We start from the raw sequence: 114,093 nt of genomic DNA, 5'->3' as shown, positions 1-114,093 counted from the left end.
GGGGGGTTCTCTGAACTGCACAGAATCATACCCCTGTTGGTTTCTCCCAAACCCCTGGGAACCCCCCAGCACTTACCCCTGCTTATATGTTATTCTACTCACCTGGCCCTCCTCCTGACACTGGAGATCTGGTGGGGGGGGGGAAGCTGTATTTGTGAATAAGAAAAAATCATGATTGAATGACAATATGTCAAGACTGAAAGTGAGACTAAAAGGACAAGAGGGGACCATTGTACATTTTTAATTCCAATCTCACTCACTGCTGCCATATCCTCACTCATCCCTGCTTTAAAGAGGAAAGTGCTTCAAAAGTCATATTTATCTGTTGTAAATAATGTCAATTTCCCCTCCAATAGAAATAAACTGATATTACATAGCAGTGTACATAGGTATTTAGGTAGTACATTTTCCTATGCTTTTATTTTCATTGTATTCCAAATACCCTAATTTCAGATCAAGCTTTGGAGGCAGTTTGTTTGGCTTGTAAAATGAATTTGCTTGACCTGGAAACATAACCCACCAGCCAGGTGGAGTTGTATTGTTTCTCCACTCAACAGGATATGTCAAAACTCCCCTTTCTCCCAGGAATTAATATTCCTTCCTACTGTCCAATTTGTCACATTTAACCTATCAACTAAAAGATGAAGGTTACTTAATATCACATATGATTATCCCCTTTGTTAATATGCCATCACCTGTCATAATGTCATGCAAGCATTTCAAGAACATCAATAATAGAGTTTTAATTAATTAAAAGTCTTGTTATTCCAAACTCCCCAGGCTAGAAATAAGTTTGTACGGTGGCTTTCCAATCTAGAGACATGAAAGGACAATTTTCACAGCACTGGGTGTTGATCTGTAGGCTTGGTCAGTTGATTTGGGATGCCAGAGATATGTTTCTGGAGGTATTCCCAAATTTTCCTTTTAAAAACCTGATCTGTTGCCAGGACATGCTGTCCAGTAACTAATTGCTGGCAGTTCTCAACATTTTGGAATTTACCCACATCCTAAAAGAAAGGACGGACCAATTTCTGCCCAACTGAATGTTCTCCATAAAATCACATCTACAACTTCAAAGATTAGAGACATGCTGCAAGGAAAGGTACAAACAAAAACAATAATTATCAATGATTCTAAGCTTTTATTAGAAGGGAGAAAAATCCTTTCTGGTCCTATTTAAGGCCTTAGGGAGCAATTAGTTCAAAAAATTCACAACACTGCCACTCTTAGTCAGCTCAGAGGCATTCTCCACCGGAAACTTGAGTGGTTGAAAATCCCCCTAATCAACCTAATTTTAGAACCTCAAATTTCTCATTTTCATGTCAGTTGACTGACATCTAGTAACAAGGTATGTCTTTCTACATATGCATATGAAGCAGCCTACAGAAACAGGAGAAAGTAGGCCTGATTAAAACAAGCACCTCCTTTCTGCCTAAGTAGTAAAATGTAGAAACGTGAGGATGTCAAAACAATTACTATCATGCAAATAAGGTTGCATGATTGGCACTAAGAAAAGCTCTTCCATGAACTTTTGCTGATTGAATAAGATGAATTTCTCTTCTGCACTTCATCTGCAAGAAGATAACTGACTTGCATGGAGATGAAGGTCAGTGATCTTGTTTCAACCCTGGGAGAGATAAAATATATTAAAGGGGGAGGTTTAAAAATATATATTTTGAAATTTCTATAGCCTTATGTATTATTGCCCAACAATAAGGGTCTCCACAGGATTTGTTTCTGCATAAATGAGTATACTGTAGGTCTGGTTTACGAGGATGCACATCTACACAGAATAAATCCAACTGATTTTTTTTAGTGTGACTCATTTCTGACTATAACCAAGCTGTATGTATGTGTGTATAAACACACACACAAACACACACGTGCTCTGTCTCTATCTATCTATCTCTATCTATCTGTCTGTCTGTCTGTCTCTGTGTATCTGTCTGTCTGTCTGTCTGTCTGTCTGTCTGTCTGTCTGTCTATCTATCTACCTACCTACCTACCTACCTACCTACCTACCTACCTACCTACTTACCTGCCTACCTACCTATTGCCATATGACTTTTGGCATAAGTTAAAATCAGCCATTCTTTTTAAATTCATTTAATAGTTTGTAAAAAATATCTGGCTTTTGAAAACCACCCAGCTGAGTAGATATATTCATGATTGGTTGTATACATATAAGTGACTGGAGGTAGGTAACATCACTGCCAAACACTGAATGGTAGAGGAGAACATCCTTGTTTTTTTACTCTAGACTTGAGACATCTGCATATCACATGATATATATTTTATACTGACAAGGTGCTTTTGCTAATTCTGTATCAAATTTCTTCATGGAGCAGAAGTTTGTAAAACAGAAATAGTAGTGCTAATTCTTTCATGATTTAAGTATGGCCACAATTTTCACTGGATGTTGCAGGACTTATTTATGAATATGTATTTACAGTATTAGAGGGTAGTGTAAAGACCACAACTTTAGGAGAAGATTCACTGAGCAAAGTATGAGTGAATGTAATTGTGCTTTTGATAACATTTCATGGATAGAATCAAGATTATTTTTGATTTAAATGTTCCAAGCGTTGACCTTGGCTTGTTGTTGTGGAACTCAGTACGTTAGACATGGGAAAATAATGTTGTTGGAACAGCTGTGAGAAAGGCTGAGAGAGAATTGAGATCATAACTGTCAGCAAAAAATTGTCCTGTCAAATGAGCTTTTTGCTAGAAGCTTTTAAACAATTTTGCTCTGACAGCTATTTTGTTTGAAAGCACATAAGAAAGGCAACATTTCATCTTACAATCTAACGCATGGACAAGAATCATCTTATCTGCTGCCCCAGATTCTCTTTCTCTTGCACACCTATGACTTATTCCCTACTAATCTGTTGAAAATATTATATAAACTCAGGTAAGGAGTAAAAATTTGTGTAATTCACATGAAGAGCTTGATGGCTTGCATACCATTTGCTGCTACTGGAATTCTTCATGTCATCTTACTTTGGGCCAAATTTCATTATAAGATCCCTAAGCCATATTTGTGGCCAAGGTTCTCTGGACAGTCTTTTCTGCCTCCTCCTTTTAAAAAAATCAGTGGTCCATCCATTCATTTGGAACAATATGGTGTGCAAAACATTCAAAACAAATGCTTAAGAACATGTAGAAAAGCAAATCATGCCCTTCTCTCAATTGATCAAGGCAGCTGTTGTTGGAAGAAATGATTTGAGTCCATTTCTGGACAGCAAGATCTAACCTGAGGAAAGACTAGTGAAGCAATTTCTTTAGAATAGAATAGAATAGAATAGAATAGAATAGAATAGAATAGAATAGAATAGAATAGAATAGAATAGAATTTTTTATTGGCCAAGTGTGATTGGACACACAAGGAATTTGTCTGGGTGCATATGCTCTCAATGTACATAAAAGAAAAGATACGTTCATCAAGGTACAACATTTACAACACAAATGATGGTTAAAAGAAATAAGTTTTGTTACAGAAAATAGATGGAAACAAGGCAAATGAGAACCAGCTTGATATAATGGGTAAGGCACTGGCTAGAAACCAGCAGATGTGAATTCTAGTCCCACTTTAGACATAAAGCCAGTTGGATGACTTTGGGTCAGTCTCTATCTCAGCCATAGGAAGGAAGCAATTGCAAACCATTTACAAAATATTGCCAGGAAAATGGGAGGGACTAGTCCAGGCATTTGCCAGGAGTCAGCCCTCAAAACAGACACATGCCAACACAAAGTGATTGGTAAAGTCTACCTTAAAGTAGCTACATCCCACCAGGTAGAGAGTTGGAAACCGAATAACTTGGAAGGCAAAGGCAGGAAATATGCACCTTCAGATTAGTAATCTCACAAAGTACAGGTAAATTGAAATAAAGAGAGATAAAGATGAAATTCAGAAGAAATGTCTAACTATTCAAATCCTTCTATTCTTATAGCCAGTATATTGTGAGGTGCTGAAGTATAAGTGCAACTAGTCACACTTCTGTCATTTGCACCTCTATAACTGTCTGCTTCGGTTTTGCAACCCAACAAGAAAAACACAGACTTCAGAGGATAATTAGAACTGCAGAAAAAATAATTGCTACCAACCTGCCTTCCATTGAGGACCTGTATACTGCACGAATCAAGAAGAGGGCCATGAAAATATTTACAGATCCCTCGCATCCTGGACATAAACTGTTTCAACTACTACCCTCAAAACAAAGCTATAGAGCACTGCACACCAGAACAACTAGACACAAGAACAGTTTTTTCCAGAACGCCATCACTCTGCTAAACAAATAATTCCATCAACACTGTCAAACTGTTTACTGAATCTGCACTACTATTAATCGTCTCATAGTTCCCATCACCAATCTCTTTCCACTTATGACTGCATGACTATAACTTGTTGCTGGCAATCCTTATGATTTATATTGATATATTGATCATCAATTGTGTTGTAAATGTTGTACCTTGATGAACGTATCTTTTCTTTTATGTACACTGAGAGCATATGCACCAAGACAAATTCCTTGTGTGTCCAATCACACTTGGCCAATAAAAATTCTATTCTATTCTATTCTATTCCAATGGCTATGGTTTTTTTCAGTTGTACACTGTTTCAAACACCACTCTCAGCTCTGTCCACGTGTATGTGCGCTGATATTCATTGTCTGTTGCTAGGAAATACGTGAAGCAGCAGTACACACAGATAGGCATAAGGAAACTGCAGAGGCAGCCTGGAATCCATCTGCTTTAAGGATTTGGAGAGAAGTGTTTTGTTTGCTCTCCCACGTGCTTTGAAGCAACTCTTGATATTTTACATCCCTGATATTCAGTAGATGAAAGGGGCAACATTAGCTAAAACCAACTAAAATAACAGCAGCATATAGAGTAATCGATTTAAAATTGGTGTACATTAAAGAAGGTTTTACTGCAATTTTCAGGGTAAACTATAGCGCTGCATAATGTGGTAATATATATGTAGAGGGACAGGGAGAGAGGAAGGGGGTAAGGAGAAAGAGAGGGGAGAGAGGCAGGGAGGGAGACAGGGAGGGAGCAAGGGTGGTGGTGGAATAAATGCTTTGACCATAGTGAGATAGAGCTGTGCTAAAGATTTATGTCTGCTGCACTATTTTATTTCATTTCTGCAGAAATGGCTTATCAAGAGAAAGAGAAAGCAGTGCTAGAAATCAGCAGAGTTAGGAACCAAAATTGGCTGATTAATCAGATTCAGGTTTAATCATAGACAGTTTCCTAATCTGAAACTTAAATCTTGCCAAATCATTGTCCTGGCATATTCGGGTCTTTTCCTGTGTAAGGTTGAGAGTATCTTGGCAATGTTTCGACAAGGTCTCACTCATCATCTTCAGGCTGATGCTTTCGGCTTCGTGCTTGTGCGAGCAAAGCGTGGTCGGAGCTGCCGTCTCTCTATTAATACTGGTGGGGAGGTGGGGGGTGTTGCTGTGAGCGGGTTGGTTGGCTGTGTGGTTGCATCTTGATTGGCAGATGGAATGGGTGTTTGCAGATTGGTTGGCTGTTTCGTAGCATCCTGTGTGGGTGTGGTCCTAGTCTTTTGTGTTGTAATGACCTGGTTAATGGGCTATGTGGAAACATCCTGAGTTCTGGGAATGTGATCTCCTGTAGTGGTAATGGGCTTCCTGGAAATGTCCTGAGTTCTGGGAATGTGACCTCCTGAGTCCTGTGCTGTAACATCCTGGGTAGTAGGTTGCGTTGTAATGTCCTGAGCTTTGGTGTTGTGGCCTCTGGAGTTCTATGATGTGATGTCTTGAGCATATGGCTGTGATGCAGCATTCCGGGTTTGGTTTGGTTCCGTGTCCGAGGTCTTGTCATGTGTTCCTGGCGTGTGTCAGCTTGCTTTGAGTGGGGATTGGAGGGGGGTGCAGCAGCCAGTGGTGCCAGCATGATCTGGCTTCTGGATGGTGGTTGTGTTTCGTCTGTGGGATGGGTTTCAGTTTGAATCTGGTGAGGATGATTGGTGGTGGCATCGTGTGTTATCCTGGGTCCAGTGTCAATTTTCATGGCTGGGATCCATACAGGATGCTACGAAACAGCCGACCAATCTGCAAACACCCACTCCATCTACCAATCAAGATGTACCCACACAGACAACCAACCCGCTCACAGCAACACTCCCCACCTCTCCACCAGTATTTATAGAGAGACAGCAGCTCTGACCACGCTTTGCTCACACAAGCACGAAGCCGAAAGCACCAGCCTGAAGATGATGAGTGAGATCTTATCGAAACGTCACCAAGATACTCTCAACCTTACACGGGAAAAAACCCGAATATGCCAAGACAGACAGACAGACAGACAGACAGACAGACAGACAGACACACACACACACACACACACACACACACACACACACACATATATATATAAAACAAAATGTGTATATATTTATATATACTGTGCACGTGCACGCTCACATTTGCGAACTGATAGGGAAGGTAAGTGAATCCCACTTCTGATTATATCCAACATCTCCCCTCGGAATACTATATTTCTTTGTGTTTTGGATGCCAGTTGAATAATAAAACTTTAAAATGTTTTTCATTTACCACAATAACTTAGCCCCTGCTCTTCCGCTCATAAAATTATAGAGGTTTCTTTTCAATACATCTGTAGTATAGTAACATAAGTGAAAAGGGAAAGCAAAGACCTTCATCATGTACCAAACTACACTGCACAAAAGTACATTATTTGAAAATATTTCAATTTTCTTAATTCTACTGTTCATGCATTTTATATTGCTTTGATAATAAAAACAGAATGGCATAGGTTGGGGTTTTTTTCTTTTCTGAAACTAGAAAAACTACTTTTACATATCCCCCAAACCTGAACCTATTTGCATGCACTGTGAGAGACTTGATCATTTTGTACAAGTAAAATTTGCCTTAAAATTAATCCAGTTCTTAGAAATAACATTATTGTTCTCTAAGAAATGTTGCCTCTATCTATCTTCAGTTTTGCACACGTTCTTCTCTCATGGATTATTATTGTTATTTTTAAAATGTCTATAAGAAAGGTTACCAAGTGCTTTGTTTTAGTCACTATAAATATGTTCTGCTTTCCAAACTCAAATGTGGGTGCAGGTATTCAAGCCCCATCTAGGAGCTCTAAATTGGCCAGAGGCAAAATCAGACTATTTATCTGAAGTGCCAAAATAGAGAAGGTGCTTTAGATACACCCTTCTGTACACACTCATCAGTGTATATTTTCCAAATGATGGGGGAATGTTTGAAATATTTGCATCCAAAATGTAAATTGGATAATATTTGCTTTTAATGTAAATATACAGTATATATAGATAGAGGGAGGATTACTGCTACATGGCACAACATTGCAAACACAAGTAGTAGAACAAAGTCAAACTAGAGTCTTGGACTTTAAGAGAACTAATTTCAATAAACTTAGAGAGAGCTTGGGAAGGATTCCATGGATGAGAAACCTCAAGGGGAAAAACAACTCAAGAAACTTGGGAAATTTTGAAAAGTTTAAAAGCCCAGTTTAGCCCAATACCAATGAAGGAGAAAAATAATAGCTATCAAAAGAAACCAATATGGCTGCATAAAGAACTCTCTGACAAATTGAAAAACAAAAAGGACAAGTATAAAAAGTGAAAAGAGGGGCAAATAACTAAGGCGGAATATCAGCAAATAGCCCGAGCATATAAAGATGAAGTGAGGAAAGCTAAGGCTCACAATGGACAAAGACTTGTGACAAAAGTGAAAAAATAACCAAAAAAAAGCTTCTTCAACATGTTAAAAACAAGAAAAAAGTCAAAGAAACAATTAGTCCATCCCTGGGAGAAAGTGGCAAGAAGGTAACAAGCAACAGGGAGAAAGCAGAACTACTTAACTCATATTTTGGATCTGTCTTTACAGAAAAGGAAAAACCAGTCCAACCTATCAAAAACAGCATCACAAAAAACAGATTAGGAACACAAGTTCAAATAGGGAAGAAATGGTAAGTGAACACCTGTCGGGTGAAATGCTCCCGGTTCAGACCGGCACCCCCAATCTGGTAGCGATGGCAGCTGCTGGTTCGGAGGACTGGTAGCAAAAATCCCTGGCCCTGCCCCCTTCCTCTGCTGAGCCACACCATCAGCAGAGGTGGTTTTTTTTATTTTTAAAAGCAGTTTTTCTTCAGCAGAAAATATGACTTTAAAAGTAAAAAAAAAACCCTCTGATGATAGTGGGGGGGCTGAGCAGAGATCATCAGAACCCTTTAAAAGGTTTTTTTTTAAAAAAACTCTTCAGCCAAAGGGGGGAAAAAAGGAAAAGGGGGGGGGCTTTAAAAGGCTCCTCTGGCCATCCCAGATGAGTTCCTCATCACCAGAACCTTAAAAAACATGTTTTCTACATGTTAAAACAATTATTTTAAGAAGTTCTGGGCTGCTATGAGGGAACTGCAGCTGAGATCATCAGAGGAGCTTTTAAAAACTTTTCTTCCTCTGGCGATCCCAAAGGAGTTTCCTGATCCTCACAGGCTTTTAAAATCACTTTTTAACAGCCCCCACTTACAAGAGCCCCCACCCATGCCCACCCAATTCCCTCTCCTCACTTACCTATAATTACTGCTCCTTTCCGGCTGGCAACGCCATGCTTTTCTTCAGCTACTGATTACAGCCTGCTTTGACTGCCTGCTTTGCTGAATGAGGAACTCTGGGAGTTGAAGTCCACAAACCTTAAAGTTACTAAGGTTGGAGACCCCTGATCTAAAAAAATAAATAAAAATAATAAAATAAGGTATTTGTGCAGCTTTCTAAGATTTGGTGTGTTTCTGTAGTGTTTCACTCTAACTACACAAACACACAAAATCTAAAAAAGCTGTATGTGGCATTTTGTGTGTGTGTGAGAGAGAGAGTCAGTTGTGTTGTGTGTGTGTAAAGTGTGAAAGTGTGAGGTTCCTGCTTGTTGTAGGGCCCATTTTGAGTGAAGTGCAGCTGCTTTTACATTGTGTGTGAGTCAGTTGTGTTGTGTTGTGTTGTGTTGTGTGTGTGTAAAGTGTGAAAGTTGGTTTTTGGTACCGCTTATTGTTTTGTATACTTTGTTTATTATTTTTATTATTTATTGTTATTGGCCACGCCCACCCAGTCATCTGACCACCAAGCCATGCCCACCAATTAAGCCACGCCCACAGAACCGGTAGGAAAAAAATTTAGATTTCACCCCTGACACCTGTCTACCCTAGACGAATTCAAATCACCAGGACCGAATGGATTACACCCCAAGATTCTGAAGGACCTGGCAGATGAGATTTCAGAGCCACTGAACGATATCTTTCAAAGATCCTGGAGCACAAGGCAACTGCCAGAGGACTGGAAAAGAACTGATGTAGTTCCCATCTTCAAAAAAGGGGGGAACAAACAGATCCAGGAAACTACAAACCTATCAGCCTGACCTCAATACCAGGGGAGATACTGGAAAAGATAATCAAGCAACAAATCAGCAAACACCTAGAAGCAAACAAAGTAATAACCAAAAGTCAACATAGGTTTGTCAAAAGCAGATCATGCCAGACTAATCTTATTGCATTCTTTGACAAAGTGACAAAACTAGTGGACCAGAGGAATACTGTAGATATAATATACTTGGACTTCAGTAAAGCATTTGATAAAGTAGACCATAATCTACTACTAGATAAAGTAGAAAAATGTGAGTTAGAGAGCATCACCACCAGATGGATTCGTAACTGGCTGACCAACCACACTCAACGTGTAGTCCTCAATGGAACTGCATCTACATGGAGGGAAGTATGCAGTGGAGTACCCCAAGGCTCTGTTTTAGGCCAAGTACTCTTCAACATCTTCATCAATGGACAAGGGGATAGATGGGGAACTCATCAAATTTGCAGATGACACCAGCTGGCAGGAATAGCCAATATTCCAGAAAATAGACTCAAGATACAGAAGGATCTTGACAGACTTGAACATTGGGTGCTATCTACAAAATGAAATTCAACAATGAAAAAAGTAAGGTTCTACATTTAGGCAAGAAAAACAAAATGCACAGGTACAATATATGTGATACCTTGCTCAATAGTAGTAACTGTGAGAGGGATCTTGAAGTCCTAGTGGACAACCATTTAGATATGAGCCAGCAGTGTGCAGCAGTTGCCAAAAAGCCAACACAGTTCTGGGCTGAATAAACAGATGGATAGAATAAAGATCATGTAAAATGTTAATACCACTTTATAATGCCTTGGTAAGGCCACACTTGGAATATTGCATTCAGTTTTGGTCACCACGATGTAAAAAAGATGTTTGAGACTCTAGAAAGAATGCAGAGAAGAGCAACAAAGATAATTAGGGGACTGGAGGCTAAAACATATGAAGAACAGTTGCAGGAACTGAGTATGTCTAGTTTAATGAAAAGAAGGACTAGGGGAGACATGATAGCAGTGTTCCAATATCTCAGGGGCTGACACAAAGAAGAGGGAGTCAAACTATTCTCCTAAGCACCTGACGATAGAACAAGAAGCAATGGGTGGAAACTAATCAAGGAGAAGCAACTTAGAACTAAGGAGAAATTTCCTGATAGTTAGAAAAATTAATCAATGGAACAACTTGCCTGCAGAAGATGTGAATGCTCCAACACTGGAAATTTTTAAGATGTTGGATAACCATTTGTCTGAAGTGGCGTAGGATTTCCTGCCTAAGCAAGGGGTTGGACTAGAAGACCTCCAAGGTCCCTTCCAACACTGTTATTCTATTCTATTCTATTCTATTCTATTCTATTCTATTCTATTCTATTCTATTCTATTCTATTCTATTCTATTCTAGATGAAATCAAGATTTTTATTCAGTTGAATTTTAGGGATCATCTCAGCCGTGCCTTCTACTTAGTTCTACCTATATTTGTTCTACAGGTAGTCCTCAACTTATAACCACAATTGGAACTGGAACTTCCATTTCTAAGTTTTGCAGTCATTAAGAAAGTCATCGTGTAACTGCACCCAATTTTATCATCTTTGTTAAGCAAACCTGGGTTCCCCTACTTGTTTGTTGGAAGCTGGCTGAGAAAGTCTCAGATAACAACTGTGACCCCTGAATGCTGGAACTATTGTAAATACATGCTGGTTGTCAAGTCCCCAAATGGCAATCATGTGACTCTGGGGATATTGCAACAGTCGGAAGCACGAGGACTGGTTATTTCCATTTTTTCAGAGCCAGCGTAACTTTGAACGGTTACTAAACGAATGGTCATAAGTGGAGGGCTATTTATATCTGTATTTTGTGTTTGTGTATGAAAGAGGAGGCACTGTAAGAGTCGTGATATCCTAGAGTCTTCCAATCTCATTTACTTGTTAAACGTAATCTGAATAATAAAAGACTTGCGCCTTCTTTTAGACTCAATACTCTCCTTCTGACAGGGAATTTAGGCTACTACATTATCCAACTGCCCAGGGAAACTACAGATAAGAAAAAGCTGGGACAGACAGATTTTTTCCCCTCACTTCTCCCTCTTGCTTAACAGAGTAGAGATGGAGTAAAACTAAAATTACGGCAGCATACTGAACAGGGTTTCCATAGGAATAAGGTGCGAGTAATTATAGACGGAAGGTCTTCCCATTATATACTTTGCACTCCCAGGGGGCCATCTAGCCTATTAGAATGTATAGCTTCCTTGAGGTTTGCTTGCGGTTTTTAAGAATAAATCCTTGCCCTATTAATTCTGTCTGTAGCAGAATCTATTCGGCTTTAAGAATATTCTTTCTGTATTAACAAAACACTTCCTCAAAAGTTCACTCCAATATGAAACATGTTTAAATTCTATATGAAGCTAAGTTTGCCATCTAGTGGCTAGAGCTTAGAAAACTAAAACCCAATACGTTTTTGTACTAAAACATGGAGAGAACATGGGAAAGTATAATCAATGTACTTGCTTATTCAAGGGTGTATATATGAATAAACTGTGTTACTTGCTTTGTTAAAACAATATTCTTTGATAATGTGCTTCAAGATTCCAGTTACACTGGCTGGGAGTTTCTCCAGAAGCTGATATGGATAATATTTAATATGAGTCTCTATATGGACTGAAATTGTACGTTTTCAGTTAGAATATTAAATTGTTTACCTCCCAGATTATAAAAAATACAAAAGGAGCACTATTTTTATAATCATGAATGACACAACAAAGAGATACTGAGTTGCCTAAGTAATATCAATTACATTTCTTTAATTGATAATTCTTTAACATGACCATGTTTACACATAAATGGAGTTCTCACCTCAAAAAGAAATGATTTATTATGATTATATGCCATCAAAGTGGTATTGATTCTTAGGAACTGCAGAGATAGATCTTCTCCAGGACAATTTGGTCCTTCTGGTCTTCCAAACAGTGCGCCCACCACCAGGGCAACTGAGTCTATCAGCTTTGTTGTTGTTGGTCCTTCTCTTCTCTTTCCTTCCACCTTTCTCATTGTTATAGACTTCTCAAGCACTCTATACAACACCTCTCTGGAGAAATTTATAATGCTAAAAAAGATATAAAGATAGAGAAGAGAAGGAAAAGAGAAAGCAACAGGTAGCAAGGTGGATGGATTCAATTATAATAAGAATGGCTGAAGGAGCAAACTGGGGACAGATCATCCTATGCAAAATCTATTTTTGTGGTCATGAACAGTTGATACTGAATTGTATTTAATTGGTTAAACTCAGACCACCTACTTTATGCTCCATCATATTATATAAACTGCAATAGTCTATGTTTTATGAGTCAGGCTATAATCCCCGCCCCCCCGCTCTTTAATACTAATATCTGATCATTACTAAACTAAGTGGAGTTAAGGGCACATATATAGCCACTACAATGTTCACATTCTGATTTTGTGCAAATTAGTTTTGCAAATTTGTATAAATTTGTGAAAAAGTTTAAGTATATCTTTTTGCTTCATCATATGCAAGATGAAATATCCTAGTACTGTAAGTATTTTCTTCCTTTTATCTTCAGAGACATGCATAGCCAATGGTACAAATGCTTGTTTTAGAGCTATAGGGTCCTAATATTTCAAATTGTGGAAAGTATTTATGAAGACTATTGGGTTTAACATTCGATTGTGTAGAAGATTGGTTCCAAATTCTTGAAGAACGATTCTTCTGTGGTCAAAGAGTTAAACTGAAAATACTGTCTTGGAAATTAATTGCTTTATGTGTACATAAGAAAATGGAGAATGCCAAAATTTGGTTTTGACACAAAATAAACCATATAATATATTTTTTTTCTTTCATTCAATCATCTCCAATTCTGAGATTGCCTGGACAAGTCCCTGCAGCTTTCTTGGCAAGGTTTTCCAAATTGGTTTGCCATTGTCTTCTTCCATGGGCTGTGAGAGAGTGATGGCATAAGTTCAGCCATCTGGCTTTGTACCTAAGACAGGTTTCCCAGTTTATAGCCTGATGGCTTAACTTCTAAACCAGACTGGGTCTCATTGTTATAGAAGAATAGAATAGAATAGAATAGAATAGAATAGAATAGAATAGAATAGAATAGAATAGAATAGAATAGAATAGAATTTTTTATTGGCCAATTGTGATTGGACACACAAGGAATTTGTCTTGGTGCATATGCTCTCAATGTACATAAAAGAAACAATCAATATCAACAAGCAACAAAGTTACAGTCATACAGTCATTAGTGGAAGGAGATGGATGATGGGAACGATGATTAATAGTGATGCAGACTTAGTAACTAGTTTGACAGTGTTGAGGGAATTATTTGTTTAGCAGAGTGATAGCATTCAGGAGAAAACTGTTCTTGTATGTAGTTGTTCTGGTGTGCAGTGCTCTATAGCAATGATGGCTAACCTTTTTGCCATCGCGTGCCAAAAAAGGGGGACTGCGGGGCGGTCGCGTGCATGCATGCCAACACCCATAATTCTATGCACCCCGCCCCCCACGCATGCGCACACAACCCCCACGCACTCCCCTACTTTTGGCACGCAGTGGCAGGGTGGGCCCAGTAGGGCTGTTTTTTGCTTTCCCCAGGCTCCAGAACCTCCCTAAGAGCCTGGAGAGGGCAAAAATAGGCTTCCCTACTCCACTGGAGACCAGAAACAGCCTGTTTGCCGACTTCCAGTGGGCCCAGAAGGCCCGAAAATCATGTAGGCTGGAGCTGAGCTCACCTGCCTACCGATATGGCTCTGTGTGCCACCTGTGGTTTGCCATCATGGCTCTATAGTGTCGTTTTGAGGGTAGGAATTAAAACAGTTTATGTCCAGGATGTGAGGGGTCTGTAAATATTTTCACAGCCCTCTTTTTGACTCGTGCAGTATACAGGTCTGCAATGGAAGGCAGGTTGGTAGCAATTGTTTTTTCTGCAGTTCTAATTATCCTTTGAAGTCTGTGTCTGTCTTGTTGGATTGCAGAACTAAACCAGACAGTTATAGAGGTGCAGATGATATACTCAATAATTCCTCTGTAGAACTGGATCAGCAGCTCCTTGGGCAGTTTGAGCTTTCTGAGTTGGCATAGGAAGAACATTCTTTGTTGTCCTTTTTTGATGTCGTTTTTGATATTAGCTGCCCATTTTAGATCTTGAAATATGGAAGAACCTAGAAATTTGAAGGTCTCTACTGTTGACACTATGTTGTCTAGTATTGTAAGAGGGGGAAGTATGAAAGGGTTTCTCCTAAAGTCTACCACCATTTCAATGGTTTTGAGTGTGTTCAGTTCCAGATTGTTCCAGCCACACCACGAGGCTAGTTGTTCAATCTCCCGTCTGTATGTGGAGTCATCATTGTCTTGAATGAGACCGATCACTGTTGTGTCATCTGCGAACTTCAGTAGTTTAACAGATGGATCATTAAAGATGCAGTCATTGATATACAGAGAGAAGAGAAGTGGGGAGAGCCACAGCCTTGGGGCTGTGCTAATTGTACAGGTATCTGATATGATTCTGCTTAGCTTCACCTGCTGCTTCCTGTTTGTTATGATTAGGATCACAAAATCTCAAAGACAGCCTAGGGGTGGGAAATTTCTGTTTCAAGATAATCTCAAGATAATAAGACATTTTTAAAATCCAAGTTTAAGAAGTCTTTGCAGGTAAAAAGAAGGCATAGGGGATGTGGGACCTGATAGTCTAACTCTAATCTATTTCAAGACAGCTTGTCTCCAACAAAGGGTTTTTCTTTTTCTCTTCTCTTGCATGCTGGAATACAAAGGGAAGTTGGTAAGGTTGAAACCATTGGTTCTCAGGTGATAGAAGACCAGCATAAATAATGATCAGATACTTCCCTATCAAAGCCTCTGAAGAGAATGGCTAAATTTTTGTTGGCCAAGAGCCCAGAGGAAGATGCCTACAATATGAACTTGGAGCAGATAAGGGACCCAATTATAACCGCACAAAATTATTATAGTGAAAAGTATGCCTCATTTTCTGTATAGTCGTACAAATAAATCTCTGGTCTATGGCTTCATTCTTGTCTGCACTGAAACAATTTATGTAACCATGACACCTTTGTGAGCTTCTGCTACTGTAAGTTGCTGACTATAGTGTCAGGTGTCTGGAGAGTTGAGATTCATTGCTATGGTGGCCAGAGGCCTGACAGCTGTGAAGATAAAATCCTTTTTAAAAAACTAATTAACAGGTTCATCCCTGCTTGCTTCCCCTGCAGTTTGCACACATGGGAAGAATTGTAAGGAACAAAAGACTTTCTGGTGGCTTACCCTGTCAGTGTTGGTGGAATGGTCTTGGAGGTTATTTGGTTGGGCTGTTTACTGTCACTTGGTTTGGCAGTTCCTTGATTGGGGTATTGTTTACTTCTTGACTGTTTGTCTGATGTTAATCTTGGAAAACAACTGAAGGCCAAAGACTCATCATTTTATCCCTGAGCTACAAATATTTTCCTTTATCAGAACAAAAGAAAGAATAGCGTTAGGCCATGATTCAGGCTCCTCCTGCCCAGCTAGCTGATAAGAAGGAAGTGAGTGAAAAGAACAGTAGCTCATCTTATCTTTCTGGAAACAAAAGCCATTTAGCCTCAATCTATTTTTAGTTATTGGTGAAGTAAACAGGCTCCCTGCTTGGCATTGAGCAGAAATAAAGGAACCTGCTATGTCAGAGAAAAACAGTACTTACTTACTTACTTACTTACTTACTTGTCTGTCTCTCTCTCTCTCTCTCATAGTAACAACCCCTCCACAACACAACATTTTTTCACTTATCCTGAAATAGGTTCCTGCGAGAAATAATGGAAGAAATATTGCCCATAAGGAACTAAAACATGAAAGGAAGTTCACTGGAAAGCTAATCTCAAAAATTAGGCTATGATAGATTATTTTATTTGAGCATTTGCACTTCTATTATGTCTTAGAAACCATGCCTTATTCTGGGTTTTTTTAAGATTGGTGATCTTTTAACTTTTCACTGATTACAGTGAAAGTAGCTTACCAGGGAGGTGAAATAAGTGTACATTCTTTTTTTAACGATATATTTTGATTAAGATTATCACATATAGAAGACAAGTGGGAATAAAGATAATAGGGATATGAGGAAAGGGAAAGAGGGGAAAAGAAGAGATAGGAAGGAAGGAAGGAAGGAAGGATGGATTTCCAATTTTTTTCAGGTCAGTAAAGTACAAATTAAAATTGTAGCCTCAGCTTAATAATGGCATTTCTATAACAACAACTAATTTAATCTCCAAAACCCAAAATCAAGATTTCATTTTTTTCTACTCGAGCACAAAGTCCAGAAGCAGATTTTCCCACTTTCTTTTCTCTGATTAAAACAGTTAATTTTGCCATCTCTGCTAGTTCCATCACTTTTTCCATTCATTCTTCCATCGTGGATCTCATTAATGGATCTTTCCATTTCTGCCAGATCAGGTGTCCATTCCAAGGATAGCTTCTCCTTAGACAAAAATATTCTTATAAAACTTAGCGGCCTGACATGGAAGGAAGGAGGTTCTTTATATGGAATTATGTGAGAATGGAATTTGATGAGGTAAAGGATTGGTATTCTATAGGAGGGGCTGATTGTAATGTAAATAACTTGTGTTTGATGAAGGGGGTCTGCCTAACAGCTTGTTGTCATTGCTTTTGAGTGAAGAATAAAGAACTTAATTTCATGCAGCTACCTGATGTTTTTATCATCTTGTATCAGATGCAAAGAATCAGGACCATACATTAAGTTGCAGCACAGAAGTCTTATACAAGTATATAAACAAGAATCTGATCTACTAATGGTTACTAGATATGGATCAAAGGAATTTAAAGTGGACTGGACTTCTGCCAATGTAAGGACTCTAAACTGATGTCAGATTTAACTTGTTCCCCCTCCCCATGCTCTTCTACATCATGTCTCAGGGTAAACTACAGTAGGTAAGGAATAAAATATTTAGATAGATAGATAATGAGAGAGAGAGACAGAGAGAGAGACAGAGAGAAAGAGAAACAGAGAGACAGAGAGAGTGTTTTAAATAACTAAATAAAAAGAAAAACAAATGCAAAAACTACAGATGTGCCAAGAAAATAACTTTAATAGTAGTTGAGATTAAAAACATAATCTTGAAACTATAAAGAGTTTCCCATCCTTATTTATAGTGAGATGAGTCACTTTGAGGGATTTGAAGTGCTTCTCCCCAGATTTCCCCCCACCGGAGCTAAGTTGCAATTTATGAAATTTCTGTTGAATCTCAATTCCTTTTTCTTACACAAAAGTATATCCATTGACAATATTACCATAATATTTCTATTTGAAGTTGCTAGCAAATTAAGCTATTGAATTATTTCCCTTTCATGGTCTTTACTTTTCATGTTGTGGTGCCTCCATTGTCATTCCGCTTATTTCATTTACCTCACTCCCAGTTCTGGAATGTTTCACATTTTATTTGGATAAATGTGAAGAATAAACCTAATCTTTTGAAAGCTCCTCAAATAAAACTTTTTGTAAATCTGATGCTTTTAGTCACAGTATTTGGTTTTCTTTTCCTGCCTGCTGAAAAATACAGTACAAATCAATTGCAATCAAATACCTTTTATGTCAGTTAAGATTCTCAGTCGTCTAGCTTTTTTTCTTTCCAAGAAAAGAAGTCCAGTTGCCATGACTCAACTTCCAGCAAAAACTTTTAAAAATATAGAAGAAGTTTAAAACAGCCATGGGTCTTGCTATCAGCCACAAAAAAGGACCAAAGAGTCAACTATATGTTAATTTAAAGCTACACATAGTAAAAAAATGTTGCTGTTTTTTAAAACTACTAATAAGAAATAAAGACTTAAACAATGAGTTACGTATGCCAACCTGACTGTCACATTACCACAAATAAATCCAGCCTGCACTTCAACTTTCTCTGTCTCATGCAAAATTTTGATGTAGGTAAGTTGATCTCCTGGTCATGTAGGCAGACAAATTCCCCCTTGCAAGACAAAACAAACAAACTTTATTGGAGAACTACTGAAGGAAAGAAGGAGAGTGGCTACAAGTTAGGAAAAACAGAGAACAGACCAGATTAAATTTGGAACTTTCAGGGGGAAAAAGAGGAAGTCTAGCAAATTTAAGTAGAAAGGGAAAATTGATGAGGGTTTATTATGTAAATGTTAGGAACTACTCTAATCTTAATTTCCTAACTAGAATAGTTAAGAACTACTCTAAGCTTGATTTGTTTTATGTGCAATCGCATTTTTCTTTCTGAAATATTTAACAGAATTGGATTTTCTGCTGCCTTGAACCTAACCTCAGAGTATGCCTCAAAATATTTTGTTTCTTGAGACTATTCCAGTAATGTGTATGTAGAGTTTGTCCATAATTGTATTGCATTGTGTTTTTTTCCCCCAAATGAAGTTTAAATTTGTCTATCCCTTGTGAGATTGGTTTTATTTCCAAAACAGGGATGATGGAGCTGAATTTTTTTAGTCACCTGTCTTGAGGTTATACAGCTATAAAGTGGAATTATTTTTATTTTCACATTTTAGTTGTCAGAAATATAGTATGGATTATGAAAAAAATATTTTTCCATATACCAGAATCAGAAGAGGATGCTATCTTAGGAAATTCAAAGAAGGTAAATGAAGGAATTTCTAAACTAGTAGGCATAATTTCTAAGCAGGAGACATAAGACCCAAATGGCTTAGGGAGCAGCCAGTTTGAGAGTAAGTCTTATATAAATTTGAGATAAGCCTCTATAACTCTCCATAAATCATGGATGGTCTTCCAAACTTACCTTAGATTAATCTGGAAATTAACTGACATCTGTACCTCCTTTTCTGAAATCAGAAAATCTTGAATTATTTTTCTGGACCAATTTGAAAAAGTTGAGAGAAATCTCCTTGCTCTCCTTACGGAAATGTTTTGTTCCAAAATACGTGATTTTTCATTCTTCCTTTCCTTAAATCAGTAATTTATAAGGAAACCCTGCCTTCTTATATTACCACTTTTATTCTCAAATATTCAGAAGCATTTGGGCAATAGGTGATATTCCATTGTGGAATTAGAAATAAATTAATTCAACATGCGAAACACAAAAGTACACAACTGTTTTCAAAGCAGCTCGGGAATAACATGTAGAAGTATTTTCGATCTCCTACAGTTTTATGGGGTTTCTACTACTTTGTAAAACACATATAGTTGATAAAAAAAGAGTATGAGAAAGGGAAAAAAGTATGCATATCTTCTATGAAGGAAATCCAATAAAGGTGGGGAATCTTTCTAAATTAGACTATTTTGAGACTGCAAATTAGATTTGATTCTAAGAATTTTATAAGCATATCTTTATTTGGGAGTGGCAGAATTACCTGGCCAGCATTATCATTCCAAGAATACTCCTGCTTTGGGCAAGGTGTTGCTAGGCTACAAGAAGTGGCAAGGCCCTTTCTGGTTGTCAGGATGAAGGCCTTCTGCTCATCCTTGAATCTGTAGAAGATGGTGGATAATGCAACAAGTGCAATTTCAAACAATATTTGTGAAGGGCTCTGTCTAGGTAATATTTTTGAACAAGGCAGTAGCTGGAAGCTTTTACGATAGTAGAAGGAAATATTGAAATAATGTTACTAAATAGAATGTTTTGTGGGATAAAGAATCACTTCCTCACATAACATTTGGTTTGTAGTCTAGATGAGGAAGGCAAAGAAAACAAAGGGTAGATCCAATTTCTCAATGTTATAATAAACTTGGTTTTAATAACATTTGTAACAATATTTTATTCAATATTAGTAAATACCTATTAACACTGGGGTTTTGTCCTTTTGTGCTGAACAATTTAATTTTGCTTCCAAGAAGTAGGCTGTCTCTAAAGAAACAATTAGGCATGAATACTCTTTACCTCAATTATACTGAAGCTATGTGCTGCAAATACAAGAGATGCTGCAGGATCTTCCAATTTCAGTTCCCATAACTGTTTCCCATTATTTGGTGAAACTTGGCCAAATTAAACACAGGCATGAAACCATTGTCTCCTTTCTCTCTAGATTTTTATATAACATAAATAAAAAGTAAACTAAGTAAGGAATGTTAGAGATTATCTCCTCCCGGTCTTAGTTTTTTTTTAACCCAGTCTCCTTTCATCTGTTCAATAGTTCTCTACCTGTAATCTTCCCCCAAATATGACTAAGATGATACAGAACAAACCTCAATTCTAGAATTTTTTAGTTTTACCAAAATTGTCATCCTCTCATGACAGTTTCTCCACTCTTGGTTCTGATTGATAGCTTCTTCATATAAACAGGCTTGCCTTACAAAGCAATCATTCTAGTTGCACTCTATTTGTATGGAATCCTCCATACACCATATACCGCATTTGCATCCTGTCCATTCTGCAGCATTAACCCTGGAACCTCAAGGATGTTCTGGGGAAACCAGCTGGTTCCTCCTCAGCCACAGATTATTGTTACTTACTTGCTCTCTTGAAGTAATCATCTGCTTCAGAGGTGATGATGGTGGACCAGTGGACCCCAACCTTTTGGGCACCAGAGACTGGTTCCATGGAGACAGGTTTTTCCAAGACGCGGAGGGGCCATGGTTTCACTTGCTGCCTGCATCCCATGGATGGGACTTTGCTTGTTTGCATGGCCTAGTTGCTGGCATGCCATGGACCTGGGTTTGGGGACCCCTGTGGTAGACAGGGGGAATGCAATAGAATTTTTACATCATAGCCCTTCATTAGGGAGGCTTCATTAGGGACAAATATGGTTATTTTCCAGAATGGAAACATGGCATAAACCTACTTAAGTCTTGAATAGTGAGCAAGATAAAGTCCAACATCTAGGATGGTATCTATGTAAAGGATAATTTAAGATAGGCCACTTTTCAGCAATCACGAAGGGTAGCTCTCAATTTATTTGATGCATTTTTCTTCATCCTCTTTCCCTTTTTATCTATCAAAAACGCATTGGTCACTTTCATACACCAGTCAGTTATTTTGTTCAACAGTTCACTTATTTTGGCTATCTTGTGCAGACTGACAGTTGACATTGATGGCTCTGCCAATGCATGCATCCACAGTGTAATTACAAGAATATCACCCCAATTGATATTCTTACTCTGCAGGGGCAAAAACTTTTCGAGGCACAAGATTGTAAGAAAGAAACAACATAGTCTGCAAATAAATGAAAGTTGCCTTCTTCAAATTCGATCGCTAAATGGCTGTAGCTATTCTCCGGTTATGTGAACAGTATGCACAGTTCAAAAACAGGCTTCGTGTATTTTAAAGCAAAGACATGGGGAAATTTTTCGGTTGAAAATACTCCACTGTGTCTGCGGGTTCAGTATATGAGTGATTTATGGCCGCTGGGTATTTGCACAGGCTGCCTGTGTGCGCGGTGGAGGCGGGCCGGGCCGGGCCGGGAAGTGATCCAGAAAGCTGGGTTTCGTTTCAGGTTGGCTAATTTTATGAGACAGAAATTGCAGACAAAAGGTTGTTTTGTTTTGTTTTGGCTTTTTAAAATGTTGTCTGGAGCTGTCCGTTCAGCGCCCAGCCTTTGAGTTTTCTTCCGCAGTTTCGTGTGACCCGAGACTGTCTACGAGAGAGAGAGAGAGAGAGAGAGAGAGAGAGAAAAGCTAAAGTGTTGTGAAGACTTTTCCCCTGCAGCCTGCGAAGAAAGAGAAGAGGAATCTAACCGGAAGCTTAAAAGAGTAACTTTTAACACTTTTGTTTTGGCGCGGGGCAGACGAGCCGGGAGGGAGATTGCTGTTGGGTATTTTCTACTCGGGATTTTGTCTTTCCTTTTGCACCACGCAAGTTCTTATTTAAAGATCGAAACTTTTTGCCCTTCCCTTTTTTAGGAAAAAAAAAAAAGATTGCACGGCTGCATAAGAAGGGACAGTCACAGGCGCTCAATTTATGGCCGGCTGTTACACAGCCTACCCCAAGCAAGGGGAAAAGCGAGCTTGATGAAATGTGGAGAAAATAAGGAATTGCTCCTCCTCTCAGAGCTTCGTTGTGACCACAATTTTCAGCAGGCCCGGATCCCGCGCGCGGCCTTTGGTTCTTCAGCAAGGAAAGCCCTGCCTTCTTTGACGGCTGGCTGAAAGATCTTTTAGTTTAAGGGATTGAGGTTTAAGGGATTGAAAGCACCTTTTAATTACTCTCCTTTCGAAAGAAAACCCCAGACCATTAAAAAGGTAAACGGGTAGGGAATTTAAGATAAAGATTTATGGTCTCACACCTTGCTTTAAAACAGTGTTTTTCAAACTTGGGGAGTCCACGCATCTTAAAGTGGCCAAGTTTGAAAAACAGTGCTATAAAGTGAATTACATCAATATTTAGTCCCAAGAATAGTCACCTATGAGTATAGAGCTGCATAAATTGGTGCCCTAATCGGAAGTGGTTCAGTGCAGGGTTTAAGTGAGGGTTGGGATTGAACCTATAATGCTGGGCTTCCTCTGGAAGTTGTGTTCCTGTTTGTTTTCATGACCATTGGATACTCTTCTGGTAAGATTGTACTTCATTTTGCTACTGAAAGGAAACATGTACGCATTTGTTCACTAGTTGTTGCTGCTTAACTCTGGGTTGTGATTTCCCCACAATGGGTTAATATCACATATGCATCAGACATTTATTAGCTGAAGGGGTTTGTTGAAACCTTGGCAACCCACCATTTTTAACCCTTATTCAATTCATAGCAGATTGTTCTCATCTGCCTCTAAAACAGATTGAGGTTAAGAGTGAAGGTGGTCATTGCTGTGTGATTGAAGTAGGGGCAATATCAAACTGTTTTATTTTTGTATTTGTAAGCTGGTTTGATTGGGGCTTAGGTTGCTAATAAATCAATATGCTTTTAGTAGTGAACCTTGACTTAATAAGATGCATAAATCAGATATTGATAAACAGGTAGCATTTTTTCTGATTTCACATTCTGCTTACTAATGTAATAGTGAAAGGAAAGTTTGCTTTTTAAGAAAAGGCCATCCCTCTCAATGGGTGTGGAAGGTATGGCAGGGATAATACTGTAATGTATAATAAATGCCTGAAAATAGAGGCTGTCCTGTTGAACAATTGGTTATGTTGAACTTGGCTAGGGACCAAGGAATTCTATAAGCCAGAAGGGCATTCAGTTTGCTAAGAATTCTGGGAGTTCTAATTCCAACCAATCAGGAGAAACCTGGCTTAGGAAAGAAAGAAATGGGGCGTCTCTTTCTTCCAGCTCACATTAGACTTATTTAAATGAATATTTAGTTACCTTTTGGGATGAGTTCCCTTGTAAATGTTATTGTCATTGGAGTAGCTAACATTTTGCAACATCAGTCTCTTTCTGTCACTCCTTTTGAAGTGCTATTTGTAGAGTTTTATTGCTCTTGCCAGAAACTTTGTGGGCTTCTTCATTTGCATACAAATCATCCCTAGAAAAAATGGCATTGGACAGAATCCAGATACTACTGATGATTAACAGCACTGAAACGTAGGAGTAGAAAGGCAAGGGTATACGATAGAGTAGCCCAGGGCAAAATCCTATAAGCCAATTGCCATAGCTTCACCACAGATAAGAATAGCCATTTAGCCTACCAGAAAATGAAATTGTTTATGTAGGAATATTCAAACAAAACAATGCAAGGTGGAAATATTTAAATTCCTTCCTACTGATTCACACAAGCAGGATCTATTTATATAAGGAGACCACTAGAACTTCTGGTGGAACAATGAGGAACTTAAAACAAATGTCAAACAATTCAAAAGACTTTTGTATGAGTAATATAGCTTTTTTTATTATTATTATTTTCAGAATTGAGCAGAGCTCCTCTGTGCACTTGCCACCTGTGAGAAAACAGGATGTCCTTGCCCCTACTTGGTCCACGTCCTCAAAGCAATCAAATTAACTGCAGATCTATTGTAGCAGGTGGCACAGCTTGAAACAGCAAACATTTTTCAAAATGCTTAAGATATTTTCATTCTATTTTTGCCTATTTCTGCCTTAACGCTGCAGCTACATACCAAAACCAAGAAGAGAGGAAATAGACTTCAAAACAGACTTTGTTAATGCGGGAAAAATCATATGGTTGAAAAGAGTTTCTGACTTAGCACTCTTAAGGCTTAAGGAGTAAACCATTTTATATCCATCCTTTATAATGAAATTTACTAATAAAAGGACAGAAGAAAAAGTTTTGTTCCTTCTGATTAGAGGAGCTTGATGAATGAAAGATTTGCTCTTGAGTATCTACACATAAGTTACTTTTCAGCTAATTTGCAGAAGTACAATTTTATATATGCATCTGGGAAATATGACAGACCAATACATTTTGTAAATTGAACCATGTACCAAGAGAAATATGGAATATAAAGAATATAAATGAATATGTTTTTATTAGGTTTTCTTTTTTCTGTGCCAAAGAAAATATGCTTGATTTTTGGAAAGAACCAAACAATATAATCAACTTTTTAAGTGCAAAATTCTTTTAAAAGTGGAAAAATTAGAGATAGACAGCTTCTTTGTACATTTGACATATAAATACTTATCAGGAAAATTATTTCCTATCTCAATTGCTTAATTAGTACTGGCTCATTTTCTGCTCTAGTAATAAAATTACTAGAGTCAATTAGAAAATAGGAAATCCAGATATCAAAGGGAGCAAAAACATAGATATAAACCTTCAAGACAAAAGATGTAAAGGATGATGATCAGAAATTTCTAAGATCTGAAGTCTGCAAAATCACAGCCAGACAGAAAGTTGAATAACCACACTATAAGCATTTTTTAAAATTGAAGATTTAAAAAAACGGCATTTTATATTGATAATTTTCTTCCTTTAGCAAAGGTACTAATGTGATTTATAAGAATGGAGATGAAGCTGTGGTGAACTCCTGGTCAGAAAGCCTTTGTTTTGGGCATGCACTAGGTTCCTGCATTCTTGTCACTGGGATCTGGGGCAGTGGATTATAGTCGGTAGGTGGTAGAACAGAATCAATAAACACAATTTCATGAGTTGCTATTGAAGTTGTAAGTTTGCATGTCCCTTAACAAAAATGGATTTGGATCTGGAGTTCTTTTTTGGGGGGCATAAGAAAATATACCCAAGAAATACAGCACCACCCTTAAAGAAAGTTGTTAGAATAATCATGGCATAGTAATTCCTAAAATAAAAAATACCTTATTGAAAATGCAAAGTCTTTTAATCTATATGTAAATTGATTAAAATATAGCAATCTCAAAACTGACGTTTTTGATACTTAGCTGTGCCATAGTTACTGGAAAGCTAAAGTGAAAAAAGACTGTTGAAAGGGGTTAACGGCTTGTTCTAGTTACAAGCAGATGTTGGCCTCTGGAGACTACAGAGGTCATTGGGAATTGAGTTAATTATTTTTATTTGGGGAAGGGGAAAGTGGTATAGATTAAAAAAAATTGGGGGGGGATTATAATCCAGTGCTTTCCCATCTAGAAACTGAAAAGTTGCTTACACTTTTATTATAAAAGATATTATAGTATTTTTATAGAAACCAGGCTAGAAATCTGGAAATTATAAATTCTAGTCTTGCTTTAGGCACAGTGCTACTTGAGTGATCATTTGTCACTCTCTTCTCTTATTTATTTGTATTTTACCTTTATTTTTACAAATACCTCAAGATGGCAAAGATATCCAGCAACCTTCCTCTTCCTATCCCACCCCACCAACAACAACACTGTGGGATTCATTGGGCTGAGAGTGACTAGCCCAAAGTCACTCAGCTGGCTTTCATGGCTAAGGCTGGGTTTGAATTTACAGCCTCCCACTTTCTAGCCTAGAGCCTCAACCACTAGATAAAACTTATAAAATGGGAAAGTATAAATACTGATGGAATGGAAATGAGTAGTATATGGTCTATGGTGAGGAATGAATTTTGAAAGAAGTTGAAAATGTCTGTGTATAAGAGCTTGCATTGGCTCTCTCTATTATATGGAAGTGAGAGTTGGGTATTTCAGAAGAAACATGAAGTCAGTAGAATGCATGAGGAATGGGTTAGTTAAGAAGTGTTTATGGTTAAATAAGAGATAAGGTTTAGAATAAACTGGACAATCCAGGCCCTTTATGGGTCATCATTTCAGAGATATTTCCTTACCTTAACAAAGAAACAGAATGACCAAGGACAGGCAAAAAAGTTGTGGCAGTCAGAGGGATTTCTGACTTCCTGCTGGCTTCCCCATTGAGTTTTCTGGTAGGAATCTGGCATCAAAAGCGTCAGAAATCACCCTCCCTTCATAGTAGGCAGCTAAGAGGCTGCTGCTGGGAGGGGAAGGGAGTGAAGGAAGGCAAAACCAGCTAGGGAACTGCAATGGAATATTGAAAATTAAGATCACATGATTACATCAAAAGCACAGCAGTGACCTGTAGCACTGAAGCAGCCACAAGTAGCCCAAATTTCATGCCCTCAGGAAGTCATGGGTCCCAGGCTGTATATTCTGTACATTAGCCCATTTGAGTTACTCTGATTTAAAAATGGTTAAATATGATGCAGCTTTTCACCAGGTTAAAGGTCATGATGAGTTTTAGTGATAGAGGCACATTGAATACAAAATTGGGAATGAAACAAACATACTGATCATGATGGCATAATGTTGGAATTGCAGGGGAAATATGTGAAATAAAAGCTAAAAGGTTGAGAAAAGAAAGAATGAAAAAAGTATAATTGGATAAGGTTGATGTGGACCTGAAGAAGAGAAAGGATAAAACTTGAACCAAAAGCTGTACAGTATGAAGAAAGAAGCAAATATAGTATTCATGCATAAAAAAGTATGGGAAGATTTAGTAAGTAGCATTAGTGTTTAGCTGTAATTTCCTTACCTCATGCTTTATTTCTTGGGTTTGCATGACACTGCTTACTTCAAAAGGGAATTGCATCTTTCTGTTTGTGGTTATCTATGTACACAGTATATTCAGAAAGGAAACATTTATTTTAAATGAGTATTTTTTTCCTTTCAGGAAAATGAGGAAGATTCTGACGTGCTGGACATGCTTGCCTTTCATCCTTTGCACTATCTCAACTAATTGTGGATCAACTCAGAATATCTGTAAAATCACAAATAAAATAGCAGACTGTAGTCATTTAAAGCTTTCTCAAATTCCCTCCAATCTCCCAGCTGATATAACAGTGTTGGATATTTCACATAACCAGCTGAGAATGCTGCCGCCTAAAAACCTTACAAAGTACAATCAGCTTGTTTATTTAAATGTGGGATTCAATTCCATCTCTAGAGTAAGGATACACTTGTGCCTCAGTTTACCTTTGTTAGAGGTATTAAGGCTGGAGCACAATCAGTTGCGTACATTATATGGAGAAGTTTTTACTTCCTGTACCAATCTGAGAGAGCTTAATGTGGGATTCAACTTTCTGAATACAAAAAATGATCCTTTCAAAAATCTGAAGGTAAGTCCGAGCTTTGATCTGCTATTTTATGAGTTCATATGATTAAAGGTTCTACTACATTAAGGATAGCATGACATGACCATATGTGAATATGACTTGGCTGAGTTATACTAGCATCATTTCTCTAAATAATAATTCTTTTGACTGGTATTGATTCTCCAGATTTTTTGATGGATCTATTTCATGGAAAGGGAAAAGATCTGTTTAACAGAAATGGGTTTAATGCCTTCTGTAAACATTGTGATTTTTTGCTACTCAGGTATAAGAGTGTATTTTTATTGTTCTCAAATGTCAGCTTTTATTCATTTTTTTCTAGTCTTGTGTTTCTTGTTATTTTATATTCTGCTTTATAATATACTGTAACTGCATGATTGGCATATAGATGTGTTGCCTCTTCTGGGTCAGAATTAGAGTTGTGTACATAAAGGAAGATAAACATACATATATGTCTGGGATGTGTATGTATTGAATATGACATTCTCTTATGTTTATAGTACAAGATACATAATATGGATTCCTGTCATATAGCATGCTAATTTCTGCAGAATTACTTCTCTGGAATTTGGTATTTGCATCTAAATTGATAGGCTGGGAATTGATTTTTTTTTCTGCTTCCAGTTGTCATTCTGGGAACCACTTCCTTGCATTCTTACTACATCAGGATTCTTATTCTAAATAAAGGACTTAAAACGTTTTTTTCTCCTTGATCTTGGTGACTTAGTTTTCCACAAATTCAGTCATAGTCTTTGTAGAGCGAAAAAACCTGAGCAGAAATACTCTGAACATTAATGATGCAATCAAAAAACAAGATAGCAATGCCAAAACCGTAGAATGAAATAAATTTTCTTACAGTAAGTCTTTTGAGACTGTTGCTGGTTGAACTCTCCTCTGGCCTCATATCACCTTTTTTCAACGTATTTACCTACTAGGTCTGCTGGGTCTACAGTTCACAATTCCAAAGCACCTGGAATGTTTCAACTTATATGTAGCCATCTTAGATTTAGTTTTCCTCAACAACGTATTAGGGCATTCCACAAACTTAGCCATTTCATGAAAAAGTAGTAAATCAGTAAGAAGATATAAATGCAGTTTATACCAAAGGTTCACAGCAAAGGAAAGGGATTCTAAGGTAACACTGGCTGTTGTCAAGGAAAGGGATTCTATATGCTATTATTTTAAGCATATGATAATTTCCATACTCAATTACAGGCTTCTTAAACTTCTCATTATACAGGACTTTTTAGTGACTTATTTTGAAGAGTTGGTTTACCATATTATGGTAGTATACTGAGAAAAGATGTAATCACAATGATTATCCATATAGGATCATTATAGAACTAATATTGTTAAGAAAATAAGCCGTGTGTGTATGTCTAAAACATACAGACATATATACATGCCACTGAGAGTCTGTGGATTGCAATAGGGGAGAAATGTGGAGAGAGAGAGAAAGGGAGGGAAAATCCCTAATGAAAATGGGTGTGGGTCAACAGTAACTGTTCCATCGTAGGAGATGTCCATAACACATACTCTACTGAAGTCATGTTAATTTCTTAAAATCAAAGACAACTTGCAGAATAATCATGTTGAAGACATCAGGATCAGTTTTATTACTGATGATTGATTTGATTTGATTTAAATGGCCTACTTTGCAAAGCAACTCCTGATGGTAGGCACAATAGAATAGAATAGAATAGAATAGAATTTTATTGGCCAAGTGTGATTGGACACACAAGGAATTTGTCTTGGTGCATATGCTCTCAGTGTACATAAAAGAAAAGATGTTCATCAAGGTACAACATTTACAACACAATTGATGGTCAATATATCAATATAAATCATAAGGATTGCCAGCAACAAGTTATAGTCATACAGTCATAAGTGGAAAGAGATTGGTGATGGGAACTATGAGACGATTAATAGTAGTGCAGATTCAGTACATAGTTTAACAATGTTGATGGAATAATTTGTTTAGCAGAGTGATGGCCTTCAGGAAAAAACTGTTCTTGTGTCTAGTTGTTCTGGTGTGCAGTGCTCTGTAGCGTTGTTTTGAGGGTAGGAGTTGAAACAGTTTATGTCCAGGATGCGAGGGGTCTGTAAATATTTTCACGGCCCTCTTCTTGATTCGTGCAGTATACAGGTCCTCAATGGAAGGCAGGTTGGTAGCAATTATTTTTTCTGCAGTTCTAATTATCCTCTGAAGTCTGTGTTTTTCTTGTTGGGTTGCAGAACCGAACTAGACAGTTATAGAGGTGCAAATGACAGACTCAATAATTCCTCTGTAGAACTGAATTAGCAGCTCCTTGGGTAGTTTGAGCTTACTGAATTGGCGCAGAAAGAACATTCTTTGTTGTCCTTTTTTAATGATGTTTTTGATGTTAGCTGTCCATTTTAGATCTTGCGATATGATAGAACCTAGAAATTTGAAGGTTTCTACTGTTGATACTGTGTTGTCTAGTATTGTGAGAGGTGGAAGTATGGAAGGGTTTCTCCTAAAGTCAGCTTCTGTGAAGACCTATGTGTACCTACAAGGAACTTGCGAATACACAGTAACAACAAACCTTGGTTTACACCTAAACTTAAGCAGCTACGGCATTCCAAAGAGGAAGCCTACAGAAAAGGTGATAAAATGCTGTACAATCAGGCCAGAAATGCACTAACAAGGGAGATCAGAGCAGCAAAAAGAAGCTACTCTGAAAAGCTAAAGAATCAGTTTTCAGCAAATGAACCAGCAAACATGTGGAAAACTCTTAAAAATATCACCGGCTATGGCAAACCTCCTTCCCAGGCTGAAGGTAATCAACAACTGGCAGATGACCTGAATGAGTTTTACTGCAGGTTTGAAAGGAAACTACAGCCACCTATCTCCACAATCCCCATCTCAGACACACCAACAACAGCCAAGCCTCCTACAACTGACCCCATTTCATTGGGTTCACAACCCTAGTGATCACAGAAAAGGAAGTGCAGGACCTATTTCACAGACAAAAGCCAGGAAAAGCTCCAGGCCCAGACAAGATAACTCCTTCTTGCTTAAAAGTCTGTGCTGACCAATTGGCCCCATCTTCACCCATATTTTCAATAAATCACTAGAGATGTGCTATGTTCCTTCTTGCTTCAAACGCCTACCATCATCCCAGTGCCAAGAAGCCCACCATCAAGGAACTGAATGACTACAGACCAGTTGCTTTAACATCTGTAGTCATGAAAACCTTTGAAAGGCTAGTGCTTTCCTACCTGAAAACCATCACGAATCCGCTGTTAGACCCTTGCAATTTGCATACCGAGCAAATAGATCAACAGATGATGCTGTTAATATGGCTCTGCACTACATCCTACAACATCTTGAGTCTCCAAAGACCTATGCAAGGGTCCTTTTTGTAGACTTTAGTTCAGCATTCAATACCATCATTCCAGACATTCTTCTAACTAAGCTAAACCAGCTACAGGTACCGGAACAGACTTGTAAGTGGATCACAAGCTTCCTAACAAACAGGAAGCAGCAGGTGAAGCTAAGCAAGATCACATCAAATACCTGTACAATTAGCACAGGGGCCCCCCAAGGCTGTGTGCTCTCCCCACTTCTCTTCTCTCTGTATACCAATGACTGCATCTCCAATGATCCATCTGTTAAGCTACTGAAGTTTGCAGATGACACAACAGTGATTGGTCTCATTCGAGACAATGACGAATCCGCATATAGACGAGAGGTCGAACGACTAGCCTTGTGGTGCAACCAAAACAATCTGGAACTGAACACACTCAAAACCGTAGAAATGGTGGTAGACTTTAGGAGAAACCCTTCCATACTTCCACCTCTCACAATACTTGACAACACAGTATCAACAGTAGAAACCTTCAAATTTCTGGGTTCTATCATATCGCAAGATCTCAAATGGACAGCTAACATCAAAAACATCATTAAAAAGGACAACAAAGAATGTTCTTTCTGCGCCAACTCAGTAAGCTCAAACTGCCCAAGGAGCTGCTGATCCAATTCTACAGAGGAATTATTGAGTCTGTCATTTGCACCTCTATAACTGTCTGGTTCGGTTCTGCAACCCAACAAGAAAAACACAGACTTCAGAGGATAATTAGAACTGCAGAAAAAATAATTGCTACCAACCTGCCTTCCATTGAGGACCTGTATACTGCATGAATCAAGAAGAGGGCTGTGAAAATATTTGCAGATCCCTCGCATCCTGGACATAAACTGTTTCAACTCCTACCCTCAAAACGACGCTATAGAGCACTGCACACCAGAACAACTAGACACAAGAACAGTTTTTTCCCGAAGGCCATCACTCTGCTAAACAAATAATTCCCTCAACACTGTCAGACTATTTACTGAATCTGCACTACTATTAATCATTTCATAGTTCCCATCACCAATCTCTTTCCACTTATGACTGTATGATTATAACTTGTTGCTGGCAATCCTTATGATTTATATTGATATACTGATCATCAATTGTGTTGTAAATGTTGTACCTTGATGAACGTATCTTTTCTTTTATGTACACTGAGAGCATATGCACCAAGACACATTCCTTGTGTGTCCAATCACACTTGGCCAATAAAAATTCTATTCTATTCTATTCTAAAGTCTACCGCCACCATTTCTACGGTTTTGAGTGTGTTCAGTTCCAGATTGTTTTGGTTGCACCACAAGGCTAGTCGTTCGACCTCTTGTCTATATGCGGATTCGTCATTGTCTCGAATGAGACCGATCACTGTTGTGTCATCTGCGAACTTCAGTAGCTTAACAGATGGATCATTGGAGATGCAGTCGTTGGTATACAGAGAGAAGAGAAGTGGGGAGAGCACACAGCCTTGGGGGGCCCCAATTGGAACATCAATATAATGCCAAGTAATAGAAATAATTAAAATCACATAATAACAGCAGAAATGCAAAGAATGATAACCAAGGATAAACCCAGCAGTAATAAACATGTTTAGTTTATAATGATTTAAATTTCACAATTTTTCAAACTTTGTATGAGTAGGAAGAACGAAAGATCAAATTCGATATAACTGAAAGAAACTCTAGATTTGTTCTAGTTGTGTTCTAGTTTGTGTTGCACATGGTTTAATTAGGGCTGTACAATGCTTTGCAATAAAAAAAAATGCCATAGAGCATATGGATAGTACTACTTAAAGCAGCTTGCTTTTTCCTGAGATTGTGCTTTCGGCTTCTAAATTTGGTGTAAGGTTTTCTGAAAGAGCTGTATGCAATGTCCAGACCGTGCTGTTGTATCAGATTGAAAGCCTCTGTATAACCATAGTTTTAACCAGAAAGCCTAATATAGAATAGAAGACTTGCAACTGGTGAGACGAATATAACATAGATAATTTGCTTTCTTTATTGTCTTTTTCTCTTTGCTAGAATTTGGCATTCCTGGATGTCTCTCATAATCACCTAAGTTCTACAAAATTAGGATCTCAGCAGCAATTAGAGAATCTACAAGAGCTTGTGATGTCTGAAAACCAAATTACAGAATTAAATAAAGAAGATCTATACTTTCTTGGTAACTCTTCATTAAAAAGATTGGACCTTTCATCAAACCCCATAAAAGAGGTAAATCATGCCTAGAGTCTTGGTGGCCTGAAAGAATATGGATGAAAGCTACTTAAGAATAAACAGGATCATCCATCTCTGCCTGCCTCTCTGTCTCTCTCTCTCCCCCCCCCTCTGTCTCTCTCTCTGTCTCTCTGTCTGTCTGTCTGTCTTTCTCTCTTTCTCTCTCAAATCTCACATTATTTGCATGAAATTCCATATGCACTGTGCCACTTAAAAAATAATTTTGTTTTTTTATTTTTTTTAAAAATCAACATCCTGCCAACTCTTTTGCACATAGCTCCAGCCATTGCCTTAATTGCATTAAGGTAGGTATTGTCTAATTTGGACCTCTAGTTTCTGTGAAAATTGGAGAGGAAGAAATTTTTAATAATTTATTTGTTTATTAAACTTAGAAACTGCCCATCACCCTCACACAGGGACTCTGGGTTGTGTACAAATAAAATATTATAACATAAAAACTGTATATAAGAGTTTTGGCACTGTGGTTAGAATGCAGTACTGCAGGCTACTTCTGCTGACTGCTGGCTGCCTGCAATTTGGCAGTTTGAATCTCACCAGGCTCAAGATTGTCTCAACCTTCTATCCTTCTGAGGTCGGTAAAATGAGGATCCAGATTGTTGGGGGCAATATGTTGATTTTGTAAACTGCTTATACAGGACTGTAAAGCACTGTGAAGTGCTATATAAGTGTAAATGCTATGCTAAATGCTATGCTATGTGTTGTGTCCTGCATCTCAGCCAATCAGACCGAGCGGCACTCGGATTGGCTGAGGTGCAGGCAACAAAAGAAGCGGGAAGCCGCGGGCCTTGCGATTGGCTTCCCTCTCTGACAGCTCGGGGTTTTTAAGTGCGCGGCTGAGGAGATTCAGCCAGTCCTGTCAGAATTACTTTGTTGGAACGTTGTGTTGCAAGTTAGCGTTACGTTAATAAATAGAGTTGTTGATTCAGCTTCCGTGGTCCTTTCACTGAACTCAACACTATGAAATTTAAATATGAGGCAAGCATAGTTAAGATTCAACATTAAAAGTTAATTAAAAGGCTTGGGGAGGCCCTTCAGTGCACTAACCATCTCCATGGCTGTGAGGTCCTCTATGAGTCCCACATGAAATGGCAGAGCCTGGTTCTTAGATATTTTTGAAATGCCAGGAGGGTAGGGGCCCAGGGAGAATGTGCCAAAGTGTGGAGGCAATGGCAGAGAAGACTCTCTTCCTGGAGCCCCCAGTTGGAATTCTTTAAGTGGCAGGGTCTGCAACATGTCTTCCCTGCCTAATCAGGTGGGATGGGCTGAAGTAATAGGCAGAGATGTTTCTGTAGATAAACTGGGTCCATGCCATGAAGGACTTTAAAAGTATAACCAACATTTTAAATTGCACTGGAGCAAACTGGCATCCAATGCAGGTCACACAGCAGAAGTATTACATGCCCATTCTCACTATACCAGTGGAAGTTTCTGTCTACTTTTCAAGCGGAAGATGCAGGAGTGACCAGGCGCAGTGACTTCCTCTCCAGGAAGGGGCATAACTGATATATAACACAAAGTTGAGCAAAGAGCCTCCTAGCTACTGTACAACTGTCACCTGCTCTTTGAGTACCTGCCATGAGCCTAGGAGGATCAAATTATGCACCGGGAGAGTTGGCTCAAAATTTGAGGGTGGTGATGGTGGGAAGACTCAACATTTCTGTCATGTGGAATAATTTTAAAACATTTTAATTATTATTTCTAGTTTCAACCAGGCTGCTTTCAAGCTATTGAAAACATATATGGCCTTGATCTGAACAACATTCCATTGGGACCTGATGGCACAGAGAAACTTTGCTTGGAATTATCTGGCACAAAAATACAGAACCTTTCAATGAGCAATGTGCAACTTTCGCGGATTTCCAATTTGACCTTTAGTGGAATGAGTAAAACAAACCTTACCATTTTAAACCTATCAAATAATTATTTGTCTGTAATTGAAAATGGCTCATTTATATATTTTTCAAATTTAAAAAAACTAAATCTAATGAATAACAATATTACAAAACTGTTTTCTCATTCTCTTTATGGGCTTCACAATCTGATCTATTTGAACTTGGAAAATTCACATGTCAGAATAATTGATTTGGCTTTCCAGTGGCTAACTCACTTGAATTACCTTATTATGGATGGTAATAGATTTCTGGGGATTACTCCTCATACGTTTAAAGGTTTAGAAAATTTGAAAAACCTGAGTTTATGTCAGTGCAATATAAATTCAATAACGAATACGACATTTGCTTCACTTGCAAATTCTTCCCTGCAGTTTCTCAATCTAACAAAAGCTGGAATCATTTCCATCAAGCCCAAAGCATTTTCTTGGCTAAGGCAACTAAAAATGCTTGATTTAGGTTTAAATAATATTAAGCAGAACCTTACAGGTCAGGAATTTCAAGGTCTTAGTAATATTGAGACACTCTATCTTTCATATAACTATCAGTTGAATTTGACAAGTGAATCATTCAGTCTTATTCCAAGCCTTCGAAAGCTGAGAATGAGAAAGGTACGTTGCAGTAATCTTGCAATCACCCCCTCACCATTTCGTAAATTAAAGAATTTGACAATCCTGGATATGGGTAACAACAATGTTGCTAACATAAAGGATGATATATTTGATGGACTGCATCAGCTTGAAATTCTTGACCTGCAGCACAATAATCTGGCTCGACTTTGGAAACATACAAACCCAGATGGCCCTGTACTCTTTCTCAAAGATCTTCACAACCTCCGTTTACTGGATTTAGAATCAAATGGCTTTGATGAGATTCCACACAAGGCTTTCTATGGCTTATCTTTATTGAAAAGCTTGAATTTAAATTCCAATCTCTTAAATCTACTTCCCAAGCCTGTTTTTGATGATCTGACATCTCTGAGTTTTCTCTTCCTCCAGAAGAATATGATCACAGCTATTGATGAAAAAGTGTTTGGGGCTGTTTTCAAACATCTAAAAGTATTAAATATGGCTTCAAATCCTTTTGACTGTACTTGTGACAGTATAGCTTGGTTTGTTAATTGGCTCAATAGCAACAAGACATATATCTCAAATTTAAACAATTACCAATGCAACACACCACCCAAATATCATTCTAATTCAGTAGCACAGTTTGATACTTCTATATGTGATAATGCCCCCTTTATGCTGGTATACATTTTTTGCACTACTACTGTATCATTGCTCATCTTTATAGCTCTGCTTGTTCACTTTGAAGGATGGAGAATTAAATTTATGTATACTGTGGCTGTAAACAGAGTATTGGGCATCAAAGAAATAGATAGACAACAACAGCAATTTGAATATGATGCCTACATTATTCATGCCAAGAAGGACATGAACTGGGTATCTAAGAACTTTATTACCCTTGAAAATCGTCAACCAGCCATTCGATTCTGTTTAGAGGAAAGAGATTTTGAAGCTGGAATATCTGAATTTGAAGCCGTCATCAATAGCATAGAGAGAAGTAGAAAGATCATATTTATTGTAACTAAACATCTCTTAAAAGATCCCTGGTGTAAAAGGTAAGTTGAAAATATTTAAATAATTGCCATTTTATTTGGGTTTTTAGGGCATTTCTTTAATTTTAAAGCTGTTTCTGTGAATTGTCAGGATTTCTAGCTAAGGAATCCTATTTTCTTATCTTTAAAAGAAGGTGGTAATCTTTTAAGTTAATCATTCATTCCACATATTTCTGTGGAAATTTTGAGATTTTTAGATAGTACCACTTAAACAGCACAGGAGTTTACTTTTCGTGTCACAGATCTTGTTCACAAAATACCAGGTTGTGCGGTCAAAATATAGATATGATTTTTGTTAAATTTCAAGACTGCTCTATTGCATTTAAGAGAATGTAAGTGTAACAAGGCAAAATATATGTGAAATGCATTATTAAGGTATTTTATTTATTACTTCTATTGTTTAATTACAATATTCTATTCTATTCTATTCTATTCTATTCTATATGAGTGACACAGCTATTTGAGCAGGAATGTTGCTATAAATTAACAGTTCTGGGTAAATTCTTTCAAATAGTAATATTTACAAGAGTATAAACTTTGTCTAGTGAAGAACCTTCTTGCCAGGGTTTTGCATCCAGGTCCTGAAATCTAATTTGGGAAAGGAGCTGTTTTCAGGCTTTATCAAGGCTTTGGCAGGGACTACAATTACAAATCTAAAATCATCAGTGTGAAACACAACTTGTGTCACTTAAAGAAAAATGCTCTCAGTACCTTGTTTTCTAGTGGAAATAACACACATATTTCAAGTTATCAGGAAAATCTGTCTGGTTCACTTCTGTATGTGAGGTTCATAATTTGTACTTCTTAAATCTTTATGTATAAGTAAATTAGGACATGCTTGTGTATCAAAATCTACATTTTCACAACTTTTGTGTTAAAGGTTACAACTCAACAGTGTTGTGCATAAAGCATACATTAATGAAATATAACCCAATGTACTTTATACAAGGGAAGAACTATTTAAAATGAATTCTAGGAAAAATACATATAAAAATGATCATAGATTTCCACCGCTTGTATCTTTTCAGTCAGAATTATGCAAAACTCCCATCCCCATTTCCCATGTAGTGTTGCTATCTTTCCCTTTATATAAAAGTACAAGGACTAAATTCCTCCAGTCATCAGGCACATAGTACATTCAGAAAGTATTCAGAAAGTATTTTTTCCCTCTCATTAATGTACACTTAGTACCCCAGAATGGCAAAGTGAAAAAAGAATTTTAGAAATGTCTGTAAATTTATTAAAAAGAAAAAATATCACATTGACACATTAACCCTTCCCTCAGCCCTTTGTTGAACACCTTTAGCAGCAATTACAGCCTGGAGTCTTTTTGGGTATGATGTGACAAGCTTTGCACACCTGGATTGGGAGATTTTCTGCCATTCTTCCCTGCAAATCCTTTCAAGTTCAGTCAGGTTGGATGGTGACTGTCAGTGGACAGCCATTTTCAGGTTCCTCCAGAGATCTTCAATAGGGTTCAAGTCACTCTGGGATATTCACAGAGTTGCCCCTAAGCCACTCCTGTGTTGTCTTGGCTGACTGCATAGGATTGTTGTCATGTTGGGAAATGAACCTTCCTGAGCACTGTGGAAAAGGTTTTCATTGAGGATATCCCTGTACTTTGCTCCATTCAGCTCTCCTTCAACCCTGACCAGTCTCCCAGTCTTAGCTGCTGAAAAACACCCCCACAGCACTCTGCCGCCACCACCACGCTTCACTGTTGGGATGATATTGGGCAAGTGATGAATGGTACCTAGTTTCCTACGGACATCATGTTTATAATTGATGCCAAACAATTCAATCTTGGTTTCATCAGACCAGAGAATCTTTTTCTTCACAGTCTTGAGAGTTTTCAGGTGTTTTTTTGCAAACTCCAAATGGGCTTTCATGTGTTTTGCACTGAGAAGAGGCATCTGTCTAGCACTATGCCATAAAGCACAGATCGATGGGTGGCTGCAATGATGGTTGTCCTTCTGGAACTTTGTGCCATCTCCACACAGGATCTCTGGAGTTCAGTCCTAACCATTGGATTCTTGGTCACTTTTCTTACTAAGGCCCTTCTCCCCTGATTGTTCAGTTTGATTACGTGACCAGTTTTTGGAAGAGTCATAGTTGTTCCAAACTTCTTCCATTTGAGAACTATGGAGACTAGTACAGCAGAAATTTTATTGTAGCCTTCCCCAGTTCTGTGTCTTGCAATAATCCTGTCTCTGAGCTCTTCAGGCAGTTTCTTTGACCTCATGGCTTTTGCTCTGCTACAGTATGTATTGTCAGCTGTGAGGCCTTCTTTTTTTTCCCCAAAAAAGTTTTTATTTTCCATAATAATTCCAACAATTTGACCAGTGTAGAGTACAATCACTTATCCCACAATTGATCATATACTCAGCTGTGAGGCCTTCTATAGAGAGGTGTGTGTCTTTCCAAAACAAGTCCAATCAATTTAATTAACCACAGGTTGACTAAAATCAAGATGTACAAATATGTCAGCAACTATCAAGCGAAATGGGAGGAACCTGAGCTAAATTTCAAGTGTTGTTGCAAAGGGTCTGAATACTTATGCCAATGTTATATTTCAGTTTTTTTCTTTTTAAGAAATTTACAGAAATTTCTAAAACTCTTGTTTTCAACTTTGTCATTAAGGGGTACTGAGTGTAGATTAATGAGAAAAAATGAATTTCAACAAATGTAGAATGTGTATAAAATTGAACCATATCCATATTTTAGCACTCCTTCACTCACAGTGTCAACACCTGCATTCTTTATCATTTTTTAGTATATTTAACAGCATTTACAATATTTTTATCATTTTTCCTCTGGATATTGAGATAGCTTAGTTTGAATATTTTTGTACTAAACAGATAATTGGACTTGGTAGCTTAAAAGGTTCCTTTGAATTCTGGGATTCTATGGCACTAAATGATTTAAGTCTTTTAAAAGTATTACTGATTCTAAATGATTCAAGAGAGCATTGCATCATAAAGATACATGTCTCTGAAACTTATAAGGAAATCTACTAAGCCAGAACATGTCTTTGTTTTCTTCAGGTTCAAAGTTTATCATGCGATACAACAAGCCATTGAAAAAAGTCGTGATTCTATTATACTAATTTTTCGACATGATATTCCTGATTACAAGTTAAAGAATGCACTTTGTTTACGAAGAGCAATGTTCAAATCTCATTGTATCTTGGAGTGGCCTGTGCAGAAAGAACGTCTAAATGCCTTTTACCAGCAACTGAAATCAGCCCTTCAGTCCAATAGTAGGATAATATAATTTGTTATAAGAAGAATATTGCATGTGTTTCTAACACTTAGTGGTTAAAATGCCAAACTAAAAATATGATACTGAAAATAGAAGTAAATGTAAAACCATTCTTCCAGGATTTTTTCTTCTATCCAAAATAGGAGAGTGTAGTATCCAAACATACAAAATGAGTGAGTAACTTTTGGAAACATCAAATGTTTGCTGCAAAAGGCAGTGAAAGTATTTGGAGGCGAGACCAAAAAATAGGGTATGTACTATATAAAAATGTAGTTGATTTTAAATCCCAAACTAATCTCCTTCTCTTCCATGTGGTTCATGTTGAAGTTTGTCCACCATTCTTTCCAGCAATTTCCTTTCACTGCTTACTCACAGCTGCCCCACTCCTCTCTCTTCACTGTATGCCAACCTTTGTCTTAGCCACATAATCTCACCTGGGCATCCTGCCTAGTGGACCTTCCTTTTCCTATTCTCTAGCACAGTGGGAGGCTGCCATCTTGCCTTTTTCTGACTGCTCAAAACTAGCTGGTCTATACACAGAACAGTTCATGCATTGAACAATTTGCACACTCCCAATATTTCAGTCTCTCTCCAGTTTCTTACTCAGAAATAGGAGCTGCAAGTAAGTTAAGCTTTTGTCCTTGCTGCATAATATTACTGGAAAAAAGAAATGTAAAGAGCAGAATCCCAATATCTGTTGCACTAGAACCAATATATGTTGCACTAGACCCAGCTCCCCAAACATGACAAACCCTCTGAAGTTAACTTAAAGATTCCTTTATTAGGAGTGCCAGCAGCCCCGGCAAAAAGTTTCTGTCTCAATGCAGGCTAACAACTCCGTCCAGTAGGGAGATGAATAGTTGTCTGCCACATCTATTCATTTCCATTCCCTGTTTTTATCCCCAGAGCTAGGGTGTGGCTTCGCTAGCAGCAGTGGCTTTTCCTTCCCAAGGATTGGCCCACAGATTTCCATTGCTCTCCTCTCTTCTGCACATCCGTGCATCAGGCACTGGATCCTGCTGTTCCTCCTCTTCCTCATTATCCACCTCCAGACCTGGGGGCTATTGATTCTCCATCTGAGGGCTGATGGATGGTCCAGACTCTCTCTCTCTCTCTCTCTCTGCCAACTCCATTCCCTCCCCCCTCAGAGCTCTCAGGTTGCCTTGATGCTGACCCTGACTCCCATGCCTCCTCCTCTGCTGGAGCTCCTCTGCTGGAGTCCTCTGCTGGGACATATGCAATGGGATCTAAAAGGGGGTGTGGCCTGACCATGCCTCTTATGGATAGATTGCTCTCTAACAAGACATTTGATTCCAGTTAATTTATCATTGTATTTGAATTTATGTTCTCAGCAGGGGTGAAATGCTCCTGGTTTGGACCGGATCAACTGATCCGGTAGCAATGGCGATGGGTGGTTCAGAGAACTAGTAGCAAAAATCCCTGCCCTCCCGCCCATGCCCCCCCAATGCCCAGTTGCCTGCTTCCCCACTTGCTGCTGCTGCTTTTAAAAAATGCTTTTAAAAGATAAAAAAAAGGATTGTGGGCCACAGCTGATCACCCCCCCGTGCGGTGTTCTACTTACCCCATGCCTCCTTTTGGCACACACATGCACATGCACCTTGCATTTGGTGCATGGTGCACACTGCGCATGCACACACGTGTGCATGTGCAGCCAGCGAATCAATAGTAAACCGGTTCAGATTTCACCACTGGTTCTCAGATATATTTGGTGACCCAAATTGGTCCTTCTAAAAATATAGGATTCTTTCCATTCATGAGATGAACTAGGATCCATAACTGTTACATACAAAAAAACCAGATAAAATGTTCAGATTATACATCCATAGCAATAAGGTTGTTCTCACATTTTGTTTCTCTTCCTCTTCTATGAACTAAAGATAAGACATTATTATCTTCCACATATTAGTAGAGTGTTGAATGTATTTTAATCAACAGTACATATGCTTACAAGATTTATGGCTTGATTTAGAAAATCTTTAGTTTCCATTCATGTTTGTATAACATTTTTATATAAAAGTGCATATATAAAACAAAATTGATATGCATATTTATTTGGATAAACTTGATCTTTTTGGTAATAAAATTTAGAAAAAACAAAGAGTAATGGTTTGATTGATTCAAATTGATTTCTTGCATAGTGACATTTTTCCAGACTTTCTGCTGGAGGGAGAGTTTTAAAGTGACAATGGAACTGATCTGTGAAACCCAATATCAGTCTAGGGTGCTACACTGACCTGATGTATTATCATTCTTATTAATCTGAATTAGTCTAAAGATATTTAATTGAGAAGCAGATCAGCTTCTGTACACTGACTGAAGATACTGTATGTTTCCATATAAGCAATAATAGAAAGAGATCCTATCGTTTTATGATTATTAAATACGAAAATTATTTATAGTCTTACAAATAAAATCAGCTGGCATGATGTGACGCAAAGTGCCAATTTCAAGCATCCTTATTTATGCACAGGATGAATAATTACTATTAGGAAATAATATTCTACGGCGAACCTTTTAGGCACAGAGTTCCCAAACCGGAAGGTGCAGTTTCCTCTTAAATTTTTTTAAAATGTTAAATTGTGTAACTACAGAGCAACCTGGAATATTAGAAATCATTGGCAGGAGTCATTCTGAACAGTCTGTCTAAGAAATGACTGGGCATCTCCATGGGGAGATGCAGGGTGCATTTTGCGAAGAAGCCAGAGGTCTCTGTGACAGCCATTTTGTGAGAGAGCCCACAGCAGGGTCTAAAAATCGTAACAATGTTGTCTGAAAACAGCCACCTATTTCAGCAATTACTCCTAGACTCTCCCAGCAATATTCTAGGGTTCTTGAGAAATTAATCGACTCTCTCCAGGATTGGTTTCTTTTCCCCAATCCCTACCATATTCAGGTGAGGTGAGCCCTGGGAGGAGGAAGGAGTGGAGCGGGCCTAAAAACGCTGATAAATAAATGCACATATTACTTGCACAGGAAAATGGAAATAACTGCTAAAGAGAAGCTGTCAGTTTGCCAACGGCAAAGCCTTCTCACAAAAGCTTTCTTTTTCGTGCAGAAAGGCGAGCAAACGGTGAAGCAGGTGGAGATAAATTCTACTCCGGCGTATAGTTCCCTAATGGCCCCAAACGGACGGCTCGTTAAAAAGATGTGTCTGCGAGTAAGGGAGAAACAACGCTACTTCCTCGGTCCCCTTTGGCGAACTAGGCTAGCTAGTTCAGGAGGGTTATTTGCAAGGGCTTTCTCCATTCAAAGCATCTGACGGAGGCGCAAACGATGGAGAGAACGGTCCACAAGAGGTGGCATCTCCGGGGCGGGAGGAAGAGCAACGCCACAAGGTTTCTCTCAGCCAGCCCCCGATCTACTGTTTTCCTCAAAACCTGGAAGCTCAGCCACGCGCCCCTCGCTCCCGATGGCGGGCGCGGGCTGCCCGGCGCCCAATGACCTCCTCTCGCCTCGGTTTTTGTTTAGCTTAGCAACCGCCGCTCCCTCCCTCGGCAGGCGCCTGGGTAGGCAGAAAGGCAGGCCTACGTAACCCGGGTGGCAGGCTGGCTCTCTCGCGCGCGCGGTCCGTCCCCAGCCGTCTTCGGTGCAGACCCGCAGAAGGGAAGCCCAGCGCTGGCCGAAAAGAAAGCCACAAAGCCCCCTCAGGCGCGACGCTTCTCTTCTGGCCGCCGCGCCTGCCGAAGTCAGTCTTGGCGCCAAGAAGCGGCGGCGGCGGCGGCACCATGAAGGTGGCGGTCCTCGACCTGGCCACCGTCTTCGCAAAACTCTTCAAGCCCACCGCCTCGTCTTCCTCATCGCCTTCTTACTCGCCCGCCCCCGGCGCCCCTCCGCCGAAAGTACAGCCTCTCCTCGCTGCCTCGGCGTCCCCGTCGGGCGCCCCGTCTTTGCCCCTTCGCTACGCTGCCCTGGCCTGCGCTGGGGGAGCCTCTCTGACAAGCGCAGCGGCGGCGGCCCGGGCGTTCCCCGGCGGTAGCGGGGTCGGGGCCGCGGCGCCGAAACCTTTGGCGACTGGCAGCTGTGCCAGTGGAAGCAGTTCTCCGCGCTCCGCCAAGGAGCCCGGGGCTTGGGCCGCGCCCGCCAGCAAACCGCTGCTTTTCGTCACTTTGCCCGACATCGGCGAAGAGGGCGCGCCGGACGCGGATCCCCAGGAAGAAACTGCTGCGCCCAGGCAAGTTGAGGGACTCCCCATTTCCTGGCCCTGCGCGGGAACTTTATAGTGGTTGACTCCTTTCTGAAATACCGGTCGGCATTAGTCTGTAGTGATTCTCAGTCATCCAGGTCATGATTGTCCCAAAGGTGCTTTTTCAGGAGGCAACTGGACTTTCTTGTTTTTTTCTTTGAAGACGTTTCGCTTCTCATCCAAGAAGCTTCTTCAGCTCTGACAGGATAGTGGGGAATGGAATTAGTTTACTGGGCAACATTAGTTTACAATCAGGTGCTGAGGAGAATCATTCCATATTTATCTAAGGTTTGATAAGTCCCAGAAAGGAGAGGAGATTCCCTTTACAGCTTGGAAAGAAGACAAGGATTTAGGTATATGTGTGTATTATCACCTCATGGTAAATTATCATTTGCAGGATACCTTTAAGAAAGTCTTCACAAACCTACTCCACTTGGTACAGTAGATAATCTTCCCTGTGCTGACTCCTAAGTGGGCTCTTGTAGAGAGTTCAGGAGACCAGGGTTTGAAAAGGTGCCAGATTAAGGCAAGAAGATATGAGCCCTGATACTTTAGCAACCTGTTTGGGGATCAGTAACAATGATGCACTGCCTTACTTAAATGGTTCAAAAGACCACAAGAGCATCACCAGATAAAGAGTAGTCTTGCTGGTCCTGGTGTTCCATTTACTGTATTGAGAGGCCTCAAAAAGGATCAGGAAATGGAAGAACAATATGTCATGTTGTGTCAAACTGAAATTGCATATACGGGATATGTCTCTTGGCGTCTAAGTCACAATCCTTGTGGAGCAGGAACCAATATGAGCTAGCTTTCACATTGACATTATTGGTGAATTTTGTTTTAAAATTCCTTGATGTTTAAAAAGAAAATATATCATTATTGGCTCAGCAAAGGCATATTATCTAGATTTCTTTGAACTAAATCACTGAAGAAAGAAATGACTGTTTAGTGAAAACTTTCTCCCCTCCATCCGTCCATAATGGATGTAGATTACAAATTGGACTGTAATTCTATAATTAGTGGAAACCAGCCCTTGCTGTGACAAGGAAGACCTGTTGGGTGCAATGGTGCATTGTCTTAATTTTCTTTGTTGTATTTCTTTATGTGTGGAAAACAGATAAGGTTGTCATGGAGATAAAGCAAGTTTGGCATTGTGCTGTTCTAGTGATGCTGTAAACTATTACTAAACAAGCCTCATTGAACAAAATACAGTTTAGTTATCCATCATTAGTTAGCTTTCCTCAATCCTCTGTGCAGATGTAGATTTTAGCCTGCTAGTTTCTTGGTGGATGAACTTTTCTTTACTTACAGAAAATTTATTTTTTCTCCAAATAATAACATCATAATGGAAGGGTCCTCTTAGTTTCCCAATATTTTATTGGTGGGAGATGTAAACTTGGGTAAATACAATAATAGCCCTTGTTTTTCTTGTCTTTTCTTGTTAGTATTTCCCAATCTGAACAGCCTCCTTTATCCCCTCAAGCTCCAAATTTTATCTTATGTTCCTTTATCCTTCAGTGGGGTAAAGGTTTACAATTTTCCCGTTGTTCCTCAAAATAGGATTTGAATAGTCACATTACGAGGTCATGTTCCATAATTCAAGGAATGACATTTCAGACAAAATATAAAACAGGCAAAAGTCCTGCGTTGCTAGCTGTATTCTAGTTTCACAACTGCCTAACAATTCTGCAACCCTTTAGAAGTGCCAGAATACCAGTAGAAACTATAAGTGTGAACTCTCTTCTATGTCATTGCAAATTGAAGGCTGAGAGAAAGGAGACTTGGTAGTGAGTCAGGTTCTTCCATCAATAAAGAAGCTAAGGGCAGAAAACATGCATGTCGTTATGCATTCCTCTGGAAACAGGTGGAGGGGGAGAGAGAAGGAGGAAGGGAGGGAATGAGGGAGGGAGAGATACTTTGCAAAAGTTTCTGACTAGTGGTTGAATTGCAATTGCTGGGATGTAAGCACTGTATATTAGACAGGCAAATTTCTGTTTCAGACTTGCTTTCATCAGACAGAAAAATTTAAATATTTTTTCAGCTGTTGTTCAGAACCTCACTAAACAGATCCTTAACATACTTGAATCAATAGTTTTCACCAGATTTATAAATAAGTTATTTACTTAGGATTCAAAGAGATTAAAAAAAATAGTCAGTACTTTTGCACTTTTTCATTTGCTGAACTTTATTATCAATTTGGATTAAAATTTGATACTAACATAAGAATTTGAAACTATACCAATTTCAGATTAATACTTTAGAAGATCTAATTTAATTCTAATAACAGCAGGTTTTCCCCCATAAATGATCACTATTTTGTCTTTTAATTTGAAAAAAAATGTGGTGATGATTGATCTTAATAATTTTAGAATGAGATGGAACTTCTTACATCTGTTATAAAGAAATTGTTGTTGCCTCTTTTTAAGATTATAAACACAGCTGAAAACTGAGTATTGACGTCAATGTATCTTAAAAGTATCAAAATTGAGAAATATTGGTCTGGTTCAATTAATCTTGAATATATTTGCTTGATGTTTTTCATGGAGACTCTTAACAATCTCATTCTGAAGATTTTTAGAATAAATTGGATTGTAATTTATAGGATTGCTTTTATATACTCAAGGAAGTTAGGGCTGTAATTTTTTTTCCCAAAAAATCATTTGCTAGGAAGCAAGCTGCTGACTTTGTTCCTTATCTCTCTGTACCCTTCTAGATGTCTCCTCTTTATCCACCTAGTTCACCTTTGGCTATTGCTGGACACAGGGCATACTGCCAACAAACCATTGCTTTGCTGCATCGTCCCACCATTTATAATTTCTAATAAAGTCTGTCACAATAGTGGAGAGGCAGTCTTAAGATGAAACTTATTTGTTCTGAAGCATGAGAATATTTATTATTATTATTTAAAATTTAAGGAATCTGAAAAAAAAACCAAGGATGTTTGATAGGTTTCAGGTAAAGTATCAGTGGGCATATTAATGTGGCCAATTATTGCAGTCTGTGGCAGATTTTCAGGTCAGGTCAGTTTCTCAGTGTGAAATTATGTTATTTGATTGCTTATGTTAAAAATCCTTAGATGTAATTTAATCTCAGTGCACATTTATTAAGCAATTTGGTTTTTTATTTCAATTTATTTGTATTGAATTTGGCCCACAATAGAAAGATCTTTTAATGAAATACTTTATTTTTAGAGCCATTCTCAACCTTTAATTTTTAAATCCATCAACAAACACATTCAGCTTAATTTTTACTTAGAGTAGCTCTAACAACATGGATTACCCTTAAATTAATAGCAATTCATTTTAGATCAGTGGATCTAAATATAATCGATTGGGATCCCTTTAAAATGTAGCAGTTTTATACAGATGAGTTCCTCTTTTATATTTTATATCAAGTGCTGATTTGCCTTTTAACCACGCTTTCTCCTAAGTACTCTTGTTATTATGACTATTATGACTATTTTGTTATACTGGTTATGTTTTACAGAATCAAATTGATTTTTATTAAAAAGAAACATGCTTGACTGCTTTTTTAAAAGAAAAGGTTATATAAGAAGAAATAAGATACACCTCTTAGAAAAAGAAAGGCTATACTATCACATTAGCATTTTTTTAATTAGACAATCCCACTTAAGCTTTAGAAGAAATGTCCTAATGAAATATTTATCATCATAGTCCTTCTTAGCCCAAGTTCCAAGTCAAATTTGTACAGACTTCAGTCTATGGTCTCCTGGTAGCATGTGTGTGCTAGGCATCTGTTTATCTGATTTCATAGATCTTCATAAAGTCCTCTGACAATGTATTAAATTTAACACTAATTTACTTTGTAAAAGTAAAATTTTTGTTATGCTGTTGAAAATGATCCAAAAGAAGATGAAGCATAGATTTTACCCAAATGCTTGTAAAGTAAAACGAATAGGGTAGAGTAGGGTAGGGTAAGGTAGGGTAGAGTAGAGTAGAGTAGAGTAGAGTAGAGTAGAATAGAATAGAATAGAATAGAATAGAATAGAATAGAATAGAATAGAATAGAATAGAATAGAATAGAATAGAATAGAATAGAATAGAATAGAATAGAATAGAGCAGAGCAGAGCAGAGCAGAGCAGAGCAGAGCAGAGCAGAGCAGAGCAGAGCAGAGCAGAGCAGAGCAGAGCAGAGCAGAATATTTGGCCAAGTTTCTGGACACAAGGAATTTGTTTCTGGTGCAGAAGCTCTCAGTGTACATGGAAACCACCAATTGATAATAATCATAATAATACCAATAAGAGAGGTTAATAAGGAAGATAACAAGGATAATAATAATGCTACCGCCATACGACATGGGTAGATATACGTAGGCATTAGACAGTACTGTGAAAATTAGCAGAGTGATGGCTTAAAGCAAGAGTGTCAAACTCAAGGCCCGCGAGCCGCATCCGGCCTGCGGGGTGCTTAGATCTGGCCCATGGGGATGCTCTGGAAACAGCGAAGAACTGGCCTGTGGTGCTCTACCAGCAAAAATGGTATTCTGATCTCTTTTTTTGGTTGGGACGGCCTCAGTGGTGGAATTCAAATTTTTTTACTACCGGTTCTGTGGGCATGGCTTGGGCATGGTGTGACTTGGTGGGTGTGGTTTGGTGGGCCTGGCAGGGGAAGGATGCAGGTTCAAGCCCGGCCCAAGGTTGACTCAGCCTTCCATCCTTTATAAGGTAGGTAAAATGAGGACCCAGATTGTTGGGGGGCAATAAGTTGACTTTGTAAATATACAAATAGAATGAGACTATTGCCTTATACACTGTAAGCCGCCCTGAGTCTTCGGAAAAGGGCGGGATATAAATGTAAATTTAAAAAAAAAATCTCCATTCCCATCCCACTCCCAGGGAAGGATATTGCAAAATCAACTTTCCCACCCCACTCTGGGGCCATCCAGAGGTGGTATTTGCCGGTTCTCCAAACGACTCAAAAAGTTCTCCAGAACCTGTCAGAACCTGCTGAATAGCACCCCTGGACGGCCTCCTGCAAAGTGATAATGGAGCTCAGGAGGACCACCCCCCAAGCTCTGTTTTCGCTGGCAGAGGGTTGCAGGAGGCCATCCCAGCCAAAAACAGAGATTGGGAGCCTGTTTTTACTGGCAGAGTGCTCAGGCCACCACAGGCGCCCCCAACACAAGTGACATCAAACTGGCCACACCCACCCTATCCATACCCACCCCAGCCCCCCAAGGTCAAACACAACCCTGATGTGGCCCTCAATGAAATCAAGTTTGACACGTCTGGCTTAAAGGTTTAGGACTGCATAGAGGTAGAAGTAAGAAAATATCTTATGCCACCAGACTTGAAATTCTGGGTTTAGAAAATTTAGAACTACGCCACCTTCAGTATGACCTGAGCATAGCTCATAAAATCATCTACTACAATGTCCTTCCTGTCAATGACTACTTCAGCTTCAACCACAACAATACACGAGCACACAATAGATTCAAACTTAAAGTGAACCGCTCAAATCTTGATTGCAGAAAATATGACTTCAGTAACAGAGTTGTTAATGCCTGGAATGCACTACCAGACTCTGTGGTCTCATCTCAAAATCCCCAAAACCTAAGACTGTCTATTGGTGACCTCACCGCATTCCTAAGAGATCTGTAAGGGGCATGCATAAGAACACCAGCGTGCCTACCGTCCCTGTCCTAATGTTCCCTTTAGTTGTAGTCATTTTATGTATTCAATTCATGCTTATACTTATATATATTATTTAATATGTATTTGACAAAATAAATAAATAAGTATTGCTCTTACAATATTTATTGTAAATATATCATGACATATGATGATTTAATTGATGTTTGTTTTTCTTAATTTTAACTAGTATTGATTTTTACTTATTCATACTGGTTGCATTTGGACTGCATTCCCATAGAAGGAATGTGCCAACCCGTCTAAGTAAACCAAATTAGGAAACCAATGAATAAAGGTTAGGATTGCTTTTATTGTAACAGCTATAGTAACAGAATCTTGCCAATCTAAATGTACTCCTCCCCCATTCCCTCCCTCTCTTCATCCCTTCATCTTAGTGTAAACTAGGGAGGGTTTGTCTGATTTTTCTTTACTTATTCACTTGATCTGGGTTGGGTCCCTTTTATCTGACTGTTACTTTGGTAACCACTCTTCCTTCTGTTCCCTCTACAGTGTGTTACAAATGAAATCTTTGTTTATTTGTAATGAAGAAATTATAGAAGGGAACGCCTGTCATAGTAACAGCCTTAAAAAAATAATCAAAATAAACAAGTTTATTGATACAATTTAAATTTATTTTCTCTCATATTGTTAAAAATACCTTTCAAACATCCATCATATTTTGAAGCATATTTAGTTGTAATGAATTCACCATTCATGTTATCCAGGCACTGGGATATCACTTCAATAGCATCACTTGACTGGTCCAATTCTGTAAAGGATAACTGAGTACCATATTACTGAGGATAACTGAGTACCTACTGATGATATATAACTCTGAGCTGGCAGCTTCTTATAGACATCACATAGGAGAAGTGTCATGGCCCCATCTGAGCCTGAGGACGAGACAGAGCCAGGGTCGACAGAGGAAGATGGCGCGGCCTCGTTGGCCCCAGAGAAATGACTGGAGGAGCAGAACGAGACAGTCCCTTAGGTCTGGGAAGGATCGCCTGTGAAGGAGAGAGGCGCAGGATGACCAAGCAAGGGGGAAGGAGAGGGCTGGCATCAGAGCAGAGAATAGAATAGAATAGAATTTTTTATTGGCCAAGTGTGATTGGACACACAAGGAATTTGTCTTGGTGCATATGCTCTTAGTGTACATAAAAGAAAAGATACCTTCATCAAGAATCATAAGGTACAACACTTAATGATAGTCATAGGGTACAAATAAGCAACCCGAAAACAATCGATATCAATATAAATCATAAGGATACAACAACAAAGTTTCATAAGTGGAAGGAGATGGGTGATGGGAACGATGAGAAGATTAATAGTAGTGCAGATTTACTAAATAGTTTGACAGTGTTGAGGGAATTAATTGTTTAATAGAGTGATGGCGTTCTGGAAAAAACTGTTCTTGTGTCTAGTTGTTCTGGTGTGCAGTGCTCTATAGCATCGTTTTGAGGGTAGGAGTTGAAACAGTTTATGTCCAGGATGTGAGGGGTCTGTAAATATTTTCACAGCCCTCTTTTTGACTGGTGCATTATATAGGTCCTCCATGGAAGGCAGGTTGGTAGCAATTGTTTTTTCTGCAGTTCTAATTATTCTCTGAAGTCTCTGTCTGTTTTATTGGGTTGCAGAACCAAACCAGATAGTTATAGAGGTGCTGATGACAGACTCAATAATTCCTCTGTAGAACTGGATCAGCAGCTCCTAGGAGCAACAGAGCTCCGGCAATGAGCAATTACCTCACCTCCCCCGATCCCCAAGTATGGAGAATGGAGAGGAGGTGGGATCAACGCAGTCCCAAACAAGGTCCAGTTCTGATTCAGGCTTTAATAGTACCTATAATTGGTGAGCTTACTGAAGAAGAGACTCTTAATATTTGGAGCTTCCACATGATTATAAGACTGGATTCTCATAAATTATTACATGCACATGGACCTTTTCCAAGATTTTTATTCAACCTATTATCTCTTCTCTTTCAGGGATACCTGATCTTGTTGCAGTAAATGCTTCCTATCTGATCCCAAAGAAATAAAACACCTCTACCAAGATACTAATTAGTCTCTTTTTTGTAACAATTAATTAAGCTGATTGCATTTTCCTTGACTTTTATCAATTATTTACATATGAAATAATAGTAATCATTTTCCATTGATACATTTCCATATATAAGTACTATCTATAAATATTATAAATAAAAATGAGCATAATAGAAACATATAATTAATATAAATAAAATTAATATAAATAAAAATATTATCATATTATCTTTGTTTTTTTCAAAAATTTATATTCAGATGTTCTTATTTCATTTTCATGTTCAGGCTCAACTTATGACCACAAAGCAGTGCAGTTGTTAAGTGAACCTTGCCCAATTTCACGACCTTTTTTGGTGCGGAAATTAGGTGAATAACGTGATTGTTAAGCAAATCTGGCTTTCCCCCATTGACTTTGTTTGTTGGAAGCTCCTGGGAAGGTCACAAATGGCGATCACATGACCCCAGTATGCTGCAACCATCATAAATGCATGCTGGTTGCCAAGCACCTAAATTTTGATCCTGTGACTGCAGGATGCTATCCCAGTCCTAAGTGCGAGGACCACATAGACATGTGACTACATAGTAAATTGTTTTTTTTCAGTACCTTTGTAACTTTGAACAGTTGTTAAACAAATGGTTGTAAGTTGACAACTATCTGTATAGTTCGAATTGCTTTAATTTTCATTCCTTTTTTATACCTCTGTTTAACTACATTTTTGTAACAACATATTTAGGTATTTAGTTAAGATATCAATATTTTGTTCTAATACAGGTTTTCAAGTAAAGCTATTTAGTAAAGGTTCTGGCAATTGGGCATATAAACTAATTTTGAAAATTAATAGCTGAATATGTTGATGCTAGAATTCCATTTTATAGCTATACAGTTTACTGGACAGTGCTTAAGCAAATAATGTTATTCCACAATTAGATTGTAGTGAAAATGCTATTCCATTATCTTTGGATTGCAGGTGTTGAATTATACGTCCTTCCTTTTCTCTAAATGAAAAAAAAAACAGGATTAGGAAACCCATATTAAGGTAGCTTAGTGGTTCCTGACAACTATCGCAATTATAGTATTTTATTCCTTTTTATTAATTTCTCACTTGTATTACAGAGACACTGAACTTTTATTTTGTTCCTGAAAATGTAAATGTGTTCTGTTATTATAAATACATCTTTTTATTTGATCAGCTTAAAATATAATATAGCTCAAATATATCTTTTAAAACATGTGACAGAATTCAGCCCAGAAAATATTTTTCTCGCATGTATGTCTGACATTTATATAGAAAAAAGCTAAAATTTGTTTCTTACCATGAAAGTTTGTTTTGAAATTTGTTTCAAACCATGAAAGTTAAGAATTATTGTACAACTGAAATCTGAGATTGACAAGGAACCAATTCACCACAAAACATTTGTCAGATTGAATTACATAGTTGCTTTTTAAGGAGACCCTCAAACTGCACAGTTAAACTGAGCCTTAATATTTATTTCTTTTTCATGTGAAATATAATCCCAGCTGTAATAAAATGAACATTTTAACAAAACGGAAGCTTACTTAGATGGCATTTATTTTATAATGATTAATCCCGTTCTTGTTTAAATTTCCTTTAAAAATTAACTGATCAAAAGGTTGATAAGAGAAATGTCAGCCTGATTTAACGAAAAAGAGGAGTGAAATGAGAACGGCTGCACTCCAATACCTATTCTGTGGAGATTTTGCTGCAATCTAATATGTATATAAACACTGACATCTAGTGGTGGCATTGTATTATATCATCAGGACATCTTAATACATGTTCCTGTCATCCTTACTTTGCTTCAGTGATGTGTTGATTTGGATGTAGAAATCTGAACTGCAATGAAATGTCTGTGCCTCTTCCTTTCTTAAGGACAGGTAGTCCTCAACATACAACAGTTCATTTAGCAACCGTTCAAAGTTACGTCACTGAAAGAGTCATTTATGACTATTTGTAACACTTAGGACAGTTTTTTTTTTGTTTGTTTACATTTCTACCCCGCCCTTCTCCGAAGACTCAGGGCGGCTTACAGTGTATAAGGCAATCATCCCTGTGGTCACATGATTTACATTCGGATGCTTGACAACTGGTTCATAGTTATGAGGGCTGCAGTGTCTTGGGGTCATGTGATCTCATTTTGCAACTTTCTGACAAGCAAAGTCAATGGGGAAGCCAGATTCACTTAACAACCATGTTACTAACTTAACTACTGCAGCGATTCACTTAACAAATGTGGTGAGAAAAGTTGTAAAATGGAGCACAACTTACTTAACAAATTTCTCACCTAGCAATATATATATTGGGCTCAAATGTTGGGTGTAAGTCGAGGACCACCTGTATTAAGGTTAACCATAAGAAATGTTCATCATAATTTATATTAAAAAGAGAAAAATACCATTTTATTCTTTATCTTACCCAGAAAAATATCTATGGCCAACTTTGGGCTCAATACATACTAAGAATGTGTATGCACACACATAGATAACTTCCATGTCTGCTTTACAAGATGTATATTCATGCACATCCCCTTCTAATTTCTGTCATCTGAATTCTCAGTTCAATTCTTTATTGAAGGATGGTCTCAGAAATTGAATCTAACCAAAACCAACAGAATTCAGCCACACAAATCCGGGGAAAATGATGAAAACTTGTTATTTGAATTATTTCTAGGTTCTGCACCTGAAGAAAAAAACTTTGTATTTCGTTTTCACTATGTCTGGCACCATGAATGCTACTGTTGTGGCCTATCGGCCGCCAGCCCCTTCAGCAGCCAAAGCAGTTGAGGAGGAGGCGTGGGAGTCAGGATCAGCATCAAGGCAACCTGAGAGCTCCGAGGGGGAAGAGGGAATGGAGCTGGCACAGAGAGGGAGAGAGACAGACAGACAGACAGACAGAGAGACAGACAGAGACAGAGACGGAGTCTGGACCATCCATCAGCCCTCAGATGGAAAATCAACAGCCCCCAGGTCTGGAGGTGGCTGATGGGGAAGAGGAGAAACAGCTGGGTCCAGTGCCTGATGCGTGGATGTGCAGAAGATAGAAGAGAGGAGAGCAGTGGAAATCTGTGGGCTGCTCCTTGGGAAGGAAGAGCCACCTCTGCAAGCAAAGCCCCACCCTAGCTCTGGGGATAAAAGGCAGAGGACGGAGATGAATAGATGTGACAGACAACTATTCATCTCCCTGCTGGACGGACTTGTTAGTCTGAATTGAGAGAGAAATCTTTTGCCAGGACTGCTGGCGCTCCTAATAAAGGAATCTTTGAGTTAACTTCAGAGAGTTTATCGAGTTTGGGGAGCTGGGTCAGAACAGCTACCTATGCAGTGCAGCAGAAGTGTGATTAAACTGAAATGAGCTTCAAGGAGGAATGTCATGTTGGATCTGAGATCATTCGACTCTTTTCCATCTGTGCTATTTTATTAAAAAAAAGTTGCCTTTTGCCTACTGCTGCTGCCACACATGGGCAAGATATCAATAGCTCTGTGTTTCTTTTAAGTGAGAAAAAGAAGAGGAGAGAAAAGGGATTAGTTGAAAAACCAGCATGGGGAATATAATTGAATTATCTTTTTCCATTTTGCTGCTCTGTTGTGTCATTTCAGTTAACAAACAACACACCAATTGCAAACGATATCATCGCGTCTTAGCCAGAACTTAAATTTTATGAAACTGTGGAAACTGCAATGCACTGGGAACATTTTAGCATGCCGGCAGACAACCCATGACCTGTTGAGTTATTGTTTCAGAGATATTTCTTTACCTAAACAAAGAAATAGAATGATTATAGGCAGGTAAAGAAACATGGGACAAACGTGGAGCAACTTTCAACTTCCTGTTGGCTTCCTCATTGACTTCCCTTGTAAAAAGCTGCCAGGGGGTATTGAAATGAGTCATATGACCATGGGTGGCATGGGTGGCAATGGAGCAGCATGGCAGCGTCGCAGCACTGAAGCAATCACAACTTTGCCAAATTTTAATCCCACAGATGTCATGGCTCCTAGATTTTGGATGCATTCTGTTAAGTTAGTCTGCTTGAGGTACAAGAATTCAAAAATAGTTGCCTTTGCTACACCATTCCATCTAATTGAAGGTTGCACACAATCAAACAGATTCTAGACTTTTTAGTACTATATAGATTGGGCTGGCACCTATGTCAGGCAGAAAGTCGTTCAGAAACTATTTATTTCATTGACCAATAAAATATATATTCAATAAAATGAAGCAACTAACATCAAAGACGGTTGGCAACCATTTATAGCCAAAGTTTACATATAAAGAATTATGCTATTTTTAGAGAGATAAATTTATCCTGATTGTGTAATAAATAATGCAATTAAAATCATCAGAGTACTTTGGAAATTTAGATAAAGGGGAGTAATCAACTGCTGAGGATTGTCCCTGACAACACAAAGTACGCGGGCTGTGGTTTCTATGGCACCCATATAACAAGGGCAATATATAAGGAATCCTATTTTTTCCTTCCGAACAGTGTGAGCAGAACATTAAGCTGACCTAAATATAGGGCTCTCCTGAATTTGGGGGCCTATGATTTATATATATTAACTACACTGTTAGAAACAGCAACAATTTCTGTTTGGCCTTCTACGTTTAAGATACTTTATCTTAATATTGTTTTAGCTTGATCTGACCCTACAGTTAAGATGGCATCACTGTAAAGCCATAGTGGCTCAAGATTTGAAGTTGTCTGCCAGTATTAGACAGGTCATGTGTTAGGACTGTGGTATAGTTTTAGCCAGTAAGTAAAAATATTTATCCAGAGATTGAATACTGCATGCAGCTCTCTTATGCATTATGAGATACATAATGGAGGGGGACATTTCTGCTTCCTGAAGCTTGCAAATCTATTCCTAAATGTCTAAAAATCTTAGCCTGTTCATGAACTAGCCACCAAAGTCTAGCTTGTCTATTTTGGGCATTTGGACAAAGTACAATTCTTAGTCTTGGAGTAATTTATTATTAGTTCCTCTTCTATAGAATAATGCACAAGTGATCTCAAGGCTCTTTTAAGGCCAGCGGGAGTCAGTGACAGAGTTACTGCATCATCAACATACAGTGATAAATTTATATGAAAGGTAGAGTTACTTGGATGAGTTACTAATTAATTTATATAACAGGTGAATAAAACTAGAGCCAATAAACATCCCTGTCTAACTCCTTGCTGGCATTTCCTTTATGACATATCCTTGATTACAGAACCTGACCTTCAGTCTTGCATTCTCATGTATTTTAATGAGCAGCAAGAATAGTTTGTTTACTGTTTATTCTTTAACTTATGCTGCAGTTCAGATCTTGATTCTGTGTCAAAAGCTGACCAAAAGTCAATTACTGCTGCATAAAAGGTTCGGCACCAGGTTTAGATTGGAAGACTGGTTTCTGTGCATTAATCATTTAGGTATCCACTGGGCAGACAGATTTGAACTGGACATTTATAGTGCATGTATACTGCAGAGGTAATATATTTCCTGGGTTCATATTCAAATGACATTCCAGTAATGAAGAAAGACATTCTGTTTATTTGGAATTTGCAGAGAAAGGGAATTTGAACATTTGCTTCGTAATAGCTATACATACAGTTAGTATTGTCCTATAAGTTGATAGGAGGTTTTGACGGTTAGGTTCAGGGAAATTCAAATCAACTCAAATAAGTTCAGGAGAAATGGAACATAAAGCACCAGAAATAATATTTACCCTAAAAGAAAGAATATTCTGCCCAGAAAAGGGGTAAAAAAAATCCTTCCTTATGTTAAATTCAATTTCTTTTGATGACATGTAAGCAATAGGAGGGAGCCTATATCTTCTTGTGGGATGTTTCGCTTTGATTTCTCACCTGGCCGATAGGCCAAAGATTTCCTAGTTCTCTCCCATGTAAATACAAACCAGGCCTGACTATATTTTAGCTTCTTTAATCCAGCCAAGGTCAGGGTCATGCTAATCTTTAAAAAGGGCTGGTCATTCCAGCATAGCTAAAAATGTGGGAAAGAAGAAAAAAGGTTGCTTTAAAATCAGGTTCAGGCTTTCTTTCAAATGAATCCCTCCCTCCCCCCCCACCTCTCTTTCTGTGTGTGTGTGTATATACACACACAGACAGACAGAGACAGCATAGAGATTGATTTTGTCCCTACTAGATTGGAGTCTAAATGGATGTTTTTAAAACTTGGCAATTTTAATGTGTGTGGATAGAGGCTGGCTGGAGAATTCTGGAAGCTGAAGTCCATTCATCTGAAAGTTGCCAAGTTTGCTAAACACTAATTGACCCTGTTCCTCCAAAATGCAAAAAGCCACACATTCAGTCTTCAGGGATAACATCTTCAAATCAAGAAACCACATTGGAGCTGTAAAATATGGGGATTGGGGAGAAATTGCTTCCAAAGGTTGTTATCCAATGAAACCTTATTTTATGTATTACTTTCTTTTACACTAACTTCCTATAATTTTGGGGGTTCAAAATAAAAACAGGAAACAATAAGACCCTTGAATGATGCTGTGGACATCGTATCCAGTTCCCCCTGGAGGCTGTTGGGGACTGGGTTTGATTCAACCCTAGCAAGACGAAATGGCTGTGGGTATTTGAAGTCAGTGGAGACAAGAATTCTGTACCTCTGGTTCTGGATGGGGTTGAACTTCCCCACATAGATGCAGGGCACAATCTGAGGGTCCTCCTGGGTTCCTTGCCCTCTTCAAACAGGCTAGGAGGGCTTTGCACACCTTTGAATGGTGTGCATCCATCCCTGGATCAAGAGGCCTTGCTTACAGTAACTTACGGCCTTGTGACTTCCAGTTTAGACTACTGTAACATGCTCTACATGGAGCTGCTCCTGAAGGATCACCTTTTTCAAGAGTCTCTACCCATCCAGCGAGGTTGAGCAGGATGAGCATGCTTCATTTACAGATGCTGCGTATCTCTTCAGCCAAAGAATGTTGCCTGGTGGGGACTAGAAAATGAGCTTTTCTGCTATGGGCCCCCCCTCTGTAGAACATCCTCCCTTTAGAGACCAGAATGGCGTCAACTCTGTTAGCCTTTTGTAAAGCCATAAAAACCTGGTTATGTTCCTGAGTCTGGGGCACCGTATGTGTTAAGGGCCCCGTTTCCTGGCTATATTGCTAACTGGCCAAGTATCCTGCTCCTATGCATATTTAATTTGGATATTCTTATTGTTTTTTAATTGGTCTTACTGTTTTTATTGTTTTAAAACGTTTTTTAGTATTTTAACTGCAATATAGTTTTTGAACTGTAAGCTGTCCAGAGTCATTGACTGAGATGGGTGGCCATAAAAATTGAACAAACAAATGAATAAAATAATAAATACATCATTTTGAGCTTTGGTCAATTTAGACTGAACTCAGGAAGTAAACTCAGGAAGTATCAAAGTGAGTAGAGCTTAGGATATAGCTGAGATTTCTCTTTTCATCATGTTTTAATATCTGATTCTTCTACTTAAATATAAGCCATTGAAATTCCTGCAATGCAAGACAAATAATAATAAACACTATCCAAGTTTAATAAAGCTCTGCAGCAGTTGAAGCCACCATTTCTAGAAGAAGCAGAAGGGAGGTCTTCTGTATTATGCAGCCTTCTTGGTTGGGCTGGATTGACGCCACTCCTGATCGCTTATAAGAGGCTATTGCTTAAATATGGTTGCATACTATGTTATGGGACTATACTCTGCATCTATTATCCTGTGGATGTACATGGTGATGGCAGATAGCAGTATAGAGTATTTCCCCCCTCCAGTAGGTTATATTAAAATAGAGAGTTTCTTACCAAGTGGCTCTTCTGCCAAGAATTCAGACAATCCATGCCAGTTCCATTGACAATGACATGGAAAATATCCGCATTGGGTACAAAATGGAAAAGCCGTCATTTGGAAACTGCCTTTCTCCAGTGTGATAGTTATATATGCAGTTGTTCCAAAAACAACACCAAATTAGTATTTCCCATTTGCAATCTGCTATGAATGTATTCAGATCACATAACTGACTTTGAGATATTTTGCATATATTTTATAACCTATTTCTTCAAAAAGGATGTCAACAAATGAAACTGAGTATGATACAGGTGTACTAGTCCTAGAAGGGAAACTGGCAGAACTCTTGGCAATTTCACCCCAGCTTGCCATTCATTTTTTCAAATGAATTAAGTGTAGCACCTCAAAGCATCTCATGGAATATGCACCATTGGCAGCACCTCAAAGCATCTCATGGAATATGCAGCATGGCATTAGAGTAGCATGACCTCCCTTCTAATCAAAAAAAAGTAGAAGACACAGCCATGCAGAAGCCTTGTCAGCAGAAAATCTGTAATGCCCTTATTTAGCACAGAATCAGCTCTTAGCCAGCTTATATCAGCGATCAGCTTCCTCCCTATGAATTTTTTTTTACAGACAGATCTATCAGCCTTTTGAAAAATGACTGGACACATTTAATAACAAGTGTAATAATCTGTATGCCACTGAATATAAGGAATGTCATTATTTATTTATTTATTCACTCATTTGTATCTCACCGTTATAATTTTTAGAAATAACACAAGGCAGAAAACATATCCAACTACTCTTCATTTCCTCACAAAAACAACAACCCTATGAAGTGGGTTGAGCTGAGAGAGAGTGACTGGCCCAAATTCACCCAGCTGGCTTTTTTGAGTAAGATGAGACTTGAATTCATAGTCTCCTGCTCCTAAGCCTGGACTTAACCTCTAGACCAGTGGTTCCCAGCCTTTTTTTGGCCATGCCCCACCTTTAAAATCCTGATGCCCACCCTGTGATATATAATTCTTACTATTCAAAAAGTGAACTCCTACTCATGCGGAGGAAGCCTAACTTGGTTTAAACAAGGTTCCAAAGAACATGGCATCTATGAAAGACAAAAATAAAAGAATGAAAAACAGGAGAAGTACTGAGGGACTTAAAAATAATAGTATGAAAGGATATGAAAAAACAGCAAATAAAGTTTCAAGAACTTTATTGCATAAATGCATAAATATAAAATAATTTTAATAAAAGCTTTTTCTGTAATACTTTGATCAAAATAATTACTATACATATTAAAATAAAGGCACCTTACAAATTCAGCGGTTCGAATCCCTAGTGCTGCCATGTAACGGGGTGAGCTCCCGTTACTTGTCCCAGCTTCTGCCAACCTAGCAGTTTCGAAAGCGTGTAAAAATGCAAATAGAAAAAATAGGGACCACCTTTGGTGGTAAGGTAACAGCGTTTCGTGCGCCTTTGGCGTTGAGTCATGCCGGCCACATGACCACGGAGATGTCTTTGGACAGCGCTGGCTCTTCGGCTTTGAAATGGAGATGAACACTGGCCCCTAGAGTCGGCAACGACTAGCAGATATGTGTGAGGGGAACCTTTACCTTTAACAAATTCAAAATACAATTTAAGGTCACCTCAAGATCATATTTACAACACAACCCTGTGCATGTCTACTCAGAAGCAAGTACCATTGTCTTCAATGGGGCTTACTCCTGGGAAAATGTAGGATTGCCGCTTTAGTCTACTTAATTTAGTGAGATCTTTGTGCTTGATGCCTGTTGCAGAGAAATTTTATATTAGGCTCCAATTTAGTCAGCTTCATTCTCAAGTCTCCTCATTCAGTGATATCCAGTCGATTTCTTTTCTTCAGTAGCAAATCACATTCAGCTAAATATGAAGATGGGAACCGTAATAGCAGTTTTCTTGCAAGGTAGGTTGAATTTGGGTATTTAGGTAAATATGCGTGGTCCAACCACAGATTGCTCTGAGAGGAAAAGTCTTGTAAAACATGGCCTGGGAAAACACAGACTAAAAATAACTGTAAATCTAACAATTTCTTACTTAAACTTGGATCCTGGTTCTGTATCCTCCCTGCTAGGCTTCCCCCAGCAGCCATCCACGCTGTCTTCCCACAGAGTAGCTCTCCCTGCAACCACCCAGCAGCAAAGCCCATAGGAAAGAGACCGACTCTGCCAATCCCATGATCCTTAGTGGGAACACACATGATTGGCTGGCACTTGCTCCCTCCTACCCCCAGTTGGGAGATCCTTTTCAGACCAGGCCCTAGGAAATGCACTTTAACAAAGATACCAATAGGTAAATGAAACACAGCTGTTTCATCACAAATATATAAGAACAATTAGCGGACTTTCAAAAATTCAGTTAATAGTGAATTGCCCATTAAAAAAAAATTACCCCCCTGTGGGGCATGGGCCCCACATTGGGAACTACTGCTCTAGACCCAATTGGCTCTCTATAAAGAATGCTATAATGCCCATAAGCTACTTTGTGACTCCTGGTTCAGACATTACATAGGCAGAGGCTTCCTCACAAACCAGATGTCCAGTGTCTTTTTGTACCCCAAGTGATGGATGACAGTTCAAATGACCAGGGTGGGGGGAGGATATATCATAGAATATTTATATGCTAAGACCCATGTTGAAAGAAGACAAAGCAATTTAGTTTAAAAATGAATCAGTTAAGGATGAATTTAGGCTGTTTCCAAGATAGGATTGGGATGAGAAAAGGGCTGCAGTGTGAGGTCATCTCCTGTAAAAATGATCAGTAGGACAATTTTGTGCTTCAGTTAGCAGGACATAAGAATGAGCATAAAAGAATCCCCAGCCTATTTAATGTCTTTCCTTTCTTGATATATGGTATAAAAGCTTCCATGCTAACCTGATCACAAATTAATCATAAATATATAGAAGTGTGTGTCGTGTGTGTATCTTCTTTAAAAAACATTTTGTGGGAGGGGCAGAGAAAGGGGGGCATGAATTTTAACAAAAACTGAAAATGTGAGACAGCCTTCCTCATTTTCAAAATGAACTATCAGACCATTATAGCCAAATAGCAGATAATATTCTTAGCTTCAGAAATATAGAAATCAATCATTTTTTTGCAGAAAGGTAAGATTTCAAATGCCACGGTGAAATTGCAGAACTATTTTCCATTGCTTATTCCCTTTGATTTTGACTGTTTTGGAGTCTTTCAAAGATGTGTTTTTATCTGGTAACCATGTCTTGAAAAGAGAATTCTGGGAGAGAATATACAAAGAAACAGAAATGGAGAAGACACTGGGGAAAGCTTAAAACTGCAGCCTTTCCTTCTTTCTCCTCCTCTTTCATTTACACTCCCACATCTCACACACTTTAAGGCACTGGCATGCGTGCATATTCACTAGTCTCTCTTTGGAAAGGAGACAGACGACCACATGCATAAATGAAAGGATTCTCTGGGATAAGCAAGATTCTCTGGGAATAAGCAAGAGTGAGACAGAGAGAGGCTGAGTTTGTTCAAAGGGAGGAGCAGTGGGGGCTTCGCGGGCTCTCTTTTTTTCATGCGCTTTGCTAGTGGGGTACGATGTTCCTGCAGCCTGCCTGCTAGCTCCCATCAGCAAGAGACGGAGCCAGAACTGATTGTCATAGGGTAAGTCAGGAGAGGCGAGGATGGAGTGTGTGTTAGTTCAAGATGGGTGTGGATGCATGCATCTATATATGTGAATTCATCTGTTTGATCGTGCAGTTTGATCGTTCTCCTATCAGCATATATTTACAGCATTTCATTTCAGCTCCTCTATGCCCCATCCTTTTGGGAAGGGAGGGTTAAGGAAGCAAGCTTCTCTGGATACATTGTGTGGCACTTTCTGAGGTTGTGGCTCAGATTTTATGTTGGTGGGCTGCTTGCTTGTGAACAATGCATTTTCTATAATGAGCTAAATATCGCAGCACAATTCTGAAGGTGTAAGTTAATACACCGCAAACAAGAGGGATGTCAATATGATCCTGAAAAGTCTAAAGACCAAATAGTTTGCTTTAGATGACATTTTGCATTATTTTTTTATTAAGAATTTTTAAGGACAAGGCTCAGGTTCATTGCTTCATTGACAATTTTATTCAGAGCAAATACCCCCAAAACAAATGGTAACAAACCCCTTTATGATTTAAACAGTGTCACATAGTACAGGTCAATCTATCTAGAAAAAAATGGAAAAACCTCTGAGTTTGGTTAAGAGTGTTAAGTGTCATTCCTTTTCATATACTGTATTGTGATAATCTATATTCTCTCTTTTTAATACAAGAGAATATATGTCTGAGAAGAATCTAATGCTGTGGTTTGATAAGGAAGTAGTATATTTTTTCCTTAACATGTCCTCTGGAAGAATAGGTTAATTAGTAACAATTTTGTGGGCCATGGTAAATATACAACTTGTACTTCATAGATGCTTATCTAAATGGTAACATGTAAAATTTTTATTTTTGTGAGAAGTTATTTAACATGTATTATTCAGCACCAAATCTTAAATATAACTGCGCTTTAAGAATGTTATCAGATTTATTAATTTGTATATAGGTATAGCCTTTACATAGATAAGCTACAGAACAAAAATTTAAATATATTGGGAGAATGATAGAATTATAGCTTTTCTGCATCAAGGCCAATCTCAGAGTTATTAGAGTTGCCATTCCAAAATATCTGGAGAAAAAATAATTCTACAAATTGTGCATGAAGTGCATTTATATAGCTCGGCTTTAAGATGTTGGATGCTACCCCATTCTTTATACGTGGTGTATCTTGTAATTATAAAAGAAAAGTACCGTATATACTCGAGTATAAGCCGAGTTTTTCAGCACGTTTTTTGTGCTGAAAAACGTCCCCTCGGCTTATACTCGAGTATATACGGCTTATACTCGAGTTTTTTTTTTTTTCGTTTTTTTCACATTATACCGGCCGGCGCGAACTTGGCGGGCTTTTGCTTTAGCGCGGGGAAGCCCTGCCGGTGCAGTGAGAGGGCGGGGCGGGGGAGCCGCCAGCCTTCTCGGCCGAGGGAGGGAGGGTTTCGCCGACCGGTAGGTGCCTCATTTCCCACCCTCGGCTTATACTCGAGTCCCCAGTTTTACCCCAGTTTTTGGGGTAAAATTGGGGACCTCGGCTTATACTCGGATCGGCTTATATTCGAGTATATACGGTAGATCCCCAAAGCGGGTACATTTTATATCTTTTTCTAACCCCATTTCTTGATTTTGAGGGGCAGGGATAAGGTGGATGTAATACAACAATTATTTACTTTTATCTCCTTCAAAAATAAGCTGATTAAGCATTATGGTATAATAAATAAACAGTAAGTTTACTTGGTTTTGATAATATTGCATATCTATACTGTTTGTGAATGCTCAAACTATTTCACATGCATTTTAATAACTTTATAATTTTTAAAAAACAATCCATACTTTTATTGTTTTAATATGATATGCTGCAATGTTATGTGTTATGTGTTATGTGCTATAATGTTTTTCATAAGTGACCGATTATGAGCCCCTTTTCTATTAGGTAGGCCCTAGGGCGGGGATGGTGAACGTTTGTGCCCAAACTGGAATGCATGTGCACATGTGCCAGAGCCCCGGAAACTTGGAGACCAGCTGCACAGCGTGCATGTGCGTGTGGGCCACCTGGTCTTTGGGTTTCCTGCACTCTGGCACATGTGAAGACCAGCATGCACACTGGAAACTAGAAGAGCAGTTGACGCTGCTGTGTGTGCCCACAGAGAAAGCTCTGCGTGCCACCTCTGGCACGCGTGCCATAGGTTCACCATCCCGGCCCTAGTGACTAGTCAGGACTGCTGCTTTGTACAAGCCACCCTGCTGTGCAACAGCCTCTCTGCCTGACCACTTAGCACTTACTGCAAGGCTGGTTTTGGAGCTCCTGGCTAATGGTTCAGGGAACTTAAATCTGTCTTCCCTGGGTGGTATAGTAACTCAGGAATTTATGGAAGCCATGACTTCTGTGGGCCTCCAGTCATCCAGGCTAGAAGTAATGATCACCCACCTGATTTGGTCTTCTTGTCAAAGCAATGCCATTGTGATCTGGAATTAGTTGACCTATCCCCTGGTCCAGAGGTGGGTTTCAGCAGGTTCTGACCAGTTCTGGAGAACCGGTAGTGGAAATTTTGAGTAGTTCAGAGAACCGGTAGTAAAATTTCTGACTGGCCCCGCTATAGAGCACTGCACACCAGAACAACTAGACACAAGAACAGTTTTTTCCCGAAGGCCATCACTCTGCTAAACAAATAATTCCATCAACACTGTCAGACTGTTTACTGTTTTACTGTTTACTGAATCTGCACTACTATTAATTGTCTCATAGTTCCCATCACCAATCTCTTTCCACTTATGACTGTATGACTATAACTTGTTGCTGGCAATCCTTATGATTTATATTGATATATTGACCATCAATTGTGTTGTAAATGTTGTACCTTGATGAACGTATCTTTTCTTTTATGTATACTGAGAGCATATGCACCAAGACAAATTCCTTGTGTGTCCAATCACACTTGGCCAATAAAATTCTATTCTATTCTCTGCCTCCTGGTCCCAGCTGATCAGGAGGAAATGGGGATTTTGCAATAACCTTCCCCTGGATTGGGGAGGGAATGGAGATTTTACAGTATCCTTCTCCTGGAGTGGGGTGGGAATGGAGATTTTACAGCATCCTTCCCATGCCATGCCCACCAAGCAAAATTTTTTTAAACCCACCACTATCCTGGTCCCCTTGCACAATCCTATGACAATCTGGTAGCTATGAATTTCTCTAGGTCATACCCCTCTGCAGGGAGATGGGACCTATTAATTGGTCTGCCCTCCGTGATTGATGGACCTTGATGGATTTCAGAGGGAGCCAGGGGTTATAACTGAAGATCTGCTGCATAGACCTGGTGAAACCCTAGTTTCACCTGGGATAGGAGTGTTTTATGTATGATTAGATAAGCAATCTCTCTCCCCCATGGATCTCATCAAGCCCTGTGATATATATGGAAGAACTAAGACAGATGAAGCAAATCAAGTGATGCCTAGAATGTTGCTGGTGGAAGACAAAGAATGAACTCTGTAGCAAGAGATCTGACCCTCGATCCCTGCTATGGGTCAGTGCTTTCAAGGGTCAGTGCTTTCTCTGCTCGTGTTTTAACTTCTACATGAAACAGGTGAGATCATCTGTCACCATGGGGTGGAGATATCATTAATATGCTGATAATAGTGTTCATCAACTGTAAAAGGAAATGTACATTGTGAAGTTATGAATGAAAAGAAGGCCTAAATTAGAATTAATTGCATCTAATTCTTTCAGAAAAGGACTGTCAAAAGGATTTGTGGACCATCATTTCCAAGCAAAGAATGAATATTGTCTTCCAGCGCCTTTTACAAAAAGTGTACAAGAAGCAATTGACAACTATTCCTTGTACGTATTAATTTCTGAAATTGCAATAAGTATTTCTTCAATATTTATCTCATTTTATTGTTAAAAGGTGAATAGATGCATAGAATAAGTTGATATGAGAAGACAGATTTTACTTCAAAGAGCACAACACTTCAACATTCTCTGCTTCCCAATCCACTCTCTATCTAGCATGGCAATTTTCAATGTGTAACATCTTTAAAGCAATTCATAGTGTGGCTTATTTGGAAATTAAAAAGTTACAAGTTCTAGAAGGATTTCCTTCCTGTGACTTGAAATACATACAGTGTTGAAATTTTGCTTGGATTTTATATGTAGTAGAGATGGTAGTTCTGGGTTAAAGCCTATGCTTTGCATGAGATGGTTCCAGATTTAGATGGTTAGTGCATGAAAAATGTTTGCCTGAAACACTGTATAGTTAGTACTGAAAATAATCTTAAAAGGAAACTTCCACAAAATGGGTCTTGCTAGAACATCCATAGTACTATGTAAAGTGCATTTTGGAGGCCTGGGAATTGGTGCTGGAATCAAGAGACCATTTTACTATGAATAATTGAAGAAATACACTGAATATTTATTTGTAGAGTGCTGCTGCTGGAAGACAAAGAATGAATATAGCATCATCATGTAAGACTTGTCATTTCCTACATGTATGTGATCTTGATATACTGTAAAAATGGCTGGGCTTGGATCTCAAAGCCACTTTCACTATCCTGCTCATCTTGTGTTGTCCACTCCAGACACCACTAAGAAACAAAGATACAATTAAAACAATGTTAGATTACCTCCTGTAACAGTCTTGTAGGTAACAGGTTCTGTTACTTTAATATCAGTTGCATATTAACATCTTGTGCACTTTTGACCTTACCTTTATTTGTTTTCCTTTCTGTCCTGAATATGTAATGTGTGCCTACACCTGAGTGAACCTAGTAGTTGCACCTGTGGTTGCTGACAGACATGGCAGTCCCTAGCCAAACTTCCTGTACACTGAGTTAAGAGGTTGAAAAACTATCCTGGTGGCTAAACACTTTCAAATTATTGCCGAGAAGATAATACAAACTTGTCCATCAAGAATCAGGGTAGATCCAAGAGAGATCTGAAAAACTTTATTTACATATGAAAGACTTTTTTGGAAGATATAGTTACAAACTAGTTACCAGAAAAAGTTCTATTAAACTCATAAAAGGATGAATAGATAGATACTTACCTCCATATCTACTGCTTAGAAGTTCCAATGATTTTGCTAATTGTATTCCCAAGACTGCAATACATAATTATTTAGATAGGTTTACAGACTGTTAAATTTAAATCCATAGTACACAATACCAAAATCTGTTACAAGAGCAAAAAATACTTCTTAAATTTTATTTCATTTATAGAATCATGGCTGCAACTCTACATGGCTTTAAAATATAAAAACTAAAATAAAATTATAACAACTTATAAAATTGCCAAGCATCCATATTGGGGAAAACAATGGCATAGTTTACATAATTATAAAATACATGTCTCAGGGAGTAGAAGCAGCGTACCTGACATCTGCTCCTCTTCCACCATAGGTGCCCAAGAGAGAGGTTCCTCGGAGAGCAATGAAGTATAAGACTTATGTAAATTTGTTCCTTTACAAATCTGTCTCTGAGGTTTGCATATGGAAATGAATATGCAAATGTATACTCCATTATCCAATGAAGAAGTCATTGCTTTTCTGCCATGTAAGCCAATAACATCTGTATTGGCTACACCAGTTAGTAGATGCAAATTAATTATCAATCTTTTACTGCCTTGGGATCTCCTGGTCATGTTTTATTAATCCATAACACTGCATTTAAATTTTGTTTCTATCAACAGGGCTTCTGTTTCGTCACTTTCACCAAGTGGACAAACAACACCCACAGATTTGAATAACTCTTGGTCAGGGATACAGAGCTATACCACTGGGCCATCTACTGAAAGAAGTTCTGTTTACTCCTGGGGCGATGATGTAGGTCAACTTTTGTATAAAATGTGTTTTAAAATATGGTGGATATTTCTGGTAACAGTGGAGCTTAATATTTGTGCTAAGTCCTCAGGGCTATGCCGCTGCCTAGAGACTTGTCAGTTGCTCGGAGATCCTGATTGGCTAAGACGCGAGCTTAGCAATCCATTGTGCTTTGCACATGTGGGTTTGAATCCCATCTTCATCGCCAGTGCTCTATATGGAGAACTTGGGTGGTAAGAACTGAGACAAGACAGGTTGCAAGTAACAAATAACAACCTTTAATGCTAACAGTGTAAAGAGCTAACAGGCTAACTTCAGTGAAGGCAACAGCAACAAGTGCCATCTGGCAGCCGCTTAAATACGGAGCTGACAGACAGCTGAACCAATGACAGGGCTCTGGGTTTCCCGCTTTTCAGTAGTTCGCGTCTTAGCCAATCAGGATTGCCGGGCGGCTGGCAAGTCTCTAGGTGTCATTGTAGCCCCGAGGACTTAACAATTTGTTTGAATAAAACTTAATTTTTTTTAAGATAGATTCACAGTCTTCTCTCTTCTTGCTTTCAATTTTGGTACATTAATTATGGTCCATTCCAAGTTTAACTGGCAAAGTCTAGCTAAATATTGGTTAATTAACTAGTATCTTTGAAACCACAGTTTGATCTAGATTGTTAACCAACGTTATGAGAGGCAATTTGGTATAGTGTTTAAGGCACCAGGCTAGAAACCAGGAGACCCTGAGTTCTAGTCCTGCTTTAGCCAACAAGATGATTACCCTAGAAAGCAATCAATGACAAACCACTTCTGAAAAACCTTGCCAAGAACATTTCAGGGACTTGTGGCCAGGAGTCAAGAATGACTTTAAAGCATAAACAAGAATAACAACAAAAACAAAACCCCAAATTAACATTAAATCATGGTTCTCTATCTAAGAACTATGAATGAATATAGTTTATATTTATTAGTGTTAAAAGGTTTTTAAAATCATCTTATCAATTTTCTTACGTAGGAAGAAAAATAAAATAAAAATAAGTACATAATAGTAAAATAATGTACAGGTAGTCCTTTCTTAGCAACTATTTGTTCAAAGTTAGAATGGCACTGGAAAATGTAACTTATGACTCATCCTCATACTTACGACTGTCACAGTGTTTCCCCAGTCATGATCCCAATTTGGGCGTTTGGCAACTGTCACACATTTTTATGGTTGCAGCATTGGGCAGCATGTGATCAGCATTCGCAGCAGCCAGCTTCTGACACGCAAAGTCAAGGGGGAAACTGGCAGGAGGTTGCAAATAACTGTGATGTGGTTTCACTTAATGACTACTAGGACTTGTGGGACTGTTTTTGCTATGCAGCATCACATGATGTTTTGCTTAATGCCATTTCATTTAGTGATAAAGTTGTCTGTCCCAATTAGGGTTCATAAGCAAGGACTATCTGTATTAAAGTCAGGATGATAAGCAACCTTTGAAAAGAGTTCAACCTATGTCCTATACTTGTTTGAGCTTCTTGGACTAAACTATGGGTTATTTTAGCCATTCTTTTTCTCAGCTGTTCTTTGTTTTTTTTTAATCTATTTCTGCTTTTAAGATTACCTTGTTGTTAATCATTATTGCTAGTGAATATAAATTCTTCTCATATTATTTCTCTTAGATACTGCTGTTGCTTGTTGCCCTAATTCTGTGGTCCTTCTGAATTTACTCATTCAAACTTCGTTCCATTCATTCTGTCTTTGTCTAAGCACATTTCTCATTCTCTTTCAGCTGATTCATGTCACCAGTTTTTAATGTATATCTTTTTCTGCTTCTAATTAATCTCACTCATCTTGTGCATGTAACAAGATGGTTACATGGTCACTCTTTGTCAGTAATCTTCCTTCCTTCCTTCCTTCCTTCCTTCCTTCCTTCCTTCCTTCCTTCCTTCCTTCCTTCCTTCCTTCCTTCCTTCCTATTTTAGCTGTATAAGAAAGAAAAGGCTCATAATAGCTGAGACCCAACTAAACCATTTTGTCAGTTTGCATGCAGAACACAAAAGCAATAATCTTTTCCTGCCCTCATTCTCAGCAACTGGTATTTGAAGTCAGTTTGTTTCTAATTTTGGCAGAAGAATGCCACCCACTGAATTCTTCCATGAATGTCCTTTTAAGTAGGATTTTTATTTATTTTTTGCTTTTTCTTCTCCTCATTTCCTTCATTTCCTTTGCTGATGTTCTGGTCCACTTTTTCCAAAATTATTCGTATATTCAAGGTCTTGTTCATTTCCCAAATTGATTGTTGTTCCTACTCTGTGTTACTTAATCTGACTTTCATTCTGTTATTTACCTCTAATTCCCAACCCAATGGATCACTGGAAATAAATTATGTTATTTATTTCCAGTGTCTGCCCGCCTGTCAGTATGATAACTTTGAAAAATGGGACTAAATTTAATATGACGAGAGAAAACTAAAAAAAAAAAGGCCAGATCCGTCTTGATGTATTTGAGATAAGCAGAAGAAATCACCCCAAGGCATTTCTATATGAGGCGCAATACAGGCTCAGAGGACTGCTGATTCTCAGCTCACACTTCTGTTTGGTCACCTGACTTAAAGCAGAAAAAATGCAGCTGTTTTTCAGTGCACAAGAAACAAATTCACTGTAAAGGAAAGGGAGCAGAAACAGACTCACATACACTTACACAACATGTAATAAATAGTCCTTGGCTATATAGCTGCCTCATTTAGTGACAGTTTGTAGTTATGACAGCGATGAAAAAATGACTTTAAAACTAATTCTCACATTTATAGCAGGTTTGTAAAGCAAAGAATAGAATAGAATAGAATTTTTTTATTGGCCAAGTGTGAATGGACACACAAGGAATTTGTCTTGGTGCATATGCTCTCAGTGTACATAAAAGAAAAGATATGTTCATCAAGAATTCTAAAGGTACAACACTTAATGATAGTCATAGGGTATAAATAAGCAATCAGGAAATAATCAATATCAATATAAATCATAAGGATACAAGCAACAAAGTTACAGTCATAGAGACATAAGTGGAAGAAGATGGGTTATGGGAATGATGAGAAGATTAATAGTAGTGCAGATTTAGTAAGTAGTTTGACAGTGTTGAGGGAATTATTTGTTTAGCAGAGTAATGGCGTTCGGGAAGAAACTGTTCTTGTGTCTAGTTGTTCTGGTGTGTAGTGCTCTGTAGCGTCATTTTGAGGGTGGGAGTTGAAACAGTTTATGTCTAGGATGTGAGGGGTCTGTAAATATTTTCATAGCCCTCTTTTTGACCCGTGCAGTATACAGGTCCTCAATGGAAGGCAGGTTGGTAGCAATTGTTTTTTCTGCAGTTCTAATTATCCTCTGAAGTCTGTTTCTATCTTGTTGAAAGCTGAAGTTTGTATGCACAGTCATGATTTTGCTTAGCGATCACTAAATGAGGACTACCTGTATTTTACTATACAGAATATTCCACCTATGGTCATTTCTGTTAAAGAAGTTTGAATGAATTCAAGGAATGTTCTGTTTCTTTCTCTAATTTAGCCTGGTCTTCTTTGGTTTATTGTGTCCCAAAGGTATTTTTTCTTAAGCTTCTTTCCTTCCTGTTGTTATTTCTCTGTTTCTTTATTCCCGTTTGCTGTATTTGTGTGTTCTTTTTCTTTCCCTATGTGCATTATCTACACTGGGTGATGGATTGAGTGGATATGAAAGGGGTTGCAATGCAGCACACTCCTTCGATGAATTCAGGATAACAAATACTGTATCTTCATCTTGAAACTGCTAGATTCAGGCTAAAATCAGGCTCATCACTGGCCAATATCTACAGTACTGCAATTTTATTCAGCTGCAAAGCTATGTGGAAATAGTGTTTGAGAATCTTAATTTTAAAATCCACAGGAATTTGATAAAGCAAATACCCAGAGAGTGCATCAGTTGTTTTGGGATGTGGATGAAATGCTGTTTGAAGGAAAAGTGAGCTCCCAAACTGAGAGTCTAAAGACAGAATGCAAAGACTGGACAAATAGATCACTTCACTTAAGGCAAGTCTATATAAAGCTTATTTCATCTGAGACCCTGTATTATTTTATTATTTTCTGCATGCATTTTTTACTCAATATGCTTAACTTGCCTTTTTTGCACTGGCTTAAATTACAAGTCTCTTATAGTTTGAATCAGAACTGAGTTATATAACAGTAGCTGCCACTGACTGCTCGTTCTATGTTTCTGGTCAAGTTGAATTGAACTGTTCTGCCTATATTCAATTTCATTATTTCATTATCATTTTTTTACAGGATTTTGGGAAAACAGCTTCTTTTTCCAAAAGATGAGGGTTTTCAGCATTATCAAAGCAGAAGTTCTAGTTCTGTGTATTCGAAATCTGTACCTAGTTTGAGTGAAATCAACACCAGTATGAGAGAGTACGTTGTCATCAATTTAATAGATATTTATTCATTGACATATATGATTGACATTTTAAGATTATGTTATACTCCCAATGTATTAAATAACCACATTCAACTGAACAGAAGCAGCATATGGGTATTCCATGCACTAAGTGCTTTTTTAATAATGGGGAAAGATACTTTTAAAATAGATTATACAGTAATTAAATTTCAGAAATATTGCATTGGATAATGTAACAGAATTTGCAAGAAATGAAATAACTGTTGAAACATGCTAGTGATTGTTATGCATATTATTATATTGTTAGGTTTATGTTTTGTTGAAGGCAGGGTTATATGATTGAACAGGAGAAGTAGACAACCCATGATCCGTTGGGTCATTCTTCTTTCCATATGTAATATATTTGTTTATTTATTTATTTTTGTCACACAATATGTATAAGCATAAGCATGTAATAACTATACAATATATAAGCATATATATAAGTATGAGTATGTAATAACTATATTAATTGGATATAACGAAAGGAAACAATAGGACAGGAACGGTCCTATTGTTTCAGTATATAGTACATAGTATATTGACTAAAATATATATATGTATATAGTATATATATATTATATTGAAACAGTATATAGGCATATACTGTTTCCTCTCCCCTTACAACCCTCAGCAGAGCCCAGGGGTAGGGATAATTTCCTTACCAGATTCTTCAATGCCCTCAACAATGGCAGAGTTTGTAATGTACTTCCTTCACTGGAAAAGGTCTTGAAAAATTAGGAAAACATTCAGAGATGTTTCTATCTTTAAAATATCCCATGTTGAACTGAATAGCATAGTCAAACATCAGAAAGTGTTTATAATATTTTGTATCATGTCATAAAATGGCATAGGGCCGGGTTATCTACGGGACCGCCTACTGCTACCGAATACCTCTCACCGACCCGTGCGCTCTCATAGAGAGGGACTCCTCAGGGTGCCGTCAGCGAGGCAATGTCGTCTGGCGACGCCCAGGGGAAGGGCCTTCTCTGTGGGGGCTCCCACCCTCTGGAATGAACTGCCCCCAGGACTTCGTCAGCTTCCGGACCTTCGGACCTTCCACCGCGAGCTTAAAACATACTTATTTAATTGCGCAGGACTGAGCTAGATTTTAATTTATGGGTTTTAACTTGGGTTTTATTTTTTATATTTTTAATTATTAGGCTTTTTGAATAAGTTTTTTAATTGTTTTTAGATTGTATTTATTTGCTTTTAAATGCCTGTAAACCGCCCTGAGTCCTTTGGGAGATAGGGCGGTATATAAATATAAACAATAAATAAAATAAATAAATAAATAAAATGCTTTCTGAGGATTTTTATGTCATAAAAAGTTTTAATTCTATGGGAGTCATGGGTTCCAGAATTTGGACACATTCTGTAAGCAAGCCCTTTGGAGGTACCTTGTTTCAAAAATTGTTGTCCTATGATGCAGCATTTTGCCAGATACAGCAGTAGTATGAGGTGTGTCATGATACTTACCACTAAACAATAATCAGAAATGTGTTGGAAATGCCTAACAAACTTATAAGTTAGCACTGTACTAATGTAATTGGAAAACATCTGAGTAGAGATAAGGCAAGTTCTGTAAGGTGTTCAAAGCACATTAAAGGCTGTAAGAGGCTAATCTTCATTAGAATTTTACTTAATAAGAAGCTGTATTCTTATTTTTTTGTTGATATAAATTATTTTTTGTGTGTATTGTGCTTGGAAATTTTAATAAGTTACCCTAATAGCTTATAGTATTACTTCCTACAAAAAAAAAATAGCATTATTTTTTTTCGTTTGTGTACCATAATTTAGGTTATGCATTTCAGGATCAAAACTGGTACCTGCTGCTTTTCCAGTGCACAAAGCATTCAGCTCTGAGTTAACAGAGATTTCTTTACCTGATTCACCTGGATGTTCGTTCTTGGAGGAAGAAATTTATGATGCAGAAGGAAAAATGGAAGAATATCTTGCATTTGACAAGAAAGAAATGTAAAAGTTCCGTTTTAATAGCTTTCACGAGAAATAATTATGACTAAGGAAAAATCAGACTTTTTATGAAATCATCTATATATACTTGACTTATCTTTCCTTGTGTCTCTAAGCATAATCTTTGGTAGCAGAAAATTGCAGACAAAATTATTTTGTCTTTAAATCAGTGAATGTCAATGATTGTGATTGATAATATGTCATCACGGCATCATCACTTGACATATTGGGACTTTCCCCACCCTTTGCTAAACTGGTTGTAAGCATGGCCAGCACGTGATGCATCCGGCCCATGGGCCGAGTGTTTGACAGCCCTGTTCTAGACTGAAGCTCTTTTCAAAATGTAACCTTCAGTTGCTTTTTCTTCTTAACAATGTTAGCTAATTTAAGCACATATGATTAAAAACTAGCAAATGTCATTTGTCATTTAACAATCAGAGGTTTTTAAGACCAGGTAGGCAAAAATTATTCTCCCAATAGATTGTTTGCATGAGCAAAACAATGTTAAAAAGCTCTACCAATCACTTTTGTGTTTGAAGCCTAAGCAATTTAAGCTGTTGAAGAATTTCATGTCAATCATGCATGCTTTTCTTAGTTTTATTGGAATTGGTTAATTAGGCAAAATAACATGAAATAAATTTGTCAGACACCTTTTATTATAAAATCATTTGTCTTGAAAATTGCTGAGAATATAAGAAATATATAAAATACTAATCCTTTGTTGTTGTTAGTTGCAAAGTAACATGGACCCCATGGATAATGTTCCTCCAGGCCTTCCTGTCCTCTACTATCCCCTGGAGTTCATTTAAGCTCACGCTGAGTGCTTCAGTGACTCCATTCAGCCACCTCGTTCTCTGTTGTCCCCTTCTTCTTTTGCCCTCAATCTTTCTCAGCATTAGGCTCTTCTCCAGTGAGTCCTTCCTCCTCATTAGGTGGCCAAAGTATTTCAGTTTCATCTTCAGGATCTGGCCTTCTAAAGAGCAGTCAGGGTTGATCTCCTCTAGGACTGGCCGGTTTGATTGCCTTGCAGTCCAAGGGACTCACAGGAGTCTTCTCCAGCACCATAGTTCAAAGGCCTACTAATCCTACTATGTTTTTAATATTGCACTATTTCCTCAGTATATATAACAGTTTTTCTGAAAAGAAGTAGAAATTTTCTATTGGATTTATTTAATCCAAAATCAAATGAGGAAAGAATATTGTTTGTATTGTTAGTATGTGATCAAGTGATGGATACTGAAGGCCAATTTGTACAGTACAAATTGTGAGAATCATGTTTCCTGTGTGTATAAAATACAGCTTTTATGTGCACATGCATTTACCACTGAGTCTTGGTAGAATTTAAATGTGGTAAAATCATAATTTATAATTTGACAAGTTCTGAAATAATATTGTGGGGCAGTACTTTGATCAAAAGGGACAGGTTGTTATTAATAATTAATAATGCTTAGTAATAAAACTTTAATTTCCTTCTTTTATTAGTGATGATGAAGGCTTAGAGCAAAAGAATGCTCAACTTGCCCAAAAACAGATTAAACATGGCATTCCTCCTGTTTCTCCCAACTCCTGCATCAAAGAAGCTGTGACTGCTGAAGTGTTTGATCAAATCTGGAAAAATATAATTAAAATACTGGAAGAATTAATAAGAAAATACTGGGAATCATCTATTACAGGTAAGTAGAACATTTTAAAGACAGGCTGAACCATTCTACCTGGTTAACTTGCCGTAATCAGGAAGAAGGGACCAAAGTCAAGAGGTTTTAGGACAACTTGCAATGGGCATCTCACCATGGCCAACTTGCTACCATGGCCAACTCGCCATGGCAAACTTCTGCCCTTGCTGCGGCCAACCTGCTGTGGCCATCTCTCTGTGGCCAATTCACTGTGGGACAACGTATCCATGCAGGATACCTCAATGCAATAAATGTTATCTGCCACTGTTTCGTTTACATTATTTCCACTTTTGTCCCATGGTGAATTGGCTGGGTGAGAGAAATGGTTAGAGAAATGGTGACAGTGAGTTGGCTGTGATGAGATGGCCTTGGCCATGGTGAAATGGCTGCGGCAAGTTGGCCATGCCAAAGTGTCCCATTCCAGAGTCAAGTATGACTGGAATGGTCTTAACTTACCAAGAATTTTGTCCATGTCCTTAGGCTGGATGAATGAAAATGATTCATAGCAGTTACTATTTAATGGGTAACTAGGATCTGTTATAATCGAGAAACCCAAAGTTGGGACAAACATAAACAATCCTGTTTGCGGGTATCTACCAGACATGCCACAGAAGGCAATGAAATTTTTCCTTCCATTTTAATAGGTCCTTCATAACAAAACACTTAAAATAACTCTTCTGGGTGTGTAAAAGAGGCAATGGCAATGGCAAAAAACAGTTGCTTTGTCACTTTGAGAGCCTCGGCATAAACCTTAATATGGGCTTTAGCCTATCAGATGGTTCTGTCATCTTACCATATCCTTGCTTTGAACTCCATGAAAGAAATTCTTTCGGGTCACAAAGCAAGGATAGACACCTCAGGAGCTATTGGGTCAATCTCTGCCCTAGGGATCTACTAGACTGAGATAAAAATGCCAGTTTAGATGGAAGTAAATTGTTCCAAAGCAGTCAAAATATTCCTTTTCGGTGGCAGCCCCTACTCTATAGAACATTCTTCCCCCCTGAAGTTGAGTAAGCCTCGATTCTCCTGGCCTTCCAACAAACTGATTCCACCCCCCCAAGTGAGAATATATGACGTGATGCCAAATTTTAGTTGATTTTAATGTTTACATGTATTTAGTTTTATAGTTTTATTATGGTTTTTATGTTTGATTAGGAGCCACCTAGATTTGGTTTTTAAATGGATGACTATATAATTGTTTAAAATAAAATAAATAAATACAATAACACCTTCTCTATCTAAACAAAAACAAAACAACCTTCCCAGTCCTGAGCCATGAAAGTCATAGAATCTTACTGTTGACAGAATAGCTTCGGTTTCCTGCCTGTTCCCCCAGAAAAACCACCTACCTACCAACCTTAGGAAGCATCATTGTATCATCCTGGCAGCTGAGTAGAGAAAGTGACAATTATTACTAATAATTAATAATGCATTGCTTTCAAAGTTGAAGCAAACTAAGAGGGTTCTGATATTGTCAGATTTATGTATGTGTATTTACTATTTTTATGTAATAATGATCTAGAAAATTTCAAGCATACGGAGAAATCAAAAGTTACTGGAAATAAGTTATCACAGATTCTACCCTCCCGTGCTATGGTAGATACATCAAGTGTTCCTCCATCCAGAGGGTCAGAGGTTCGATCTTTTGGTCTGCATTTTGGACAATCCCAGGTAAAATAATATCTTTTCGTCAAAATATGAAAAATTGTCATGCTAAGAATGAACAACCTATCTTTCATGTATTTAGTTGAATGTTCTCTTTTACTTTGTTCCCTCTGTTTCCATGGTTCTTGGGTGCTTAAGCCTGGGACAATTTTTCTGGTCATTTTTTCTTTTTCTTTGTCTTTTGGCCTTTGAGCAACATGGTAGGTCGCAATATTATAATGAAAGAAAAATATTAAAATATATTCAACCAGGATAATTTATCAACATGCCTAAGGTTAAAAATATGTGCGTGTATGAATAAGCCATGCAAGAGAGATTAACACAAATAAAAAGTTAAATATTTATTTATTTATTTCATAACTTGAATTTAATTTCATACCTGTTCCATGACACCATTTTGTAAATATGCAACAGAACATATGCAATAATTATGTTTTAATTTATTTAATTATTACATTTGTTCTGTAATAATTTATTACTCAGAAAGTAATAAATACTAAAATAAGTTTTAAAAACTGTAAGAACTCAAAGCCGAATGGGTTTTTGTAGAACAAGAGAGTAAGATTCACATTACCGTATTTAAAAGATAAATAAAAACATGTCTGCCATATGCTGGAGAGATCATAAAGATCATACTAAACAAAATTGTCCCCAAAGTCTTGAATATTTCTTAACTGTTACATGAAACTGTTTTATTCACCTGAGTCAATGTACAGTGCATGGGGATTTTACAAAGAAAGATGCAGCTAAAGAAGTGTTGTATTTCCCATTTTTATATACAGTGGACTCAATCTAGAAAAGGGTCCTACATGCTTTCTTTAGAATTTAAAAAAATTCAATAAGCTGCACTGTATATAGTTAATTTAATGCAGAAGGCAGCAGTTATCTAGTGGCTGATGGTTGCTTCTAACATTTTGGGGGGGAAGTAAGACTAAAAATAAACTGGACAATAATATTCCCATGCTCGGTTCTGGGGAGGTGAGGTTTGTTTCCTCTTCTTCCTTCTTTATAAGATTAAGACTATTTAAGGGAATAATTAGATTCTGACATTGAATGACATATCTGTGTTTGTTTCTGTTGTTTTCTTTAGGCCCACCGTTTCCCCAGCAGTTCACATGGCAATTTAAATGGTGTCATGACAATTCAAGCTAAACCGCTACAACAGAGACATTCAAGCTTCATTGAAAAGTATGTTTTATAAAGATCTCCTTATAAAATCACACTTTTGTATAGGCTATATTTGTCTATTATTTCTGGCCTTATTTATTTTAGTTAGATAGTTAACGTTTATTATGATTATAGACCAGGTTTATAAAATGATAAAAGGAATAACATACCTGATCGAAGTAGATCATCAGTTTTATTTTTATTCAAAATATTAAACATCCCAAAAAGAAAAAATACAAAAACAAGACCCAACTAAAGAAGACTACACAAAAAAGAATGCATAAAATGAAAAATAAAACAGACATATGCATATGTACATAAATTGTCTCCCCAGCTGAACACTGATATACTTCCAAGTTAATAAGTCCTCCCCTTTTGCAAAGCAGACATACAATTTATAAATTTCTAGACCACTGTTTACCCAACCCGCTTAGCCTGACATCTATATACTATACAGAAACATAGTTTATAGTTTATAGATAAAACCAACAGCTAAATCAAACTTCAAAATCCTGTTAATAGGCTTTTTATTGTACAATTTACTTACATTTTGGGAAGGTAGAAGAAAGTAATTTAGGATTAAAAATATGCATGGCTGATTGTGTCTCTAGATACACAAACTTTTTATTTTGGTTATGATGAAATGGTAACATATTGTTCTTTGCTCAATTTATTATTACATTTTACTCTCAGAGAAAGGCACTTGTGAGTTCTTATCTCTGATGCCAGAATCATTCATCAGACTTGAAATGTATGCAATTCTTTATTGGGGAATGCTGATCCACTTACCATTCAGCTTCAGGTTGCTGAAGACTGTAATTTTATATAAGTGGACTGATGTTTGGTTGAAACTGTCTTTTTTAGGCATGAACAAGAAGACAAGCCACAAGGTGTGGGTTCTAGTATTAATTCAGCAAAGAATCGAGGGGGACGAATGACTGATAGCAATGTTTCATCATTACCTCGAATGTTGCCTGGATCCTCTAAGAAAACAGTGGGCCATCGTAGGTTACCATCAATACCACAAGACCAACTACGTTTAAAGACTCCCAATGTTTACAGTGATGAGGTCCTGCGAGGAACAAAATTGTACGATTTTATTTCTGTTCTTTCCTACTGTATTGATCATGTTGAGTTCAGATGATAGAATTTTGACAGCACTGAGAAATAATCTGGTGATTGTGTGACACAAACACTGCATTTAGAAGAGAACTACATAGTCTAAAGACGTGATCCTTCAAGCTATGAAAATAAGACTCATTGTGATCTTAGAAACAAATTAATCTAAATAATGTAACGGAGCCTGCAAAATTTACTCATTTTTAATACTGCAGTGAATTTGGTTCATGCAGAACTCTTTTTTTTTTTTAACTTGTAGCACAAAGTAGACATATGAAGAATAGTAAGAGTAATGAAAGAATCCTGTATGAGGAACTAAGCAGGTATGAGGACCTAAAGTAATAAGATCCAGATTTTTAAGCAGGAAGATATGCATTATTAAGATTGTGTAATTTTAAGTGGATGTCTTGTGCTTCAAAGAGATCCTGCCTTCCCAGTTTAGCCCCTCCAGATGTGGTAGGACTATAATATCCAGAATTTCCAGAAGTGCAGTTTTTGAAAGTCACTATATTGGACTGTCTGAATATTAAGATTGACTTAATATTTCTATATATGCAACAGAACTGTTATTTATTCACCATACTGGGTTAAGAAGCATTCTTGTACCAGTTTAGGGAGCTGAAATAAGAATTAATTCCTATGTCTATGCTGCTTTCCTACAGATGCACTGCCTTAGATCGTTTGCCATCTCCATTTACACCTGCTGTTCGGAACAAGTTGCCACCCATTAATTCAGACACCATTGACCAATACCTTTCAGTCCCTGGACTACGCTTAAGCTTTGTAAGACATTTACATTATTTGTGCCATGAATGATTAAATACTTGTTTTCATATCTCTCTATCTCTATAGAATCTAGGGTGTGCACATCAAATAAAGAAAAACTCAACTTAATTAAAATACAGTGTGATCAGGTATTGGATGAAGTTGCCAGTAAAACTTTTAATCAAATCTTTGCATAATCCCAAAAGGTATACAGCCACCCACACATTCATAGTTTCTTTCAGCTATGAAACTTCCTTGAGTACTCTTACTCTTTTGCACTTTTCCTCTGTGCCTAATAGGACTGATGTGAAGAGACTTTAGAGTCTTTAATTATCAACTGCAAACCATACTATTCGCCTCGTGAATCTTCCTCATTTCTTCTAATTGCTGTTTATGTCCCACCACAAGCCTGTGTAAACAAGGCATTATGAACTCTAGCTGACCAAATCATGGAGGCTGAAGCCAAACACCCTGATTCACTGGCCATTGTTTTGGGAGATCTAAACAAGGCAAACTTAAGGAAAGAGCTACCAAAATACTTTCAGCATGTCGATTGTCCCACCAGAGGCAAGAATACTCTAGACCATTGCTACACAACACTAAAAGATGCTTATCGGTCTTTACCACATGCAGCTGTAGGACACTGGTCATTGCATGATTCACCTTGTACCTGCTTACAGGCAAAGACTTAAAACCACAAAACCAACAATTAAATCAGTGAAGACCTGGACGGAGGAATCAAAATTAAAGCTACAGGCATATTTTGACTGCACTGATTGGAATATTTTTGAAGATACCTCTGCAGACCTGGATGAACTCACAGATACTGTAACATCATATGTCAGCTTGTGAAGACCTATGTGTACCTACAAGGAACTTGCGAATATACAGTAACAACAAACCTTGGTTCACACCTAAACTTAAGCAGCTACGACATTCCAAAGAGGAAGCCTACAGAAAAGGTGATAAAATGCTGTACAATCAGGCCAAAAATGCACTAACAAGGGAGATCAGAGCAGCAAAAAGAAGCTACTCTGAAAAGCTAAAGAATCAGTTTTCAGCATATGAACCAGCAAACATGTGGAAAACTCTTAAAAATATCACCGGCTATGGCAAACCTCCTTCCCAGGCTGAAGGTAATCAACAACTGGCAGATGACCTGAATGAGTTTTACTGCAGGTTTGAAAGGAAACTACAGCCACCTAGCTCCACAACCCCCATCTCAGACACACCAACAACAGCCAAACCTCCTACAACTGACCCCATTTCATTGGATTCACAACCCCTAGTGATCTCAGAAAAGGAAGTGCAGGACCTATTTCACAGACAAAAGCCAGGAAAAGCTCCAGGCCCAGACAAGATAACTCCTTCTTGCTTAAAAGTCTGTGCTGAGCAATTGGCCCCCATCTTCACCCATATTTTCAATAAATTGCTAAAGATGTGCTATGTTCCTTCTTGCTTCAAACGCTCTACCATCATCCCAGTGCCGAAGAAGCCCACCATCAAGGAACTGAATGACTACAGACCAGTTGCTTTAACATCTATAGTCATGAAAACCTTCGAAAGACTAGTGCTTTCCTACTTGAAAACCATCACGGATCCGCTATTAGACCCCTTGCATGCTATTAGACCCCTTATTGAATGCTGAACTAAAGTCTACAAAGAGGACCCTTGCATAGGTCTTTGGAGACTCAAGATGTTGTAGGATGTAGTGCAGAGCCATATTAACAGCATCATCTGATGAGATGATGCTGTTAATATGGCTCTGCACTACATCCTACAACATCTTGAGTCTCCAAAGACCTATGCAAGGGTCCTGTTTGTAGACTTTAGTTCAGCATTCAATACCATCATTCCAGACACTCTTCTAACTAAGCTAAACCAGCTACAGGTACCGGAACAGATTTGTAAGTGGATCACAAGCTTCCTAACAAACAGGAAGCAGCAGGTGAAGCTAAGCAAGATCACATCAAATACCTGCACAATTAGCACAGGGGCCCCCCAAGGCTGTGTGCTCTCCCCACTTCTCTCTGTATATCAATGACTGCATCTCCAACGACCCATCTGTCAAGCTACTGAAGTTCGCAGATGACACAACAGTGATTGGTCTCATTCTAGACAATGACGAATCTGCATATAGACGAGAGGTCGAACGACTAGCCTTGTGGTGCAACCAAAACAATCTGGAACTGAACACGCTCAAAACCGTAGAAATGGTGGTAGACTTTAGGAGAAACCCTTCCATACTTCCACCTCTCACAATACTAGACAACACAGTATCAACAGTAGAAACCTTTAAATTTCTAGGTTCTATCATATCGCAAGATCTAAAATGGACAGCTAACTTCAAAAACATCATCAAAAAAGGACAACAAAGAATGTTCTTTCTGCGCCAACTTAGTAAGCTCAAACTGCCCAAGGAGCTGCTGATTCAGTTCTACAGAGGAATTATTGAGTCTGTCATTTGCATCTCTGTCTGGTTTGGTTCTGCAACCCAACAAGAAAGACACAGACTTCAGAGGATAATTAGAACTGCAGAAAAAATAATTGCTACCAACCTGCCTTCCATTGAGGACCTGTATACTGCACGAATCAAGAAGAGGGCCATGAAAATATTTACAGATCCCTCACATCCAGGACATAAACTGTTTCAACTCCTACCCTCAAAACGACGCTATAGAGCACTGCACACCAGAACAACTAGACACAAGAACAGTTTTTTCCTGAAGGCCATCACTCTGCTAAACAAATAATTCCTTCAACACTGTCAAACTATTTACTAAATCTGCACTACTATTAATCTTCTCATCGTTCCCATCACCAATCTCTTTCCACTTATGACTGTATGACTGTAACTTGGTTGCTGGCAATCCTTATGATTTATATTGATATATTGACCACCATTTGTGTTGTAAATGTTGTACCTTGATGAATGTATCTTTTCTTTTATGTACATTGAGAGCATATGCACCAAGACAAATTCCTTGTGTGTCCAATCACACTTGGCCAATAAAAATTCTATTCTATTCTAAAACTTATGTCTGTTATATAAATCATTCAAGTATATAAAATAGATCTATATATAGTAAGTATGCTTTGCCTAAACACATCTCCATTCCTGAGTGCTGCAAAGACTAAAAAACCAGTGAATAAACCTGTTCTTTAAAAACTCTTTGGTGAAAGAGATGATGGGAAATCACTCACATGTGCTTCAATGGCTGCTCCTCATGAGGAGACTACAAGACAGCAATTTCCAATGAGTCTGAGTGCCAGGAGACAAAGAAATCATTAAACTCACAATTGCAGCAGACTTTTTAAAAGGATACTAAGTATGTTAATTACACTTCTAATCACTTTGGAAACTGCTTATTTAAACATTTTAAAGTATTATAAGTCTTTGGAATGACAAGTTTGAAAAGTCACCTGGTGAATCTATCTTTGTTTCTGAACTGTAGGAAGTTAGCACCCACCCCCCTTCTAGAACCCAGATGGATATTTCTTCCAACAGAAAAAAAGAAAAATTAACCATAAGTTTAAGAACTTAAAGAATGTGAAATAAACAAAAGCTAAAGATTTTGAATCAAGAAATTTATAAACAAATTAAGGGTCCAGACCAATTTGGAATATCGTAATGTTTACTTTAAGATGTTGGAACTAATAATATAAACAACCACTTTCATGAGAACCAAAGCTATTTTGGCTACTAAAGCTCATAACGGAGATAAGAAAACTATTATTTAAATTGATGTAGTTGTTAAGGTGTTGGTCTATAGCAGGAGACTGTATTCGTCTTAGGCATGAAAACCATTTGGATCATTTTGAACCAGTCACTCTCAGCCCAACTCAGTTCATAGGTTTGCTATTGTGTAGTAAGTGGGAGGAGGAAGAAATATTAGATATGTTTGCCACCTTGATTTATATATGAAAAAAATCAGGGTAAAAAACAAATCTTTAAAAAATTGGATATTAGAGAAAACTACATTCCAGGAAAAATAAAAACCTACCTTTAGTTTAGACTAAGTAAATTACTATGCAATTAAAGTTTTTTCTGTTTGTGGTAAAACATGTTATCTTCATCTGAAGCTCCTTTGAAAAAGTCTAAGTAGGTAATTTTAGAACTGCTTGCCTTGGTGCTTGGAAGCTGGTTAAAAATATAGTTATTTGTGAGGAGGCAATAAAAAAGTCAATTGAAAAAAGTTAATTGATTGCCAGGAAGCAGGATATAACCAGTTTCATTAGAATTTATACATAGCCAGACTTTATTCTATGAAGTTCAAAACCTCTCTTTGGAGTTTTGCTTATCAATCAGCTTTCAGAACTATTTGAACCCTGGTGCAGGGTAGTATTGCAGGAAGGGATACCATATATAGAATCTATCAGAATGTTATATTAGAGATCCTCAACTAACAATCTGTTCTGTTTCCCTTTCCCCAATACTCCCAGCAAAGAGTCAGTCAGAGGCCTTCTTTTCTCCTTTTATTTACATAGATATATGTCCTGGCCACGTCTACCCACGGGCCTGCCAAGTTTCTGGAGATAACGAGGAAATTATAGATAAGGCCAGAATTACTCACGAATATATTCTTCCCTCCATTGATACAGTTTGCCCGTGCCAATTCGTTGCTTTGTCCAAGACAAAAAACCAGGAAGTCCCGCCTCCTATTTATAGTCTCTGCAGATGTCACTGCATGACAATTATGACTTGGCTTTATCCCAACGCTGCTTCTGCTGCGCACACCGGTCACGCCTGCGCAGCCTTGCATCACTCCAAAACTGTTCTTGGGGCGTTGCCAAATCAGAAGAAGGCTCCAGGGAATCAGGTCTTGCCGGCCCCTCCTCCTCCCTTTGAGTGGGTGCCAGGGAGGGAAAGGGCTCAAGAGAAGCAGGGCTTGCCAGGTCTTCTCCCTCACTTTCTGAATCATCCGAGTCCAGGAGTCCGGGTCCAGGAACCTGGGTCACAACACTATCCCTCACCGCAGGGCCCTTCCCCCGGGGCTGACGATCGGGATGCGGTCGGGCTGGGTTCTGCTCATGGAAGGCCTGCACCAGGTCAGGGGCATGAACGTCGGAGGCATCTACCCAGGAGAAATCAGTCCCGTATCCCTTCCACGCGATCAAATATTGGAAACGACCCTTCAGCCAGCGGGAGTCTCGTACGCTGTGGACTTCGTATTCCTTCGACCCGTCCTCGGCGACAGTGACGGGTGCTGTTGGGCACCGAAGGGGACTCGGTGTGGCCTCAGGAACCAGAAGGGACCGGTGAAAGACGGGGTGGATCCGCATGGATCGTGGCAGGGTCAGTCGGTAGGCTACCGGGTTGATGACTGCCTCGACAGGGAACGGGCCGATGAATCGGTGGTCCAACTTCTTTACCGGTCGGTCGGACGGGAGGTGTTTGGTGGAGAGCCACACCCGGTCTCCAACTGCCAGCGGGGGCGTTGCCCGTCGGGAACGGTTGGCGGATCGTTTGTAGTCCTCCTTTGCCCGATCCAGCTGCTGACGTACCAACTGTTGGACCGCATGCAATTCTGTCAGGAAGGTCTGCATTTCGGGAACAGGAGAATCCGGTGGTGCCAGAGGGAAGAGCCGCGGATGGTACCCCACATTGGCAAAGAACAGGGTCATCTGAGTAGAGGTGTGCTGAGAGTTGTTAAAAGCAAACTCCGCCAGGGACAGGTAATCGGCCCAGTTGTCCTGTTGCTGGTTGATGAAGCAACGGAGATACTGTTCCAGGATACCGATGACCTTCTCTGTACCCCCGTCGGTCTCCGGATGGTGCGATGACGACAGACACACCTGCACCTCCAACGCGGCCATCAGGCTCTTCCAGAAGCGAGCTGTGAACTGAACTCCGCGGTCCGAAACCACCCTGTCCGGTAGACCATGGAGGCGGAAGATGTGCTGCAGAAAGAGACGGGCCATTTTTGCGGCTGTGGGCAGTCCGCGGCATGGGATGAAGTGTGCCATCTTGGTGAGCATGTCCACCACCACCAGCACCGTGGTGAACCCAGAGGACGGCGGCAGGTCCATCAGGAAGTCCATGGAGATCGCCCCCCAGGGTCTGTCGGGTGTTGGCAAGGGCTGGAGGAGCCCGGGAGGGGCCCCCGTGGCGGCCTTGGCTTGCCGGCACGGTACGCAGGATGTCACGTAGGCATGTACATCATGCCGCACTCGGGGCCACCAAAAGGTCCGTGTCACCAGGTGGAGGGTCTTGAAGAACCCAAAATGTCCTGCTGCAGGGTTGTCGTGGCACTGGGTCATGACGAGGGCTCGGAGTGGTCCTGTGGGCACATATAATCGCCCCCGAAACTTGAGTAAGTCCTCCTCCAAGGTCCAAGGAGACGTGGGGCCCACCTCCGTTCTCCTTTGCTGCGACCAGGCGTCCTGGCACTGCGCCTCTCGCACCTGGGCCCGCAAGTCCACTGCTTCCCGTGCTGCGGCCAAGGCTTCTGCCGGCAGCACTGTCCGTGGAGGAAGGGGGTCTTTGGCGCGGAGGTACTCTGGCTTGCGGGACAGGGCATCCGCCCTCCGGTTGTGACCGCTGGGAATGTAGGTCACGCAGATGTTGAACCGGGCAAAAAACAACGACCACCGGATCTGCCGCTGGTTCAACTTCTGAGCTGTGGTGAGGTGCTCGAGATTCCGATGGTCCGTTCGGAGCTCCACCTGATGTTGGGCCCCCTCCAGATGGTGTCGCCAAGCCTCGAATGCAGCCTTGATAGCCAGCAACTCTTTTCCCCAGATGGTGTAGTTGCGCTCGGAAGGATTGAGTTTCCGGGAGTAGTAAGCGCAGGGAAAAAGTGTGCCGCCATTCGTCAGAGCCTGTAGCAGCACCGCTCCCAGAGCCACATTGGACGCGTCCGTTTCCACCACAAAAGGCCGGAGCGGGTCGGGATGCCTCAGGACGGGTTCCGTGACGAAGGCTTTCTTGAGGGCGGTGAATGATTCTTGCTGCGGGGGACCCCACCGGAACGCAACCTTCTTCCTGAGGAGCTGGGTAAGTGGAGCCGTCAGTGTGGCAAAGCCCGGGATGAAGGTCCGGTAGTAGTTGGCGAAGCCCAGCAGGCGCTGAACATCCTTCACCCGACAAGGGGCTTCCCAGCTACACAAAGCTTCTACTTTGCATGGGTCCATGGCTATGCCCTCGGGCGAGATGATATGCCCGAGGAATTCTATGCAAGTCCGGAAGAAGACGCATTTCTCCAGCTTCGCATTGAGTTGTTGCTCCCGCAAGCGTTGCAGAACCAGACCGACATGTCGAAGGTGGCTTTCCCTGGACCGGGAGTAAATCAGGATGTTGTTCAGGTAGATAATCACGAACCGATCCAACATGTCTCGGAACACGTCGTTCATGAAGTGCTGGAAAACGGCGGGAGCGTTGGTCAACCCAAATGGCACGACAGTGTATTCGTAGTGTCCGTATCGGGTGCCGAATGCCGTCTTCCATTCGTCTCCTTCTCGCATCCGCACCAGGTTGTAGGCCCCCCGGAGATCGAGGTTGGTGAAGATCGTGGCCTCCCGCAACCTCTCCAGCAGCTCCGGGATGAGCGGCAGGGGGTAGCCATTCCGCACCGTAATGGCGTTTAGCCGGCGGTAATCACAGCACAGGCACAAGTCCCCTGTCTTCTTCTTCACGAAGAGGACCGGGGCCGAGAGAGGGGACTTTGAAGGCCGGATGAACCCTCGGGTCAGATTTTTGTCCAGGAAGTCCCTGAGGGCGGCCAACTCGGGCTCCGACATGGAATACAGGCGTCCCACAGGCAGTGGTGCATTGGGCAGAAGGTCCATGGGCAATCGTAGGGCCGATGCGAGGGTAGTCGGTCCGCCTCCTTCTCGCTGAACACGTCGGCGAAGTCCGTCAGCTCAGGAGGCAAGGTGATGGCAGTGGTGGGGACGTTCTGGCCGGCACAGGTGTGGCGGATGTGATCGACGCACTGCAGACTCGGGAAAGAGATGGTGTTCCGCGACCAGGCCACCTGAGGATCGTGGGTCCGAAGCCAGGCCAACCCAAGGACCAAGGGAAAATGAAGGTCCGCCGTGACATAAAACTGGATCGCCTCCTCATGGTCCCCAATAGCCAGGCGCAAAGGCTGGGTGGTAAATTTAATGGGGCCGGACACCAGTTCTCATCCATCAATTGTCTCTACCTGCATCGGAGGGTCCACCGGAACCACGGGGACAGCAAACTGGGTCACAAAGGCCTGGTCCATAAAGTTTGTTGTGGCCCCTGAGTCCACCAGCGCATGCGCCTGGAGCCCGTCCGACTGGTCCCCCAACCATATCTGTGTGTCCAGAATCAGATGCCGAGGGGCCCCAGAGTCTACTTCCGCAACGTCCAGTGGGGGCTTAGTACGTGCCCGACCTAGGGTTTCCCCGAGGTCGGGCCTGCTCCGTTTCCCGATTGGTCACGCTGTGATTCGGGGACCGGCGTGCGTGCCCCACTTCGCTTTCTGGGGCAAGAAGCGGCGAAGTGGCCGGGCTCCCCACAGTACAGGCACAATCCCCCTTGGCGCCTCCGGTTCCGCTCCTGGGCTGTCAGGCGAGGTCTGGCCGCTCCCAACTCCATGGGCTCTTCCGCAGCGGTTACAAAACGTGGGGCGACCCGGGGTGCTGGTGGTGCAGGAAGTGGGGGTGCAGATGTCAACGGCAGGTCCCGGTGGGTGCGACGGGACGGTCGCCGTTGCAGACGGGCATCGAGGCGGAGACAAAGGGGCACCAAGTTGTCGAGGGTCCGCGGCGCCTCCACCCGGGCCAGCTCGTCTTGCAATTCCTCTGAGAGTCCCTCCTGGAACGCGTCCACCAGCGCTGCATCATTCCAGTCAGAGTCCTGGCACAAAAGATGAAATTCGGCGATGTACTCCTGCAGGGGGCGATTCCCTTGACGGAGTTCCTTAAGGCGCCTGGTTGCCATCAGCATTCGAACGGGGTCCTCGTACATGGTGCGCAGGTGCTGCCAAAAACGCTGTTGGTCCGCCAGCAGGGGGCTGTCCTGGAGCAAGAGGGGCGTGGCCCATCGAGCAGCCAAGCCGGAAAGAAGGTTAATCACGAAGGCCACCTTAGCCCGGTCGTCTGGGAAATCCTCTGGGCCTCATAGCCATGTAGAGCTGGCACTGTCCCAAGAAGGTCGGGAACATCTCAGGCTGCCCAGAAAACTTATCCGGCACGGTTATCGGGCACTTGCGACGAGGAGGAGGAGTGGGAGGACCGGGGGGGGGGGGCTGCAGGCACATTCCCGGCAGCAAGTTGGCCTGCCAAGTGAGCCACTTGCTGCTGGAGCTGTTGATTAGCCGCTTGTAGCTGCTGTAACTGCTACTGTACCTGCTGCTGGTCCATCTTTGGTGGAAGATGTTTTAGTCGGGGTCTTGGACAAAATGTTCTGTTTCCCTTCCCCCAATGCTCCCAGCAAAGAGTTAGTCAGAGGCCTTCTTTTCTCCTTTTATTTACATAGATATATGTCCTGGCCACGTCTACCCACAGGCCTGCCAAGTTTCTGGAGATAACGAGGAAATTATAGATAAGGCCAGAATTACTCACGAATATATTCTTCCCTCCATTGATACAGTTTGCCCGCGCCAATTCATTGCTTTGTCCAAGACAAAAAACCAGGAATTTATAGTCTCTGCAGATGTCACTGCATGACAATTATGACTTGGCTTTATCCCAACGCTGCTTCTGTTGCGCACGCCGGTCACGCCTGCGCAGCCTTGCATCACTCCAAAACTGTTCTTGGGGCGTTGCCAAATCAGAAGAAGGCTCCAGGGAATCAGGTCTTGCCGGCCCCTCCTCCTCCTTTGAGTGGGTGCCAGGGAGGGAAAGGGCTCAAGAGAAGCAGGGCTTGCCAGGTCTTCTCCCTCACTTTCTGAATCATCCGAGTCCAGGAGTCCGGGTCCAGGAACCTGGGTCACAACACAATCATTCATTTAGCGACCAAGCAAAATTACAACTGCACTGAAAAAATAACAACTGATCCTCAGATTTACAATTGTAGCAGCATCCCCATGATCAAATTCAGATGCTTGGCAATGTGTTGCAGTGTCCTGGGGTCATGTGATTATCATTTGTGACCTTTCCAGCTGGCTTCCAACAATGGGAGAAGCTGGTTTGCTTAACAACTGCATGATTCACTTAACAACTGTCACAGAAAAAGTAAAATCAAAATAACTCATTTAAGAATCACCTTGCTTAGCAATGCAAATCTGCTCCCAATAGTGGTCATGTCAAAAACTACCTGTATAGACATATTATTCCTTAAGCTTTCAAGGAAAGAGATGTACTGATGTTACATAATGTCACAGCCCGGGAACAATAATTGTATTTACTTCAACTGCTAATTTTTCTTCCCAGTAACTGGTTGCTTCTTTCGTATTTCCATTTTCAGCATAGAGGAAAACATTTTCACAGCAGAATATCCAGTGCAGTACCTCATGGTCTGGAACGACGACCTCACAGAGAGCGAACTGTCTTAATAGATCAGTTTTCAAGGCCCAACACAACTCATACATTCCGGGTAGGTTTTAAAGTTTGTAAACATGGCATGAAAATCAGTTTGGCAGTTAAGGCATCAGGATGGAAACTGGGAGACTGTGAGTTCTAGGTTAATTTTAGGCATGAAGCCAGCTTCATGACCTTGGACCAGTCATTCTCTCTTAGACCAGGAAGCAGACAACAGCAAATTGCTTCTAAAACCCTACCAAGAAAATTGCAGGGACTTGTCTAGGCAATTACTAGGAGTCAACACTGACTTGAAGGCACAACGATTGCCCCCTCCACAAACCAACCAACCAACCAAACAACCGAAGTTGCATGTGGAGATAACAAATGTGTATTTCATCTCCTATCTGTTCTCACAGATATGTCTGGAACTTGCTAGTTACTTATTTAATTGTCTCCTAATTTTAATTTGTCATTGTGTATTAACCAGTGATTGCAGTTTATAAACAGTTCACAAAGTATATTAATAAGCTAGGCTGTTTATCAATAACCATGACTTGAAGTTGATCATGGTTTATGATAAAGCATAATTGTATTCAGTGGCAGTGAAGCTTGCAAAGCAATAGTATAATGTGTGCTGTTCTGGGGCACACATATGTAACTGCCCTGCCACTACTTTCGGCACCTTCTGAAGCTTCTGGACACTCTTCAAGGACAGTCCTAAGTACCGTAATATATGCTATAATAATCCATACCAGGACATGAATGACTGTGACCAGAGCTTCCCAAGTGTTCTATCCCCCTCCCCACCTCACATAGAAGAACGCAGGAGCGAGCGTCTAACAGTCATTTATTCTACAACCGACCTGAATTTCCTTTGTGGATAAAAGACTTGGCAGCTACAGTTCAAATGCCTGCCAAGTTCCTTATCTCTGTCAGAGATGGGAGTCCACTTGTCGTAGGCCGTTGCCGGGGCAGCCAAGAATTCACAGAATAATTCTTCACACAGTCCAGGCCTTAACTCAAAAACAACCGATCCAAAGTTCATGCTTTGTAGTTTTTGTCCATCACAGGGGCTATAGAGCAATTCTTCCCGCTTTTATCCCCTGTGGGGTGTGGCTCAATGACTCAGCACTCTCTGAGCCTGCCACAACTCTTCCTTTGCTGCACACGCTTCTCCTTCCGACGTTGCCCGGGATCAATCCAGGATTGATCCTCTTCACCCTCTGTCAGTGGGGGCTCCGACACGCTGCCTTCCTGGCCTTCAGCTGGCATCTGAGGCGTTGCCAGAAAGGAGGGACCTGGAGAGGGAGGCCTTGTCGGCTCCTCCCCCTCACTCTCAGAGTCATCCTCCTCCATGAGGACAGGCTCGGGAGCCAGAGTTACAACACCAAGTCTTGTTCTTACAATGAAGTTATCAAAGCATGATGAAACAAGGGGTTTGTTTATCAGTTGACTTATCACAGACCCAGATCCTAACTAGACCTGTGAGTGAATGATGGGTTCGGTGACTAAGGGAGGACTACGCCTTGGATCTCCTTGCTTCTAATCTAATATCTAATTATCAAAAGAAGCAAAGCATATTACTAATTTAAAGCACCGTATATCTTTTTCAGTCAGATACACCTCAGAAAAGGTCACTAACTTCTATGGATCTTGCTAATCAGTTGTGGACAGGCCAAGGCATAGTAACAGGTAAGGCCTGTTTCATTAAGTATAATTTTCAAAAGTGACTATAAGACTATTTAGGATTATAGGAATGATTTCAAAATTATTATATTTTACATGCTGGCATTTGTAGGGTAAATTAAGGAATATTTTTTATTCCACCTTTAAGTTAAATTCAAATGATAAAGACTACATGACTTAAATATTAAAAAGTTGAAATAGCAAATCAATTTCTGCATTTTCTTTTCAAGCTTGGTTTTGACCTTCTTTTTCTTAGTATCCAACCATTGTACCCAGAAGGCACTTTCTTTAAAAAAGTAAAATACAACTAAAGAAATATTTAATATTTGATTAAGATTGTAAAAAAATAAGAGAGTTCAGATTGCAAAGATAGGTCTGAAAAGGAAGATGTGGACTCTTTTTCTAAAAGTTGAAAGAGTGAGAACAACTCCTGAGGAAGAGAAAGAGCTCATTTAGAGCCAATACAGGAAGGAGCCCTTTCCTATATGCCCAGCAAAGAGACCTTAGAAAGCAAAGGCAAGTTTAAGAAGCCTCTCCTGCTGACCTTAGGATAGGTTCCTATTGAAATAGATGGTCCCTTAGAAAGCTAAATTCAAAATTCATTAAGGCCAAAGACCAAAGCCAAGACTATTAAGTTGGAAAAAATGGTGCTCAACCATGCAAATCTTTCAACATGGTCTTCTGGTATTATTCACTGCTTATCCACCTGACTGGCAGCACCTGAAGTTTTTGGATGCATTTCAATAATAGTCGTGAATTGAACACATTGCTTTAGATAAATTGAATGTAACTAAGATACAGAAAATTACTGTGGGCACCTATCTGGCTCAGTTGCAGTTGGCACACTAGATGTAATTATAAAGCCACCACTGGTGTTGGGAATGTCTGTCTGGAGAGAGCACGGAGTCAAAGCGAACTCCTAGAAATCTGCTTTTTGAGAGGAAGGAAGTACAATCCCACCCACAACAAGCTGAAATTAATCCAAGAGCTAAGGTAATGAAGAATTGTTGACGCCCTTGGACTTAATTACAGCTTGTTTACTTTGTCCAGCATTATTGAACTTAACAATCGGCTAAGAATTGGTTGTTTCCTTGGAGTTAAACATCTGAGAGTAACTGAACTACCTTCCATTTGCATTCTTAAGGCATCCATATAACATCTATCAATGATTTCAGGTAGATATTGAACAGCAGGAAGAGAACACAGAAGACCAAGCACTTCAATATCAAAAGTCATCTCCCATCACAATCCTCTGACAGTAAATACAGTAGATAGAATAGGGCCGAAAGACTCAGCCCTGCTAGACAGTCCAGTAAAACAATGTTTCTGTAATTCACATTCAGTTCTTGTGTAGATCATCTTCTAAACTGGTCAAAGCAATCCTGGTTTCATATGCTGGCCAAAAGCCTGAGTGAAATGGTCAGCCTTTTTCAGATGTGTTGGTAATTACAGGGATACTACTTCCTTGATAAATTTAGCCAGAAATGTTGCACTTGAGAGTTCTAAGTCAAGGAAATATTTTGATGATTGTAATGAAATAGGGGTTTGACTCAGAGAAGGGGAAAAAGAATGCCGAACAGTTACAAAACAGATATCTGAGAGCTGGGAAAGTAGAAAAAATGAAAAATCAATTCAAAAACAATTTGCTTGATTGTGATATGAGAAACAGAGAAGAAAGTTGATAGGTTTTCAAGTGTCTGTTGCAATACTGAAACCTCATTGAAGTACATTCCATTCATGCCAACTCCTACTTTGAAAAGCTGACAATAATGGATTTCTTTGAAGGATACATGTTTGAGGAATATGGTGTAATGATCAACAGCTAATCAATTTATCATCTCAATATCCATTAAGATTATAGCAGAAAACATATTTACTGAAGTGGTTTGAATGGAGGTTAACTTTACCCACAGCCAGTAGTTCGATTCTGACCGGCTCAAGGTTGACTCAGCTTTCCATCCTTCTGAGGTTTGTAAAATGAGGACCCAGATTGATGGGGCAGTATGCTAACATTTGTAAACAGCTCAGAGTGCTGTAAAGCACTATGGAGTGGTATATAAGTCTAAGCGCTATTGCTATAGCGCCTATCCTGATTTAATACCCACAATATGCTCAATGTGAAGCTACTTTTAAAGGCCATTTGAAGGTACAATTGCAGCAATAATTATTGTAAAAATTGTAAAATGCAGCAATTAAATAACTTATTATTACATATTATCTGTGTGCCAGGAACACACTAGATCTGTGATACAGATACTGTCTTGGTTGCTAATATGCTTCCAGCTGAGGTTTGGTATTGGATTTAACCTATTTAACCCTATTAGTTAAAGTATTTGCAGAACCACTTCATCTACCCAGAGGAACTGGTGTGCTATGTGCATTCTGGAAAAACTGTTGGTTTTCTTGAAGTAGGTTGCTGAGGCTAGGCAGACTGTTTTTCTGTATACTACAACTCTTGAACCAAAATATCATTCTTCTAGGCTAGGGATTATATGTTAAGAAAAGCAACAATAAGCAAAGTTTTTCCTTCTCTTTCTGCACCCAAACTAATTATTACTATTTTAAAGATTTTTAAACTTAGCTGACCATCTGTGCAATATAACTAGTACCATGTCAGAATACCTTCTAGTCCAAATATATTCTTCCCTATAAGTGAGATGCATATGAAGTGAAAACAATTTTCCAAATAAAAGAATAAGTGAATTGTGACGTCTCGCCTGGATTACTGCAATGCTCTCTACATGGGGCTCCCCTTGAAGGGCATCCGGAGGCTGCAGTTAGTTCAGCATGCGGCTGCGCGGGTTATAGAGGGAGCCCCTCGTGGCTCCCGTATGACACCTATCCTGCGCAGACTGCACTGGCTACCTGTGGCCTTCCGGGTGCGCTTCAAGGTGTTGGTAACTACCTTTAAAGCGCTCCATGGCATAGGGCCGGGTTATCTACGGGACCGCCTACTGCTACCGAATACCTCTCACCGACCTGTGCGCTCTCACAGAGAGGGACTCCTCAGGGTGCCGTCAGCTAGACAGTGTCGTCTGGCGACGCCCAGGGGAAGGGCCTTCTCTGTGGGGGCTCCCACCCTCTGGAACGAACTCCCCCCAGGACTCCGTCAACTTCCGGACCTCCGAACCTTCCGTCGCGAGCTCAAGACGCATTTATTCATTTGTGCAGGACTGGCTTAGATTTTAAATTTAGATTTTAGATTTTAAATTTATAGATTTTTAAATTTACAGGGGTTTAAATTTGGTTTTAAGATTTATATTTATATTTTTAATATTTGGCATTAGAATAAGTTTTTTAATAGTTATTTTAATTGTATATAAATGTTTTATGTGCCTGTGAACCGCCCTGAGTCCTTCGGGAGATAGGGCGGTATACAAATTTGAATAAATAAATAAATAAATAAATAAATAAAAATTGCAAAACTCCCGTAGGCTCATCTTATGTTGTGTTGAAAGATGAGAAGGCATAAAGATGCCGTTGTTTTTTCAGTAATGAAGTAAATATTTACATATGATCATGTGCACATTTCTCTTCTGTTTATTTGGTCTAGCTATTTCTATATTTATTTATTTAACAACAGAGAGACTTTGATGGTGCTAATGCTAAACATAATAACATAGCTCAATCCGATCTGCTTCAACCTGCAAAGCAAATCCCTGTGGGCTTTCCCATTGACATTTCCATACCTGATATCTATACATCTAGATAGGAGATAGAGAAGGACCAAAGGAGGAATCAGTAATGAGAAATTGTCCTCAGCTGGCACTGCAATGAAGCCAGCAACACCTATAACCATGATGGCGAACCTATGGCACGCATGCCAGAGGTGGCACGCAAAGCTCTGTGGGCACGCATGCTGTCGCCAGCTGCTCTTCTGGTTTCTGGTGCGCGCATGCACACCCCCAGCTGGTCTTTGGGGTTCTGGTGCTCCAGCAAGTGTGTGCAAACGCACGCATGCACGTTCTGGTTTGGGCACTCGGTGCCGAAAAGGTTCCCCATCACTGACCTATAAGAAGCTGTGTTAGCAGGCAAAATACTGCTTCCTCTCCCCAGGAATAAAAACAGAGAAAGTAGGGCAAAAGCAGCAGAAAACTGTAAAGGGAGTACTGGATTACAGCAGCAGCTGGGATTGGGGTCATGTGACTGCATGGTTTAGGAATGACAATCCTATTGTCACTGTATCCCCAAATGTGCAGGCCTTTAAGTGGGAAGTGGTAGGATTCACGGGTAAGGAATGTGGAGGTTTGTAGGGGATAGGGAAGCCCTTGGAGGCCCGCCTCAAGTTGGATTTGAGTGCACAATCCAGTGTGCAGGAAGGTGGGGGAAATGACTGGCAATTTTCCTTGTGGACTTTCCCATTGATTTTGCTTAGAGGAAGCTGGCAGGAAAAGTTGCTAATTGTGATTAGGTGACTGCAAAATGCTGTAACTGTTGTAAATGTAATGTGGTTGCAAATTACCTGAATCACAATCATAACTGTGGCGTTGCTGGGGAAGCTATGTCCATGAGGACCAATCATAAATACTTCTTGTTTAATGTAGTGGAAGATTCATTGAATGAGTGATCGGTAAACAAGTACCACCTGTGATACATTTCTTGGTGACAGAATGAAGGGCACACAGTTACAGAACCTGGGTGTCTTTCCTGGTTTAAATTAGCCACCTCTACAGCACAGAACTAACAATAGAAAGGAAGCTTCTGAAAAATAATCAGGGTTATAACTTCTGGTTGCAGTGGACTGTATCTACTTAAGTCTCTATTGCTGATTTTTTTTTTCTTACAGGTTCACAGTTCCATGCCAGGTCATTCCAGAAAAATCCATCTCTCTCTAGAAAAAGATTTCAAGTTGCTTAATGACATCTAGGAGCAAGAAGAGAAGAAAATATTATTGGCACAGTTAAAATCCTCAATAATGCAGCAATCCTTAGGAATACTGAAATGTTGTCTCTGAGTGTTCAGTATCTGTGCATATTGCCTGAATGTGGAGTGCCATTTGGTTTCTAAGAGTATAAATTTCTACTAAAGTGAATAAGAAAGAGGCCTTCATGTTCCTATTTTCTCAGGTGGACCCAATTCACAAAGCCAAATTATATATAGGTCCCAGGCTTCATTTTATGACTCTCAGAAGACCTTTGAAAATAGTAATTGGTCGTGGTTTTTGCTTTCTTCTACATTTTAAATGTCTTCAACTTTTCTTCCCTGAAAGAGTTTAACATTTCTGTGTTCCTCTGCAATGTGTTTCTTAAAGTCTTCTGATATAAAACATCACCCTTGTTTAAAAACAAAGAATAAAATAAAACATGATCCTCACCACAAAATATTGCCCTAATGCAAACAATTCTTACCTAGAATTTAGTTTGTTTCCTGCAGAAAAAGTCTTTGCAGTTGTATAGCGTCCTTATTCCAAAAGCCCCTGAAACATGCTTGTGGGTCTTTTAAATATATTTTTTAGACTCACAGATTAGAGAAATTTTGAAAGGCATTTCAATGTTTGGACTACTCAATGTCCTTTACTTGAGGTATGCTTGAAGAACATTCGGAAGCTTCAACTTGTGCAGAATGCGGCAGCACAGGCAGTTCTTGGGGCCCCTAGGGTGGCCCATATTTTACCACTGCTCCATGAACTACAGTGGCTGCTGGTTTGCTTTCAGATGCAATTCAAGGTGTGAGTTATTACCTTTAAATCCCTGCATAACAATGGTCCCGGTTATTTGAAAAACTGTCTCACCCTATTGGGATTGGCCCATCACCCATACTGGCAGAGCATGCATGTTGCGGGGCCCCTCAGTCAAGGAATTTTGGCTGTTGGGGTCCACGAGAAGGGTCTTCTCTGCCGTGCCTCCTGCCCCTGACGTTCAATTGGCTCCCACCCTTTGGATCTTCTGCAAGAGCCTAAAGATCTGGTTCTGGTGGAGAGCTTGGGATCCCAATGGGGCAGCATCACAATGGAGATGGTTGATGAATTAAGAGGTAACCCCACTGTTGTAGTCCACCAGCAGCCTGCGGAGCTGGCAATGGAGTCGGACAGCGATGAGGCTGAGGTGAGGCCAGGGCCATCGGGGAGTGAGGTACAGACTCCAGTGCCTCCAGACTGATAGTAGTGAGGCAAAGGAACAGGAGGAGCCTGTTCCTAATGCATGCATGAGAAGAGCTGCCAGAAGGCAAGAGCAGCTCAAGCAAAGAGGACAACTCAGGAGTAGGGCCAAGAGATGATTGGCCCCTCCCATAAGGCTTAAAACAGACCAGCAATGGCGTTTGGGCTTTGCCGGAAAACAACATTGGTAGCTTCGTTGTCGTCTTTGTCTACGTCTTGCATTTATTTTTGTATCTGTGATTTCTGAACGTTTGCCAAGAAAGGCCTTTGGCAGTTTGCCTAATTGGACCAAGGTTTGCGATAGGACTGAAGAATTTGGGTTGGGAGGAATTTGCTTTAATTTAGTTGAACTACGCTGGGAATGAAGTAATTCTCAGCTGTTTGAATAAAGTTTGTTTGTTTTTTCACTGACTGAGTTTTCTACTACCTACTTGGGACTGGGTCACAACACCCACCTCCCCCCTGTGCATCCTGTTCTCCCCTTTCCATCTTTTAACTATACTTTTATATCTTTGATTGAAATTCCATTTTTATTGTTTTAGAGATATTCAATGCTTTTAATGCTGTAAGCCGCCCAGAGTTCCTTGGAAACAAGCTGGGCAACAAACAAATCTAACAAACAAACAAAAATGCACTTAAAGGTTATGCATACTGTATACACATGCTGAAAGCATACATCAACCAGAATAAAAACTGAACTCAATGTTACTATAATTCCATGGTGTATATCATTAGATGAGCAGATTGACACCTTTGTAATCATATCTATTTTGTGATTTTTTCAATGATAATAATTATGATTATGATGATTGATATTGCGAGCTTTGGATTTGAAAGGAAATTTGAAAGTGCTTCAGCCCTTTTACACCCACATAGCACCAGCCAGCCAATCGTTAACGCTTTGAATTGTGTAGCTGCGTTTAGCAACTGCAGTGCAATTCCAAGATTTGATTTGGAGAGTTTCATAAGGTGAAGAGCCCCGATAATCATTACAAGTTGGGAGTGCCCAATTTGTCCCAGATTCTTTCGAGATTACCTAGGTGGAACACATGCTAACTTTAACCACCACACTAATCATTGTATCAGCCATCTTGTCTTGCTACTTAATTAGTATGTTAACTCTATTAATCAGTTAAGTATTAAAAGAGTGCAGAAGGAATCAATATTCTTTCCTGAACAGTGTTTTTAGTTAAGAAAGATTTTGTTGTACTATATGGAAGCAAAAATCTCTATGTCAAAATTAGAATTTAAATTCCCCTGCTTCTTGTTTCTGCCCTTGCTATAATTTTTGGCCTATTTGTTATATAAAATGTTTTCAAGCAACATACTATTGTAGGTGGTTTGCCATTTTTAAAATATAATATATATTAGGGATTAAAATATAATCCCTAATCGTCTTTTGGTATTCAGCTTGTGGCTATTGAAAGATAATTTAGAGAGAAATTTCACTTATTGCCAATTATTAATGTCAAGATCTATAAAATAATGCAGATGAGTTTATTCATGCAGATTAATATCTTAGGTACATCATCACGAACTGGACCTGTTACTGAATTTTCAGGTTTTTGTTTTCTAAAATTGTTAATGTCAAATGTAAATCAAATATTTTTGTCTACTCTTTCAGCAGTCCAATTTATAATATGCTTCAAATCCAGTGAATCTTTGAAAATGTATATAGCATGTTAAAGTTTAGAAATTACTTTCTGAACTTTAAATTTGTATTTTTATCAGAACTTACCCAATTCACCCTTTCCAAATATATATGTATAATTTATATGTTGAAATAAAGATTTTTAAAAATGTTAAGTGGTATCACCTGATGAATGCGTACAACTATTAATAAAAAGCACTTCCAAAACTGTATATACTATTAAAAATCTGTATGTTAGCTTTAATGCATATAAAAATGCATAAAACTTTTACCCAGTTACTTTTAAAAGCAAATTTGCATATCAATGTGGCAAGAGACTAAAATAAAATACAGTGATAAAATGTGCAACCTGAAAATTAAGATGAACTCATTGCCTCAAGAATCATGTAGGCAGCTTCACTGCAGCACTAAGAAGGTTTTAAATCAGACCGGATTCACGCCCAAGAAATGTTTTTTTTTTGAAATATTGGTTTAAAATAATGACCGTTAGACATCATCCAGAGAATTTTATAACAATTAAAAGTGATACAAAATGACATCATTAAAAATATGAAAAAGTTATATAAACTGTCTAAAGTCACATATGTGAAATTAGTAGTTATATAAATCAAATAAATAATAAACAGTTGCTGTACCAGATAACAACATTTCAATAAGACTTAAGTTATCTGCCAAATAAATACTTTCCTAAGGCATTTATAGAAAAAAAAATATTGTGATAATGGTTGCTGTATCAGTGACACAAAACTCTAGACCATGCACCTTCTATCACACTATGAGATTGCATACTGAATTTCTGAGTCAAAATGACAAATTGTGCACATGTGTTTGTATATTTTTCATTATCTTTGCATCCATAAACCCCAGTAGAGGCTCCTCTCCCATTGCCATTTTTAACCCTCGGTTTGGATACCCATTTACAGCCATTTTTGCAAGTCAACTTCAGACCATTATTTGGGATTTTTTCTAAGTTTAAATTGGAGGTTTCAATATCCCAATTTGTATTATCAACCCCCCAAAACAAAGTTAATGGAAACAACAGTTTGTGTTACCTTTTGTCATCTCCCATATCCATCAGAACCACCAAAATCAGATGTTAAAAAAAAAAGTCAGCCCCATACCTTTTAACAGTCACTCTGTGACTTTCTGAAGCTCAAGAGGATGAATTGGAGCCCTTTTCAAATACCTGAAAATATTTCAGTGAGAGCAGTTTGAGACTGATTGAAAAATATGTTCAAGGATGTAACAGGGGTTCTATGGATGCACAAAGAGCAGGATGTAGCTGTGAATGCTATTTTATTAACCAGGGAGTGAGGGGGAAAAAGAATTTGAAATAGCTTCATCTTGATTTTAGGGACAGCCTGATTGCAAAAACTCTACCTTTGATTATGTTTTTATCTTTGTTTTAAGAAAAAAAGGGCAAAACAGGATTTCTGCCCTATAGCGCCATGAACAAGCTAGTGTACTAATTCGCAGGTTAGATTACTGGAGAGAAAGATCCTTTAGAATCATTTATTTTTCTTTCATCTTCTGATCTCCTGATTTGCCCATAAATGAGAATCAAGCTGTCCACACTGACTGCAAAATGATATAACATGGTAAGTTGTTGTGAACAGTTTGATCAATTTGGACTTCGACTGAACATCAAGAAAATGGAATTATGCAATGTGGTCCCCAAATTGGTGGAGCCATCAGCATTTGTGGAGAAGACCTGAAGAAAGTAGAATGATTCAACTACTTCAGCTCCCACATATGCAGCAATGGTGATAGCTTTCCAGATGCCCATGTCTATGCCGCCTGGATGAAGTGGTGCCAGGTGACTGGAGTCCTGTGTGATTATTGGATGCCTCTATGCTTCAAGTCAAAGATTTACAGAATGCTAATGCACCCAGTCCCCCTCTACGGATCCGAGTGCTGGCAAGAGCACACTCGACATGTGATGGAAATTTAAATGGCCTAGTAGTGTCTTAGATTAATATGATTCAACCACACCATGAACGACAATATTCGATGCCATTCGGGAGTCGTGCCAATTATAGAAAAACTTCAAGAAGTAAGACTTAGATAGTATGGACACATCATATGCAGTAAAGAAACTCAGTGCTGAGGACTGCCATGCATCTGGACCCTGATGGCCAGGGACTCTGTGTCAGACCCATGAAATGGTAGATGGATTGCGTTGAGGAGGACATGGAATGTGGGGGCCTAACCATGAACTTGCCCTTGATTGAGCCAAATGAAGACGGCTTTGCTGACAAGTGGACCCTGCCATAGCACAAGAATAACATTAGGAAGAAGTTACTGTGTTTTCATCTCTGTATAGAGAAATGAGCACAAGACATTTGCCCTCACTTGGCTTGTATCTCTGGACGGTGACATTCCCAGGCAGCTGAAGTGTAGAAGGGAAAATACTTCAGCTTGAAAATGAAGTTGCGTAAGTTCAAGAGATATATGAGAGGGATGTCCTTGGACTATGTCTAAGAAAGCAATTGGATGCAAATCTCCATTAATGGAGACTAGCACAATGGAAGGTAAAAACCAGGTCTTTAGTTACATCTAATAAACACAGAGGACCAATTAATAGCATCTTGCTGTTATTTAAATTGGACAGAAATTTCGTTGGGATTACAGTGCACTGGGAAGATTAACCTTTCCTTCCATAAACCCAATCCCAGTAGTCTCTTTCTAACCTGTAGATGTGGCTGTAAAAACTTTATTAATCCTAAAATTGTGATATAAAAAAGGAAGATTTTATATAGAATGTTTAAGAATGTGTTGCTTCACTGCTGCTACATAATAAAAAACCAAAATATAAAAGATAAAGAATAGGAAAAGATAATATATTTATTTACTAATAAACACTTTTTAAGTTCAGGGATAAAACCTTTTAGTTGCCATTTTGTTTGCAATAGCAAAATCCTTGTTCATAAATGTGGATGCTCATAAAAACTACCAATCAACTTGTTCACATACAAGCTCTTTTGTGCTGCTGTTTATATGATAGCACCACGAGGAAATGACTTAATTATGATCTTGTAGAATATAACGTCTAGAACAGGGAATCCAAACGCCAACCCCAGGTCCATGGACCAGCTCTGATCTGCAGCATGCCAGCAACCAGGCTGTGCAAACAAGTGAAGCCCCAGGCAGGCAGGCAAAACCAGGCCCCCTCCACGTCCATGGAGAAACCTTTATCTATGGAACCGGTCATGGTGCCCACAAAGTTGGGAGCCACTGTTATAAAATATTAACTCAGCCTTTCCACATGGCAGCATTTTCTGCTCTCAATTGCTGCAAAGCATTTGGAAGTTAGTTGTGTGACTTTCTTTTTCTCAACAACCTAGAGAACTCTTAGAGTTGGGAGGAAACTTTCAAAATTAATCAATATCAGTTGATATTGTTTTAGATCTGCAATCTTAGACATAGGCTGAAATGTACATAGGTGAAATTAAATGTGGAGAGTAGATGTGGTAATGTGCTGACAACTGGCTGATTTGAATCTAGAAGATGGGGCAGTTTATATATAATGGAGCGTGTCCAGAAATATTTTACAAGAAGAGTTCTCCACTCCTCTGATTATAACAAAATACCTTATGCCACCAGACTTGAAATCTTGGGTTTAGAAATTTAGAACTCCGCTGCCTTCGACATGACCTGAGTTTAATTCATAGAATCATCAGTTACAATGTCCTTCCTGTTGAAGACTACTTGAGCTTCAATCACAACAATACACGAGCACACAATAGATTTAAGCTTAATGTGAACCACTTCAATCTTGACTGCAGAAAATATGACTTCAGTAACAGAGTTGTTAATGCCTGGAATGCACTACCAGACTCGGTGGTCTCTTCCCAAAATCCCCAAAGCTTTAACCAAAAACTATCTACTATTGACCTCACCCCATTCCTAAGAGGTCTGTAAGGGGCGTGCATAAGAGCACCAGCGTGCCTACCGTTCCTGTCCTAATGTTCTCTTTGATTGTATCCAATTTTGTATAGTTATTACATACTTATGCTTATATATATGCTTATATATTGTACAGTTATTTCATGCTTATGCTTATATAGACTGTTGTGACAAATAAATAAAATAAATAAATAAATAAAAAATATGAACAGAGAGCCTCAACCTGGACATATTTTGTTATTGGGTCAGTGAAACTGACTACAAGGATTGAGAAATATTTCACAGGTAAGTTGCTCTGAATTCAAGGGTGGAGGCAAGCATTTCAATCATCCTGTTTCCAAGCATTGCATAATTTCAGTACACAAGCTTCGAAATATAATTGATTTCACCTGTGCTGCAGCCAAGCCGAAATAAATAAGGTTGGCTGGATCCAAGGAGAACAACTATGACGACCAGGATAAATGCCATTCCTGGAAGATCTAACTGGAAAACAAGCTTCCTTATGATACCTAACTCTTTTTTCTCTGATTCTTACAGATCTTTCAGGACAAATTTGATAGTTTCAGGCACACTGATGAAGTAATGTAGAAAAATAGGAAACAGAAATAGAAAGCCTCATGAGTGAACTGTCCCATGGAACATAAAGATATTATACATCAGATACAGAAATCCTGTTAATCATTTGATGACACCAGAGTCAGAATCTCCTATTTTCTATGGGTGCCACCTAGTGATTATGATTATGCATATTTTTGTGACTTAGATCTAGGATGCTTCCAAAGAGTAATTCTTACTTATTTCTAGAAGCGGCTTCTTATGCTATGGAGAAATAAAGGATCCAGGAAGAATTTTACAGCAGCGTGCCCACATAGTGATGAGGATTCACAGGATTGAGATTACTGTTGCCCAAACATGTTGTTTACATTCAACATGTAGTCGATTTGGTTTGTTTATCTTTCCAGCCTGTTTATATCTTTGAACTTGCAAGTGTGGTTGGATTATTAAAGTAACATTTCACATATTGTTAGCCATCAATAGAGAGTGTGTTCCTTTGATATACATAATCCTCTGCAATAAACTTGTGAGCTTTTTGCAATTTAACACAGCAAAACAGGAATGATGCACCCAATTCTATCTATTATTTTCTTGTTTTGAATTCTATTTACAATGTTATGTCGCCGTAAAGAGTTTTAAGTAATGATAAAGAATATTTAACAAGAAGCAAGCAATATTTATCAAATGAATGCCCAAGAACATTTCAAATAATATTGGACATTATAAATTTGTATGTTATCAATAATATGCTGTTAAAGCAGGCTGCCAATTTTTAAAATAAATTTAAAACAAATGTATTACGCAGGCACTAAGACCTAGCAAGCAGAAATTAAATGATGTTTTTAATTGCTATTTTAAAGTAGATCTTAAAAGCATTGCTTAACATATTCCTAGGTCTTAGGGAATACTTATATTGCATTAGCAAATAAAGTCTAAACCAAGAATGCTAAAATCATTCCAAATTACACAGAGAATGCTTCCTGAACAATATATTCCTTTGCTTAGTTTCTAAACAGATACTATGATCACCAAATTTCTGTTTAGAAATATATATTTATTTACTGATGTTTGAAACATTTTAGAAACTCAGAGGAAAAAGAAATTTGTTTAAGCTGCCTTATTCATTGCTTTCTGTCTACAGCTTCAAAAGTTAGTAAATAAGTACAGTTAACAAAGGTAGTCATAAGGACAGAGGAAAAACCCTCTGCAATGTCTTTTTCTGGCTTATAGCAAATTACAAAAAGTTTGCTGTTTTCAGTTTTTCAAGTTTGCATAATGCAGACTTCTATGGCGATTCTCAGCCATTCAGGTCATGGTTGTCCCAAAGGTGCTTTGTTTTTCCTTGAAGACATTTTGCTTCACATGTGAAATGCTTCTCATCCAGGAAGCATCAGAACTGAAGAAGCTTCTTGGATAAGGAGTGAAATGTCTTCAAGGACAAACAAAGAAAGTCCAGTTGCCTTTTGAAAAAGATCTTTGGGACAAGATAAGTTACAGTATGTTTTGTTGTTATTTTTAAGTTGCTGTTCTGAAGGGTACGGTCCTATCTTTACTCTAAATTAAGATTTAAACTATTCTAAATATTTGCAATACATATGCATATTAGAGACAAGTTAAACATGCATGATGTTGTGTTCATATGAACATATGTGTTCATATTTTTAAAATATTTTTTTAATCTTGCTTTTTTTCATATACAACTGAAGGAGCCAAACATGCCTAATACTCATTCTTCCTCCTATTTCTTCCACAGTAACAACCCTGTGAGATAGGTTGGGCTGAGAGAGAGTAACTAGGAGGTCAAGGTCACACAGCAGGCTTTCATGCCTAAGGCAAGACTCATCCTAACCTGGTGTCTAGCCTGGTGCCTTAACCACCTGACATGTGCCATAATTCTACATACACTTTGTATACAACAAGATACATACACAAAAGTCAGGATTTGGAGCAACGCTTATTATTCTATTCCCAGACTATCTAAATAAGTAAAGGACTGTTAACATTTTGTATGCCCTTACAAAGGGCCAGCTCTGTATATCAGGATAAATAAGTGCCTTGATATAAGCAAACCTTTACTGGTTATTTACTGTTATACCCCCCCCCCCTCTGTGGGGGCCCCTACCCTCTGGAACGAGCTCCCTCTGGGGCTTCGTCAACTCCCCGATCTCAGGTCCTTCCACCGCGAGCTGAAGATGTTGCTGTTTCGAAGAGCAGGACTAGCTTGAACGTAGTTTTTAAATTGGGATTTTTAAAAAAGGGGTTTAATTGAGGTTTTAAATTTGTATTTAAAAGTTTTAGGGCATCAATTGAATTTAACTGTCTATTCTTTTAGCTGTTTATATGTATTATATGTTTTCTGTTGTTTTTTGGCTGTGAACCGCCCTGAGTCTTTCGGGAGATGGGCGGTATACAAATATAATAAATAATAATAATAATAATATTGTACTATTGACTAAATCTGCACTACTATTAATCTTCTCATCATTCCTATCACCCATTTCCTTCCATTTATGACTGCATGACTGTAACTTTGTTGCTTGTATCCTTACGATTTATATTGATATTGTTTCTGGATTGCTTATTTGTACCCTATGACTATCATTAAATGTTGTATCTTATGATTCTTGATGAAGGTATCTTTTCTTTTACGTACACTGAGAGCATATGCACCAAGACAAATTCCTTGTGTGTCCAATCCAATCACACTTGGTCAACAAAAAATTATATTCTATTTACTAGTTATAAGTAACAGTCCTTTACTGGTTGTACTTGTTTAACATGCTAATTCATACTCTATTGAAGCAAGATAAAGTAATGACTCTTAGCCTGTGGCTAATTAACCGTGCTGCCAGGAAAGCATGTATTTATCAGGAATCAAACTGTGTTAGAAAGTCTTTTGCTTTTTAAATTAAAATGTCTGTTACGTGAACTTGGGAGTAAAAAGGTATCAGGATCAAAACGAAGGAGGATAAGACTGATAATTCAATATTCAAAATGCTGTAGATCCATGATGGCGAACCTGTTGGCAGAAATGGCACACAGCGCCCTCTCTGTGGGCATGTGAGCTGTCACCCAGTTCAGCTTCACCGCACATGCATGCACACTTCCTGCCAACCAGCTGGTCTTTGGGTGTGTGTTGTGCATCCACGGAGGATGGGGGGCTGTGGGGGGCCTGTGCGCACATGCATGGGGCACATGCGGGGGGCATGCATGCATGCACAGGGAAGGGTGTGCAGGGAGCTGTGCATACATGCACAGGAGCGGGGTGCATGTGGGAGGCTGCGCAGGCATGTGCAGGGCGGGGCGTACGTACGGGGCCCAAGTGCGCATTGCATTTTGGGGGTTCGGGTGCAGGTGAGTGCATTCGCACATGCGCAGCTGCGTTTTGGGCAGTCAGTTCAGAAAAGCTTGGCCATCACTGCTGTAGACTGTATTTTCATCCACATTGATTATCCATTTATATTTTGATTACCTAATTATTTTATATATTCTAGTTATGCTGGTTTATGGCAATCATAAAAATTTGATTTGATGTATTTTGGGCTTTGTTTGCATCTTAGGGAGAATTGAGTTTTCAATAGATATTGCATCATCTCAGCATTTGCTGTTTATGGTACTGGTTTGTAGAGATATATGAAGTGTTTTTAATTGATCTGATTCTATATTGCTTCCATATAATCCCATCTTAAAGTGTTTTAATAAGATTTAGTAAAATGTATTAATACAAAAAGAAAAAATTAAAGTAAAAAAATCATTAAAAGAGAGCTGTAGTAAGGAAAGCAAAACAAAGTTAACCATTTATCTGTGGCATTCATACTCAGAAAGTCTGAGTGAAAAGATAAACATAAGGAGGCATCAAAAACTGTGAAACAATGTTGTGGAAAAATTGGTTGTTTTTCCCAATATAGTATTATACCATCAATGGAAGAGAAAGTTTTCTTCATTAGAAGCTTCTTTAAAATTGTTTGCTTGATCTATCCCACAGGATCGGTTTCCAAGGCAACAATGTGTAGTGTCTTTCATTAGCTTTCACACAAATGCAATGTAAGCAAATTCAAAGTTTGTACTGATGGGCCTAGAAGTTCACAGTGCATGGAAAACAGGCATCTAAAAAGTTACACATGAAAAGCTATAGACTCATTGACTGATTTTCACTCTTCTTTGATATCTGTTTTTCACATGACCCGTTTCTTCAAGTCCTTCCACCGACATGACTGGTTCAATTGATTATAATAGTGCTGGATCAGTTTTCCAATAACACTGATCAATATTTTTTTACAACAATGCTAGGCAACACAACAGTTTTCAGAGAAGAAGCATCAAAAGATAGGACACTTTTTACAGTATATGGTAGTTATTTTTTACTCATCTAATAAAAAAAAACCTGCCAATATTAATTAGGATGCTATGGCTTCATCAAAGAAATCATAGAAGAAATGTAGTAGCCAGTCAACAAAATCAGTGCTTGAGGCAAGCATAATAATCTTATTTGGAAATCATGACAAACCAACTCCAGACAAAAGAAAGTGTACATTAAGTAGTTTGTATACTTGCAACAGCTAGTTGATATAAGCAAAAGTATTAATTATAGGAGACTGAATGCTAGCATTGAAATAAGATCGCATCTGGAATAATTAAATGGACCTACAGATGAATATCACTGAAATCAAATTGACTATATACTCTGCAAACAAAAATTCAGCCAACAAAAACTGTCTCAGTTCATGAACTCCTTACAAAATTACACCTTAAAACTAAAAACAAATAAAATAATCAGGCCAATAAGATATAAACTCAGGGATAAAGTTATGTGATAATGGTAACAAAAGACAAAAAACAAAGTTGTGGGAGATTATGAAATGCCAGAACTATTTCAAATCTTGTACACCAGGGTTCCCCAATCTCTCGTCAGTGGACCAGAACTGGGCTGTGACATGCCAGAAACTGGGCCACACAAACAAGTAAAGCCCCATCCATAGGATGCAGGCAGCATGTGAAACCATGCTCCCTCTGGTCCATGGAAAAATCTTTCTCCACAGAACCTGTCCCTGATGCCCAAAGGTTGAGGACCACAATAGGTGCTTCTTGTAAAGATTTCTAGCACTAGATGAGGTCTAATGCTAGTCTAGTGCTGGTCATGATATGAATTGAATTACTACATATTTTTTCAAGGGAAATTGTTCTCAAATACTGCTAATGTGCACCATAGATGGTTGTGGGAAATATACTAGGGGCATTTTGTGGGACTTAAGAAGTACATATTGAATAACAGAATAGCAGAATTGGAAGGGACTGTAGAGGTCTTCTGGTCCAATGCCCTGCTCAAGCCTGAGGCTCAGGAATGCCCAACCCCCAGGCCATGGCCCACTAACACGCCACACCTGTTTCGAACAGGGCCGCGTTAGTGACAGTCAAATGCGATGCGTGAAGCTCCATGAGTGGCAGGCCCTTACGCTCGAGCACAAAGCTCCACTCGTGCGAGTAGCAGGCCCTTGCAGTCACGCATTAAGCTCACTTGTGCAAGAAGAGGATGCTTGGAAAGCGCTTGTGCTTGCATGCGAAGCTCCACTCACGTGAGCTCACTCACTTCATGCATAAGCGTATAGACAAGTGGAGTTTTGCACGTAAGCACAAAGGTTCGCTATTCCAGAGTGGAGCTTCGTGAGTGCATGCACCCTCAACTAATGTGGGTAGCTCCATTCGCATGAGTGAAGGGTGCATCTGCCCCAGGGGTGAAATCTATGTACTTTCCTTACTGGTTCAGAAGTGCATGTCTCACATGCACACACAGACATGTGTAAAAAACACATTAAACCAGGTTAAAACCAGGAAGTAATGATGCCCCGGGTGGATGGGTGGAGCTTTGCTCCGCCATCACTACCACATCGCCGAACTACCAGCCATGATTGCTACCGGATCATGCGATCTGGTAGCATTTCTCCCCTGGTGTACCACCTTGCTTGCACAAATGGAGCTGTGCGCATGTATGTGCCTGCCACTCACCTGCCCCCCACGTGGCCAAGGTGGAAAGGTTGGGGACCAGTGCCCTGTACCATTTCAGACAACTGGCTATCCAATTTCTTCTTAAGAACCTCCAGTGGAGGCAAGCTGTTCCACTGATTAATTGTTCTATCAGGAAATTTCTTCTGAGTTCTAGATTGGATAAGTTGATAAATTTCCATCTACTACTTCTTGTTCTACCTTCAGGTACTTTGGAGAATAAGTTGACCCTCTCTTCTTTGTGTCAAGTCCCTGATGTCAGTCCTAGTCCTTCTCTTCATTATACTAGACGTCCCCAGTTCCTGCAACCATTCTTCATATAGTTAGTATTGAGATTCAGTAAAACACAGAAATGGTCCCCATTTAATGCTTTGTTCATAGTTGGTGTTTAATTTCCTAGAATGAAATTTCTGAAAAACAAAAGTTCTTTTCTTTCAAAGATAAGGAAGTTGTTCAGATGCTACAAGAATCCAAGTATTAGGGAAAGAGAGCAGGCAGTTTGTTCATTTTGACTTACTTTTGTAGGCTCATGGAAAGTTTGTAAGAAAAAGCAGATACAGTAGTTTCAGCTTTCCAAATAGATATAAAGAGATTACACAAAAATTAAAGAAGTGTACTTTTGAGTTCCAAGATGGGAATAAAATGGAGGCTGTTTAAGAAAGAAGGTCTGTTTATGGATGAGCAGAACCCCCATACACACAGCATGCAGGACAGCTGACAAAATGGAGTTGAGAGTAGGTGTGTTTTTGTATCTTCTTTGGGCTTTGTATTTGAGATTCCTGTTCCTGTGCAGGAACATGTCCTTTAATCAGGGGTGAAATCCACCAGGTTCTGACAGGTTCTGGAGAACCGGTAGCGAAAATTTTGAGCAATTCGGAGAACCAGCATATATCATCTCTGGCTGGCCCCAGAGGGGTGGGAATGGAGATTTTGCAGTATCCTTCCCCTGCCATGACCACCAAGCCATACCATGCCCACCAAGCCACACCCACAGAACCAATAGTTAAAAAAAATTGGATTTCACCACTGCCTTTAATATTCTAACAGCTGTTGTCAGATTCTTATGGGATCATGGCTGGCTCTGTAGGCAAAAGGGAAAATGCAAGTCCTAGGTCCATGATGGCGAACCTATGGCATGTGTGCCAGAGGTGGCACACACAGCCCTCTCTGTGGGCATGTGCACCGTTGCCCCAGCTCAGCCAGTTGGTCTTTGGGTTTCTGAGGTGCACATGTGCACCAGCCAGCTGGTTGTCGGGGTTCTGTTGCTCTGGCGTATGCATGTGCTTCCCGGGCACTCTGTGCCTAAAAGGCTCGCCATCATGATCCTAGGTGTTTGTCTGAGCTAATCTTGTCAACTTTTGGCTTGCCTAATTGTGTTGCTTATTTGGAGCCTCTGTTTGCTTTTTGCTTATGAATAGAGTTGTCCAATCTTTCTGAATGGATACAAAATCTCCTAATGGCCTCTTCACGTTTTTTGCTTGACACAGGGGCTGTTTCCTGCCTTTGTTAAGATTGTTTTCATTTCTCCTTTAATGCAAGTAGTCTATCCTGCCTCTTTTAATATTCCCCAAAATATTTCATTCTCGGGGTGTGTGTGTGTGTGTGTGTGCCGACTTCCTACAGAAGGAGTAAGAAAGACTTGGAATTTGTGGGCAAGGGGTGAGAAAGCCATGGTAGAAACTACAG

At 39.3% G+C, this 114,093-nt stretch overlaps 2 protein-coding genes across 6 annotated transcripts; both read left to right on the top strand.

Moving 5' to 3' along the window:
• The first annotated feature begins 21,804 nt into the window (after positions 1 to 21,804).
• Positions 21,805 to 43,862, top strand: TLR3 (toll like receptor 3). 4 transcript variants are annotated; one of them, XM_058193888.1, is made up of 6 exons: positions 21,805 to 22,094; positions 25,207 to 25,339; positions 27,351 to 27,795; positions 33,182 to 33,373; positions 35,100 to 36,910; positions 39,952 to 43,862. In XM_058193888.1, exons 3-6 carry the CDS (start codon positions 27,355 to 27,357, stop codon positions 40,178 to 40,180), a joined length of 2,673 nt encoding a protein of 890 aa, XP_058049871.1. In that variant the 5' UTR covers positions 21,805 to 22,094; positions 25,207 to 25,339; positions 27,351 to 27,354; the 3' UTR covers positions 40,181 to 43,862. The 4 variants fall into 4 exon arrangements, with proteins under 4 accessions (XP_058049871.1, XP_058049870.1, XP_058049872.1 ...); XM_058193887.1 differs by lacking the exon at positions 25,207 to 25,339; XM_058193889.1 differs by lacking the exons at positions 21,805 to 22,094; positions 25,207 to 25,339 and adding an exon at positions 22,121 to 22,583.
• A 37-nt stretch (positions 43,863 to 43,899) lies between these two features.
• Positions 43,900 to 99,669, top strand: FAM149A (family with sequence similarity 149 member A). Of its 2 annotated transcripts, XM_058193891.1 has the most exons (14): positions 43,900 to 44,360; positions 67,205 to 67,315; positions 69,161 to 69,293; positions 73,170 to 73,312; positions 73,565 to 73,690; positions 75,516 to 75,692; positions 77,172 to 77,362; positions 78,885 to 79,033; positions 80,118 to 80,215; positions 81,059 to 81,283; positions 81,976 to 82,096; positions 92,457 to 92,585; positions 94,126 to 94,204; positions 98,985 to 99,669. In XM_058193891.1, exons 1-14 carry the CDS (start codon positions 43,915 to 43,917, stop codon positions 99,053 to 99,055), a joined length of 2,199 nt encoding a protein of 732 aa, XP_058049874.1. In that variant the 5' UTR covers positions 43,900 to 43,914; the 3' UTR covers positions 99,056 to 99,669. The 2 variants fall into 2 exon arrangements, with proteins under 2 accessions (XP_058049874.1, XP_058049875.1); XM_058193892.1 differs by lacking the exon at positions 94,126 to 94,204.
• Positions 99,670 to 114,093: the final 14,424 nt, after the last annotated feature.

This window comes from Ahaetulla prasina, chromosome 8, assembly GCF_028640845.1.
Source record: "Ahaetulla prasina isolate Xishuangbanna chromosome 8, ASM2864084v1, whole genome shotgun sequence".
In the NCBI taxonomy this organism is placed as follows: Eukaryota; Metazoa; Chordata; class Lepidosauria; order Squamata; family Colubridae; genus Ahaetulla; species Ahaetulla prasina.
The sequence above is the reverse complement of the archived record's forward strand: the minus strand, read 5'-3'. Positions and strand labels throughout refer to the sequence as shown.

What these genes read in the sequence shown, in the direction of transcription:
- TLR3 (XM_058193887.1), top strand. Translation starts at nt 27,355, where the DNA reads ATGAGGAAGATTCTGACGTGCTGGACATGCTTGCCTTTCATCCTTTGC. An exon ending in ATCCTTTCAAAAATCTGAAG is followed by an intron (nt 27,796 to 33,181) that starts GTAAGTCCGAGC and finishes TCTCTTTGCTAG; the next exon opens with AATTTGGCATTCCTGGATGT. An exon ending in CATCAAACCCCATAAAAGAG is followed by an intron (nt 33,374 to 35,099) that starts GTAAATCATGCC and finishes TATTATTTCTAG; the next exon opens with TTTCAACCAGGCTGCTTTCA.
- FAM149A (XM_058193891.1), top strand. Translation starts at nt 43,915, where the DNA reads ATGAAGGTGGCGGTCCTCGACCTGGCCACCGTCTTCGCAAAACTCTTC. An exon ending in CATTCAAGCTTCATTGAAAA is followed by an intron (nt 80,216 to 81,058) that starts GTATGTTTTATA and finishes TGTCTTTTTTAG; the next exon opens with GCATGAACAAGAAGACAAGC. An exon ending in CTGGACTACGCTTAAGCTTT is followed by an intron (nt 82,097 to 92,456) that starts GTAAGACATTTA and finishes TTCCATTTTCAG; the next exon opens with CATAGAGGAAAACATTTTCA.